Below are 144,179 nucleotides of genomic sequence, written 5' to 3' on the forward strand. Positions count from 1 at the left end.
TGAAACAGGAGAGATAGGTGGAGATACAACTCATAACATTAAAAATATATTAGGCCTATAAATGTTTGTGGAAATGTTTTTACTTTTAGGTTCAAATGAGAAAACTTGTAACATCAAATTATGTATTTTTTATATCTCATTTTCCAAATTATGATTCAGTACTTTCATATTTCTCGTCAAGCAACACTGTGGGTTTGTTTCTGTATGACAAAGCAGATATAAAGACTTTACTAAGCATGTGACCGGAGATCCTATTGTAGCTTTTATGTGTCTAAAGGTTGCACGTCACTTTATCTGACCTAGATTAATGTTTCACACCAACGAGCTAAAGGTTAACTTTTTCTAGTGGAGCAAATGATGAATTAAAGCAGCTGCAGTACAGAAGAGGAGCAGAGCCACGTGTATATCCCTTTGTAGCTCACACCAACAAAGTGCTATTTAAACAAACTAATCTCTTTTCCTTTCCTCTTTGTTGCCATGATAACATAAAACATGGGTTTGTTTTCTCATTGAGCCTAAATGTGATGTTTTACAGACCTCTACAGACTCATTCACACCTCATTGGTTCTAAACTTTTCTTTAAAAACATGTTTAGAGACAAAAAGAGATTTGTGTTATTCTTCGTTTATACACTAGCACAACCTGTATCTATAGCAACCATAGAACAATCTGATGGTCTGTCTGTGCATTACATTCCTCATACAAGTGTTAAAGATTGACCTAAAAGTTAAATGGGTTCAATAGTTTTAAGTTTTTGAGCAGATATCATGACACAAAGCTGACCTACAAAGGGTTAAATGTGGTTTGATGTTGTTGTTAAATGTCAAAGTAGTGATATCATCAGCAGCTCATCTGATTGGTGGAGGAAGTTATAGCCTGATGTCACGTCACTTTCACTTCGTCACGTTTTTATCTTTAAAAAAAAAAACCCTGAGCTGTGAGCGGACTAACCAAAGCTGAGATTACATTAGAGTTGCATCAGCCGAACACAAACAGGAAATGCTGAAACCTCAGCACAATTTCCGTGCTGAGGTGCTCGTGTATTTTAGGCTCTATTTCTTTACTTTAATTAGATTAGATTAGACTTTATTGTCCCAAAAGAAATGTGTCTTGGGCTAAAAGTGCACACATACAACAATACATAATAAGCACAGGAAAACAAAACATACACGACAACACAAAATCACACAAAGTGCTTCAAAGTGCAGCATGTTGCACAGAATAATAGGAACAGAGTAAAAACAATGAAATGGATAAAACTATATGACAATTTAATAGCAGGGGGTAATTTTAAGGTAATAATCATTAATTATCCACAGATCATTTACAGTCAATAAACTGATTCATCGACTAATGACTGCATGTTGTTATGTTCTGGGCCATGTTTTTTTGTTTTGCCTGTGTGGTGACAGCTCTCTCTCCCAGCTCTGTGACTCCCAATCAGAGTGTGATTGACTACAGGTGTTCCGGCTGGTCTGCTGACGGATTGCTGATGGCTGATTGGTTGGACTTGGTTTTTAAACTGGCTGCTGCTGGACCTCTGCCCCTCTATCCTTCCCATTCCCAACAATGGACGCCATGCTGCTGGTTGTGCTGTCGGTGAGATGAAGTACTTAATATGTGCCTATTTGTTGTCCAGATAGCCAACAGTAGGGAGGAGAAGCCCTTTCTTTTTGTTTGAACCATTTTTGTCTTGTTTATAAAGTGAGGAGTAAGGTTTAAGTTTTGTCTTTTGTTTTCTCGTTTTCTGTGCAGATTAAGATCAGGGCCAGGTTGAGAAGTTTTGTTTATTGTTTTGGGCATTTGTTTCTCCTGTCCGAATTAATGAAATAAACGGCTGTTTTCTGGACCTCAACCATGGTTTGGCTGCACATTCTTGGGGATGGGAAGAGCAGGGACTCTTGATCATGTTGGGCCCAGGTTCCCTAGGCCAGGGTCGTAACAATGTCTAATCCTGTGTTATGTTTGGGTGTCTGAATACAGATACACTACATGATGTACAGTTATTAGGGCTGTCAATAGATTAAAATATTTGGTGGCTATGACATCATGATTGTTAGGAGTTAACTCTTATTAACGTGGGAGTTGATACATATGCTGCTTTATGCACACACGCTGATGCCGCTCACACACAGATACCCGTTTTTACTACCTCGTGGGGACTCCTGACTGGGTGATGTGCTGTGGGTTCCAGCCTTTCTATAGGGTCTAGAGATGTAATTGTAACTCCTAAATTCATTATAATTCTATTTGAACAAAAAAAAATTACTTTAAATATCAATGACTCTCACATACATTTTAAACCTGAATTTTGCCCCCTCGTTGGGATCCGTAATGCTAACGCCTATTAGCATTCAATTGACATCAGTTAGCCACAGTACAATTCATATGCAGTATTTGAACAAATGTTGGATTGAAACCCTAACCATTAACACTGCATCTAATAATCCAGTTAGCCAGGGGGCTAATCGCTAAGCTAATATGCTAATACAAAGCTAATATGCTAATATACACACTTATGGTGCTTTTCCACTACACCGTTCCAGCACGACTCGCCTCGGTTCTTTTTGCGTTTCGGTACCTGGTACTTTTTTAGTACCTGCTCTGGTGAGGTTCCAAGCGAGCCAAGCCGGTACTACAATGTGACATCGACACACTGCTGGCCACTGATTGGTAGTTGTCGCTGGAAGAGTCATGAGCCGTCCCACACAAGAATCAAGCCCGGCATTTTTAAATACCGGCAGCAGCGTTACAACCATAGCTACAGCCATACGGCTCAATTTTATTGCTTTGTGTGAGACAGAAAGCCTCATACAGCAGCAAGTACACCACTGCCTCCATGTCCTCCATTGTTTGTGTTTTGTGTTGCGTATAAAACGAAGTCACAGCAGTTTCGCAGAGCCGTGCTATGACGACCCTGCCCACGTTGAGTAGGTACTTTTTTGTAATGGAAAAGGTCTGTTCTGGAACCGTGCCGAGGCGAGTCATGCTGGAACTGTGTAGTGGAAAAGCGCCATTACACACTTTGTCAGGAAAAGGTCCCCACCGGGGGGAATTCACACTCACTCTATCTCTCTCTCTGTATCAGCTGTATGTTTGGTATTTGAGACTGTTTGCTTGATTTGCTTGTAAACTTTGACAGTCCTAATAGTTATATTATGTTTAGTTAGTTTGTAATAAAATACTGTTTACACGTTTGTTAAAATGGAAATATGACTCATCGTATCGCTGGGCAACCATCTGCCACATCTGTTAATGGTTAGTGTGTGGATGAGATGAGAGGTGGGAACTTTTAGGTGTGGTTAGTTTTCTGATAACTGTTAATTATCTTCTGTTCAGATACTTGTAGACGAGTCATTTCTAGACTGATACTTGTAAACATCCTCCGCTACTGAGCATGACATTAAGATAAACTGTATCTGGACACGTTTAGGCTTTTAAAACCACCTGTGAGGTTTCTATAGTCTGTCCACACGCATGATTAACTCTGTATTCTGTGCTTTCAACAGTGTCATTTCAGAGGGAAATATTATAAACACATTCATTTCACAGCGTTCCAGATCAATGTTTCATAAATAAAACATCTCATCGATTAAAGATCCCAACTGGCTGTTTGACGACTTCTGTTCTCAGTCTCTTATCTTTAGGGTTACTGAAATTAAGTAATCAAGTAATTATCTTACAATACCAGTGTTTAATTTATTAATGAGCTGCATCCATCACTGTGTGGAAGACTTGGATCTAGGGCTGGGCGATATTACTTAATATCAATATCACGATTAATTGAAGATTTTACCTCGATAACGATTATTTTTATTGTTATTATTTTTATTAAATCTTTTTTTTATGCTCAACTATTAAAGCTGGCATATTGTTTGGCATTTGTAAACGTGTTACCCTGGCTCGCTGATAGTTTTTCTGCAGTACTTGCACTTGACTTTTATGTTCAATGTCGTCTGCACTGAACCCAAAATGTGTCCAAACAACGGACACGGCATTCTGTTTCGGCACAAGCTGCTCGAGTTGATTTGCTGGCTCTGTGTTTGTGCTCCTCTCCTCCATGTCGGCAGCATCAGGTTCGCTCATGAATCCTACTTTGAGGACGTACTCACACTAAGCAATCGTACCGTGCCCAAGCACGTTTGCCCCCTAAAATCCGGATTATTTGGCTAGTGTGAGTGCAAGTGTACCGTGCTTAAGTGCGGTACATTTCCCTGGCACGGTACGCTTGGTGAACGCAGATGGATGGGGTGGAGCCACGTGACTTACACGGCGCGGTTTTTTTTTCTTCCCCCAAGGGGACAGCCCAGGGAAAGTAATAACCGAAATAACCGACATGAGTAAGATTACTTCGGTCAGAGGGTCTAAATGTCGGTTTCGGTATATATTTTCGGTGTTTCAGTGTTTTGACAGACATTAAGTGGAATAAAAGCTGTGTTATGTTTATCTTTTACTCATGACTTGACCTTTTAATCATCCTACTTTCACTTCTTGCTGCAGCACAAATTCCTCATGTGAGTAATGGAAACGTTGATGTCATCATCATCATTGACCAGCAACATGAACACAGATTAAACCGTTACACAGCGAGAAACCACAAATCATGAATAGGCACTTTGAGCTTAATACAGTATCAATAAAATACTGTCTCACTGCAGAATGGAGTCATGCTGTCTGAGCTGGTGTTAAGTCTGCCAGCATAACTTCCTGTTTGTATTTTCAACACAGATTAAACGCTAGACAGCGAGAAACCACAAATCATGAATAGGCACTTTGATCTTAATACAGTATCAATAAAATACTGTCTCACTGAAGTTTCTTCCTGTTAAAAGGGAGTTTTTTTCTTGCCATTGTCGCTAAGTGCTGCTCATGTGGGAATGTTGGGTCTCTTTAAAATTAAAACCTGAAGAGTTCGGTTTAGAACCTGCTCTGTGTAAAGTGCCTTGAGATAACTTTGTTTTGATTTGGCGCTATACAAATAAAGATTGATTGAGATTGATTGAGAAGGGAGTCATGCTGTCTGAGCTGGTGTTAAGCTTGCCAGCATAACTGTATTTTCCCATCAGAGATTGTTCAACTCATGCCTATGGGTGAGTGCTTAGCATGCCTGCAGTGTTTCCCTTTATTCAAACAGGGTTAAACAAATTATAAACGGAGGACCACCTGCCACCTTTAAAAGCAACCACAAAATGCCAACCGTGAGAGGAAACGAGGAAGTGAAACTCATTTAATCTGTCCATGTAAACACACACACACACACACACGCTAATGACTATCAAGCATGACACCAGACTACGTTGACATTAAAGGTTTCATGCTAACTTTCCTTCTTAGTGAGATCTGATCTTTTAGAGATGATGTTTCATGTATCCTGCAGTACATGATTTAACTTTAGACAATAATCAGTGTGCTGCTTCTCTCACAATTACTCGGCTAAATCACATTATGCTATATAAAAAGGAGAATGTGTTTATTCCTTTGTAGGTCACACCAAGAAAGTGCCATGACAACATAAAACATGGATTTATTTCTCTCATTGAGCCTCAATGTGATGTTTTACAGCCTCTACAGACTCATTCACACCTCATTGGTTCTAAACTTTTATTAAAAACATGTTAGAGACTCATTCTGTTCATGTACAAGATGAAAACATGAAAGTCAACTTCAAAAATGTCTCCAGCAGGATCTCTGATGTCAGCAGTGATTTGTGTTATTCTAGCACAACCTGTATCTATAGCAACCATAACACAATCTGATGGTCTGTCTGTGCATTACATACCTCATATGAGTGGTGAAGATTGACCTAAAAGTTAAATTAGTTAAGTGCAATAGATTTTGGTTTTTGAGCAGATATAATGACACAAAGTGACCTACAAAGGGTTAAAACAACTTTCTACTAAAGAATTTGTCCCATTTAAAACAGTAACAGGGACACTGGTTGTAATAAAGGATGCTGCTAAATCTCATTAGTCTCCTTTATATTGAAGTTGGGGGCAAAGTGACTTCTACCAAACGGTTGAGCAGACCTACAAACGGTTTGGGGGTTTAACCGTTTGTAGGTCTTTGTATGAATCATACTGGTAAAAGTCAGCATGGTCGATTGAAAAGAGTAAAACTTAAACTGTGTCTCTAATCTCTTCTTCTGTTTCTTCCTCTTCTTAATATCGTGAGGTCATAAGTGTGTTCACACTGAGAAGTATGGAAACATGCAGCACTATGAGAACCTGGATGCTTTCACTCAAAACAGTCAGAAAGTTGAGTGTGGAGCTAAGGACACTTCTCACACTCAACGGACGCCATCTTGGCTCTGTAGCAGAAAGGAGGGAACACTTTTTAAACTTTGTAACTACGGTGAACATCGCTGCATTATACTAATATAAATTATAAATGTGTTTTTTTGCACTAAGCACCACTTTACTATTGTTACATATAAACCATCAGTAGATTTATTGGGTTCATTTAGCAGACTGGAGTGCTTTAAGTGGGCCTTCTAGACTTTAACCCCTCGCTTTCCTGTCCTCTCCACATCAGACTGTCTCTTGATGATTCATAATGACTCTCTCTCTTTTTTCTTGCAGGACTACATGACGCTCACTTGCGTGTTCACGGGGAAGTCAGAAACAACTTTAGATCAACGGGAAAAGCACAGAAACAAAAATAAAACTGAAATGGAGTTGGGTGATGACTCAGCTCCCTGACAGTCAAATTATATTTTCTATTGGTTTATTTATTTCTCAGTCTTAGTTAGGGCTGGGCAATTAATCGAAAAATAATCTAAACCAACATTTAGAAACTCTAATCGACTTAATCTTGCTCATGTCAATTAATCGTGGTTTTCACTGTTGCCATGACAGCAAAGGTTGCACATCTTTAAGGATTTTAAGTGATCATTTGAACCCAAACCATGATCTTTACATAGTTCTAACCAAGTAAACTAGACATTAACCACAGCGTCACAGCTTAAAACATCATTATTTTCCCTCCCTAAAGATCCTCATGTGTGAGGGCAGCAGTGTAACATACTAAACTAAAGAAACTGTGAAAATACGTCATTGTTCATCAAGGGAGGAGATAATCGTTCATTAATCGTAATCCAGGTTTTGCCATAATTGCCCAGCCCTAGTCTTAGTTGTATTTATATTATGTAGGGATTTTAATTAATATTCTGTTCAATTTGCAAAAATAAAAAGGCACCGTTTTTGGACAAAGTTTGTATGTTTTCCATTCTTTAAGCACCGGTTCGAGCACCGTTTCAAAAGTACCGTTTCGGCACCGGTATCAGATAAGTCTAAACGATACCCAACCGTAATCGTCAATCAATCGTTATTTGTATAGCGCCAAATCACAACAAAGTTATCTCAAGGCACATAGAGCAGGTTCTAAACCAAACTCTTCAAGTTTAATTTAAAGAGACCCAACATTCCCACATGAGCAGCACATAGCGACAATGGCAAGAAAAAAAGGGTTAGGGTTAGGTATAAGGTCCCTTTTAACAGGAAGAAACCCTCAGAACCAGACTCAAAGTGGGAGAACATCTGCCTCGACTAGTTGGGGTAGAGAGGAGAGAGAGGAAGAATCACACAAGTATCGTGATAATATCCTGTCATGGAAACTACACAAGTAAGTACACAGTGTGCTAATAGAAGTGTGTGATTTGAGCCACAGTGTTTGTCTTATGAATGAATGTGGTTCAACTATTCACCACCAAACTTTTTATAGTGTGTCTTTGATCACATTCTTTGATTAGTACACTGTGTACTTACTTGCATAGTGTTCATATTTGGACAGGTTAGTGTTGCCTCATATGTGCAGGTTTAAATGAAATGTGACATTAAGATCATGAACATGGCTGAGTTTCAGTTCAGATAAACTTCCTGTTTTTTTCAGTAGTTTCTTCATAAATTTCCTTCATCTTATCTTTCAACGCTCGTCACGGTTGCTGCTCTGCAGACAGGTGATACATTATGTGCAGAGAAGGGAATCATTTCTCTCAGCTGTGATTTAAAAAAAACCCTGCATGACCATAACGATTTAACTGATAACATTAACCCCTTTGTAGGTCCGCTCAACCGTTTGGTAGAAGTCACTTTGTGTCATGATATCTGCTCAAAAACTAAAATCTATTGAACCCATTTAACTTTAAGTCAATCTTTAGCACTTGTATGAGGTATGTAATGCACAGACAGACCATCAGATTGTGTTATGGTTGCTATAGATACAGGTTGTTCTATGGTTGATATAGATACAGGTTGTGTTATGGTTGATATAGATACAGGTTGTTCTATGGTTGATATAGATACAGGTTGTTCTATGGTTGCTATAGATACAGGTTGTTCTATGGATGCTATAGATACAGGTTGTTCTATGGTTGCTATAGATACAGGTTGTTCTATGGTTGATATAGATACAGGTTGTTCTATGGTTGCTATAGATACAGGTTGTTCTATGGTTGCTATAGATACAGGTTGTGCTTTAGTGTATAAACGAAGAATAACACAAATCACTGCTGACATCAGAGATCCTGCTGGAGACATTTTATGAAGTTGACTTTTTGTCTCTAACATGTTTTTAAAGAAAAGTTTAGAACCAATGAGGTGTGAATGAGTCTGAAGAGGCTGTAAAACATCACATTTAGGCTCAATGAGAGAAATAATCCATGATTTATGTTGTTATGGCCTCAAAGAGGAAGGAAAAGCAAAGAAAGGATTTTCTAAAATAGCAGTTAATCTGTGTAACCTACGAAGGGATAAAACATAAATCTGATCTGAGTCATTTGGAGGAAAACAAATCTCAGTAATTATTATAAGTATGTGCAAACTAATGCAGCCGTGCAGGAAATCTCCCTGCTTAAGATCATGATGTTGAACCGGTTTTACGGGCGTGCTGATACAACTTGACGATACTTCAGAGATTTGGGTCGTTAACACTCAAAGCAAACATAGAGATATGAGACTTAATACAACACAAACAGCCAACAACATGAGAGTATAACAATGAAAGTAACAGATTTTCTTCACTTTGCTACTGTGTTATTTATGCCTGTAGGTTTACAAAATACTATGAGATCATGTTTATTGAGATTTTAGGTATGCAGAGATTTCCCTGTAGGGGAAAACCCCCGATCCTTTGCAGAAAACTGGCCCTCATTTATATGCTGTGTTACTGCTGTAATGAGTAAGTCCATTGATCAGTTAAAAGAAAATGAATCACCAACTATTTTCATATTGGTGTAATTGTTTGGACTCATTTTATTAATAAAAAAATGCCAAAATGATCTGGTTCCAGCTCCTCAAACGTGACTGTTTTCTGTGTTTTTAGTCCACTGTGACAGTAAGTTGAATATCTGTCTTTTATTTCACATTTAAGGTTTTATCTTGAGTTTTATGAAACAGTAATTTTTCACCATTTTATACAAAACCTAATAATGACTAATTGAGAAAATAAGCAACAGATTAACTGATAATGAAAATAATCTTCACTTGCAGTTGTATTCATGTCACTAAGTCATATCTTTAATTGGGAATTACATGAAGCGTGAGTTTATATAGTGTAGATTTATGAGGAGTCGTAAATGATTTTATGTCATCTATTAAAAATAAGCGGGAACATTTCAGGTTTTGCTGCTTTATAAAGAGTCAAACACATTATATAAGTTAACAAGCAGATTTTTTTTTGCCTTAACTTAACAAAAAAAAAATAATAGCCTTCACCACTTGTGGAAAGTCCCGGGCAGGACAGTCTCACTCTGCCTTTCTACTATCTCTCCTCTGCAGGATATGAACCCCCATCTATTGCACTACAGACTAATGCACTGATAAGATGTTACATAACAGCTACTCTCACACACACAGAGACTAAGAGCACATTATTTGATTTGGGGAAGTTGTTGGAGATGTTTACTAAGAGTGGCGCAGCCTGGCGGAGGGAGGGGTGGGGGGGGATCTGGGAGGAGATGGGGGGGGGGGGGGTTTACCTTGTTTTAAAACCGCTCCCATTGTTGGATCAAAGTTTAACCCTCCTGTCGTCCTCCCGGGTCAAATTGACCTCATCTCTTTTGACTGTTCCTTCTTTCCTTTCTTTTCCATCTTTCTTTAATATTTCCTTTGTTCTTCCCCTAACTTCCCTCTTTCTTTGCTCCCTCCTCTTTCCATACTTCTTTGTTTCCTTCCTTCCTTCCTCCCTTACTCCTCTCCTTACTTCCTTCCTCTTTTCCTCCTGACTCCTTTCCTTCCTTCCTTCCATCCTCCTTTCCTCCTTACTCCTTTCCTTCCTTCCTTCCTCCCTTACTTCTCTCCTTACTTCCTTCCTCTTTTCCTCCTTACTCCTTTCCTTCCTTCTTTCCTTCCTGCCTCCCTCCTTACTCCTTTCCTTCCTTCCTTCCTCCCTCCTTACTCCTTTCCTTCCTTCCTTCCTCCCTCCTTACTCCTTTCCTTCCTTCCTCCCTTACTTCTCTCCTTACTTCCTTCTTCTTTTCCTCCTTACTCCTTTCCTTCCTTCCTTCCTTCCTTCCTGCCTCCCTCCTTACTCCTTTCCTTCCTTCCATCCTTCCATCCTCCTTTCCTCCTTACTCCTTTCCTTCCTTCCTCCCTCCCTCCCTCCTTACTCCTTTCCTTCCTTCCTTCCTCCCTCTCTCCTTACTCCTTTCCTTCCTCCCTTACTTCTCTCCTTACTTCCTCTTTTCCTCCTTACTCCTTTCCTTCCTTAATTCCTTCCTCCCTCCCTCCCTCCTTACTCCTTTCCTTCCTTCCTTACTCCTTTCTGTCCTTCCTCCCTCCCTCCCTCCCTCCTTACTCCTTTCCTTCCTTCCTTCCTTCCTCCTGTCCTTCCTTGACCTGAGGACAGGAGGGTTAAAGTGTTGAGGAACTTATTGGACTCCATGTAAACTGGCACAGTTAGGACTTATGTTGGAGATGTGATGCTTTGTGTGGTACTTTTATACATAATGTTATATTCATGCCCCATGATAGACTTACTGTGGTGTAACATTATCTCCTTTAGTAACACTGTGATGTGCTCTACACTGGTACAATCTATTAGATGTGCTACTGAAGGGAAGTGTGCTAAATGTCCAGCAGATCGTAATGGTGCAGAACAGCTTTATTATTATTACTGGATGCAGGATAGTGTTGCGACACCGGAAAACGAGAGGAGAAGTATGTGAAGGAGTGGCTTGAAGAAATGGCCGAGGTTACTTCTTATGAAAGGCTTTGTTACAGGCTGCGAGACAAGGAAGAGCTATACATGAAACTATGGGGCCTTGATACAGCAGTATATTAATATAATGCTGGGTTGCACCCTTTCTGTTACTACTACTGTGTCTGTTGGACTCCCTCTGTGTGTGTGTCTGTTGGTTCTGTTTTGGCATTGTTTGGACTTGTGCTATGGTTTTTACGTCTGCTCCCATTTAAAACTGAGCTGTCCATTTCCAGGAAAACAGGAGCTACAGTACGTAGAGAAGCTGAACCTTATCTGATAAAGACAGTCAACACTACAGATTTTATAAAGGTTAGTAGAGATTATAGTTTTGAGAAATGTAAACTCTGTCTCGTAACTTATCTTTCTAAGTAATTACTCTTTACCTATAATTAGTGTGACAGCTTTTACTTAGTCATAAAGATTAGGAGTGGCTGCATACTGCGGGGCGAGCGGTGTGTGTGTGCGTGCGTGTGTATGAGGTATTTATGAGAAACAGCAGAGTTTCTTGAGAAGCTGCAGCTTTCATTAACAGACACACTGCAGCATCTCTAATCTTATCATCTGCTCCTTTGTTAGATGGTATTTGTACATTTATACTCTGATATGTACCTAAAAAAAAAAAAACAAATGGATGTGATTGTGTGATCGTGATATTGGATTATATGAGGTGCCGATTGTAACATTTCAGTTACAGTTTTATAGCTGATATTTTTTGAATATTTAGCTCATTTTTTTAAATTTAAGACAGAAATTCTTGTAAAACAACATGTTATATATTCATGTTAAAAATGTGTTAAATCTAAATGTTTAATATAAATCAAAATGTTAAAAATGAATGTCAATGTTACATCTAAATTAGATTTATATTAAACATTTAGATTTAGATGTAATTTTTTACCTAAACACATTTTTAACATTTATATATAACACGTTGTTTTACACGAATTTCTGTCTTAAATTAAAGAAAAATGAGCTAAATATTCAAAAAATATCAACTATAAAACTGTAAGTGAAATGTTACCTCATAGTAATACTCAGCAACTCGGTTACACAGTAGACTAAATCTTGGCCTCGTGGCCTAACCCAACCTTCACAAAGCGGATCGTGTTTACTAACCTCATCTAACCACTCACACACTTTACACACACTTTACACACACTCCACCATTCATAATATAATATAATCTAAATCAAGAGCAAACAACACCCACATTTAACAGCGCTGCACACACACTCACACACACACACACACACACACACACACACACACAAACGCTCCTATTGATTTTTCCGATTAAAGTGACATTTAAATTTACTTTTAACATTAAAAACAAACAAACAAACCCTGGAAACACTGTAAAGTCTACCGCTATATTTTTTTGTTGTTACTCGACTGCAGGAATTGGCTTGTCCGCCACCGCATTCCCGCTTATAATGGTGTTGTAACTCTGTGTCAGATTTTGATGCCTTGATGACAGAAGTTATACATTATATGTTTTTTTTAGGGCAGTGTGGTAGAAGCAGGCTACACAAACCCGCATATGAAAACGGGAGACATTGTGAGAAATGTCAGGTGTGTGCGCGTGAGCTGCGTGAAATGCACGTGACTGGAAAGCCCCTCTACAGAGTATAGACGAGTCCCAAATCGATCAGTCTAATTTAAACTGCACATATTTCTTTCCCCCCCCTGATATCCATACAATATATCCTATAAATACAACGGAGTATTAGGTCCACGAGACAAGATTAAACTCGACATGACGACTTTAAAGTCAGCACTTCGACATTAAACTCGAAATATCAAGAATAAAGTTGAAATATCTTGCCGACTTTAATCTATTATCTATTACAGGATTTATTTGTGAAAAAAGCTTCAAGTAGCTCAGCAAGTCAAATGTATATGTTACATTAGAGGAAAGCCCGTCGTTACTCTGCAGCAGCCCTTTCACTGTCAACTCTAACTTGTTTTCTAGAGTCACTGGAAAGCTTCTGAGGAGAAAGTTAGTCTTTAATTTCTAAATGTCGACACACTGAGATTAAAGTCGGCATGATATTTAAATGTTATTCTTGACATTTCGAGTTTAATGTCGAAGTGCTGACTATAAAGTCGTCATGTCGAGTTTAATCTCGTCGCGGAAAAAAAAACACGTTTCCTCATGTGGCTCTAATACACCGTCGTACAAATGGATCAGTCTAATTTTAACTCTCCCCCCCCGATATCCATAGCCTACAATATATCCTTAGGCTATATCCTAAATGAGTCAGCCATGCGCCTTTTTTTTTTTTTTTTTTTTTGCTGTTCTCATGTTTGACATTTCTACAGTAGCTCATCTCACGCGAGTCTGGTTTTCTCACCTCCGCCTCCGATAAACAAATAAACCACAGGGAGGGTCTTCCGAGCTGAGCGTGTTGAGGCGACAGACTTACCGATCAGGAGAAAGTAAAGCCCCTGCGTTAGATCCATGTTCGGTTGGTAGGAGAGTTCTGTTATGTGCACTGCGAGGTAGAGTAGTGCGTAGTCGCTGAGGATGTCCGTATTATTTAGCCTTTATTACAGCAGTAGTCACGCCTCTCCGTTTTCCTCCACCTCTTACGCCTGGAAAACTGGGATGGGGGGGGTTGGCTTGTCTTTCAACTGTCATTCTGCGGCTGCAGTAATAAACTACCGATGTGAACCAAAACCATTGCTGACATATCTGATGTTCTCTAAAGTGACGTTGCCAAAGAGATGTCATCCCACTAAACTTTATGCTTTCAATGGAAAAATAATTCTTCTAAATAATCCTTGTCAGAGATTGAAAGGCTGCTCTGCCCGCGTGTGTTTGCATCACAGACCGGGACTGACCGTGATGTCACCGACATAAACAGCCTGTTACTGTACGTCACTTGTGTGTGAGGTAGGGTTGAACTTGAAGCAGAACAATTATCCAAATATTGACCCACATGCAGATATAACATCTCAGTTTAAACTCAGCAGTGACACTGAGCAGACTGGAGATCATACAGCTTCTGTTTCTGCATCTCTATAACTGTGCATGTTGTTGTACAGTAGTCTGTGTTATGTGCAGAAACAGTCACAATAAGTTTATCTTCCATTGATAAATGTGCTTCGGGCGTGAATACATTTATTGATACATACTCCGACACCTCAGACAACTCTGTGCTTTGATTGGCTGCAGCTTTTCTCTCGCCGCAAAAAGGTAAACTATCCCCAACCTTTTTTTTTTTGGCCGCCTTTCGCCGCAGACGGAAGCGTTGGCGCCGCAGAGTTGACAGAGATTGCATGGCAACTATCCGCAAGCCACTTATTATTGTAACTGTTTCTGCGCATCACACAGACTACTGTACCACAACGGCTTCTCTGTATGTCTTTGTCTTTGCCACTGCCGAGCGGAGGTTATCTACCTCTGTAAACTGTGAACAGTGCTCAGCATGTGTTGGTCATATTCCTGCACTGTCTGCACATTGTTGGACTTTTATTTCTGTAGCAGATTTTGATGTGGGCATCTTACTGAGAGACAGGGAGTGGCGCACACACCAAAAGAAAAAGAAAAAATCGTGTTTCACTTATTTACACGTCATGTCTTCTTTTCATAAAGCCACCCAGGTTGAAAGTAACGAGCCTGTTTTTACAATGTAAGGAGTAGAAAGTTCAGATATTTGTGTTCAAATGAAGGGAGGAAAAGTAAAAAGTAGTCAGAAAAATAAATACTTAAGTAAAGTATACAGATACATGGAAAATCCACTTAAGTAAAGTAACGGAGTACAAATACTTCTCTCATTATGGGTCAATGGGTCGGTTTTTCCATTTTGAAACAAAAACTGAAAAACGAAAATGAAAAAACAGCATTTTTCTGTTTTGCAGTGCAGTCAGTGCATCCTCCAGTCCCACCACTGACTGTGGGTTGAGGTAAAAGTCACCAGCTCTGCACTTTGGGCAGTAAGTGTGGCTTTCCTGCCACTGCTTCAAACAGGCAACACAGGAGACTCTTGCAGGGCTCCTTTAGGATCTGCTTGTTACATAGACAAAGTGAAGACATTATATTTCATGGTGCCTCCAAAATGATTGGACATCTTTGAAACATCCTCTTGAATAGATGTTACAATGCATAATCAAATTAATTCTACTTTACTATATATTGATCATGTGTTGCTTACTAAATGTATAATATGCAAGAGGAGAAAATCTCCTCTGATTTTCCCTCTGATGTCCTATGATTGCTGCACCTCCAAATTCCTTCATTCACAGAGGTTCCTGAGGGTAACATATGATCTGCCTGCTGCAACTCAGCTCTGCAAGACAGTAGGATGTCAGATGGTAAACTAGAGGACATTATCTCTGTAAACTATGACTGGTTTCACAAACATTGCTGTTTTGTGTTATGTATCAATGTACATCATTAAGTTTTACTTTGGCTGTCCCTCTGGAATGCCCCACTCAGCCAGGGTCATGACTCCCAGCATTCCCTGTGGTCCCGGGTTGCATTCAATATCAAAATATCACACGTTTTTTCCCAGATGTGCTTGTTTTTCTAATTCTGTTTTGAAATGGAACAATGAAAGAACGAACCATACACGGATTGTTAGTTCCCACCTCTGGTCAATATTTGGATACTTTTTCTGCTTCAAGTTCAACGACCCGGTCCGCTGCTCTTCAGTGTTCACGGCCTTAAAATGAGTCCGGACACCAGAGAACAACACCTACATGACGAAATGATTTGGTTATGGGAAAGTGAAACCTAGCTTTTGCTTTCTAATCATGTGATATTCTCAATATTTACTTTCATTATCCATGTGAGAAGTATTCAGATCCTTTTTCATCAAAAAAGCACAGAACATTATAAAGGACTCTTCTCACCCTGGACACTGTGTTTGAACTGTTGCCATCAGGCAGACGATTCAGATCAGTTCAAACAAGGACAAACAGATTCAAACAGCTTTTTTCCTGCAGCTATTACACTGCTGCACAATGCTGCTCATTAATATTGTTGACCACTGATTGTGCAATGACAGGACGTAACCTTGTGTGTGTATGTGGGTCTACTTGTGCTGTTTTTATGTATAGTATTTATTGATTATCTTTTCTTTTAGTAACTATTATATATTTTTAGTAAATTTCATTTTAATTTTTTATGAATGATGCACTGACTGGTGAGCATTTAAATGTCGTTGTACTTGTGACAATGACAATAAAGGATCTATCTATCTTTACCAGATTGTCTACAGGCCTTTTGTCTTTTTTTCTCCACGAATTCCATGTTTGGATCCAAACTGATAATGAACTAATCTACTAACAAAAAGAAGAATAAGGGGAAGAAGCAGAAGAAGAAGAAAGAAGAAGAAGAAAAAGAAGAAGAAGAAGAAAAAGGAAATGTATTTATATAAACTTTAACTGACAGACATTTGCCTTGGAAACATGCTCAGCTTCACCGGTGTTACATATAAACTGCCATTGGCAAAAAAAACTAAACAAAGTGAAACACATTGAGAGAATGTGATGTGGTTTCTCACCTTCGCCTCCGCTTTACAAATAAATCACCTGCAGAGCTGAGCGTAACTCAGAGTTTGTTAGACTTGCTTCCTGAAACAGGCCTCAGGTCTGTTAGACATAACCTGGACTGAACTGCTGTGGCGTCTGCACTAGCAACAACATTTACACTCAGCTCATGCACTTTTATTTTTATTACACTGCATTGATTTTAGTCCTGTATGGTGCCATCTATCTATCTATCTATTTATTATTTCAATGTAGTTTTGCAAATGTCTTAACTTGTGTTGCCTATTCTCTAGAGATGCTGTGCTGTCTCATTGTTCTTGTAGCAATGACAATAAAAAGTTAAAAAAAAAAAAAAAGTACTTTGAACTTCAATCAATCAATCAATCAATCATTTTTTATATAGTGCCAAATCACAACAAAAGTCATCTCAAGGCACTTTTCCCATAGAGCAGATCTAGACTGTACTCTTTAAGTTTAATTTAAAGTGACCCAACATCATGAGCAGCACTTGGCAACAGTGGCAAGAAAAAAACTCCCTTTTAATGGGAAGAAACCTCAGAACCGGGCTCAGAGTGGGCGACCATCTGCCTCTACCGGTTGGGGTAGAACTGGAACTTTAACTTTCACTTTCACCGACATGAGTCACAAAGTGCTTTACAGGAAAGAGACAGAAGATGTAGTGACCAACACAGTCATTGAAAATATTCAAAGATAAGCAAGGACATAATGTTAACTCTAAGTTACAGTAACTTATCTCTTATCTTATGTGTCTTGCCTTTGTTTTCTTGTTTGTCTGTACGTTGCCATAGTGATACTTGTAGGCCTGTATCTATTAGTTATGCTGTTTTGTAGTGATTGTGATAGATGTTGGGAATCCTTTGAAATCAAAAAGGTAGCCTATAAGCCTAACTCCAGGAGGTTTATCTTAGTACATCAAATTTGAACAATCCAATGATAGAAAACGCTCCTTTGTGTCATTCTAGAGTCACATGGCCAAACCACATATCTGGTCATTTAATTCAGAGAGAAACGACTACTCTAAAAAACAAAGAAAAAGGCCACTGAGAGGCTCTTATTTGTGATGTGTCCACACAAATACATACTGAAGTCCAAATTAAGTTTAATAATGTTTCTTGAATGAAAAACAACAAAAAAAGACTAAAATGATTAAACAGTACCAGGTGTGATACGATGTGAGAATAATGTGACGGTGGTGACGGTCAACAATCACTCCATGTTAACCTTTGAAAACCGGAGAGACACTGATGAGCTACTTATTTAAACTGGACAAACTTACAGAGAAAAAGAGACAAAAAAGCCTTTTGACAAATCGACTACACCCAAACATTATTGTAACAACATCCACTTTTGCATATTTAGATTATATCAGCACTTGTTGAGTCTCTGTTGTTTACTTCATGAGTCAACTCTACAAATGCTCCTTTGTTCGTCTGACAGCCAGATGAACTACAATACTCCTTTAAAACCACACATCTGATCTAATCTGTTTCCTTTGGCACAGAGGTTTTTATAGTGAAAGGCCAAACTGTTTCAAAGGAGGCGTAAAACATAATACATTAGAGATCAAATGAGATCATGTCCAAACTATTCCACAAAGGCCCATGTGGCTGCAGGTTTTTGTTCCAACCGATCAACTGTCTGAAGACTGAGATCAATGGATTAACCCTCCTGTTGTCCTCGAGTCAAGGAAGGAAGGGAGGAAGAAGGAAGGAAGGAGGAAGGAAGGAAGGAAGGAAGGAAGGAAGGAAAGGAGTAAGGAGGGAAGGAGGAAGGAAGGAAAGGAAGGAAGGAAGGAAGGAAGGAAGGAAAGGAGTAAGGAGGGAGGAAGGAAGGAAAGGAGTACGGAGGGAGGCAGGAAGGAAGGAAGGAAGGAAGGAAAGGAGGAAGGAAGTAAGGAGAGAAATAAGGGAGGAAGGAAAGGAGGAAGGAAGGAAGGAAGGAGAGGAGTAAGGAGGGAGGGAGGGAGGAAGGAAGGAAGAAAAGGAGGAAAAGAGGAAGGAAATAAGGAGAGAACGAAGGAAGGAAGGAAGGAAAGAAGGAAAGGAGTAAGGAGGGAGGGAGGGAGGAAGGAATGAAGGAAGGAAGGGAGGAAGGAATGAAAGAAAGGAGGAAAAGAGGAAGGAAGTAAGGAGAGGAGTAAGGAGGAAAAGAGGGAGGCAGGGAGGGAGGGAGGAAGGAAGGAAGGAAGGAAGGAAAGAAGGAAGGAAGGAAAGAAGGAAGGAAGGAAGTGAGGAAAGAAGTATGGAAGGAGGAGGGAGCAAAGAAAGAGGGAAGGGAGGGAGGAAAGAAGGAAAAATTAAAGAAAGAGGGAAAGAAGGAAATAAGGAAAGAAGGAACAGTCAAAACAGACTAAATGATTCAAGCCTGGTGTGTTCCTGATTGGTTGGAATGAAAACCTGCAGCCACATGGCCCTTTGTGGAATAGTTTGGACACCTCTGGCCTAAATATTTATAATTAGTTTAAACACAGTTAACAGATACAGTACTTTGGGGGAATTCCCAACATTCAGACTCTCCAGCCAGACATTTCTCATTTATTTTGTTTAGTCCGAATGTAAGCAAGTCAACTCTGGAGGCTTTGTCTGATGGGAGGCCAACAGCTTCAAAGTGTAGTTTTCAGTAGTGACTTTATATTGTACACTCAGTAGCCAGCTGGGAATTTTCCAACTGTCTACTCCTGTTTCATCTAGGAAGGAAGGTAAGGAGTAAGGAGGGAAGGAGGAAAGGAGGAAGGAAGGAAAGGAGGAAAGGAGGAAAGGAGGAAAGGAGGAAGGAAGGAAAGGAGTAAAGAGGGAGGGAGGGAAGGAGGAAAGGAGGAAGGAAGGAAGGAAGGAAAGGAGGAAAAGAGGAAGGAAGTAAGGAGAGAAGGAAGGAAAGGAGGAACAGAGAAAGGAAGTAAGGAGAGAAGGAAGGGAGGAAGGAAAGGAGGAAGGAAGGAAGGAAGGAGAGGAGTAAGGAGGGAGGGAGGGAGGAAGGAAGGAAGAAAAAGAGGAAAAGAGGAAGGAAGGAAGGAGAGAAGGAAGGGAGGAAGGAAGGAATGGAGTAAGGAGGGAGGGAGGCAGGGAGGGAGGGAGGAAGGAAGGAAAGAAGGAAGGAAGGAGGGAGGGAGGCAGGGAGGAAGGAAAGAAGGAAGGAAGGAAGGAAGGCAAGGAGTAAGAAGGGAGGGAGGGAGGAAGGAAAGGAGGAAGGAAGGAAAGAAGTATTGAAGGAAGTGAGGAAAGAAGTATGGAAAGAGGGAAGGAAGTAAGGAGAGAAGGAAGGGAGGAAGGAAGGAAGGAAGGAAGGAAAGGAGTAAGGCAGGAGGGAGGAAGGAAACGAGGAAGGAATGAAGGAAGGAAGGAAGGAAGGAAGCAAGGAAGTATGGAAGGAGGAGGGAGCAAAGAAAGAGGGAAGGAGGGGAATAACGAAGGAAAAATTAAAGAAAGAGATATTTCTCATGTATTTTGTTTAGTCCGAATGTAAGCAAGTCAACTCTGGAGGCTTTGTCTGATGGGAGGCCAACAGCTTCAAAGTGTAGTTTTCAGTAGTGACTTTATATTGTACACTCAGTAGCCAGCTGGGAATTTTCCAACTGTCTACTCCTGTCTCATCTAGTATCTATTTGACAACACTGCCACCTGGTGGTAACAAGTGGCATCGATATTAATTAACCACTTGTTAGTTATTGAGGTTCGTTTCTGATACACATCTTTTTTATCTTTAGGGTTATTTTCACTTTACAATGATATATTATATTCTCATTCTTCAGGCCATTTCTTACTGTTTCTGAAGTCGTCATCTCAGCAGCGTCGCCTGTTTTAGTTTAATTAGTTGAAATCATCTGTGTTAACCTGTTAATGTTCACTCAAAATGTTTTTAAGAGGTTGAAACAACTCTACAAATCCTCCTTTGTTCGTCTGACAGCCAGATGAACTACAATACTCCTTTAAAACCACACATCTGCTTCTGTCTGACAGCGTCATAACCTGTTAATGTTCACTCAAAATGTTTTTAAGAGGTTGAAATATTTCCACGGTAAAAATTAAAAAGTATTTAAGGTGTTTTTATAGCTCTACAATGTAAAAATGGGTCAAACAGCAGTGCTCAATGTGTGCGTGCGTGTTGTGTGTGTGTGTGTGTGTGTGTGTGTGTGTGTGTGTGTGTGTGTGTGTGTGTGTGTGTGTGTGTGTGTGTGTGTGTGTGCGTGCGTGTGTGTGTGTGTGGCTGATTGTGATGCCTTGATGACGGAAGTTATACATTATGGCCTGTTTGGGTAGATAGAAGCTACACAGATTCGTGCATGAGAACGTGCTCGCAGCAGGAGAAAACGTATTTTCAGAATTTACCTGGCAACAAGAAATACTATTTTCTGATTGGCTGGTAGGTTGCTGACTCGGGACAGCTGTGAACTCAGCAGAGAAATGTGCCCCCACCTCGCTGTTCATATCCGTATATTATATATTAGTTTCTGTGCGGTGGGATTTATCACCTCTCAGCGTGATAAATGTCACGTCGTGAGCTGCGTGAAATGCGCGTGTCTCACGGTTCAGTGCGTGAGACGTGAAAGCTCTGCGTCATTTACTGATCAGTTCCTGGTGATAATACTAATGTTTAGTGAATCTGACACAGCACACACGTAAAGGTCCACCTCACGAAAAAAGTACAACAAATGTAAGAATAAAAACAGGAACATGTTGCATCCGGCCTAATGTGAGCGCGCGCGTGGGTGGGTGGGTGGCTGTCATCACGCAGGGCAGAGACTAAGCGCGCATGGTGCAGGTTAAACTTTCTGCTACTTTTAAAGTATTAATCATACTGTGGTATGGTTGGCAGGTCTGATCTTACTTAGTTTAAAGGTTATAAATACAGAACTTTGCATGTAGAGCAACATTAATAACAGTGTAGCTACTGCAGCCTACATTTACTTAAATAAAGGATCTGAATTATTAATCAATAGTCAATATAGTTTTCCATGTGACAGTTTTAACACTCACTTGTTTATCTTCATGATGAAGAGGGGGCCATCATCATCATCACCTCCTGGGCTGATTGACAGCAGACACACATCACCTCTGCTGTCTGCTGCAGGAGTTTCTGCTTCTTGTAAGAAAGTTAAAAAATAAAGGTCATCAGCTTGGAAAGTTTGGGAAACAAGCTTTTTATTTCCTTCCCTCTTCCTCCGTGTTTCGGCTCTGCTCAGGTCACTCCGCTTCATTTTAAAAAGTGGCGCCAAAAATTTGATTTGCTGTCAGACTTCCTATCCGCAGTAGACACACCTTTGATCATGGTGCGTTCATGTAAATCGTAAATCGGCCACAACGGTGGCGACAAAAGACTTTTCAACAGTAAAAGTTTTCAACAGCAGCCACAAATTCAAGTGAAACCAAACAAATCTCTATAAATATCCAGATTACACCCAACATGACATGAAGTATCACACTTCCTGCACAAAGAATATCATAAGTTTACTTCAGACAGTGTTTCCCTGTTGAGCTGTGGTGGAAGTATAGTAACAAAAAGACTTTGGCACTAAAAACACTGTAACGTTGAAACATAGAAGATGAAGATTTGACTCATTGGACGACTGAAGCTTCATATAAGCTTCAGATCAACTCAAATATGTATATAAATATTTACAAAAAAGGTGGATTTGTATTGTTTTAGCCTCTTAAATGTGAGGATTTCATGCTTTTCTTTGTCATACCTGATAATAAACAGAATATATTTGGGGTTTTAAGCTGCAGTTCAGGCAAAGTAAGACATTTAAGGACACAACCATTGACTCAGGGCACTTATAAAAAGCACTTTCAGACACTTTTTTCAATTAATTGAGACAATAACAGGCAGATTAAGCTGTAATGAGGAAACAGGAGGAATGACTACAGTAAGCAAAAGCCTGATTCCGATGTTTCTCTCCTAATCAATTATTAAAGCCAATATTTGTGTCAGTTTGTAATTGACCTATTACTGATTATGTTTCAGCATTTATATTAACTGGCCTCTTCATAAGGTTCACCTGTGTAATCTAATTCAATCCAGCTCTTTTTAAAATTCTACATTTATACATTTTCAGTTTTTGTTAACATGTTCAGGAAGGAGATAATTCTACTTTATGTTTATTACTGAGGTCATAGTGGGTGATGGTGGTGCATTAAGGTGCATTATATTGAATGGTGTTGTGCTTATCACTTTTTTAAACAATATTAACAAAAACTGAAATTGTATAAACTTCATAAATATAGAGTTGTTATATTGGATTGATTTAGTTTGCACAGGTGAATCTAATGAAGAGGCCAGTGTCTTTATACAAGGCTGCTTTGCATCCAGGCCACCGTCTCTTCCACTTCCTCCCATCAGGAAGAAGACTTCAGCCCATCAAGACCAGCAGGACCAGACACACGAACAGGTTTTATCCTAGAGCTGTGTCCCTTCTTAATCACACTGGACATTTTAATGGATTGCACTAACTGCATTATTATATTTGCATTATTATATTGCAACTGCACTTTTTTCTACTGTAGCAATATTTATTGTATTGTCATCTTTGTACTTTTAACTTGTCTGGTTTTCTGTCTTTTTCTGTCTTAGCCTTTTTACTTCTTCGTTATGGTAACGCAACTACCAAAGCAAATTCCTTGTATGTCTTTGACTACTTGGCCAATAAAGCACCTTTGACCTTTGACCTTTTTAGTACCACCAGGGGCCCCTGGGAACTGAAGCTCAAGTCCCCCAAACAACTTTTATGTCAGGTGGAAACCTTGTAACTCCATATTTAGTTAGATAAATAGATAGATAGATAGATAGATAGATAGATAGATAGATAGATAGATAGATAGATAGATAGATAGATAGATAGATAGATAGATAGATAGATAGATAGATAGATAGATAGATAGATAGATAGATAGATAGATAGATAGATAGATAGACAACAAATATAGAAATCACAAAAAATACCTAAGAATATATAAAAACACACCCTCCCACCCTCAGCATTGCTAGAACCCAGTATCAAAGCGCAATTAGTATATAGATAAAAGTGCATGTAAAGTGGAGTCAGGGTGCATTTATGTAAGTGAGGCATTGTACAGTTGTATTGCAGCAGGTTTTGGACATACCCAGCCAGTGTGTCCATGTGGGACCAACATGGGTTAAATATGGACTACGTGGGTACTGAGTGGGCTTGAACTGGGCAACTTTTGCGGGTCCCACATGGTTTCAGTAACATGGGCCCCACATGTGACTGTATGAGCGCCATAAGAGTAATGTAAGTGGGCTAAATGGGCAAAAACAGGGCAAACTGTATGGGCCCCACATGTGTAACTCACCCAGTTGGGCCCCACCTGAAACCCAGTCAGAACCCACTTGAAGCCCATTTGGGCAAACACAGTTGGGGGCCACTATGGAAGCCCCATACAAACCCATGTTCGACCCATATTTGCAGCCCAAATTTAACCTTTATGGGGAGCTGGCTGTGATACTAGGTTTCCAACAGTGACCATAATTATCAACATCAAGAGAATGGGTAAAGCCTTGTGTCGTATTACTGTAGAGCCCATTGTTTGAGGGCCAATCTGTACTTAAAGGCCCCTGAATGCCCCGTATGGTAGATCCAGTCATGCCTGTATATTATCCAAAGTAGGTGTAACTCCTGTAGTTTAGTGATGCTGCCACATTAAAATAACCTCACAGGTCAGTGTGCAGACAACACACCTGTGGCTTTGTGTGTGTTTTATGTTTATTGTTGCAGCAGCAGCACAGACAGGCAGCTACCCCCCCCCCCCCCCCCCCCCTTTATTTGATTCAGGAGGATGTCTCTGTTGTTGATGCTGAAGCAATTACAGCCTCACTCGCCAATTATGAGTCATAAATGTGCAGCAGGGCTGAAGAAGCAGAAACCCGCCGTGTGATTGGACAGGAGGAGGAGCTGCCTGCAAACAGCCTGAAGAGAAGAAATAAATAAATAAAAGCCTGTTCATTCACAGAGAAGGAGCCGGCGGTGGTTTATTTTTAGGGGGAGGAGGTGACAGGCAGCAGACGCCTTTGCAAATATTCCCACAGCTTCGCTCCACCTTGAATTAACGCAGGATGTCAGCGTAAAGCCGTGCGTAAAGACGTTTACAGACAGTTTTTACCTCATTTCTGGAGAAAAAAAATCCCCATTCTGCTGCTTTTCATCCGACGCAGCTGGTGCTCCTGATCTCCTGATTTTCCAACAAGACGGTCAGATTGGAAACGACTGTTGTTGAGGATTGTTTGGATTTTTATTGCATTTTTATTTGAGCCATCAGGTGCAGAACAGAGAGAAAGAGAGAGAGAGAGAAAGAGAGAGAGAGAGAGCATCAGATCCGCCCAACAGAGGTAAGACACAGACAGAAAACACGGATGACCGGCGGTGACACAACACCGTTTAACACCGGTTTAATGAACACACACACACACACACACACACACACACACACACACACACACACACACACACACACACACACACACACACACACACACACACACACACACACACACACACTGATAAGAATGTATAACGTCGATCACACCTGAGCCAGTGCGACAATAAAGCTCCATTATCTCCTCATAATCATCTTTAATTGACCATATATTTCTTCTTATGAGCTTTATAATAATGTATCTTATATTCATCGATATCGATCTTACAGTAATATATTGATTTCATGATTTTCTGCACCACCTCCATATTGATGTTGGTTGTATTGACGCCTTTTTCTTTTTGTTGTTGTAGCTTTGTATAAGTGACACATTTTGATCATAAAACCCTGAATGACACACACTGTTCCTGTAATATCCCATAATAATGTCACAGGTGCAGCATGTCTGTGGCTCTCTGAGGGGAGTTGAGCCTCTCTTGGCCTTGTGATCCGTCTTAATCTGCCACAGTATGTCCATCATATTTCATCTCCTCATAGGAATGTACACTCCTTCATAGTGACTCTATATATTAAGTCTCCTATGTCATCTCCAGGTTCATATCATATTCCTATATGCTCATAGTGACATGCACATTAGCCTTAATATATGCTGAGCTTTTTATTAAATACTGAGATATTAAAATAGACATGCAGAGTATTTTAATTTTTTAATATGTCAGATATCAGTACTTCCTCCACAACGGAAATTAACAATATATTGATTGCATATTTTTACATTTAACCCTTTACATACTGATCATATTCTGACTCATAATTAGTCTCAATACTAATTCACATTCATAAAATTCCCCCCAATCAGTTATTAATAATTGTTTAATTAATCTTATGAACATTCACAATCACTGTTTTATGATCCAGGAGATCATTTTTATAGAATATGAAGAATACAACAGAAATGTTTTAATGCTGGCAGGTCAAATTTGTACATTTGCATACATAAGAATGTGTATCAGCTGCACACACACACACACACACACACACACACACACACACACACACACACACACACACACACACACACACACACACACACACACACAGGATGCATTTCCATTTGTGTATACTGTGGGTCACATCAGGAAGAGTCCGGCCAAAATAAATGTGTATACAGTCTATTTACAGCTGTCAAATGTTAAAAAAAAGGACAATATGTAGCCTAAGGGTTAAATACTGATCTGATAAAGTCACCACTGATAAATGCAGCAGAGCAGAAAATACAACATTTCCTTTTGAAATGTAGTGGAACAGAAATATAAAGTAGTGTAAAATGCAAATACTCAAGTACACGCTCCATAAAATTGTAATTGCACTCACTCTCCAGTTCTGTATCTACTTAAAATTTGCCTAAAAACGTGTCTGTGCTGCAACATCCCACTCAGATCTCTATATTTCTTTATTATTATGGTTATATTCTGTGCTCTTGTTTCAGTTTGATTTTAATATTTATAGTCGGTAATAGCGACAGTGTCTTTATGATATTTCCTATCATGATTTTATTGGGTGCATACAGTGTTTGTGGCGTCGCTGCACTGGGAGTTTGCAGAGGCCTCGTTGTGGTTTTTTAGGGTTTATATTTTACTGGCTAAAGTATCCATAAAAATGTTGAAATGGCAGCAATTAAGTGTTGCATTGGCAGAAGGATGCATGGTCACACAGCAGTATGTGCAGTGCTTCACTTGTTGGTTGGATGTTGAAGGTGCAGCACTGTTGCTTTTATCATCTTCCTGGTTTTATTAGGCTTAAGGTTTTTTTATCCATATTGGTCTTATTGGGTGTTTTTTATGGTTGTTTGGTTGATTTTGGATGAATGGGCGACATACAGCCCAATTTGATCTGATGTGAGCAAGACCATTAAAAAGATGGATGGATAGATGGAAGGAAGGAAGGACAAGAAGAAAGAAAGGGAGGAAGGAATGAAGGAAGGAAGGGCAGATTTAAAGAAGGAAAAGAAGACAGGAAGGATAGATGTATGGAAGGAAGGAAGGAAGGAAGGAAGGAAGGAAGGAAGGAAGGAAGGAAGGAAGGAAGGAAGGAAGGAAGGAAGGAAGGAAGGAAGGAAGGAAGGAAGGAAGGAAGGAAAAGAAGACAGGAAGGAAGGAAGAGAAAGAAAAAAGGAAGGAAAAGCAGACAGGAATGAATGAATGATGGAGGGAAGGAAAAAGGGAAAGAAGAATGGAAGGCAGGAAGGAAGGAAGGAAGGAAAGAAGGAAGGAAGGAAGGAAGGAGGAGGAAAAAGGAGACAAGAAGGAATGAAAGATGGAAAGAAAGATGGAGGGAAGGAAACAGGAAAAGAAGAATTGAAGGAAGGAAGGAAGGAAGGAAGGAATGAAGGAAGGAAGGAAGGAAGGAAGGAAGGAAGGAAGGAAGGAAGGAAGGAAGGAAGGAAGGAAGGAAGGAAGGAAGGGCAGATGTAAAGAAGGAAAAGAAGACAGGAAGGAAAGTGGGCCGGATTGGACCCCTCAGCAGGCCGGTTCTGATCCCACGGGCCGCATGTTTGACACCCCTGATGTAAGGTTTGCACTTATGTTAGTGTTATATTATGTTTAGGTAATACATGTTTTATGTTGCAGCAATGCTGAATGCTGAGTCATAAGCTGACTATAAGTATATGTTATATTAAAATATGATGGCTGAGAATAGCTTCATGCTTCACTAAAGCTGGATGATGATTATTATAATTATTATCATTTATAATATTATGATGATCATTTCATCTTTATCTAAAATGAAGGAGACAGAATCAGCTTCCACTCAAGGTCCACTTACAGTTATTACCTTTGTAAGCATCTCACGGTCTTCATCTGCAGGACCGAGTTTGCCCAGTTGTCATGGAGACGGTTCGGCTGTCATGTAACAGTCAAACACACTTCTCTGAACATCTGTGATTTTGCACATTGTGACAACGCTTCTCTACTGTTTATTTTAATCTAATAGAGCCTCTAAAGTGAATCTATGTGGATACAATGTTACTCTGGTGCTTGGTGTTGAGTTTATAGAAGCATTTATGCATCTTTTCATCTCTTATCTTCCCTTTTTTTTAAATATATCATACACTGTATTTATATCTACACATGATTATGAGCATGTGTGTATCGTTATTAATGGCGTTATTTAACATATTAGTGATATTAAAAGCCCACAATGTGTTATAATGTATGTAAAGTAGATGGATGATGGCTTAGATTAACTGTGAGCTTATTGGTTAAATTATCTGGCTATAAAAATGTATCAGCCAGATCTATGAAATATTAGACACAGTTAAAGGTATTAATAGTTAATCCGTTATATATTTACTGGCTTCAGTTCAGTTGCACAAAGATAATGATAAGATGCACCTGTTTTAATCATTAACCACTCACCGGTGTACTCGTCTGTTTTAGTTAATTCTGTTTGTTAAAGGCAGCAAAACATGATATTAAAAAAAACTATATTACATAGTTTTTTAAATTGCTGCCCTTATTTAAACTCATGAAGTGAGCCACGTATGGCAGCATATCCTTTAAAAAATGACGATAAGACCAGCAGAGTGCTTCATTCATTCAATCTTTCTTTTTTTGTTTTTTCTACTTCCATCACTTAAACTGCGAAGGACCTTTCCACCACAGACTGTTTGGGTTGTAGCTGCTGCTGATGCCAATCACACATCGCTATGAATCGAAAAACGTTTGCAGTGATTGGCTGCAACCAAAATTTCAATTGAGTCCCCCCCCCCCCCCCCCCCCCCCCCCCCCCCGCCCCGCACATCAGTTTTAGAGACAATGCATTTATAGTTTATTAGCAGTCCATGATTGATATTAAATTTAAAGTGCATATTATATAGTAAAGTGCATGAGTCCCAGATAGCATACTGCAGGCCCGGACTAAATGGATGTGAGCTGGGTTCAATAGATTTAGTTTTTGAGCAGATATCATGACACAAATGGCGCTTTTCCACTACACAGTTCTAGCACTACTCGGCTCGGCTCGACTCGGTACGGTTCGAGGAACAACCTTTTCCATTACAAAAAGTATAGTGGAAAAGCGCCAATAGGGACCTCTACCAAACAGTTGAGCAGACTTACAAAGGGTTAACATTGAGAGTAAGGTTGTTGTAGTAACACCATGTCACTAGATGTTGAATCTCCCTATAGGCGGTTGTTGTTAGATATCCAGCCTACCACTGTCTTTTTTCTAGATCTGGACACAAAAAGGTAGTTTTGGTTCTACTTGGTATTGGGTTATTTCGGTCAGTACTTTAGTACCTTGAGCCACATGACCAAATATTCACAAAGTAGTGTTCCAAGGCTGGATTTCTGCTAATTATAGTTGTTACAATCAGGTTAATTGGTCACTCTAAATTGCCCGTAGTTGTGAATGCGAGTGTGAATCGTTGTCTTTCTTTATATATGTCAACCCTGTGATTGACTGGCGACATGTCCACAGTGAACTCCTCCTCTGTCAGCTGAGATTGGCTCCAGCTCCCCCACAACCCTCTAAAGGACCAGCAGTCAAGTCAAGTCAAAGTTTATTTATATAGCACATTAAAACCACCTCAGTTGACCTGTACAAGCTGAAGACACAAGATAAAATAAAAGAACAATTATAAGTAAGATAAACTATAAAAACACAATAGATAAAAGCAAATGTAGTTACACAATTCAGGAAAGACAAGCTCAACTAGGATTAAAAGCCAATGCAAAGAGATGAGTATTAAGCAATGATGTATAGGGTCTGAGCAGTTCGGATATTATGAGGTAGACTGATCCACAAGTTTGGAGCAGCCACCGCAAAGGTTCTGTCACCTCTTGGTTTTGAGCCTTGGCCTATGAGCATGCAGACACATCTGATTGGTTGACTTCAGTGTTATGACTGGAGCATGATGGTGCAACAACACAGATAAGTAGTGTGGTGCCAGTCTGTTATGAGCTTTAACCCTCCTGTCGTCCTCCCGGGTCAAATTGACCCCGTCTGTTTTGACTGTTCCTTCATTCCTCCCATCCTTCTTTCCTTCCTTCCTCCCTCCCTCCCTCCTTCCTTCCTTCCTTCCTTCCTTCCTTCCTTCCTTCCTTCCTTCCTTCCTTCCTTCCTTTCTTCTGTCTGTCCTTCCTCCCTCCCTCCCTCCCTCCCTCCTTCTCGCTTTCTTTCCTCCTCCCTACCTTCCTCCCTTCCTTCTTTCCTCTGTCCTTCTTTCCTTCCTTCCCACCTTCCTCTTTTCCTTTCTCCCTCCCTCCCTATATAGGTATATGTGTTGTTAGGTATGGGTTCGGGTCTTTAGCTCTTTGTGGTGACAGGAGCATGTCTATGTTCCCCCAGTTTAATAATAAAATAAAGAATTTCAACTGTCTTTCAAGCAGTTTTATAGATGAAACACAGGTTAAGATGGGGACAACAACACAGCAACAACACAGCAACAACATGTTATGTGCTTAGGGAATGGCCATCCTTGTGGGAATGTAGGCCTGAGGGAACATAGGGCTTAATGTTGATGGGAGGAAAACTTCTTAGAAATGAGGGAACACAGGGCTGAACCCCTTTTGGATCAGTGTGCATCAAGCGACTGACTCAAAAGTTGTAATTGCATAGTTATAACCCAAAGCTTTGATGTTTTCCTGAACCTAACCAAGTGAGTTTTGTGCATAAATCTAAGCAAACCTTCACCATTGGGTTAAAACTTCAAAAAAACACTTACTGATAGGTGTGTCAGATTAGAAAACGCTGCTATGTGTAGCTGTGGAGTGTGTGCACCAATAACATATATTTTCATTTAGTTTTGAAGGACTGACAACCTCAAAGTGACAGCTAGATTATAGGAAACTACACACAGTCGCTGCATCAGGCTGGTGAGAAACAAGCTGTCTCCTAACAATACAACAACATAAAAGAAATATAATAACTGACAGACGTGCTGGAGACACTTTACACAATGAAAGACGAAGACTGTCACAAATTCAGTTGAAAAAAGACAGTTATTGTTTTGTACCATAGCTTACAAGTGACTTGATAATTCTCTTATAACGGCATATGAAAATCCAGATATTAGAAATGTCTGCTAAACTGCAACAGCTTGAATTATAATTTCAGATGAATTTTGTGTTTTTTTTTCCTCCTCCGGTCTCTGACAGAGAGGATGAGTCTCCACTGACACAACCATCCACGCTACATTAAACCCAGCAGGATATTCTGACTCATCTGCTGCTAACATTCATTCAGCTCCAGCTCCGACTCCGACACTCTGTGGCTCATTTCGGATGCTTCTGTTAGTCCACTTCCATGTAGTACTCTGTGTTCTTGTAGTGTGTGAATTTCATCAGGGTAGTGTTGTCTCAAATCGAACATGGCTGTTGTGCACTTACCGGAAATAACAATCACAACATCTAAACCGCCTTTTCTTCTTCTTCTTCTTTTTTAATGGTGAATTGCAACCAAGTGGAGCGTTATCACCAACATTTGACCGTGATTGTTACACTCTGAAACAGATTGCAAGGCTTGTTTGCTCACATGACTTCAATTAAATTCAGTTTTGTTAACAAATGATCATGCTTATGCATATCTTCCTACTAGCTGAAAACCTACCAGTATATTGATTTACATGTAGATTTTGACTATTGATATCTCCAGATTTGCTTTAATAGTCACCGGTCTAAAGCGAGATGTCTTGTGGACACCTTTCGGCATTCTAAAAATCAGATAGAAGTCCATTTTTTAAAACACATTGGGCATGGACATCCTCTTTGTCCTGGAAGTCATTGCCTGCGAAATATTGGGGCTTTTCCATAATACAGTTCTAGCACTACTCGGCTCGACTCTACTCGGTTTTTTTTGTGTTTCCATCAGGGATAGTACCTGATACCTGGTACTTTTTTTAGTATCTGCTCTGCCGAGGTTCCAAGCGAGCTGAGCCAATACTAAAATGTGATGTCAACAGACTGCCGGCCACTGATTGGTCAGAGAGTCACTGGAAGAGTCATGAGCCGTCCCACACAAGAATCAAACCCAGCATTTTTAAATATCAACAACAGCGTTACAGCGATTCGTTTCTCTTCTCTTGCTTTGTGTGTGACAAAAAGCCTCATACAGCAGCAAGTACACCATCGCCTCCATGTCCTCCATTGTTTATGTGTTTGTGTCGCGTATAAAACAATGTCATCACAGTTTTGTGCAGCCATGCTATGACGACCCCGCTCACGTTGAGGAGGTTCTATGAAGTAATCGAAAACGACGTGCCTGGTATCAAAACCGAGTAGAGTCAAGTCAAGTCGAGCCGAGCTGAGTAGTGCTGGAACTGTATAATGGAAAAGCCCCATATCTGTCTCGGCAATAAGGAAACGAGGTCTACCAGGAGGTGCTCGTCCCTTACAGCACAGTCTCTCCTCTCTTTAAAAATTGTTCCTCCCTCTCAGCTGCTTCTCTGGCTCTGGTCTCCTCTCTCTCTCTCTCTCTTTCTCTCTCTATCACCTTCACCTCCCTCTGTCTGAACTCCAGCTCCAACCTCTCCTCTTCCTCCTGCAGATCCCCTAAAACTTCCATGACATAAACCTGTCGTGTATATTGTGGCTGTGTCCTGTTCTGGGGTCAGCACAGATGGGGGTTCGATCATGCCACATCCTGGGAAGATGAGGCAATACGTAGTGATCTCATCTCCCTCTGCGCTGCACCCAGTTTGATAGATGGATACTTTATTGATCCTTCTCAAGACATTACTTGGTTATGGCTGCTACATCAAAGTCAAGACAGCCACAAATAGCATAAGACACATCCATAACTATCCACAGGAGGGGAAAAACTTAAAAAATGCCCCAAAATTGCACTATGATGTCATTGAAATGTCATTCCTTACATATTTCTTGCAGTATTCAGCGTTTCCTACCTCTAAACCCTAAACTTAAAATGTACAATGTGAAATGTAAAATATAAGAAACGTAAAATCATCCTCAGTTAGTTTATGTTATGAGCAGTTTACATAAAGTGAGTGTGCATAAAACATAAGGAATATAATAAACAAAATTCAAAATTCTACTTCAGTATTGTTGGTCCGCCACTGCTTTTGAATCAGGCGGGGAGTTCAGGTGCTCTGTAATGAGGCCAACGCGGAAGTAACTTAAAACTGCATTCTATCAAAAGGCCACCAGGGGGCGACCGTTTTGGTGTCAAAAGGACTTCCGTCTCTATACAAGTCAATGGAGAATTCACCAACTTCTCAATTGATTTCTAACCTCAGTAAACGTTTTTTCAAAATGTGTTTATGGTCTCAATCGCTAGTTTAAAGCCTTCTTCAATGCAGTATGATGTTCATTTGGGACATTTTGGCCTCCCTGATTTTATATGTGACGATAAAGCAGGGTATGCATTAGGGCGTGGCTACGTCATGATTGACAGGTTGATTGGTTCACAGGTTCAGGAGGGCGCCTCATGCCCCTCCTGATGCCCATATAAGTAGAATCCCTGTTTTTATTTTTCCCAGCATGCACCTGAAATGTTCAAGATGGCGCTGCTCAGATCCGATACTATTGGCCTCCGAGCAGCAGTCCACAAACCAATGGGTGACGTCATGGATCTTACGTCCCTTTCTTATATACAGTCTATGTTTTGAATGCATGTAGGGGAAACACTGGTATTACATTTACACTGACATATTTTAAAGTTACCTTTGGAAACTATGATACTAATTGTGTGTTTTTTTTTCTCTCCTCAATCCAAACCGTCAGATGGCGAAGGCAGACCAGCGTTTCGGCCAGCGGGATGGCTCCGACCAGAACTTCGACTACATGTTCAAGCTGCTGATCATCGGTAACAGCAGCGTCGGGAAAACGTCCTTCTTGTTCCGCTATGCCGACGACTCATTCAGCAACTCCTTCGTCAGCACCGTCGGTATCGATTTCAAGGTGAAGACGGTGTATCGCAACGACAAGAGGATCAAGCTGCAGATCTGGGTGAGGACGCATGGATAGATATTATTGATTAATCAGATATATAGTTCATTATAAACTGTTGGGTCTTTATCTTGTAGGAAACAGTAGCCGGGTTTACATGGAGCCTAATATTCCAATTAGAATAACTCAGACTCTAAAAGACTTTAACATTATTGCACGTTTAGATGGAAGAAAAACAAGAAATACTGAGCTTTTCAAAAAAGTTAATGTATGTTATACTGTAATATAAGCCATTATAACACACAGTAGCTATGTATGTTATACTGTAATATAAGCCAATATAACATACAGTATCTGTGCATTTATATTGTAATATAAGCCAATATAACATACAGTATCTGTGCATTTATATTGTAATATAAGCCAATATAACATACACTATCTGTATATGTTATACTGTAATATAAGCCATTATAACATACAGTATCTCCGTATATTATACTGTAATATAAGCCATTATAACATACAGTATCTGCGTATATTATACTGTAATATAAGCCATTATAACATACAGTATATGTGTATGTTATACTGTAATATAAGCCATTATAACATACAGTATCCATGATGTTATACTGTAATATAAGCCATTATAACATACAGTATACATGATGTTATACTGTAATATAAGCCATTATAACATACAGTATATGTGTATATTATACTGTAATATAAGCCATTATAACATACAGTATCCATGATGTTATACTGTAATATAAGCCATTATAACATACAGTATCCATGATGTTATACTGTAATATAAGCCATTATAACATACAGTATCCATGATGTTATACTGTAATATAAGCCACTATAACATACAGTATCTGCATATATTATACTGTAATATAAGCCATTATAACATACAGTATATGTGTATGTTATACTGTAATATAAGCCATTATAACATACAGTATATGTGTATATTATACTGTAATATAAGCCATTATAACATACAATATCTGTGCATTGCTGAAGTCTCACATGATGTTCTGCTCTCAGTCAACAACGAGCTGCTGGGAGGAAAAGAAAAGACAGACACACAGACTTCTGGGCTACATCTTGTATCATCACTGGTGATGTTGTTGCCATGGCAGCAGCCCTTCACGCTCACTCACTCTCTCTCTCTCTCACCAACACACACACCCACACACACACACACATATATCTATATATACACACACACACACCCTAACAGTGCTGTCTTCAGTGGCAATTAAATAGACCTCTTGGGGCGAAGAGGTTGAGACCCGGCAGGGGACACACGAGCCCGAAGGGGGGAGATGGATGGGTGAGGTGGTGTGTGTGATAAAATGTGTGTGTGTGTGTGTGTTTTGGAGGGGGTGGGGTGGGTGCAGGGGTGTGGGGGGGTGTGGGGGGCAGTGCCATAAATGGCGCTAATCAAAGCCGATTGATTCAAACTGAAAGCACAGTGATGAGTAAAAATAGACCCACAAACACATGCAACTCACAAAAACACACACTTACACAAAAACACACACTTACACACACACAAGTGTATGAAAGAGCAAAATTAAGCAAGGCTGTGTGTCTCCAGTGCCTTCAGTTAAGCCTTAAGCTAAAGCCTTGTGGGATTTGTAGTTTTTTGAATGTTTAACAAAACATTCGTGCTTGTCTTTGTTTTAAAATGACAAAGTGTTCAGATGTTGCAGACACTCGCTAATCTTTTAATACAGCCAGAAAAACCTTTAAGAGTCTGTTTGAGCTTTTAAGAAAGACTGATGAAAGAAAATATGGTGCAGAGGAACAGAGGTGAGACTTTATTTTTTATGGTTTTGGAATAAAAGTCTGGTTCTTATTCTCATTTTAGTTGTGTGGATAAAATCAAACGTTACCAGACTGACTGAATAAATGATGACGTTCATGAATCATCAGATCTGTGTGCACTCCAAAAAACAACTTGTAAGATGGAAGGAAGGAAGGAAGGAAGAAAAGAAGGAAGGAAGGAAGGAAGGAAGAAAAGAAGGAAGGAAGGAAGGAAGGAAGGAAGGAAGGAAGGAAGGAAGGAAGGAAGGAAGGAAGGAAGGAAAAAAAGAAGGAACGAAGGAAGGAAAGAGGGAAGGAAGGAAGGAAGGAAGGAAGGAAGGAAGGAAAAAAAGAAGGAAGGAAGGAAGGGAGAGAAGACAGCAAGGAAAGATGGAAGCAAGCAAGGAAGGAAAGAAGAGAAGACAGGAAGGAAAGATGGAAGCAAGGAAGGAAGGAAGAGAAGACAGGAAGGAAAGATGGAAGCAAGGAAGGAAGGAAGGAAGGAACGAAGGAAGGAAGGAAGGAAGGAAGGAGTGAAAGACAGATGGAAGTAAGAGAAGACAGGAAAGAAGAAAGAAAGAAAGAAAGAAAGAAAGAAAGAAAGAAAGAAAGAAAGAAAGAAAGAAAGAAAGAAAGAAATAAAGGAAAGATGGAAGGAAAAGAACACAGGAAGATAAGTGGGCCAGATTGGACTCCTTGGCGTCCGGTTCTGGCCCGCGGGGCCTCATGTTTGACACCCCTGTTCTACAAGTTGACTCCTTTTAACTGATCTTTAACATGTTTGCTTTGAATCATCACAATCATAAGATGTTAGACGTGAAGAGTGAAGTATAGAAGAAGAAGAGAAGGCAGCGATGATAGAGAATAAGGAGCAGGAGAGCAGATGAGGGAATCAGGTGAGGAAGATATCACTAATGCTCTTCTTCTTCTTCTTGTGGCTGAATGGGAGCAGCCAGAAAAGCATTAGTGATGTCTTTGTGAGGCTTCCAACATAGGCTGGAAAAGCAGGGAGAGCAGAAGCTGATACAGCTGCACGTTAAAGCCGGTGTTAGACTATCACACACATGGAGGGAGCCGTCTGCATACATCTGTGCAGTCAATTCTCCCTCTGTGGAAATCAAAGGCACATTTCTCTCTGCTTTCAACTCGGCTGAGAAGAATCAGTCACTGCCTGAGGCTCTGCTTATCACCTCTCCATGAATAATGTCATTACTGCATTCAACACAAACACACATATATATAATCTCACTCTACATCAAATCTAAATTAATTAAATGTGTAGAAGTGTTCGCCGTATCCTACAGGAAAAATACAAAAATGTGGGCTGGTCCATTAAAAAGATGGAAGAAGGAAGGAAAGACAGCTGGAAGGAAGGAAGGAGGGAGGGAAGGAAGGAAGGAAGGAAGGAAGGAAGGAAGGAAGGAAGGAAGGAAGGAAGGAAAGACAGCTGGAAGGAAGGAAGGAAGGAAGGAAGGAAGGAAGGAAGGAAGGAAGGAAGGAAGGAAGGAAAGACAGCTGGAAGGAAGGAAGGAAGGAAGGAAGGAGGGAAGGAAGGAAGGAAGGAAAGACAGCTGGAAGGAAGGAAGGAAGGAAGGAAGGAAGGAAGGAAGGAAGGAAGGAAGGAGGAAGGAAGAAAGGAAGGAAGGAAGGAAGGAAGGAAGGAAGGAAGGAAGGAAAGACAGCTGGAAGGGAGGAAGGAAAAGAAGACAGGAAGGACAGATGGAAGCAAGGAAAAAAAATACAGGAAAGAAAGAAAGAAGGACAGATGGAAGGAAGGAAGGAAGAGAAGGAATGAAGGAAGGAAGGAAGAGAAGACAGAAAGGAAGGAAAGAAAGGTGGAAGCAAGAAAGAAAGAAAGAAAGGAAGGACAGATGGAAGGAAAATAACACATGAATAATGTCGCTACTGCATTCAACACAAACACACATATATATATATAATCTCACTCTACATCAAATCTAAAGTAATTAAATGTGAAGAAGTGTTCGCCGTATCCTTCAGGAAAAAGACAAAAAACTGAATCAGTGATTGTTGAAGGAGAGCGGAGCAAGTGAAGCACAAAAGAGCTAAATTTAGAAGAGCGACGGCACCCGGACCAGCTGTGGTGGTATATATACGGGAGAGGGATGAAGTGATGAAATGGTGGTATATACACCGAGGGATGAAGTGATGAAATGGTGGTATATATACGGGAGAAGGATGAATTGATGAAATGGTGGTATATATACGGGGGGATGAAGTGATGAAATGGTGGTATATATACGGGGGGATGAAGTGATGAAATGGTGGTATATATACGGGGGGATGAAGTGATGAATGGAGCTGAATGGTGTGAAAGTCACATTGAGGCTCAGCTGGTTTGTTTGCAGCGATCAGCGGCTCCCGATCGATCGGCTCCTGATAAGGCGGCTAAAGAGTCTTAAAGAGGAGACGAGGCTGAAACGAGTCACGCTGGGAGATGAAAGGAGGAGATATTCACACTCTGACAGCAGCGGAAGGAAGGAAGGAAGGAAGGAAGGAAGGAAGGAAGGAAGGAAGGATCGATCGGCTCCTGATAAGGCGGCTAAAGAGTCTTAAAGAGGAGACGAGGCTGAAACGAGTCACGCTTGGAGATGAAAGGAGGAGATATTCACACCCTGACAACAGCGAAAGGAAGGAATGAAGGATGGATGGATGGACAGCTGGAAGGAAGGAAGAGAAGAAAGGAAGACAAGAAGGAAGGAAGGAAGGAAGATAAGACAGGAAGACAAGATTTAAGAGGAGACGAGGCTGAAACGAGTCGCGCTGGGAGATGAAAGGAGATATTCACACTCTGACAGCAGTGAAAGGAAGGAAGGAAGGATGGATGGATTGATGGAAGGAAGGAAGGAGGAGAAGGATGGATGGGTGGAAGGAAGGATAGATGGATGGATGGAAGGAAGGAAGGATGGATGGATGGATGGAAGGAAGGAAGGAAGGAAGGAAGGAAGGATGGACAGCTGGAAGGAAGGAAGGGAAGACAGGAATACAAGATGGAAGGAAGGAAGGAAGGAAGGGTGGATGGATGGATCGAAGGAAGGATGGATGGAAGGAAGGAAGGAAGGAAGGATGGAAGGAAGGAAGGAAGGATGCATGGATGGAAGGAAGGAAGGAAGGATGGATGGAATGAAGGAAGGAAGGAAGGATGGATGAATGAAGGAAGGAAGGAAGGAAGGAAGGAAGGATGCATGGATGGAAGGAAGGAAGGAAGGATGGATGGAATGAAGGAAGGAAGGAAGGATGGATGAATGAAGGAAGGAAGGAAGGAAGGAAGGAAGGAAGGAGGGATGGATGGATGGATGGATGGATGGAAGGAAGGAAAGAAGGAAGGAAGGAAGAGAAGACAGGAATACAAGATGAAAGGAAGGATGGATGGATGGAAGGAAGGAAGGAAGGAAGGAAGGAAGGAAGGAAGGAAGGAAGGAAGGAAGGAAGAGAAGATTTAAGAGGAGACGAGGCTGAAACGAGTCGAGCTGGAAGATGAAAGGAGGAGATATTCACACTCTGACAGCAGTGAAAGTCTCCATAACTGATCAGCAGCACACATCCAAAGCTGTGTCACTGATGTTTTTATTTATTATATCATCAAGTGTGGAAATCAGCTGGTGTTCTGCACACTTTGAGCTGCGTGTAAAATGTTTTTCTTGTTCAACAGTATCAGCTCGGATCATCTTCAGCAGGGAGAGAATGAGTCTGAGTGATGAAAAAGGGATGAAAGCGACATTATCACAGAGCGATAAAGTCCACGTATAGGGAGGAAATTGGGGTTGATGGGTCAACAAAACATCAGATTTGCTGCAATTTATTTGGAACCAAAGCAACAATGAACTGATATACTAACAAGTATTATTTGTCTAAACCAGGCGGGGAGTTCCGGTCCTCTGAAATGAGGCCAACGTGGAAGTAACTTAAAACTGCATTCTATCAAAAGGCCACCAGGGGGCGACCGTTTTGGTGTCAAAAGGACTTCCGTCTCTATACAAGTCAATGGAGAATTCACCAACTTCTCACTTGATTTCTAACCTCAGTAAACGTTTTCAAAATGTGTTTATGGTCTCAATCGCTAGTTTAAAGCCTTCTTCAATGCAGTATGATGTTCATTTGGGACATTTTGGCCTCCCTGATTTTATATGTGACGATAAAGCAGGGTATGCATTAGGGTGTGGCTACGTCGTGATTGACAGGTTGATTGGTTCACAGGTTCAGGAGGGCGCCTCATGCTCCTCCTGATGCCCATATAAGTAGAATCTGTGTTTTTATTTTTCCCAGCATGCACCTGAAATTTTCAAGATGGCGCTGCTCAGATCCGATACTATTGGCTTCCGAGTAGCAGTCCACAAACCAATGGGTGACGTCACGGATGTTACGTCCATTTCTGAAGTCCTTTTGACACCAAAACGGTCGCCCCCTGGTGGCCTTTTGATAGAATGCAGTTTTAAGTTACCTCCGCGTTGGCCTCATTTCAGAGGACCGGAACTCCCCGCCTGGTCTAGAACAAAGATACAAGACGACCTGAAGCTAAACATCACTGATGCCATTGATGAAATCCAGTACCGTCTTGATGCTTTGTGCATCTAATGGAGCCCATATAGAGGTGTATTAAATGATTACATTTCCACAGATTTGTCTATTCATTTGCTTTTGTAATAAATGTGTTAAATTGTAGACTTTATGGAAACCCTGTATAATCTTGTTAGGAGTGGCAGTCTGTCCATGGTGCAGGTGTGGTGGAGACTTGTGATTTAACGTAAACAATCAGCATTTTTAAAACATGTCATATTGATCAGACTGGGGTCGGCTGTGGCTCAGGAGGTAGAGCAGGTCGTCCACCAATTGGAAGATCAGCAGTTCGCTTCCCGGCTCCTCCAGTCCACATGTTAATGTGTCTCTGGGGAAGATACTCAACCCCAAATTGCTCCTGTTGCTGCTCCAATGGTGTGTGAATGGTTAGTTTCCTCCTGATGAGCAGGTTGGCTCCCTGCGTGGTAGCTCCTGCCATCAGTGTATGAATGTGTGTGAATGGGTGAATGAGATGTGTAGTGTAAAAGCGCTTTTTGTGGTCATAACGACTAGAAAAGCGCTATATAAGTACAGTCTATATACCATTTACCATCAGACTCTGACACAGAAACTGTACATTTAGGGCCTGATTTACTAAAGGTCTGCGTGTGTAGAAATGTGTGCAAACTTGACATCACCCGCAAAAAATGTGCAAGCTGATCTACTAACGCAGCACACTGAGGCATGCATCTTTCAAATGTGCAAATAATGTCCATTTAGTATATTTGCCTTAATGATTATGTAATATGTCCATAGTCGTAGTTTACTAGTTTATGTTGAGATTGTGGCACCAACTTAAAGCCTGTTTTTTTAGGCTCTGGGAAAGTTTTGCACATATAAAACCTTCATGGATTACAAATGAATGATGCAAAGAGCGATAATTGAGCTTGTTTGCAGTTGGAGGAATCCTGCCAACAGTTTTATGAATGTCTGTTTAATAATGTCCGGCTGCAGGTGATTTTTAGTGTTGCTGCTCTATCAGCTCTGAAAGGAAAAACGCTGTCGATTTTCTATGTTTATCTTATTGTTAACAAACCTCATGTGCAGAACCAAACAACAAAATAACAATGAACTGAGTGACTAACAAGTGCTGCAGACCTCCTCTGTTGTCCAAATGCAATTAAAAACACATCAGCGAGTCAGACTGCTGCACTGGGAGACATGTTGCTTCATTATGAAGAGTTTGGTCACGTTAGCTCATTTAGAAGCAGCTTCAAAGACTAAAAGCAGCAACAGGAAAAGACCACCGTGCAGGCATGAGGATGCAGGTCTGATGATGCTGCTCTGCTAGATTGTTGTGCTGCATCACAAAAGTCCTGACTTCGTATACTGAGCAGGAGAAACACTTACTGCATATATTCATAACTTTTTCAGTTTATACACCAGGTGAGAAACTTTAATTCGAAGGAACAGCAGCAGGAACATCTTTCTGTCAAATTGACCCCGTCTGTTTTGACTGTTCCTTCTTTCCTCCGTCCTTCCTTCCTTCCTTTGCTTCCTCCCTTCCCTCTTTCCTTCTTCCCTCCTTTCCTTCCTTCTTCCTTCCTCCCTTCCTCCTTTCCTTCCTTCTTCCTCCCTCCCCCCCTTCCTTCCTTCCTTCCTTCTTCCTTCCTCCCTTCCTCCCTCCCTCCCTCCCTCCTCCCTTCCTTCCTTCCTTTTTTCCTCCGTCCTTCCTTCCTTTGCTTCCTCCCTTCCCTCTTTCCTTCCTCCCTCCTTTCCTTCCATCTTCCTTTCTCCATTCCTCCTTTCCTCCCTCCCTCCTACCTTCCTTCCTCCCTTCCTTCCTTCCTTCCTCCCTTCCTTCCTTCCTTCCTTCCTTCCTCTTTTCCTTCCTTCTTCCTCCCTTCCTTCCTTCTTCCTCCCTTCCTTCCTTGACTCGAGGACAACAGGAGGGTTAAATCCGGTATCCAGTTCCTATAATACATCTATGACTATAACACGGGTCATTGCTGCTGACTTCCTGCAACATTATTTCACACCTTAAACCTAACAAAGTGGTTTTAGGAAAATGCAAAAACATTTCTTTCAAAATTCCATTGAGGTCACAGCCGCACAGCTTGAGTTGTTTACACAGCTGATGTAGAGAGCACTCATCCTTCTGTTCATGTCCATTCTTAACTTGGCTTAGAGCCATACAACGAAGGCCTGCTGGGAGGAGTGACGTGTGTACTGCAGGTGTCCAAGCTATTCTGTCATGTATGAACGTAAATGGGTCAGTGATGGTTTCTTTAGTGTCCATGTGGTAGAGTTTAAATTTAAAGGGTTAAAATGTGAAAATAAACGTATGAATAACTTGCACACATTCTTTTTTTGTGGACCCAGCATCAACTTTCTGCTTTTAATCCATTTAGAGAGAATATATTAGAGGATTATGGCAAAAATGTCTAAGTGGTGTAACCATAAAAACTTTGTACCAAATAATTCAACTTGCTTAAAAACAGTAAATTGTCAATAAAACACCATATCAACTAGTTTGGCATGATCTTACATTATAACTTTATATTAAATAAGGGTAATGGAATACAATTGTTCTAAATATTACATTTACTCTGGTAACCATGGAGATCAGGAAACTGACAGCTTTCTTTATTTCTCCTCTTCCTCCTTTCTTTCTCCTCTTCCTCCTTTCTTTCTTTCTCCTCTTCCTCCTTTCTTTCTCCTCTTCATCCTTTCTTTCTTTCTTTCTCTTCTTCCTCCTTTATCTTTCCCTCCTCCTTTCTTTCTTTCTCTCTAGGAGGATAAAATATGTAATATGTATCATTCTTTTGTGGTTACACCATTTGACATTTTCAGGAGCATTCAGTCTTACTTTTGGTAAAAAATGGTGCAAATGTCATTTCAAATGATATAAAACCAACAAAAATACTAAATGTACATTTTAACAAACCTGATGCTGCTTTTAAAACTATCTTGCCAACCCTTGTGTCACTGACACATAAAATCCGACTGCAGTATGCTCTACTTGCAAGTGCCTGAATAACGGATCACTCTCTAGTTGTCAGTCCTCTGATTTAAAGAAATTCGGACTCGGAAGTGACATATTGGCTCAAACAGTCACAGTTATCTGCCACCAAAGCAACATGATGACAAAAGAAATCCATGTCAGACAACATATGAGAAATGTTTGGCCACAATAATACAGAAACTAACAGAATTAATAAAAATTGTCTGGATGTCCTCTTGGAATATGTGTTTTTGGGTCTAAACACTTGAAAAAAACCACAATATTTCAGTTCTAGTGACTTGAACAGTGAGTAACCGAGCATATGAAAGGTTCAGCAGTGGCGGGTTTCTAAAGATGAGTAAATAAAGCAGATGTTTGTGTTTTTGGTTGCAGGACACAGCAGGACAGGAGCGTTACCGCACCATCACCACGGCTTACTACCGCGGCGCCATGGGCTTCATTCTCATGTATGACATCACCAACGAGGAGTCATTCAACGCCGTCCAGGACTGGTATGTGATTGGCTCGGAGCTTCATTCAGACTCTAGTTAATAACCACTGATGATTTATGCTGCTGTGTGTGTGTGTGTGTGTGTGTGTGTGTGTGTGTGTGTGTGTGTGTGTCGCAGGGCCACCCAGATTAAGACGTACTCGTGGGACAACGCCCAGGTGATCATGGTGGGCAACAAGTGTGACATGGACGAGGAGAGAATCGTTCCTCTAGAGAAAGGAAAACACCTCGCAGATCAATTAGGTGAGATTCGATTTGGATGATCAATCACTTGTCTACCACTTAAGTAAAAGTACTGCAGTATTATGAGTGATGTAGTATGCAGTATTACAGTAAAAGTACTGCAGTATTACAGTAAAAGTACTGCAGTATTATGAGTGATGTAGTATGCAGTATTACAGTAAAAGTACTGCAGTATTACAGTAAAAGTACTGCAGTATTATAGTGATGTAGTATGCAGTATTACAGTAAAAGTAGTGGTTTGGTCCTCTGACTGATATATTATTATTATGACATCATTAGATTATTAATAGTGAAGCATCAGTGTTAGAGCAATTTCTGATACACAAATGTGTGCTCAGTTTTTGGACTTTTTCTCTAATCTTTGATTTTTGCTGAAATATTGGATCATTTGAACATTTCTTGAAATGAAAGCATGTGAGAAGTTTAGAGGGAAAAATCCCTATTTGGTGGAGCTGTTAACAACTCATAGACATCTGAGATGTGAGCCGACTACACACTGCTTTTTGGTTTCATCTTTAACAATGTGTTGTATTTTAAAAGCTTGTTATTTTATCCATTGTGTCAAATAAATGTAGTGGAGTAGAAAGTACAATATTTCCCTCTGAGATGTAGAAAGTAGCATCACATGGAAATACTACAGTAAAGTACAAGTACCTCAAACTGTACTACAGTGAAGTACAAATACCTCAAACTATACTACAGTAAAGTACAAGTACCTCAAATTGTACTACAGCAAATACAAGTACCTCAAACTGTACTACAGTAAAGTACAAGTACCTCAAACTGTACTACAGTAACACTTTGCACTGTCATGGTGTTACTTTCTCTCTCCAGTGTTCAGCTGTACTTTGTGAAACAGGAGATGAACTATTAACCAGTTCAACTACAGGAGAAAATGACTTTCCCCTCCCGGGTGTGTGTGTGTGTGTGTGTGTGTGTGTGTGTGTGTGTGTGTGTGTGTGTGTGTGTGTGTGTTCCTTTTGCTCGGGGGAAAATGACATGATCTAATGAGAAAATGCACCATACTGGTTTTAGCTCCACTGCTGGAAGCTATTTTACCAAGATATGAGTCCTGTATAAATAAACACGCTGCAGGCTGCAGATTAAACTCAGACTAAAATAAGAGTTGTTCAGGGAGTTAAGTTAAAGACGCTGTGAGAAGCGAGTGAAGTTCTGCCAGATGTCTGAGTCCTTTCATCCAGCCTGGATCTCTGTGAGGTGAAACATGATATTTAAACAGCTTAAAATATCTTATCGTGTTTGAGATATTTGTGAAGTGGGAAGAAGAGTCTAAATACTGCAAACACACCTCGAGAGGCTGGAATAACTAAAACCACACCCGACTTAAGTCATGAAAACAATCTTTAAAAGCCCAAAACTGTGTTACAAGTGTTCAGGCAGTGATACTAGATTAGTTAAATAACACAGCAGAAAATCCAGCGCTGTGAAGTTTAAATAGGAGGTTTAAAATATAGATGTTAAACACAAAACTAATTAAATTAACTCACTGAAAGTCCAGTTTAACTAGTTCTTTCAGTTCCAGGATCTTATTTCTGTTATTTATAATAAAGAAGACATACTCTGCTTTTAGTGGGTTTCTGTTATTTATAAAGTTCAGACATTTTAAGGTGAATATACGTAGAAATGTGGCCTGTATGACGAAACTCAGGGCTTCAACCTGCTGTAAACACTTAGTTTGCAATGTTTTATTTATTTATTTTATTCTTTATTGACAGAATATACGATAGAATCAACATAGAATGTACAAGCAACCAGTCACTCCAGTTCATAAATAATAAATAAATAAAGAAGAACAATGAATAACTAAATAAATAACAAATAAAGGCCTAAGTGACAGACTTCTTCAAATAAATACATTTTAATTTCATAATATAAATACTCACATGCTATAGAAGCAGTTTGTAATCTATGTGTAAAATATCCTGAACCAGACTGAACTCTACTTTAGTGACATTTAGCTAAACAAACACACACTCACACTCACACACACACTCACACACACACACACACACACACACACACACACACACACACTGCACAAAGGACTGTAGGGACTTTAATAATGCTGCTAAAATAAAATATTCCACATCTTGAATGAATCCATGCTGGTCACATATTAAAGCAGAATGCATCCCGTTTTCATTGTCTCCATTGTTACTGTATAGTGTTCAGTGTGACTTGTTGAGATAACGGGCTAGTACCAGTAGGGAGAACACAAACACAGTGTCAGCATTATTTCATCCTTTACAGCTTCTACTAATCAAGGCTTTCCTCCTAATACCTGAAACACTCAAACTACATAAAAACTACACTAAAACTAGTCAATTCCTCAAAATTACCCTTTGTAGGTCACACAAAGTGAGTGCTATTAAAACCTTTTTTTGTGCTTTTCTTACCTCATTGTTGCCATGACAACACAAAACATGGATTTTCTTTCTCATTGAGCCTAAATATGATGTTTTACAGCCTCTACAGACTCATTCACACCTCATTTGTTCTAAACTTTTATTTAAAATCATGTTAGAGACTCATTCTGTTCATGTACAAGATGAAAACATGAAAGTCAACTTCAAAAATGTCTCCAGCAGGATCTCTGATGTCAGCAGTGATTTGTGTTATTCTTCGTTTATACACTAAAGCACAACCTGTATCTATAGCAACCATAGAACAACCTGTATCTATAGTAACCATAACAATGTATCTATAGCAACCATAACACAATCTGATGGTCTGTCTGTGCATTACATACCTCATACAAGTGCTAAAGATTGACCTGAAAGTTCGGTTGAGCAGACCTACAAAGGGTTAAAAACTAAACTAAAACTACTTCATCAACCTGAACTTCACAAAAGCGTCTTCGTATCGTCACCTTCCTGTCTCCTGTGTTTCCTCCCGCAGGCTTTGAGTACTACGAGGCCAGCGCAAAGGAGAACATCAACGTGCGGCAGGTCTTCGAGCGCCTGGTGGACATCATCTGCGTGAAGATGTCGGAGCGGGTGGACGTCGAGGCGCCAGTGGCTCCCGGTACCAAGACCACCAGACTGACCGACAAGCCTCCTCAGCTACCTCAGAAGTGCTGCTGATCGTCCGTCACCCCCCGACCCCCCCTCAACCCCCCCGCTGCTGTCGTCTCGTCCGCTCCCCCAAAAGCTCTCGAGAAAAAGAAAAAAGAAAACAAAAAAAACAGATGTAACATTCCTCAAACCAACTCCCTCCTGCTTCAGTCCATGTTTGTGAGCAGTCAATAATCACTACTACTGCCTACTGCGGTTTCTGCTAACTAACATTTATATAGCTGTAGTTTCATCCTCCTCCGCACCCCCCATCCTCCCCCATCCCCCATCCCCAAACCCTGAGTATCCGAGGTCGGTCCATCTGTGGACAGAGCAGTAAGGGCAGCAGTGAACTCCGAACAAAATCTAACTTGGCGTGTTTGAGAAGGTTGCCAAACCATGTTGAATATGTCGCTACGAGCCGAAAAAAGCCAGTTTATTAAGCAGTGTTAAAACCAGATACAGGAGTCTGAGAAGGAAAATAAAGGCTGGTCACATTGTTAGGAGGTTTGGCGACGACGTGACTACTGGTACAGCTAGTCGGTGAATCGTTGTAACTTGCTGTCCAGCTAGGAACATGCTATGGCCTAACCCAACTTCGGAAGTTGGAAGTCGGAGCTGGGAATGACATCGCACCCAGCCAGAAAACCAGTTCTAGCCTGGTTAACGATTGATAGAAACACCTGATGATAAAAACGCATTTCGCTGTATTTTGCTCATATAAACAGCATAGCAACCCGTCCACAGATAGAAGTTGGACATCGCTGTGTGTACGACTGATTTAATGTGACACTAATACGATAAAACTGCTTATAAACAGGATATTACTACAACTGTCACACTGTTGATCTTGGATTTCGAGGTCGAGGCTGGTGAGGTTCAATCAACCATCCGAGTTGGAAATCTGACTTTCACTCAGTTGAAATTTTATGTCTGGAAACTCGAAAAAACTGATGTCCGAGTACAATTGTAACGCACCATCAGTCACAGAGGCTCTCTCTCTTTGTGCCTACACATTTGTACCATTGAAAATATTCCCTATTTTGTGGAGCTGTTTGTGCTCCGGAAAGCTGTGATAGTTTCTACATTGATGCAAATTTGAACCCAATACAAAAGCTTTTAACATAATAGTACTAATAACTTATTTAATGTAAGATTTAGCTATTTTAAATGCAGGTGTGAGCGGGCCTTAAACCTTCTGCATACATATAAAAGTCTCTACATAGAGAAACAGTCGTTGGTGTAAATGTAGGTCTGAACAACACATTGTGTGGTCCTATTAAAGGCTGCGTATCATTTAAAAAGTTACAATGCCAGCACCAGTCCAAGTACTCACTCAAAGTGACACTAACTGAGTACCTCATTCGATACCCATTCCACATTTAGTGCTCTGTCTTTCAGCACCACAGACGGGCTGTAGCTGCTGTGGCAGTGGGCCAATCACATGTCACATTAAATCGAACAACGCTTGCATTGATTGACTGGGTGCAAAAAGGATCGATTGCAGGTATTGTTTAACGGGAGACGTTTCAATACTACTTGGTATCGATTTAGGTACTGAGTACGTCAAATAAGCTGATTAAATGATCCAACTGACTGTTAGGCTGCAGGTTTAAAATGAATGCATTAGTCTAAAAGCCCAAATCGGAGCACATTTAAAAGAAAACAGCTGTTGCTTACATGCAGCACACATTGGCAAGTACTTGAAGCTCATGAGTGCTCGAAAGTAGGACGAAATCAGTGTGTGCAGGTGTTCTGATGCGTGTTTTATGTTGCTGGTGTGTGAAGCATGTTGACATTGAGAAGCATGTTCCTAGCTGAACCCCAAGTATACAGAAGACCCTTGTCTGAACGTCTAATCATGTGACACTGAACACGGTTGTACCAAAAGGTCTCTGGACGCACACGTTTCAGGTTGTATACCACCCGTAGATTAAACACGCCAAATTATGTTTTTGTGTGAGCGTCCTGTCAGGAGCAGGAAGCAGGTCGGTCCACAGGTAAGCACAGCACTGCCTCTCCTCTCAATGTGTAGCACAACGAGAAAAACTCACACCTCCTCCTGCTGCTGCTGCTGCTCATGTTCACACGTTTACAGTCGCAGTCGCTCATCCGACGAAACATCCGATTAGGCTGCTTCTCAGATAGCTAGTGATAGTGAACCCACTCCTAATACAATATGCCTATAGCCCAACCTTAACTGTTATTGGCCTTACTTAGTGCTGTTTTTGGCTTGAAAGATGCTTTAGGGCTACACCACCAATGCACAACTCCCGGGCAGGGCTGCAGCCGAAAATCATTAAGAGTCAAAGATTATCGGGTCGAGTCCGAGACTGAAATAACGTCCAAGTACAAAAAACCAGACTGAGTATTCTTGCTAATGCTGCTCTGAAGCGGTTTTTAAACAGCACAACGTTAAAAAAGAGGGAGAGAAAGAAAGAGAAAGAGAGAGAGAGAGAGTGAGAGAGAGAGCCTCCTGTGATGTTTTAACAGGGTCCATTTGTATTATTAGTGTCGTTGGATGACGATGAGACAAATCAAAGTAGAGAACTATAGTAATAGTAATAATAAGAGCGCTCGTGTTGCACTGTCATTAACAAACATCAGAACGGGACCAAGCAAGTAGTTTTTAAATTAATATCATATTTTTGTTTCTGTTTGGTCATAATTATGATTTCTGCATATCTCATAATTATAACTATGATGTACTTATATAGTGCTCATCTTTACAATATTCATAGATATTAATTATGAGATAAAGATCTTGTAATTATGACAGAAATCTTAGTTATTAGAGATTATATTTAGTATTTAAAAAGGTCAGATTTATGAGAAAAACACCTATTTTTCTTGTTTTTTTGGCTTATTATAATATAAACAATATAATTATAGTTTTGGTGTGCACTTAGACGCCCTAATGTGAGAATGTGTTTGTTTTATATGTATATTTGTTTATATGAGTCATAAATATTTAATAACAAAAACCCCTGAGCGAGCACAAATTCAATTCAAGATGAAATCCAGCATCTTTAACAACAGGTCAGCTGCTTTTAGTTTGAAGTTTTAGTGGCATATTTCCTGTCTGGACTCTCAAAAATAATATTATACACAAGATAACAGATAGCGATAACAAGACTTAACATTACAAAAAAAACAAGAATTACAACAACGAACGTACAGTCGAGGAAAGTTTAAATTGACTGAAAATCAATCAACTATTTTGATTTAAGCAAAAGAAGTCAAATGTTTGTTAATTGCAGCTTCGCAAATGTGATGATTTAAAACTTTTATGTGTCATAAATTAAAGAAAACTTAATATAATTGGGTTCAGCTAGATTATAATGTTTTAGCCTCAGTGTTTCCAGCAGAAATTACACAAAATTAGAGACTAGTTGGTGAAGAAAGTGGAACATTGAGCAGCTGGTGGAGACCAAACCACAGCTTAAAAAAAGAGTGTTAAAATGGGAAAATAATAATAAAATGAAACCTTGCAGCTTTAGAGTCTTAAAACGTAAAACCAGGCAGAGCAAACTAGTAAAATATCCTGATATAATTCAACAAGATTGCATGCTGTATTTAAATAATAGCAGCTGGTGGAGACCCAACCAGAGCTAAAAGCAGCGTGAAAATGGGAAAATAATAAGAAGATAAAACTTAGCAGCTTTAGAGTCTTGAAACTTAAATGTTATGGTTCAGCCGCAGTGTTTCCAGCAGAAAACAGACAAAGTTAGAGACTAGCTGGTGAAGAAAGTGGAACATTTAGCAGCTGGTGGAGACCAAACCAGAGCTAAAAGGAGCGTTAAAATGGGAAAATAATAATAAGATAAAACCAGATGAAGCAAACTGGTGAAACGTCTTGATATAATTCAACGAGACGTCTCTTCTTCTCTCCCAGGTGAGACGTCTGCTCTGCTGTCGAGCCTCGTTCACACCACCTGAGTCAGATCTTTCTACCACCGCTCACACTCTTTCACTCTTTCACAGGAGACGACGTGTTTTCTCCTCTACAGCGACGGCGCTTATACATGACAGGAAGTGTCAAAATATCCGCTGTCGTTCCAGCTGTTGGAAAGTATATATCGCATCATGTTTTTGTGAGTGCTTGCTTGCAGGCGGATTTAATGACATCCTGTGTAATATGCTGAAGATAACTAGACTCAGACTGGAAGTGTCTGGGTTTTTTATTCCCTACTCAGAGACTTCCTGAAATGAGCAGAAAGATCATTTGAACAAAGGGAATCTGATAATCGCTGAGGGAACGATGTGCTGGGACTATAAAGTAGGACCTTTTTGACCACAGCTATAATTAATGTAAAAGAGAAACAGATTGCAGGTGCTGTGAAGGTACACTGCTTCATTTTCATTATACTATACTCATTTATGATATTCTTAATCAGCTATTACCTGAGCACTACACCTCTAAAACCTCCAGTTTGACTGTCTTTAACCTCCTGCAACCCTGCGTCCTCATTACATTTTAGGTTTACTGGACCTTTTACTTCATTCTGCTTAACTTTGACCCGTCATCCTCATTCGTACACACGTTTCTGAGCCACCTAGTGGTCGCAAAAGCACATTACAGTGTAAAAATCAGTGTGAAAATGAGACGGCAGGTTTATTTATGCTTAATAAAGTCTGTAGTTTGATACAAATTTGACTAACTTAAGTGAAAACAACAAGCTACGAAACTGCTAATCAAGACATTTGAGGACATTGGGACTTTATTATCATTGGTGTAAACCCATTGTCCCCCCATATGAGGGCATTATTTATTTCAAAATCTACGTCCTGTTCAAAGACGAAGACTACTCCCAGATATCTAGGAGACATTTAAAATGCATGCCAAATAAAAGCTTGGGTCTCAGGAGGTTAATGAATCATCTGTGTCTGGTGGTATGGTAATATGTACTGCTGACAACACATCAATCGTGTTCTTGTGATTGATGATTTTTGAGCTGTGACAGATGGTGAAACCTGATGAATATTTAGCTGGTTCCATTTCTCACTTTGACACACAAACACGTCCACTGATGGTCGATTTCGAAATTAAGAGATAAAAAAACAAAAACCTTCTGACATTCTGACGTCACGACTAAAGCTCCTTTTTTTGTGTTCGCTCACTAGTTTTTAATGGCTCACTGGTACTTTGCCATTAATTTCATTAACTTGTGGTTTTGCTGTAATCAGGAAGACACCATTTTTTATACAATAGTCCTTAAATGTCCCTTTTTTTGGAAATCCGCCTTGGACTTTTTCACTTTTTGTGTGAGTGCTATTGTCTTCAAATGTGAGGCAGGTGTTGACTGTTAGGGTTCAGTATCGCTTAACCCTTTATAGGTCCGCTCAACCGTTTGGTAGAGGTCACTTTGTGTTATGACATCTGCTCAAAAACTAAAATCTATTGAACCCATTTAACTTTTAGGTCAATCTTTACCATTTGTATGAGGTATGTAATGCACAGACAGACCATCAGATTGCATTATGGTTGCTATAGATACAGGTTGTTCTATGGTTGCTATAGATACAGGTTGTTCTATGGTTGCTATAGATACAGGTTGTTCTATGTTTGCTATAGATACAGGTTGTTCTATGGTCGCTATAGATACAGGTTGTTCTATGTTTGCTATAGATACAGGTTGTTCTATGGTTGCTATAGATACAGGTTGTTCTATGGTTGCTATAGATACAGGTTTGGCTGTGAGCAAGTCCATACAAATAGTCATATTTTCTATCTCTGGGTGCAAAAAGGATCAATTACAGGTACAGGACTTCCATACTACTTGGTATCGATTTATTTCAGGTATCAAGTACTGATACCCAGGCCTAGTGGTCACTAGTGTTTAGTTTACAGCTCCGTACTGCCTTTCACCCTTACAGACAAAGACACAGGCCTTTTAAGAAATTTGAAAACACATTTTTATTTTACACAGATGATCAAAAAGAGACCATGTGCTCTGTTTCTGTATCAGCTGGAGTATTTCTGACTCTTTAATAAGTAACTTTGGGAGGTTTTCTTCCAGGGAAGACCTTATCAATGCACATGGTCACTGTGGTTCAGGAGCTACAGACATTTTCATTTGGGATTTTCGTTTCTTGCTCCAAAATAAATGAGGTTTTTAGTGTTTCAAAAGCTCAGAAACCAAACTGGAACAAAAAACCCCTGCAGATAACAAAGACCCAGATCAGACTGCCATGAGACTCGACCCAGACTGCCGCTGAGCGCTGCAGCCCTGCTTCATGGTGGCTTTTAGCTTTTTGCACCGGCCGATACAATCCGACGCCATACTGAGTGTTTTCTACTCACACACACACGTGAGCAGGGCTGATGATGAGTGAAGACCACGTGGTTATTTAACCTCCCCTCCCTTTTTAGCAGGTGTAGTCATGTAGCCGTCATGTTCGCAGTGTTTCCTTCATGAACGTGTGTGTGTGCGTGCGTGTGTGTGTGTGTGTGTGTGTGTGTGTGTGCGTGTGTGTGTGTGTGTGTGTGTGATATTAGAGCCAACACGTTCTATCGTTGCATATGGTTATCATGATATTTATTGCGTGTTCAGTTGTGAGGGTTTTTTGTGTTTGTGTACAGTATCTTTGACGGAAGTGTGATATTTTTGGACGATGTCATCATGTCAGCTGAGATACAGTACACGTGTGTGTGTATATGAAAGACTTCAAGAAGAAGAAAAAAAAGGGAAGACGAGGAGGAGGAGGAAAAAATAATGTGCATTTATTATTATTATTATTATTAAATATTACAAAGGTAGAAAAAAAACCAACAATATCCTGCCAAATTGTTATAGCTACAACAGCGCACGTTTCTGTGTGTAACTCCCCACCATGTGTCTTCATATTGATAAAAAAAAAAAACATACAATAATATTGACATTGTCTTCATATGATTATTTTCTAAGTGAATTTGTAAATTATAGAATTAGAAATGATACTGTTGTTGAGTATGAATTTATTTTTATGCTGTGTATACCATGGACAAATTATATAGAGAGTTTATGTAAACTTGTTGTCTTACAGTTCACTCCTGTACGGGGGAGAAGCACAAAGTGATTGTACAAAAAAATATTGTGAATGTTTGTATATTATAGATGCAATTTAGTATAATAAAAAATAATCACAATCTTTAATCATAACATGTGTCGGATTGTTTGTCAGTGTCACATAAATGTAATAGTTTCACCTCTAATTCAGTCAAAGAAATGTGATTTTATTTATATATCACCATTCAGACACGAGGCAATCAGAGTGCTTTACAAGAACATATGAATACATTGAAAATAAGACATTAAAATGACATTAAAAAGACATTAAGATTGTATTTAAATTGCGATAAAAACAAGAGAAAAGCAGATTAAGTTAAAGATTAAGATGGTTGCACATTATATCTAATCGACTGGAAAGCTGCTGTAAACAAAAATGGCTCAAGACCAATTTAGTTAAAAAAAGGAAACTGCCCCATTAAAGCCATTAGCAGTAGTTATATTGGAGTCATTTTTGAAGTTGACTTTCATTTTTTCATCTTCCTTCCTTCCTTCCTTCCTTCCTACCTTCCTTCCTTCCTTCCTTCCTTCCTTCCTTCCTTCCTTCCTTCCTTCCTTCCTTCCTTCCTTTCATCCTTCCTTCCTTCCTTCCTTTCTTCCTACCTTCCTTCCTTTCATCCTTCCTTCCTTCTTCCTTCCATCCTTCCTTCCTTCCTTCCTTTCTTCCTACCTTCCTTCCTTCCTTTCATCCTTCCTTCCTTCCTTCCTTCCTTCCTTCCTTCCTTCCTTCCTTCCTTCCATCCATCCTTCCTTCCTTCCATCCATCCTTCCTTCCTTCCTTCCTTCCTTCCTTCCTTCCTTCCTTCCTTCCTTCCTTCCTTCCTTCCATCCATCCTTCCTTCTTCCTTCCATCCTTCCTTCCTTCCTTCCTTCCTTCCTTCCATCCTTCCTTCCTTCCTTCCTTCCTTCCTTTCTTCCTACCTTCCATCCTTCCTTCCTTCCTTCCTTCCTTCCTTCCTTCCTTCCTTCCTTCCATCCATCCTTCCTTCCTTCATTCCATCCTTCCTTCCTTCCTTTCAGATTACCTATATGTAGTTGGCTCACCTTAACTAATGCTATGCTCAATGTTTTGCATGTTTTAATCATGTTCTGTATTAAATCAGTCACTTTTGTACTTTGTGGTTATTGATTTATAAAGACTTTACTAACAGCCTTCACATCAATTAAGGTTGATACTGAAAGTGTTGACTACAGTTTCATTCAGATCTGCACACATGCTTCAAATGATTCAGTTAATTAAAAAAACAGCGTCTGCAGAGTTTAACCTGAAAGTAGGAAAACAAAGAGTCAGTGATGGTTTATCACAGTTAGCAGTATAATAGAGAGAAGAAGCAAGTTGTTCAGAGTGGAGTTCATCATCATCATCATCAGTCAGTTTAAGTTACAGTCAGTCAGAGAGCAAAGCGGATATTCTGACAGATACAACAAACAACATTTATAATTCAAATGATGAGACTCAGCACATGTTGGTAGAAAAGGAAACAAAGCATCAGACAAAAGCTGCAAAAGAAGTCATAAAAAAAGGACAGCAGGTAAGACGAGTATAACTAAGAAGAGATACAGAAGCAGTAGAAGGAAGAGAGGAAGGGAGACGCTGGTTTTACAGTGTTCAGAGTGAAACTGGAGATAAAGTGATATACAGAAAGCAACAGGAGAGAAGAGACAATCATATCAGGTTCAGACTGAATAATAAACTCCATAAAACAAGGAAACATGATATGAGAAGGTGCAACTATTGTGGACAAGACGAAAGATTAGATGATTAAATGATTTACTGTCAGAAATATGAAGCTGAAAGGAGACGCCTGATTTTAGTATCATTATTATTATTATAATTATAATTATTATAACAGCACCTTAGTTTAGATTTCTGATGCATGCTCCTTTTTGTTTCTTTTTCCTTTATTTAACCAGAAAGAAGATCTCATTGTGATTAAAATCGCTTTTTTTTAACCCTTAGACAGGCAGGAGTGAAAAATAATTTGATGTTAATTTTGATGCATTTAGAATTTTAGTTATATCTCCTGCAGGATATGTTGCCCTTTTAAGGTATAAAAATGCTCATAATGGTCAACAATTGAATAAGAGGTGATACATTATGGCTTTCCCTGCACATTAATAGTAGTTTCTAAACTGATTTTATCGTTTCTATCAAAGTATAGACCGACCAAAAGCTTCAATTCTACCAATCCAGTTCTCCCAATTCAAGGTAAATACAACTAAACAACCACTTTAACCAATCACAGTCCTAACAGAGTGTTAAAGAGTCTGTATCTGCTGGTGCACGTCGCCTGTTTAAGGGTTAAAAGAGTTCTGAGCAAAAGAGCAACATAAACTCTGCAACACACAACTATGAATACAAACACAGACCAGTGAAACAAACCTCATCCTCTCAGATCTGACAGCAGCTTGATCCTCCAGGAGATGGAGCCGTCTGCTCTGCTGCATCATGCTAGTGGAACAGCCTTCCTCACCATCTGAGACCCCACACTCTTTTTATTCATGATGTACTTTTCATTCTCAGACTGTACAATCAGCACTGCTCCCAGTACACCTCACACTGTACTTTTAATGTTCACTACTATGCAATACTAGTATTTAAGGTATACTACTGCTTTCAGTTCAACTGTGCAGTGTAGTACTATATTTTTACTGCTATTGTTTTTATTGCTTTTGCACTTACTTATTATTTATTGTTTTTTATTATTGTTTATTGGCACTCTTCTATTTTTACTATACACTGTGCTGTTGCAATAATAATTCCAGCATCATGAGACTAATAAAGGATTATCTTATTTTATCTAATCTTATCTTATCTTATCTTGTTTTATCTTATCTTATCTTATTATTATTTTCTTCATTGTGTGTGTTCTATGTTACTAGAGCGTTGCACTCTGAATTTCACTTTAAACAACCATTATTTAATTTTGATTGATTTATGTTATTTAAACAGTAGAGTATTACATGTTATTTAAACAGTAGAGTATTAAATTGTATTTGTATTTTTATTTTTATTTTTTTACTTTTTACTTTTTACTTTTTAAATATTATTTTTTAAATTTTCTTAATTTTCTTAATTTTTAAAATTTTAATGTTTTAATGTTTTAATGTTTTAATGTTTTAATGTTTTAATTTTTTAATTTTTTAATTTTTTAATTTTTTAATATTTAATTTTTTAAATTTTTTAATGTTTTATTTTTTAAATTTTTTAAATTTTTTAATTTTTTAATTTTTTAATTTTTAATTTTTAATTTTTAATTTTTAATTTTTAATTTTTAATTTTTTTTAATTAAAAAAAAAATACTTTTTAATTATTATTTTTTTATTTTTTTATTACTATAATCCGGACGGGGACGGTAATGCATATAAAACCTATCCACCAACTGCCAACAACACCAACAACAAAAGAAGACTCAGCCAAAGAATTGCAATTTAAAATGATTAATGGCTATTATCCAGCAGCAGAAACATTAAAGAAAAGGTTTGGATGTGAGGTTGAGCCATGTTGTTTTTGTAATATGGATTGTGAAACTACTGAACATCTTTTTTATTCTTGTACAGTGACATCACATTTTTGGTTTTTTGAAGGTTTTTTTTTTTTTTAATGATATGAAGTGCCTTGTATTTTCTTTTCTTTTTTATATATATTTTTTATTATATCCTTTTATGTCTATAGCCTTGTAGATTTTATTTATAATGGAGATATCTTTGTATTGTAAAAAGATTGCACATGTTTTCGTATCAAGAGTTTTTTGTATATTACGGAAATGTTAATAAAGTTTATTGGAGAAAAAAAGAAGACTCCAATCAGACGACCAATCAGACGCTCCGTTGATTGTAACTGACAAGCCTCTCAGCCAATCAGATGCTTTGTTTGGGCTGGCTTCTATCTCTGACGGAGGCTGCTGCTGCTCTGAAACTCTTCACCTCACCATCCAACATCCAGCTCACCGAAGCAAAAGGTGAGCTTCTTACTTAAATCTACTCTGTTTTAAAAACTAAAAACACTGCGGTGTCATGTTTTAGAGCTTATATATAGCCGGTTTTAGCTTTAAAGCCAATACAAACGTGTTTTAAAGGCTGAGAAACTGCTAGAGTTAGCCATTCGTTGTTAACCGGTGTAACGGTGAATTCTGTACCCCCTTCTAAAAAAAAAAGCACCCTGTTGTTAAAATAGCGTTTCCCATAGCAACACACCCGCATTAGGAGCTTTTTTTAATAGTTATAGTAAACTGGAAGGGGTTAAGGTAAGTTTGGGTTACCTTAGAAGAGGAGTGGTTGTGGTTAAAGGGAAGGAAGGACATAAATACGGGAACAGATTTCACCGTAACACCGGATTACTGGAAGCTAATATACAACTAACGAAGCCGGTGTAGCTAAGCCAACACTAATAAGACTTGTTCCCATAGTAACACCGTTTGTTTTAATCTGTAAATACTTGAAGGAAGGGAGGATGGGAGAGAAGGAAGGAAGGGAGGCAGGGGGGGAAGAAGGAAGGAAGGACAGATGGAAGGGAGGAAGGAGGGATGGAAGGAAGGAAGGAAAGAAGGTAGAAAGGAGGGAAGGACAGATGGAAGAGAGGAAGTAGGGATGGAAGGAAGGAAGGAAGGAAGGAAGGGAGGCAGGGAGGAAGAAAGGGGGGAAGGAAGGACAGATGGAAGGGAGGAAGGAGGGATTGGAGGAAGGAAAGAAGGGAGGCAGGGAGGAAGGAAGGAAAGATTTGATGGAAGGAAGGACAGATGGAAGGGAGGAAGGAAGGGAGGGAGGATGGAAGAAAGGGACGGAGGGAGGGAGGAAGGAAGGACGGACAGATGGAAGGAAGGAAAGAGGGATGGGAGGAAGGAAAGAAGGGAGGAAGGAAGGACAGATGGAAGGGAGGAAGGAGGGATGGAAGGAAGGAAAGAAGGGATGGAAGGAAGGAAAGAAGGGAGGGAGGAGGGAAGGGAGGAAGGAAAGAAGGAGGGAATACTGCAGTACTTTTACTGTAATACTTTAACTATCTGATCTGAATACTTCTTCCATATCTGTATTAAACCTTAGTAGATTCTCTGCATGGACTCCTGAACATAACAGTCATATATATTATATATTTTACCTGATTGACTAATAACATGCTGTTGTCTCTCTGTTCCTTCACTAGACTCCTGTCAGAATGCCTCAGACCAATAAGTCAGTGAGCGGCGGCAGCGTGCCGGGCCAGGCGTCGGCTCCAGACCAAGGCGAGCCTCCACCACCAGTAGTGGAAGCCAAGACGCAGGTAGCTGCTGGAGACGGAGGCGGAGCCACTGCTGCTGCGGGCGACCAGGGAGACCCGGAGATCATCAAATCACCCAGTGACCCAAAGAAGTACAGGTGGGAGAGAAGAGCGGTTTGGTTTAAATGAGATTCCTGCAGATGAAACAGAATAAAACGGAGCTTCTAATCAGAGCACATCTGCACTGTCATGGCCTCTCTCACTCATGACTCAGGAAAAAACAAAAACATAAAAGTACCAAATGAGATTTGACTCGGGGTCTTTTTGACATTTACAGCTTCACTGCAGATCCTTAAAAAGTCTTAAATTTAGTTTTAATATTCAAGATCTAGAAATGTCTTAAAATATCTGGAAATGTAGGAGTTAGCTTAGACATTAAATGTGGTTTAAGCGTTATTATATTTGTTCAGTTTATGTTATTTATCATTACTTTCCATACTTTTCCATTATTGTATGTCTCATAATATATTAGTTTATTAGTTTATTTGTTTATTTGCACATTTGTAAAATACAAGTCAGAGAAAAATAGTAAAAATTAAAATAAGAAACCTACTCTGGGCTTATATAGAGAGATAAAAACACAATAACAATGCAAAGTGAAATAACTAAAATAAACATAAATATGATTGACCTAATAATATTATGTACAAACAATGCAATATAAAATAAAGCAAAACAGCAAAGAATTATAAGTTAAATACAAAACAAAGGAAAAATAGTAATACATTCACAAAACAATAAAAAATCTTTTGTCATCAGAGCATTTTATGACACATTATGTTTGAGTACAGCAGCAGCTTTCTGCATTGAGTAAAACTTAAAAAGAGGTTTTAAAAAGGTCTTAAAAGTCATTAAATTTGTACTTTAAATACTGCAGATAGAGAGTCCTCTCTAGAAATAAAGTGATGTAATGTAACTTAACTAAAGGTGTTAAAGTGACATTAAATATACTAAATATACTTTTTAATGTCCAGCTGATTGTACGTTAAAGTCTTCTCTCCGTCTCGTCTCTGCAGATACATCGAGCTGAGTAACGGCCTGCGAGCGCTCCTCATCTCCGACTTCAGCGGGGCGGAAGATAAGACCGAAAGTGGAGAGAGCCACCGAGACGAAGAGGAAGAGGAAGATGAGGCGGCGGCGGGCGGGCAGGACGGCGAGGACGAAGGGGACTCCGGCGAGGGGTCGGAGGAAGACGAGGAGGAGGACGAAGAGGAGGAGCAGGACAGCGACTTCGACGAACTGGACGAGGATAACGCGGAGAAGAAGAAGAAAGGAAGCTCTGAGAAGCAGGTGGGTGAATAAAAGTAGCTTTAAAGGTGTGGAGCAAAGGAGTCAATTATATATTCATTCAGTCATTTATATATTTATATTTCAGCTCTAAAAGGCTTTAAAATAACAGTGTTGAAGCTTCTTTTTATTTAAAAAAAACAAACATATTAACCCTTAACATTCTGCTCATATTCTGGGATTTCACAATATCCTCTCATATCTATATTCAAAAAAGAGCAGACTTGAGTTTATTCTTCAGTTTTTATGCTTTTTGTTAATGTAGAAAAAGCATTTATAATCACACTAGTATATAATGAGTCCCACGTTGGCTCCAACAATTATGATTAAATGTGAATAAACTGTATTTTTGAATGAATATGAGGCTCAACACTCAACAAAAGTGTGTATCAGCTGCACAGAAATGTTTTTAAAAAGTTGAAATATTTACATTTTTGTATATTCTGGGTCATATAAGAGGAATGTCTTAACATTTATGGCTAGAAGAGACATTTTTAGGTTGTGTTTTCTTCTCTAAAATACAACTCTGGGTCATATAAGACACAGAATGAACAGAATGTAAAGAGTTAACAGCTTTGGGATCATGATTCTCACTTTGTGTTTTATCAACGTTGTCATGTTGTCTTCAGTCTGTTCATCAGTTACACACAGGACTCCCTCATGATGAGTCTTAGTAATGTGTGTGTGTGTGTGTGTGTGTGTGTGTGTGTGTGTGTGTGTGTGTGTGTGTGTGTGTGTGTGTGTGTGTGTGTGTGTGTGTGTGTGTGTGTGTGTGTGTGTGTGTGTGTGTGTGTGTGTGTGTGTAGGCAGCAGCTGCTCTGTGCATCAGTGTGGGAAGCTTCAGCGACCCGGACGATCTTCCCGGCCTCGCCCACTTCCTGGAACACAGTGAGTCCTGCAGAAACACACAGAGAGCCCTGAAGTGTTCTCCATCATACATTCATACATGAGACATTCATTAATAATATTCACTACAGCTAATATAGCCTATATATAATATTTTTGTATGATAACCCTTCCTGAGTCACAGCTTTATTACAGTTATCAGCTGTTAAAGTTAACTTCCCCCTTGGAAAAAATGCATTTTAGACGTTGGTGCATATCTTGGTTTAGGCTCATGGTCAGAATATTTTTCAATGTTTAATATTTATGTTTAGTATCTTTTTAAAGGGGAGACTCTAAGCTTTCATTTAAGCCCTTTTGTGAATCTTTATGACAAGTACAGAGATCGCTGGAGCTCAACAAACTTTTAGTCACACACGTTTTTTCACACTTTTCGCCTAAATCATTTACTTTCTTTTAGTCCTGTGACATCAAGAGGATTTTTATTTATTTATTTATTTAGAATTATTTCCTAATTATAAATGTTTTGCTATTGTTTTCCTTTTCTGTCTCTCTGAAAATGATCTCAATAATCAAGTATAAATAAAGCTTTACTCCTACTACTACTACTCTGTCTTCCTTCTCTGTGTTTCTGATTATTCATCTCTTCTTCTTCTTCTTCTTCTTCTTCTTCTTCTTCTTCTTCTTCTTCTTCTTCTTCTTCTTCTTCTTCTTCTTCTTCTTTTTCTTCTTCTCCTTCTCCTTCTCCTTCTCCTTCTCCTTCTTCTTCTCCTCCTCCTCCTCTTCCTCTCCGACCCTCAGTGGTGTTCATGGGCAGTGAGAAATACCCGGCAGAGAACGGCTTCGACGCCTTTCTTAAGAAGCACGGCGGCAGCGACAACGCCTCCACCGACTGTGAGAGAACCATCTTCCAGTTCGACGTGCAGAGGAAATATTTCAGAGAGGCGCTCGACAGGTGAGGAGACTGTGTGTGTGTGTTGAGGGCAGCTCTGTGAGGACCATATGACTCTGATAGGAGGTCAACCGGTTCATTAATGATCACCGTGACGACGACTGATGACCTCTCTGTGTTCATGTTGTTACCGTCGCATTGGTGGTGCGTTGCTATTTTGAGGAAGAGGAAAGCGATTGCGCTACTGATCCAAAAAAATCTGGTCTAAAGTCACTGGTGCATATTTCACTGTTATTAAAGGATCATCAAGAGTCCAATATGCTCCTAGATAGGCAACACTGTGCTTGTTATGCACACACGGGCGCGCAGCAGCACACAAACATGCAAAACATCACAAATAAAAGGAACACAATGTGAATTCATATTATGATGAACATCAAAATATTAAAATAAAGTCACAATGACACTATGTGCCAGTATGTATCAGAATCAGTCAATCACTGTAATGATCAATGAAACTGTCAATGTAGTCATGTGACCAGTCCTGGTAAATCTGCCATCAAACTAACAATCCGCCAAGGTGACAGCGCGCCTGGATATTAAAGGGAGATGACACTCTGATTGGTTTACCGCGCGCCCAAAATACATCTACGTTTTGTTTGTCTTGTAGCACTTTGAGTTTTGCTTTGGAAATGTAAAGTGCTTTATACATAACATTTATTATTAGTATTATTATCATTATATACACATATGTACATAGGAGCGAAGCATAGAGAACCATGGCTGTTTGAGTGAGACACCAGATTTACTATAGTAGTTACATTGTTTTATTTTTTAACCAGAATATATCAAATGCTAGTAGGAGGATGTAATGTTTTTGTGTTTGCACCGACACTGACAATAAAATACAGATATGATAATAAAGATTTCACCTCTAAAAGACAATGATTGAAGGCAAGATGGAGGTTTGGATGTGAAAAAACAACCTGCACTTAAAGTACGATGAAGAAAACATTTTGTTATAAGATGTGATGAAATGATTTGCCTGTTTGTGCTTCAGGTGGGCTCAGTTCTTCATCTGTCCTCTGATGATCGAAGACGCCATCGACAGAGAGGTGGAGGCAGTGGACAGCGGTGAGTCCACACTGATGATGATGAAGAAGAAGAAGAACGCACACCTTCATCATCAGTCACACTTTTAGCATGTTAAGCAGACATATATAGAACAGTTGAAGCTTCCAGGTTTTGAGGATTTACTGCTTTTTCTGGGTCTTAAATTATTGTAAAGTGAATATTTTGAAGGGTTAGTTTTATGGACCAAATGAGGAAATAATTGACTTTAGATTAAAATATTTTTTTAACCTTTGTGTCGTCCTCCTGGGTCAAATTGACCCCGTCTGTTTTGACTGTTCCTTCTTTCCTTCCTTCCGTCTGTCCTTCCTCCCTCCTTCCTTCCTTCCTTCCTCCTCCCTTCCTTCCTTCTTTCCTTCCTTCCTTCTTTCCTTCCTTCCTTCCTTCCTCCCTTCCTCTTTTCCTTTCTCCCTCCCTCCCTCCCTCCTTCCTTCCTTCCTCCCTCCTTTCCTTCCTTCCTTCCTTCCATTCTTTCCTTCCTCCCTCCTTTCCTTCTTTATTCCAACCCTCATTCCTCCTTTCCTCCCTTCTTCCTCCCTTCCATCTTTCCTTCCTTCCTCCCTCCTTTCCTTCTTTCTTCCATCCTTCCTTCTTCCTTTCCTTCCTTTTTCCTCCCTTCCATCTTTCCTTCCTTCCTTCCTTGCTTCCAATGTCCTTCCTTCCTTCCTCCCTCCTTTCCTTCCTTCTTCCTCCCTTCCTTCCTTGACTCAAGGAGGGTTAAAGGTAAAAAAAAGGAGGTAAACTAAGTACATCTGCATAATGAAAACAATACAGTATAAAATAAAAAGAAGAGGAGCAAAGTAACCATGGTAACTGGTACAATAAGATACAGAGATTGATGCAATGATAAATATTATTTTATTTATTTATTCATCTGCTGATCATTTTTTCTATAAAATGTCAGAAAATAGTGAAAACGATCTTCAAATGTCTTGTTCTGTAAGTCAATATATTCAGTTTACTGTAATTTATGATAAAGAAATCATTAAAATGAATTAGATATAAAATATATAAATGTTCATTGTTTTGAAATGTGAATTAACTACAATCAGTTTGCATTTTCTTTCTTCTTTCTAATCATTTCTGTCTGTGTTCAGAGTACCAGCTGGCGCGGCCGTCTGACTCTCACCGTAAAGAGATGCTGTTTGGTAGTTTGGCAAAACCGGGACACCCGATGGGCAAATTCTGCTGGGGTGAGAAACTCCAACACATTCAAACACATTCAAACACTCTCAGTCAGCAGCCCCCTGTTCTCCGTTTATCTTTAGTTTCATATTAATGAACATTTTATGTTTTATTGGTAAAAACACTGTTTGGTTTCCAAGAAGACAAAATCAGCTGCAACTAATTCTGCTTCTCTAATTTTAACTCCGACAGATACAAACATAAACTACGACTAGACGAGTATTTGGGCCAGACTAAGAGACTTTTTTTTGTGTGGAAATTACGAGAATAAAGTCGTAACATAACGAGAATAAAGTTGTAATATTACGAGAATAAAGTCGTAACATTACGAGAATAAAGTCGTAATATTACGAGAATAAAGTCGTAACATTACGAGAATAAAGTCGTAACATTACGAGAATAAAGTCGTAATATTACGAGAATAAAGTTGTAATATTACGAGAATAAAGTCGTAATATTATGAGAATAAAGTCGTAATATTACGAGAATAAAGTCGTAATATTACGAGAATAAAGTCGTAATATTACGAGAATAAAGTCTTAACATTACCATTCATACGTCTTTATTTTCGTAACATTATGACTCTTTTTCTCGTAATGTTCTGACTTTATTTTTGTAATATTACAACTTTTTTTGCTATATTACGACTTTTTTCTCGCAATGTTACGACTTTATTCTCGTAGACCTAATATTACGACTTTATTCTTGTAATTTACGAACTTTTATTTATTTATTTATTTATTTATTCTTAGTACGGCCCTAATACTCCGTCGTAGATAACAGCTACATAAAGCGTCTGTGATATTTAACGTCGTGTTTTTTCCTTCAGGCAACGCTCAGACGTTAAAACACGAGCCCAGAGAGAAACAGATCAACACCTACCAGCGGCTGCGAGACTTCTGGAGGAGATATTACTCGGCTCATTACATGACGCTCGCCGTTCAGTCCAAAGGTTCGTAAAGAAATAAAAACCAGAGAGGAGAACTGGAGCACATCAGTAGCGTACAGCTGTAAATATAAAGGCAACACATGGCAGAATAAAAAAGACATTTAAATATGATTAAAAGTTTTAAATTGGGAATTAAATTGAGCTAAAATAGAGTAAAAACAGATAAAAACAGAAGAATAAAGAGTTATGTTAACCCTAAACTTTGTATTTAATAAAAAGCAACTAACGAAAACACTAGAAATAGATTTAGTGAATTCTTCTTTATTAGGTCTCTGAGGGTACATGTGTTATGCAAACAGGAGATTCAGCATTCAGACATCACAGTGGTTTCATATCCAAAAGACATCAGAACATATGTATTAAAATAAATATCACAGTATAAAAATAGTATTAAAGTATAAAAACAACAAACAGCTTCTACACACTTAAAGCTCCATGCATCAGATTAAATCACGTGTGGTGGAATAACCCACTTCCTGTTTCTCAGAACCAGCTCAGTGTGTTTGTGTCATAAAGAGGAAGTTAGTTAGACATGAAACCTTTCACTCAACGTCTGTTTTCATTTTTAACCCTTCAGACTGTTTAATGTGTTGAAAGTAATGTCTGTGGTGACTATTTAATTATTATTTATTACATATGTATATATATTGGTTTTATTAGTACAATTCATGAGTATTTTTAGTCATTGCTTTTTAGTTTTTCTGTTATTTAATTTTAAGACCTACCTTTATGTATATATATCTACCTATCTATCTATCTATCTATCTATCTATCTATCTATCTATCTATCTATCTATCCATCTATCTATCTATCTATCTATCTATCTATCCATCCATCTATCCATCTATCTATCTATCTATCTATCTATCTATCTATCCATCTATCTATCTATCCATCTATCCATCCATCTATCCATCTATCCATCCATCCATCCATGAAAGACATATTGGATGGAAGAACATCGCTAACAGTGTTATTGTTGTTGTTTAGAGTCTCTGGACACTCTGGAGCAGTGGGTCAGAGAAATCTTCATCAAAGTTCCCAACAAGTACGTCATCACAACACTTAGTTAACTTTCTCTATTAGTTTGATTATCAGGTGAAATTAGCCTGAATTGAAATATGATGTCATTTATTTACAGCTAAACTTAAACTTTTAGATGAATATAAGAAGAGTATAAATGTATATACAGATGTTTTTGTGACATTAACAGATAAAGATACAGATATATCAGCTCTGTTTTATCCTTTGATATTATGCAGTATAGAATAAGGGTAATATTGCACAAAATTGAATTTAAAAAAGTTAAATGTGCGTTTTATTTCAGCGATGAACCTCGAGCCGACTTCTCTGCTCTCCTACAGCCGTTTGATACTCCGGCCTTCAACAAACTCTACAGAGGTCTGATTCATTATTATTATTATTATCATTATTATTATTATTAGTAATAGAAGTAGTAGTAGCAGGCCTGAGGCTTGAGCTCGGCCATGTATGATGTCAAGAAAGGAATTTCCTAGTTTACTTTGGAGTATTATAATCACCACCTACTGACCTTTCTTAGTATGGCTGTAGTATCTGTAGTCTCAGTATGCTATACAAGCAGTAAGTATGCAGGTAAGGGACTAGTTAAAAGCAGGGGTGGATTACTGAACCCTAACCTTAACCCAGGCCCAGGATCCCAGGAGCTCTGGTGCTCTGGTGCTCTACACAAAGATGCTGCTGTAATATAGGCTTATATTGGGTTTGTTCATCTCATGTCTGAATGTTTTTCAATTTATTTCCACAAAATTCACCAGAATCTATCATTTAAGGGATTATTTATCAAAATGTTCTTCCAGGGGAGCATACGCCTGATCCCACTTGACAATTATGATGATCAGGGCATATATCTTGGCTTAGGGGCCCGCTTACCTCCCAGGGAAAAAAGTTCAGGCTCAGGATTTTTTTCCATTATCACCCCTGTAGCAGTAGTAGTTTCATCAATAATGAAAATAATCATTAGTTGCAGCTGTATACATGTTAATATTAATTTGTGTGTGTGTGTTGCAGTGGTTCCTGTGAGGAAGGTTCATGCTCTCACCATCAGCTGGGCCGTGCCTCCGCAGGGGAAACACTACAGGTGAGATTATCACACTGTGAGATTATCTGATGACCTGCAGAAACACTCTGATCAGCTGTTTACAACCTGAACTCTGTGTGTGTGTGTGTGTGTGTGTGTGTTTCTCTGTCAGAGTGAAACCTCTTCATTACATCTCCTGGCTGATTGGACATGAAGGAACCGGCAGCATCCTGTCTCTGCTCAGGAAGAAGTGAGAGGCCAGAAAATAGATTATCAGAATAGTTGGCAGCTAATTGATTAATTGATTGATTAATGGTTGCAGTTATACAGTGCAGAATATATATTTACTGTGTGTGTGTGTGTGTGTGCAGGTGTTGGGCTCTGGCTCTGTTTGGAGGAAACAGTGAGACGGGCTTCGACCAGAACACCACCTACTCCATCTTCTCCATCTCTATCACCCTCACCGACCAGGGCTACCAGAACGTCTACGAGGTGCGCCCGTTGAAATCACACAACTGCCTCAAACTTCATTAATCACCAAAGTTACAACCAGACACAGAAGAAGTAAAATCATCTATTGAGATTTGTAAAAAATGACATATTCCCTGATAGAAGGCAGATTTGAGAGGCAGCATCTAGTGGCCGTTAGAGGAACTGCATTCAGCCTCCAGACATGATGATGCTGGTTTTAGTTTCGGAGTCACTCAGCTGTTCAAATGGAGTCATGAACAAATAAAGATGAATATATAAATATAATATATTCTAGTTTACTTCCATCACTCACAGCGTTACTGTCCTCTGCACAGGTTGTTCATCTGGTGTTCCAGTACCTGAAGATGCTCCAGACTCTGGGCCCTCAGCAGAGGTTAGACCGCACACGCACACGCACACACACGCACACACACACACACACACACACACACACACACACACATTAACATACATTAACACACACACACTCTCACAAACACACACACATATACACACACACAGACTCACACACACACACACAGACTCACACACACACACACACACACACACACACACACACACACACACACACACACACACACACACACACACACACACACTCACACACACACACACACACACTCTAACAAAAACACTGTTAAAACCTGCTTAAATGTTTCCTGTGTACATTTCTATCCTGGATCAATCATCAGTACAAAAAGGTAAGGCAGAACATATCTGGTTGAGGTCATACTGTAGTATATAAACTATAGTATATTATTATAGTTATACTATAGTCTAGTATAGTATACTGTATTTAGAGTATAGTACACCATAGTATAGTATACTGTACTATACACTATAGTGTAATATAGTATATTATATGTTATACTTTGTAGTATAGTACTATAATATAGTATTGTATACTATACTGTACTGTACTATACTATGCTAAACTATCTTATACGGTCTTTTTCTGAGACCAGATATTTTAAATGTTTTATTTGTAAAACAATTAATGAACTATTCCTACTTTCAAAATACACAGTCTTGCTTAAAAGTTATTGATTTCATTGCACATTAACCTTAAATTCTAATAGAAGACAATTAAGTGGCTTATAAAGTAGATTAATGTGCATATCCTCCCTGGAAACAGTAAAAACTACATTATATGAAGCTTGTGTATCATTGATTGTTTGTCTCCTCCCAGTGGTTGAAATATTCTGACCTCAAGAAAACGACACCAGCAGTATTTACCAGTAAATGATGAGAAAGCCTTATAACCAGAAACTAAAGTCCACACATTTTAATTGAATGTTTTGTGGGAGAATCCCAGAGAAAACCACACAAAGAATGGCAAAAACATTTAGGGTTTAAAACATTTGGTTTAAACAACCATCTTGAAGTTTGTCAGACATGCAGCATCATAAATTACCCCCCACACCTCCCCAGTATTGTCAATATATATTTGACAATTTGCCCAACATTGTCCTGCACATAAACCATTTTAAAATATCAGATCATTGTTTTAAAGTTCAGATTAAAGAAACAACACACAATCTTTAAATCAAGGTAAAGGTGCTTTATTTATTATATATATATATATTTATATATATATACAGTTGGCCTTACACTTATTTACATCCAGTCACTCTGCAGCACCGATACCTTATAAATATGAATGAGTGAAACTGGCTGTAGCAAATAAATGTAAGTTTAAAATGATTTATTTTAAAAATATACCCCCCCTCCCCCACCCCCACCCTATGTACAAAATATATACCCACCCCACCTCCCACCCCCCACCCTATGTACGAAATATATACCCCCCCTCCCCCCTCCCCCACCCTATGTACGAAATATATACCCACCCCACCTCCCACCCCCCACCCTATGTACGAAATATATACCCCCCCTCCCCCCTCCCCCACCCTATGTACGAAATATATACCCACCCCACCTCCCACCCCCCACCCTATGTACAAAATATATACCCACCCCACCTCCCACCCCCCACCCTATGTACAAAATATACCCCCACCCCCCACCCCCCACCCTATGTACGAAATATATACCCACCCCACCTCCCACGTACAATATTATACATACTATCTACTATTTACAAAACTATATATACTACCTATCTCCTATTTATGAATATAAATCTATCTATGTCCTTTTTATAAAACATATATATCTACCTATATCCTATATACAAAAATATATACTACCTATCTCCTATTTATGAATATATATCTATCTATCTCCTATTTATAAAACATATATATCTACATATCTAAACATCTACAATCTATATACAATATCCCTCATATCCCCAAGTAAAGCCTTCTGCTCTACTTTCTCCCCCAGTGCCACGGCTGAATGTAGTAAATAAACTTCTTCCACCCTTTCCTCTTTTTCTTCGGCGTCTGTACCGAGCCTCCAGCTTGCTCAATAAGCGGACTTTCCTCTGAGTCTTTAGCGACAGACTTTTCTTCTTCTTCCTCCTCCTCCTCCTCGCGCTCTGACAGTTGTTCATTCAACTCGTCGTCCACTGCCTGAGGAAACGTCGCCCAGTTTTGAGTCATACCTTCGCTCTCATGTGTTTGGTTTCTCTCCTGCTGGTCTATACCTTCGTCCGAGACTTTGATTTGACTTGTCTCATAGTTTTGTGTTGTAACTTCACTCTCATCGGTTTGGTGTCTCTCCTGCTGGTCTATTACTTCAACCGAGACTTCGATTTGACTCTCCGAAGCCTCGAGGTTCGTTACCGATGTAGCTTCGGCCTCTGAACGCTCATTGTGAACGTTCAGCTGCTCCTCGTCTTTTTCCTCCTGCGTTGAGGTGACTTCTTCGTTATCGTCAGCCTTGTTATTTTCACACAAGCCTTCAGATGTTTCCTCGTAGTGTCCACAGATGGCCTTAAGCAGCATAATCTCCCTCTCCAAGGCTCTGATTTTGGGCACGAATGAGTCCGTGCACTCGTCTCGCTCGGTACGGATTTGCTCCTTGAGTTCAGCGATTTGTCTGAGGAGTGTTTTCTCCCTCTCCGAGTCTCTCAGCTGCCTCTCGGCGTGCACCTCCTTCTCCCGGTGAACCTGCGATTTGAGCTGTTCCACTTCCTTCTGCACTTCGTCCCGCTGTTTGCGCAGTTTCTCTCTTTCTGCCGTCTCGTCCACGTACGTGCTCCCGATTTCACGGAGAGCCGACAATTTCAATTTGAGGTGCTCTGCCTCTCTGAGAGAAGCGTCCCTCTCTCTCTCCAGAGCTTTGTACTTAATGGTCTCCTGGTTAACGATGGCTTCTTTCATTTGATCCATTTCAGCACGAAGCTCCTTCTCTCTCTTAGTGGCTCTCTGCTGCTCCGCCTTGCGCTGCTCTCTTTCAGCTTGCAGCATTTTGGAGAGCTCAGTATCTGTTGTAGGCATGTTGTGATTAGTTGCCATTTCAATGCTAAAGTTAAATTTCTTTAGGTTGGATTTGTTGTTAGATTATAATCTCTGGTCTTTAGTGTTTGTGATTTATTTAACTCTGCGTTTGAGTTATTGGAACACGAATGTGACACTAAGGAACTCTAGTCCTATATACAATGTTCCCCAAAAGTGTGCGTATGATGTCATCAACCTGCTTTGATGTGTGCTGTCATCAGCCTGCTTTGATGTGCTGTCATCAGCCTGCTTTGATGTGTGATGTCATCAGCCTGCTTTGATGTGTGCTGTCATCAGCCTGCTTTGATGTGTGATGTCATAACTCTTTAATGTGTCATCAGTAGAATGTTGGTGTTTTTTGTGTGTTTTTTTCAAAACTTTATTAGTGTTTAACAACTGTTAATCATACAATATAACAATATAATATTAAAAAATGGATTTATGCTGTGTGTTTTTAATCACATACTTATGTTAGTACACTATTTGTTTTATTACTACAAGTTTTGGGTATTTTTTAGTAATAAGTTTAATTCTTTATTGCATCATCAGTAGAATGTTGGTGTTTTTTTTTGTTTTTTTTCAAAACTTTATTAGTGTTCTGTTTAACAACTGTTAATCATACAATATAAATAATATAACAATATAATATTATAATATTAAAAAATGGATTAATTCAAATTAGATTCATGCTGTGTGTCTTTAATTACATATGTTAGTACACTGTTTGTTTTATTAGTACAAGTTTTGGGTATTTTTAGAAATTAGTTTTATTATTTTTTTTACCATTGGATAGTTAGAGATTGTTTCTATGTGAAATTATGTATCTATCTATCTATCTATCTATCTATAAAATAAATAAATAAAATATTAAAATATAATGAATAAATAATTAAATAAAATCAGTATAACATAAAGAAGGTAAAAATCTGAAATGGCCTTAAAAGATAAGATAAGAAAATAAAATAATAAAAACAGCCAAAAGACAAAATATGATGAAGTAAAATCAGACATAAAAAGGTAAATAGGGAAATAAAAATAGAATTAAAAAAATAAAGGACCGTCTAAAACATAAAATAATTAGTGGTGATGATGAGAATGAATCATCAATGGTAACACAAACATTAAAAAAGATATTTTAAATTAATTAATTAATACAGAAAAGTCAGCAAGAATAATCTGTTACAACATGTACAACTTGTCGGGATCCATATTAAACATTTCTGACATAAAACTTTGAGGTACTCAGCATTTCACATTAAGACTCTATGGGCTGCCAATAGACTATGATATATAGTATATATGACTTATTTTAATCTAATAGTAATATGTTTTTTTTTATTGCTTCTGCCTCATTGATTTTAGGTTTTTGTTTTTTAATATTTGCATTTCTAATATTATTCTTGTGAAAGGTGATTTACTAAATAAATGTATTATTATTATTATTATCGTTTGCTGCTGGACTATTTCCTAGCCTGCACAATAAACCCTTGTCAAATATCAGATAATTGTTTCAAAGTTCAGATTAAAGAAACAACACACAATCTTTAAATCAAGGTAAAGGTGCTTTATTTATTATATATATATATATATTTATATATATACACAGTTGGCCTTACACTTATTCACATCCAGTCACTCTGCAGCACCGATACCTTATAAATATGAATGAGTGAAACTGGCTGTAGCAAATAAGTGTAAGTTTAAAATGATTTATTTTAAATATATACCCCCCCTCCCCCACCCCCAGCCTATGTACAAAATATATACCCACCCCACCTCCCACCCCCCACCCTATGTACGAAATATATACCCACCCCACCTCCCACCCCCCACCCTATGTACGAAATATATACCCACCCCACCTCCCACTCCCCACCCTATGTACGAAATATATACCCCCACCCCCCACCCTATGTACGAAATATATACCCCCCCTCCCCCACCCTATGTACGAAATATATACCCCCCCCTCCCCCACCCCCCACCCTATGTACGAAATATATACCCACCCCACCTCCCACGTACAATATTATACATACTATCTACTATTTACAAAACTATATATACTATCTATCTCCTATTTATAAAACATATATATATATATATATCTACCTATCTCCTATATACAAAAATATATACTACCTATCTCCTATTTATAAAACATATATATCTACATATCTAAACATCTACAATCTATATACAATATCCCTCATATCCCCCAGAAAAGCCTTCTGCTCTACTTTCTCCCCCAGTGCCACGGCTGAATGTAGTAAATAAACTTCTTCCACCCTTTCCTCTTTTTCTTCGGCGTCTGTACCGAGCCTCCAGCTTGCTCAATAAGGTGACTTTCCTCTGAGTCTTTAGCGACAGACTCTTCTTCTTCTTCCTCCTCCTCCTCCTCGCGCTCTGACAGTTGTTCATTCAACTCGTCGTCCACTGCCTGAGGAAACGTCGCCCAGTTTTGGGTTGTAGCTTCGCTCTCATGTGTTTGGTTTCTCTCCTGTTTTATTCCTTCACCTGAGACTTTGATTTGACATGTATCATAGTTTTGGGTTGTACCTTCGTTCCTCTCATCCGCTTGGTTTCTCTCCTCCTGGTCTATACCTTCGTCCGAGACTTTGATTTGACTTGTCTCATTGTTTTGAGTCATACCTTCGTTCCTCTCATCGGTTTGGTTTCTCTCCTGCTGGTCTATTCCTTCGACCGAGACTTCGATTTGACTCTCCGAAGCCTCGAGGTTCGTTACCGATGTAGCCGCAGCCTCTGAACGCTCATCAGGAACGTTCAGCTGCTCCTCGTCTTTTTCCTCCTGCGTTGAGGTGACTTCCTCGTTATCGTCAGCCTTGTTATTTTCACACGAGTCTTCAGATGTTTCCTCATCGTTGTCGTGTCCACAGATGGCCTTAAGCAGCATAATCTCCCTCTCCAAGGCCTTGATTTTGGGCACGAATGAGTCTGTGCACTCGTCTCGCTCGGTACGGATTTGCTCCTTGAGTTCAGCGATTTGTTTGAGGAGCGTCTTCTCCCTTTCCGAGTCTCTCAGCTGCCTCTCGGCGTGCACCTCCTTCTCCCGGTGAACCTGCGATTTGAGCTGTTCCACTTCCTTCTGTAGGTCGTCCCGTTGTTTGCGCAGTTTCTCTCTTTCCGCCGTCTCGTCCACGTACGTGCTCCCGATTTCACGGAGAGCCGACAATTTCAATTTGAGGTGCTCTGCCTCTCTGAGAGAAGCGTCCCTCTCCCTCTCCAGAGCTTTGTACTTAATGGTCTCTTGGTTAGTTATGGCTTCTCTCATTTGATCCATTTCAGCACGAAGCTCCTTCTCTCTCTTAGTGGCTCTCTGCTGCTCCGCCTTGCGCTGCTCTCTTTCAGCTTGCAGAATTTTGGAGAGCTCAGTAACTGTTGTAGGCATGTTGTGATTAGTTGCCATTTCAATGCTAAAGTTCTTTAGGTTGGATTTGTTGTTAGATTATAATCTCTGGTCTTTAGTGTTTGTGATTTATTTAACTCTGCGTTTGAGTTATTGGAACACGAATGTGACACTAAGGAACTCTAGTCCTATATACAATGTTCCCCAAAAGTGTGCGTATGATGTCATCAGCCTGCTTTGATGTGTGCTGTCATCAGCCTGCTTTGATGTGTGATGTCATAACTCTTTAATGTGTTATCAGTAGAATGTATGTGTTTTTTGTGTGTTTTTTTCAAAACTTTATTAGTGTTTAACAACTGTTAATCACACTATTCACAATATAACAATATAATATTAAAAAATGGATTTATGCTTTGTATCTTTAATCACATACTTATGTTAGTACACTATTTGTTTTATTAGTACAAGTTTTGGGTATTTTTTAGTAATAAGTTTAACTCTTTATTGCATCATCAGTAGAATGTTGGTGTTTTTATTTTTTTTTCAAAACTTTATTAGTATTCTGTTTAACAACTGTTAATCATACAATATAACAATATAATATTATAATATTAAAAAATGGATTAATTCAAATCAGATTCATGCTGTGTGTCTTTAATCACATTTATGTTAGTACACTGTTTGTTTTATTAGTACAAGTTTTGGCTATTTTAAGTAATACGTTTTATTAATTTTTTTACCATTGGATAGTTAGAGATGTGTTTTTATGTGATGCCTTAGTATCTATCTATCTATATGTCTATAAAATAAATAAATAAAATATTAAAATATAATGAATAAATAATTAAATAAAATCAGTATAACATAAAGAGAGTAAAAATCTGAAATGGCCTTAAAAGATAAGAAAATAAAATAATAAAAACAGCCAAAAGACAAAATATGATGAAGTAAAATCAGACATAAAAAGGTAAATAGGGAAATAAAAATAGAATTAAAAAAATAAAGGACCGTCTAAAACATAAAATAATTAGTGGTGATGATGAGAATGAATCATCAATGGTAACACAAACATTAAAAAAGATATTTTAAATTAATTAATTAATACAGAAAAGTCAACAAGAATAATCTGTTACAACATGCAACTTGTCGGGATCCATATTAAACATTTCTGACATAAAACTTTGAGGTACTCAGCATTTCACATTAAGACTCTATGGGCTGAAAATAGACTATGATATATAGTAAATATGACTTATTTTAATCTAATAGTAATATGTTTTTTTTATTGCTTCTGCCTCATTGATTTTAGGTTTTTGTGTTTTAATATTTGCATTTCTAATGTTATTCTTGTGAAAGGTGCTTTACTAAATAAATATATTATTATTATTATCGTTTGCTACTGGACTATTTCCTAGCCTGCACAATAAACCCTTGTCAAATATCAGATAATTGTTTTAAAGTTCAGATTAAAGAAACAACACACAATCTTTAAATCAAGGTAAAGGTGCTTTATTTATTATATATATATATATTTATATATACAGTTGGCCTTACACTTATTCACATCCAGTCACTCTGCAGCACCGATACCTTATAAATATGAATGAGTGAAACTGGCTGTAGCAAATAAGTGTAAGTTTAAAATTATCTATTTTAAATATATACCCCTCCACCCCCCACCCCCCACCCTATGTACAAAATATATACCCCCCCTACCCCACCTCCCACCTCCCACCCCCCACCCTATGTACGAAATATATACCCACCCCACCTCCCACGTACAATATTATACATACTATCTACTATTTACAAAACTATATATACTATCTATCTCCTATTTATGAATATAAATCTTTCTGTCCTATTTATAAAACATATATATCTACCTATATCCTATATACAAAAATATATACTACCTATCTTCTATTTATGAATATATATCTATCTATCTCCTATTTATAAAACATATATATCTACATATCTAAACAACTACAATCTATATACAATATCCCTCATATCCCCAAGTAAAGCCTTCCGCTCTACTTTCTCCCACAGTGCCACGGCTGAATGTAGTAAATAAACTTCTTCCACCCTTTCCTCTTTTTCTTCGGCGTCTGTACCGAGCCTCCAGCTTGCTCAATAAGGTGACTTTCCTCTGAGTCTTTAGCGACAGACTCTTCTTCTTCCTCCTCCTCCTCCTCCTCGCGCTCTGACAGTTGTTCATTCAACTCGTCGTCCACTGCCTGAGGAAACGTCGCCCAGTTTTGAGTCATACCTTCGCTCTCATGTGTTTGGTTTCTCTCCTGCTCATCTATTCCTTCACCTGAGACTTTGATTTGGCTTGTCTCATAGTTTTGTGTTGTAACTTCGCTCTCATCGGTTTGGTTTCTCTCCTGCTGGTCTATTACTTCAACCGAGACTTCGATTTGACTCTCCGAAGCCTCGAGGTTCGTTACCGATGTAGCTTCGGCCTCTGAACGCTCATCAGGAACGTTCAGCTGCTCCTCGTCTTTTTCCTCCTGCGTTGAGGTGACTTCTTCGTTATCGTCAGCCTTGTTATTTTCACACGAGTCTTCAGATGTTTCCTCATCGTTGTCGTGTCCACAGATGGCCTTAAGCAGCATAATCTCCCTCTCCAAGGCTCTGATTTTGGGCACGAATGAGTCTGTGCACTCGTCTCGCTCGGTACGGATTTGCTCCTTGAGTTCAGCGATTTGTCTGAGGAGCGTCTTCTCCCTCTCCGAGTCTCTCAGCTGCCTCTCGGCATGCACCTCCTTCTCCCGGTGAACCTGCGATTTGAGCTGTTCCACTTCCTTCTGCAGGTCGTCCCGTTGTTGGCGCAGTCGTTCTCTTTCCGCCGTCTCGTCCACGTACGTGCTCCCGATTTCACGGAGAGCCGACAATTTCAATTTGAGGTGCTCTGCCTCTCTGAGAGAAGCGTCCCTCTCTCTCTCCAGAGCTTTGTACTTAATGGTCTCCTGGTTAACGATGGCTTCTTTCATTTGATCCATTTCAGCGCGAAGCTCCTTCTCTCTCTTAGTGGCTCTCTGCTGCTCCGCCTTGCGCTGCTCTCTTTCAGCTTGCAGCATTTTGGAGAGCTCAGTAACTGTTGTAGGCATGTTGTGATTAGTTGCCATTTCAATGCTAAAGTTAAATTTCTTTAGGTTGGATTTGTTGTTAGATTATAATCTCTGGTCTTTAGTGTTTGTGATTTATTTAACTCTGCGTTTGAGTTATTGGAACACGAATGTGACACTAAGGAACTCTAGTCCTATATACAATGTTCCCCAAAAGTGTGCGTATGATGTCATCAGCCTGCTTTGATGTGTGCTGTCATCAGCCTGCTTTGATGTGCTGTCAGCCTGCTTTGATGTGTGATGTCATCAGCCTGCTTTGATGTGTGCTGTCATCAGACTGCTTTGATGTGTGATGTCATAACTCTTTGATGTGTCAGAATGTTGGTGTTTTTTTTCAAAACTTTATTAGTGTTTAACAACTGTTAATCACACTATTCACAATATAACAATATAATATTAAAAAATGGATTTATGCTGTGTGTCTTTAATCACATACTTATGTTAGTACACTATTTGTTTTATTAGTATAAGTTTTGGGTATTTTTAGTAATAAGTTTAACTCTTTATTATTGCATCATCAGTAGAATGTTGGTGGGTTTTTTTTGTTTTTTTTCAAAACTTTATTAGTGTTCTGTTTAACAACTGTTAATCATACAATATAAACAATATAATATTATAATATTATAATATTAAAAAATTGATTGATTCAAATTAGATTCATGCTGTGTGTCTTTAATCACGTACTTATGTTAGTACACTGTTTGTTTTGGCTATTTTAAGTAATAAGTTTTATAAATTTTTTTACCATTGGATAGTTAGAGATGTGTTTTTATGTGATGCCTTAGTATCTATCTATCTATCTAAGAAATATATTATTAAATAAATGAATAAAATATTAAAATATGATGAATAAATAATTAAATAAAATCAGTATAACATAAAAAACAAAGATAAGAAAAGAAAATAATAAAAACAACCAAAGACAAAATGTGATGAAGTAAAATCAGACATAAAAATGTGGGAAATTAAAATGGAATTTAAAGAATAAGGACCGTCTAAAACATAATATAATTAGTGATGATGATGATGAGAATGAATCATCAGTGGTAACACAAACATTAAACAAGAATAATCAGAATTTTGTGCTTATAAAAACACTCATATTTCTACATTTTCAGTTATTTAATTGTCTTGTTACTCAAATGTTTCTTTTTTTCTTTTCCAGGATCTATGAAGAAATTCAGAAGATTGAAGCCAACGAGTTCCACTATCAGGAGCAGGTAAACAAACAAACACCGTCTGAGGTTGAAATTAATGAGTTTACAGACACATAATGAAGCAGCAGGTGATCAACAATCAGAGTCGCTGAAATTAATCCCCAAACAGTTCATCAGCTGTGATAATAATGAAGAAGGATACAATTAATAGAGTTCATCCTGCAGGATATATAAACAGTTATAATAATCCTGCATGTGTGTGTTCTCCTGACTGTTAACAAGCAATAATGTGTGTTTATTATTATTAGAACTACCATAAAAACCAGTGTATTAATAAAAGAATCTCTCTTGGATTGAATATTTGTGAGTTATGAGTTAAATCTCCTCTTTCATGTTTTTCTCTCTGCTGTGTTTTTTATGTTCGAACAGACGGATCCGATCGAGTTTGTGGAGAACATCTGTGAGAACATGCAGCTGTTTCCCAAAGACGACTTCCTGACCGGAGACCAGCTCATGTTTGAGTACGACCAGGAGGTAACCATGACAACCACGACTCACAATCTGATTCGGAATCAGCGTCAGAAGAAACTCTCTGAGCTCTGTAGAGCTGCGACTGTTTACATTAATCTGCCCAATATATGAATCTGTGTATAAAGTATAACAGAAAATCCTCTTTGACACGACTCAAACAATAACAATAACACAGCAGAAAAAGTAAAAACCAAGTAAAATAATTCGTAAATACTAATAAGAAGGCAGTGACAGGTGTAAATATATCTGTGTTCCCACCAGGGTTATTATAGTTTTTGTTTTTATTTAGTTTTTCAGTTTAGTTTTAGTGAATTTAACAAGTGATGAAGTAGTTTTGGTTTAGTTTTTAATATAAGAGTCAAACTGAACAGGAAACAGTAAAAATGGAGAAAACTAAACGACAACACATACGAAGCAGATTTTTATCTGCAATTTAGTTTAGTTTGAGTTGGTTTTGCATTGTTCATTTTAGTTTTTGTTTGTTTTTTAAACTCGTTTTTATTTGTATTTCAGTTAAATAAATTATTTGATCAGTGCTAGTTTTAGTTAACTATAATAATCCTGCTGCCTGCTGTGATTTATTTAGTGGCTTAAATGGCTGAGAGGGTGAAATAATGCAGAACTTAGCAGAGTTGAAACGCTGCACTGATTGGTTTTAAGTTTGAAGGACGGAGCGCTGATCCAGAATCAGAACATGTTTTGGTTTGTCTAAAGTAGAGCCTGACTGATATTTGGGTTTTTTTGGGGGGCAGATGCCAAAATTGATATTAAGGAGTAAACAAGTTCTGATATCGCTTTATCAGCCGATAATCTATGCATATAAAAAATATTTATAAATAGACAAACATTTACTGCAGTGATCCCTCAAAAGGATTTAACCAGGTTTAACAAAACAGATGCTACTGCAGTGATGGTAATCCCAAATGTGTGTGTGTGTGTGTGTGTGTGTGTGTGTGTGTGTGTGTGTGTGTGTGTGTGTGTGTGTGTGTGTGTGTGTGTGTGTGTGTGTGTGTGTGTGTGTGCGTGCGTGTGCGTGTGCGTGTGTGTGTGCGTGTGTGTGTGTGTGTGTGCAGGTGATCAGTGCGGCTCTGTCCCTGCTGACTCCGGACAGATCAAACCTGCTGCTGCTGTCACCAGAAAACGAGGGTCAATGTCCACTCAGAGAGAAATGGTTCGGTACCTGCTACAACATGGAGGGTACGACACACACACACACACACACACACACACACACACACACACACACACACACACACACACACACACACACACTGCAGTCTTTTGTGAACTGAAGCTAATTTTTTTTGCTGCATGCGGCGAATAATTGACTCTGAGTGTCACCGTGTGTCCTCGCTTCTCCCGGTTACCATGGAGACAGGATGAGAATGGCTCAGACCAGAGAAGTGAATAAAAAGGCTCCGAATTGAACAGAAAAACTTATATAACGTCTTGTTTTTGTCTCATCAGACATCCCAGAGGAGTGGGCTCAGCGCTGGGCGGGAGACTTCGAGGTGAATCCTGGACTTCACCTTCCTGCTGAGAACAAGTTCATCGGTCAGTGCAAACAACCCAAATGTCCTTAAATGTACCATTCATTCATATTTAAGGCAACAACCAGTAGCTGAATAACATTTTTTTTTTTCTCCTGCTGCAGCGACGGATTTTACTCTGAAAGAGTTCGACTGTCCAGAGTCGGAGTTTCCTGTCAGAGTCGTGAACAACGAGCGCGGCTGTCTGTGGTACAAGAAGGACAACAAGTTCAAGATCCCTAAAGGTGAGATCTGTTAGTCACGATGAAGGGTTAGAAAAAACAAATGACTACATATAAAAGCAATAATCACAATGAAATAAGATAATAGGATGATAAAAGTATGTGCTAATGTTTATATCATTTATAATCATTTCAGTTGTAGATGTTTTAATCAGACCTTTTGGGTTTTTTTCAAATCTCAGCTCACAATCATCTTTTGTCATTTGTACAAATAAATGAACTAAATTCAACACAATGTTTTTCTGTCTCTCAGCTTATATTCGGTTCAACCTGATTTCTCCGATGATCCAGAAGAGTCCAGAAAAGTAAGAAACCTTCAGTTTAACCTTCATGTCGTCCTCCCGGGTCAAATTGACCCTGTCTGTTTTGACTGTTCCTTCTTTCCTCCCTTCCTTCTTTCCTTCACTCCTCCCTTCCTTCCTTTCCTTCCTCCCTTCCTCTTTTCCTTTCTCCCTCCCTCCCTCCTTCCTTGTTTCCTCCCTCCATCTTACCTTCCTTTCTTCCTTCTTCCTCCCTCCTTCTCTCTTTCCACCCTTCCTTCTTACCTTCACTCCTTCCTTCCTTCCTTCACTCCTTCCTTTCCTTCCTCCTTTTTCTTTTCCTTTCTCCTTCCCTCCTACCTTCCTTTCTTCCTTCTTTCCTTCCATCTTCCTCCCTTCCTTCATCCCTCCCTCATTTGTCTTTCTTCTTCCCTTCCTCCTTTCCTTTCTTCTTCCCTTCCTCCATTCCTTCTTCCCTCCCTTCAATCCTTGTCCCTCCCTCCTTTCCTCTTCCTTTCCTTCCTTCTTCCTCCCTTCCTCCCTTCCTTCCTTGACTCGAGTACAACAAGAGGGTTCAAACACAACAAACACTGAGAAGATGGTGAATGGCTGAAGTCTTTTAACACATCTAACTGTGCCTCTCCTTCAGTCTGGTGCTGTTTGACATCTTCGTGAACATCTTGGCTCATAATCTGGCGGAGCCGGCGTACGAAGCCGACGTGGCTCAGCTGGAATATAAGCTGGTAGCCGGAGAACACGGACTGGTGATCCGCCTGAAGGGGTTCAACCACAAACTGCCTGTAAGAACACACGCACACACGCACACACACACACACGCACACGCACACACAGGAAGGAAAGGAGGGAGGAAGGAAGGGAGGAAAGGAAAGAAGAAAGGGAGGAAGGAAGGACGGAGGAAAGAAGGAAAGAGGGAGGGAGAAAGGAAGGAAAGAAGGAAGGGAGGAAGGTAGGGGGGAGGAAAGAAAGAGAAAAGGTGGGAGGGAAGAAGGGAGGGAAGGAACGTAGGTAGGGGGAAAGAAGGAAAGAGGAATGGAGGAAGGAAGGTAATGGAGAGGAAAGAAAGAGAGAACGAGGGAGAGAGGAAAGAAGGAACAATCAAAACAGACGGGGTCAATTTGACCCGGGAGGACGACACAAAGGTTAAACATATTGAAACTCGCTGTCTCGTCTCTTTCCTTCCAGCTGCTTCTGAGGCTGATCGTCGATCATCTGGCCGACTTCACCGCTGAGCCGGGAGTCTTCTCCATGTTCTCAGAGCAGCTGAAGAAAACCTACTTCAACATCCTCATCAAACCAGAGAGGCTGGGAAAGTATGTTATACACACACACACACACACACACACACACACACACACACACACACACACACACACACACAGGAAAGGAGAAAGAAAGCAGCTCGTCCACAACATAGACTGTATATAAAATGGACGTAACATCCATGATGTCTTACTGCATTGAAGAAGGCTTTAAACTAGCGATTGAGACCATAAACACATTTTGAAAACGTTTACTGAGGTTAGAAATCAAGTGAGAAGTTGGTGAATTCTCCATTGACTTGTATAGAGACGGAAGTCCTTTTGACACCAAAACGGTCGCCCCCTGGTGGCCATTTGATAGAATGCAGTTTTAAGTTACTTCCTCGGCATCATTGCAGAGGACCAGAACTCCCCGCCTGGTTCAGACATTAGAGGTTTCAGCTGTGTTTTTGTCTTCAGGGACGTTCGTCTGCTGATCCTGGAACACTGCCGCTGGTCGGTGATTCAGAAGTATCAAGCCGTGATGAAGGGTCTGACCGTCGATGACCTCATGACATTCGTCGGAGGGCTGAAGGCGGAGCTGTACACCGAGGGGCTGGTGCAGGGCAACTTCACCAGCACGGTGAGACACTAACACTCAACAGAGGAGGACAAAGACGCTTTAAAACAGCTTTAAAAATATGATAAATACGACTTCAGTCTGTCGTTAATGTCTGTGGATCATTCAGACTGAACTCAGATCTGTTTATTATCTTCACTCATACAAGACGTTTAAAATAGAGAGACATCGATTGGGAAATCATGGGCCAATACTGATTTTTAAAATTAGAATTTGGCCGTTATATACAGATTTTTTGGGGTTGTTTTTTGATGATGTAATTATGTTTTGTTGTTATTTATTCCACAAACAAATAAATCATTGTAGAAAATAAATAACTTGATTGTTTTAACCCTCCTGTCTCTTTTGACTGTTCCTTCCTTCCTTCCTCCCTTTCTTTAATTTTTCCTTTGTTCTCCCCCTCCTTCCCTCTTTCTATGCTCCCTCCTCCTTCATTCCTTCATTCCTTCCTTCCTCCTTACTCCTTTCCTTCCGCCCTTCCTTCTCTCCTTACTTCCTTCCTCTTTTCCTCCCTCCCTCCTTACTCCTTTCCTTCCTTTCTTCCTTCCTTCCTCTTTTCCTCATCCCTCCTTACTCCTTTACTTCCTTCTTTGCTTCCTTCTCTCGTTCCTCCCTTCCTCTTTTCCTCCCTCCCTCCTTACTCCTTTCCTTGCTTCCTTCCTTCCTTCTCTCCTTCCTCCCTTCCTCTTTTCCTCCATCCCTCCTTCCTTCCTTCTTTCCCGCCTTACTCCTTTCCTTCCTTCCTTCCTTCCTCTTTTCCTCATCCCTCCTTACTCCTTTCCTTCCTTCTCTCCTTCCTCTTTTCCTCCATCCCTCCTTACTCCTCTCCTTCCTCCCTTCCTCTTTTCCTCCATCCCGCCTTACTCCTTTCCTTCCTTCCTTCTTTCCTCCCTTCCTCTTTTCCTCACCCCTCCTTACTCCTTTCCTTCCTTCCTTCCTCTTTTCCTCCCTCCCTCCTTACTCCTTTCCTTCCTTCCTTCCTTCCTCTTTTCCTGCATCCCTCCTTACTCCTTTCCTTCCTTCCTTCCTCTTTTCCTCCATCCCTCCTTACTCCTTTCCTTCCTTCTTTCCTCCCTTCCTCCTGTCCTTTCTTGACCTGAGGACAACAGGAGGGTTAAAGTAATTCAACCCATCGTTACATCATGAATGAGACAAATTCAATCATCCAGATTCATGAAATGATCTTTAATAACTTTATTCTTCTTATTTCTTCCCTTCAGCCTGATATACAATGACTTACTTAATAAGAATTTTCTATACTTCCATAACTACTGTCTGAGTCTGTATCTTATTTACTGATATTGGTCGATATATCAGCGTTATCCACAGAATAAAAGTTTCTAAATGTTTCATGAACACAGTTTGAAAAGCTCAGTTTTAATCTCATCTTTGTTTCTTTCTACAGGAGTCCAAAGAGTTCCTGCAGTACTTCATTGAGTGAGTATCCTGCTTCATTTCATTTAGCTCAAAAATGACTGAATGCTCCTGAAAATGTCAAATGGTGTAACCACAAAAGAATGATAAATATTACATATTTTATCCTCCTACAGTGTATTTAAGTGGACTTATACTAATAATGACTTATAAGTTATAATGTAAGATCATGCCAAACTAGTTGATATGGTGTTTTATTGACAATTTACTGTTTTTAAGCAAGTTGAATTATTTGGTACAAAGTTTCTATGGTTACACCACTTAGACATTTTTGCCATAATCCTCTAATATATTCTCTCTAAATGGATTAAAAGCAGAAATTTGATGCTGGGTCCACAAAAAAAGAATGTGTGCAAGTTATTCATACGTTTATTTTCACATTTTAACCCTTAAATAAACATAATTGACCCTGATACAGCTGTAATCCATAGTAACTGTCTTGTCTCTGTGTGCAGTAAGCTGCAGTACCAGCCGCTGCCAGCAGAGGTCCCCGTGTTGTTCCGGGTGGTTGAGATGCCTCAGAAACATCATCTGTGTAAAGTTAAGTCTCTCAACAAGGGAGACGCCAACTCTGAGGTCACCGTCTACTTCCAGGTAACCGACACGGATCAGCTGACTTCTGTCACATGATGTTGTTGTTGTTTCAGACTTTGTTTCTGCTTTGATGCCTTTTTTAAATCCTTTCACAGTTAAATCTTCATCCTCTGTTTGCTGTGTTGTACATGTTTAACCCTGCTGTTGTCCTCGAGTCAAGGGAGGAAGGAAGGAAGAAGGAAGGAAGGAAGGAGGGAAGGGAGGGAGGAAGGAAGGAAATAAAGGAGGGAGGAAGGAAGGAGGAAAGAAAAGAGGGAGGGAGGGAGGAAGGAAGGGAGGAAAGGAAAGGAAAGAAAAGAGGGAGGAAGGAAGGGAGGAAAGGAAAGAAGGGAGGGAGGGAGGGAGGAAAGATGGAATGAAGGTAGGAGGGAGGAAGGAAAAGAGGACAGGAAGGGAGGAACGTAGGGGGAGGAAAGAGTGAAGGAGGGAGGGAGGGAGGAAGAAAGGGGGATGGAGGGAATGAAAGAAGGAGTGAGGAAAGAAGGAATGAAGGTAGGATGGAGAAAAGGAAAAGAGGAAGGAAGGAAAGATGGACAGAGGAAGGGAGGAACGTAGGGGGGAGGAAAGAGGGAAGGAGGGACAGAAGGAAGGAAGAAAGGGGGATCGAGGGTGGAAAGAGAGAAGGAGGGAGGAAGGACAGACAGACGGAAGGAAGGAAAGGAGGAAAGAAGGAACAATCAAAACAGACGGGGTCATTTTGACCCGGAAGGACGACACGAATGTTAAAGTTTAACTGTTTAAATCTTGAATGTGTTCCAGTCGGGTCTGAAGAACCTCAGAGAGCACGCTCTGATGGAGCTGATGGTGGTGAGTTTTAACATCTGACATTAAAATAAAATAAAATAAAAACTGCTGACTGGACAGAAAATAAGTTAAAGTATTTAATCTTATTCCTCGTCAGATGCACATGGAGGAGCCGTGCTTCGACTTCCTCAGGACGAAGGAGACACTCGGGTTAGTTTTACACATTATTATCATTTATAGATTCTTGTTTTTAATAGAAGATAAAAAGATTTGCTTCAGTACAATAGTTAGGTTTCTTTAAGATTAAGATTTTTAAAGATGTATTGATTACCACAGTGAGGACAGCTGTGTGAGAAATGAGAATAATTTGAATTCAAACAAACCAGAATGGAAATAAAACCTGATATTAATATAAATCAATAATGATAAATACATCTTTAAACATTTAAGTTACATAATTATTTATATGGATAATCTAAGAACCTTCATATGAGTCTGAGAAGGTTTTAGAAAGTCTTAAATTTAAAGTATAAAACTAACAAATACATTAATAAACATTTATATCTGCTTAGAACCAACATGTTCATATTAGAGCTGCAATTATTATTCTATTAGTCTCGTCTATTAAATTAATTACCAGCTGTTCTGATGATCGATGATCGTTTTGAGTCATTTTTTAAGGGGAAAAAAATTATATTCTCTGATTTTAGCGTCTTTATTATGAATATTTTGTTTTTTTTAAGTCATCTATTAAAACTGAAAATTAAAATATCTTTGAACCAAACATTTGAGGACGTCATGTTGGACTGATTCATCTTTTTAAACCATTTTCAGACATTTTATGGACCAAATGACTAATTGATAAATCAAGACAATAATCAACAGATGAATCAATAATGACCATAATCATTAATTAATTATACTGATTAATGTAAATATATATATGAGGACCTAAAATAAAGTTTTACTATTTTCAGGTATTAATTTACGAGTTTATCCATTTAGAAGTTTTCTTTTATTTCTATCAACACACTGAAAGCTGCAGCAAAGAATTTCAAACTTTTATTTAAATTAACAGAATTGAAATAATTTAAAATGCATCAAAGTAAAAGATGAATAAATAAAAGATGAATAAATAATATCTGTGTTTAATTCACATCACTGAAAAAATCCCAACCCTGAGCTCATAGTTTTAGTTTTGTGCTTTTTAGATTTTAATAATATTTAAATAATCTGATAAATTTAAATAAGAAACACAATAACTGATGTTTTCCTTCCGCTCTGACCTTTGACCTCCAGGTACCAGGTGTACCCGACCTGCAGGAACACCTCAGGTGTGCTGGGATTCTCCGTCACCGTGGAAACGCAGGCCACTAAGTTTAGGTGAGTTTGACCCTCTCGTGTCATTTAAAGTCGTGTGTGTGTGTGTGTGTGTGTGTGTGTGTGTGTGTGTGTGTGTGTGTGTGTGTGTGTGTGTGTGTGTGTGTGTGTGTGTGTGTGTGTGTGTGTGTGTGTGTGTGTGTGTGTGTGTGTGTGTGTGTTATTCTCTGTGTGTGTGTGTGTGTGTGTGTGTGTGTGTGTGTGTGTGTGTGTTACTCTCTGTGTGTGTGTGTGTGTGTGTGTTACTCTCTGTGTGTGTGTGTGTGTGTGTGTGTGTGTGTTACTCTCTGTGTGTGTGTGTGTGTGTGTGTGTGTGTTACTCTCTGTGTGTGTGTGTGTGTGTGTGTTACTCTCTGTGTGTGTGTGTGTGTGTGTGTGTGTGTGTGTGTTACTCTCTGTGTGTGTGTGTTACTCTCTGTGTGTGTGTGTGTGTGTGTGTGTGTGTTACTCTCTGTGTGTGTGTGTGTGTTACTCTCTGTGTGTGTGTGTGTGTGTGTGTGTGTGTTACTCTCTGTCTGTGTGTGTGTGTGTGTGTGTTACTCTGTGTGTGTGTGTGTGTGTGTGTGTGTATATATATGTGTGTGTGTGTCTCCCTGTTGGAGCTTTGAGGGTTAACATCGTCTCTTCTCTCTTCGCAGCACGGAGTTCGTAGACGGGAAGATCGAGGAGTTCCTGCTGAGCTTCGGCGAGCGTCTGTCGGCTCTCAGCGAGGAAGCGTTCAGGACTCAGGTCACAGCGCTCATCAAGCTGAAGGAGTGTGAGGACGCTCACCTGGGAGAGGAAGTGGACCGCAACTGGTTCGAGGTCGTCACGCAGCAGTACATCTTCGACCGGCTCAACAAGGAGGTGAAGAACACACACACACACATACACACACACATATAGACACACACACACACACACACACACACTCTCTCTCTCTCTCTCTCTCTCTCTCTCTCTCTCTCTCTCTCTCTCTCTCTCTTTCTTTGTCTCTCTCTCTCTCTCTTTCTTTGTCTCTCTCTCTCTCTCTTTCTTTGTCTCTCTCTCTCTCTCTTTCTTTGTCTGTCTCTCTCTCTTTCTCTCTCTTTCTTTGTCTCTCTCTCTCTTTCTTTCTCTCTCTCTCTCTCTCTCTCTCTCTGTCTCTCTCTCCCTCTCTCTCTCTCTCTTTCTTTGTCTGTCTCTCTCTCTCTCACAAAGTTTGATAGATAATCTGACAGCTGTAAAACAAACGAGTACTTAATGTTCATCAAGTTTAGACACATTTATTAAGTTATTGAGTAGCGAGGTAAATATTTTAAAAGAAGCCTCTCTGACGTTATATTGCTGAGTTCTGGTAGTTTGACGTCTTTTCTTCTCACAGATCATTACTGAACTTCTGCAGCTGCTAATTGTTCTGTTAACTAATGTGGTTCTAATGTGGTTCTAACGTGGTTCTAATGTGGTTCTAACGTGGTTCTAATGTTGTCTGGTTCTGTGCTGGTTCTGTGCTGCAGATCGAGGCTCTGAAGCGGTTCTCTCAGGCGGAACTGGTCTCCTGGTTCTTGGAGCACAGAAACAGCAGCAGCAGGAAACTCAGCGTTCACGTGAGTAAAACTGTTTTATATATTCCATGTTTTACATTTCTCAGTGAATAAAAGGTTAAAACAAAAACATCATCATGAGATTCAGGAATAGTCTTTAAGTTAAAGCTTCTGCCTGTAATTAAACATAATCTGATTATTTACAGTTAGTCATTTAATCTATAAAACATCAGAAGATTGAACTATGCTCGTCACAGTTTCCTTTTTTTTGTCCAACAATTAGTTTAAAACTCAAAAAATATTAAGTTTGACACTTTAACACAAAGAAAAGATGCACATTCTCTCGTTTAAGAAGCTGAAAGCATCAAAAAGCCTCAAATGTTTGTTTAAAAAATGACCTGAACAATTATAAAAATATATTATTATGTTATTGAATCAATCAGAATATTAAAAACCGACCTGAACTCGTCTGTTTTCTGTCCGTCAGGTTGTGGGTTTCGGCGCGGAGGAGAACGACCAATCAGAGCAGAGCGCCTGCTGCACCTCGGACACCGCCGACAACCCCCCCCCCCTCCTCCTCTGCGTACGGCGAGGTGAGCGAGCTGAGCTTCCTGTCGGCCTCGGCGCCGTCGCTGCAGGACGCGGCGCTCATCACCGACATCCGCTCCTTCACCTCCACCCTGACCCTTCACCCCTACCACAAGATCCTCAGCTAGGTCGCCTCACTGGAAGCAAACCGCAGACCTCTTCATCCTCCTCCTCCTCATCCTCGCTCTGAGCGGCAGAGATAATAAAGTAACCATGGCAACAGCTAGCATTGATAATGGCACTGATTGATCTGAGAGGACTCTGATAGGACGGACAGAGACCGAGCAGACGCGTTTTTACATTTGTAAATTATTTTCTGTCATGTGAGTGGTTGTAACGATGCTGCGTTCACTTCCTGCGGGAAAAATCAGACACGGGAGCGTTTCTGTCAAATTTATCACAGTGACGATTTTTATCCAACTTTTGGGATTAAAAAGGGATTAAAATCATTCTTATCAACTTTTTCAGATCAGGAAACAGCTCCGATCTGTGCTGGTATTTAGGAGTCTGATTTAATTAATGAATATACACAATTTTAAAAGATTATTATTTAAATAAAACAGGTTTTTTACATTTGTAGGGACGCACCAATTATAATATTCTGGGTCAATGTCAGTTATTTTTTGTTTGTTTTATGTTATTTATTCAAACAAAACAAAGAAATCATTGTTTAAAATAGTTTTAAAGTAATTCAGCTCATCATTACATTATCTTTGATCATTCAGAGATAGTGTAATGATGGGCTTTGTGCACAAATTCATGAAACAATCTTTAATAACTGTTAAAAAATGTCTGAGTCTGAGCGTAAATAACCAGAACAGAGTCAATAAATACTGACTGATACCGATATGTTGGTGCGTCCCTATGAATGAGAGAAAGCTTCCAACCACTGACCTCAGCACTAATATAACATGAGATGGAAATAAACCCGTTTAAGAGCATGTAGGAAAAACAACATTAATTTAAAATAAGAAATAAAACCCAACAGAAATCAGATAAAATAAAGTAAAAAATGCAAAATGTAGAATGTGAACTTCAGTGGTGCTAATTCAAGACGCAATAAGTAAAAACTCAAAGTATTTTCTCACTGAGTGCACCATCAATAATCTGCACCTCCGACTATAAAGCCATAAAACAACATGTAATTTATCTTCTACTATAAACAGGATGAATAATCTCTTAATGGAGACATAATCTGCTTTTTTGTGGTGTTTTAGTTACAAAACTTGAGGTGAATATATGAAAAAATGCTTCCTGCAAATCAACAGTCAACCTGTCACATTAACTGCTTTAATTAAACGATATATTCTCTTAGAAATAATGACGATAAACATGATTATTGTCATTTTAAAGCCATTTTATGCCACAATTACAATTAACATGGTAATAATATTGGTTCAGATATCATACTTTCCTATTTGAGAAGTGCCAGGACCCTTTATAGTTTCACTTTAATCATTTACAGCAACCATGACCCACACACCCAGCATCAGTCTGATAGTGGGAGGGAAGAGATTCAGGAGAATTTGGGTTTTTAAGAAATGTTAAGAGCCATTTGGAGCAAATGTGACTGTTAACAGGAAGCAGTGAAAAGGCCATGAGCACTACTTTCTTTCCATTGTTTTTAGAGCTCTATAAACTCTCAGCAGTCAGACCCTCAAATAAAACAGCAGAGGGTAAATATAGAGTTTTTTGGGAGGCAGTAATTAAAAATATAAGAAATTAAAGTACACGTTACTGCAAAATCTATTGGAGAAAAATGTAATATTATAATAATAATGATAATGATGTCCATAAATGGCCATCCGCTCTGTATCCTTGGTTGCTACGGTGGTTGCTAAGGTGTTTCCACTCTCATGGAATCTCAGATGTGATTCAGCTCCAACAGGAACGGAGGAAGAAGGAGAAAAACAAGTGAAATCCTGCTAATAGAAGATAAATAAGGAGTTTTTTTAAACTGGTAATCATGTAAAGATATTCCAGTAGAGACTCAGGATATAAATATAAAGATGGAAATGTTAAAAAAATATGTTTTAAAGCTGTAATTTGAATCCCACAAAACATAAAAAAAACCACTGCAGCTTCTCCTAAATATCAGCACAGATTTAATAAGTTAAGAAAGTTGATAAAGATATGAATAGAAACCGTCACTTATTGATCAACTGTTTTCATTATTAAAAAATTCAGTTCAGATCAGATTTAAGGTGGAATTTAACTTCTGGAAATTTGAGTTTGTTTCATATTCTGTAAAAGCAACAAAAAAAACTACAATCAGGAAAATCTCAATGTTGTTAAATGACGCTGATTATTTTTGTTTGTGTTGTTTTTTTTTCACTGTTTCTTCTTCTTCTCCCCGGTGAAGGTGAAGTGAACGCAGCGTGACGACTCAGGGCTCCGGTTTTTAAAATTAAGTCAGTTATGAAAGACGATAAAAAGAAAAACACAGCAACGATTTAAAAATGTCACTTCAGCCAGAATCACGAATTAAATAAATAAATAAACAAATAAATAAACAACCACATTTCACAACATTTCAGTAACGTTTGAGTTTACATGTTCATACTGTAATATTTTAATATGTTGTTGATGTACATGAAGAATCGGATGTATAGACTCTTACAGGAAGTGGCGGCCAGTGAACTGAGAATGTACTGCGCTAGTGTACGGAGGCTAAAGCGTGCCACCTAAAAACTATTAGACTTTTAATTACATTTGTGTTTTAATGACAATTAAAAACATTATTAAAATGGTTTTTGCTTGGTGTGTTTTTTTCCTGACTTTAATCCTCCTGTTGTTCTTGAGTCAAGGAAAGAAGGGAGGAAGGAAAGAAGGAAGGAAGGGAGAAAGAAGGAAGGGAGGAAGAAGAAAGGAAGGGAAGAAGGGAGGAAGAAGGAAGGGAGGAAGAAGGAAGGAAGGAAAGGAGGGAGAAAGAAGGAAGGAAGAAAGGGACAAAGGAGGGAAGAAGGAAGGAATGAGGAAGGAAAGGAGTGAGGAAGGAAAGAAGGAGGGAAGGGAGGAAGAAGGAAGGAAGGGAAGAAAGGAGTGAGGAAGAAGGAGGGATGAAGAAGGAAGGAGGGAAAGAAGGAAGGGAGGAAGGTGGGGTAGGAAAGAAAGAGAAGGAGGGAGGAAGGAAGGATGAAAGGGGGATGGAAAGAGAGGAAGGAAAGGACGGAGGGAGGAAGGGAGAAAAGAAGGAACAGTCAAAACAGACAGGGTCAATTTGACTTTACATGAAGAATCGGATGTATAGACTCTTACAGGAAGTGGCGGCCAGTGAACTGAGAATGTACTGCGCTAGTGTACGGAGGCTAAAGCGTGCCACCTAAAAACTATTAGACTTTTAATTACATTTGTGTTTTAATGACAATTAAAAACATTATTAAAATGTTTTTTGCTTGGTGTGTTTTTTTCCTGATTTTAATCCTCCTGTTGTTCTTGAGTCAAGGGAGGAAGGGAGGAATAAGGAAGGAAAGGAGGGAGGAAGAAAGAAGGAAGGGCGGTGGGGGAGGAAAGAAAGAAGGAGGGAGGGAGGAAAGAAGGAAGGAAGGAAGGTGGGGGGAGGAAAGAAAGAAGGAGGGAGGAAGAAGGAAGGAAAGGAGTGAGGAAGGAAAGTGGGGGGAGGAAAGAGAAAGAGGAAGGAAAGAAAGAGAAGGAAGGAAGAAAGGGGGATGGAAGAAGGAAAGGAGGAAGGAAAGAAGGAAGCAGGGGGAGGAAAGAAAGAAGGAGGGAGCAAGGAAGAAAGGGGGATGGAAGGAGGAAAGAGGAAGGAAAGAAAGGAAGGAAAGGAGGAAGAAGGAAGGAAAGGAGTGAGGAAGGAAAGGAGTGAGGAAGAAGGAGGGAAGAAGGAAGGGAGGAGGAAAGAAGGAAGGTGGGGGGAGGAAAGAAAGAAGGAAGGAAAAAAGGGGGATGAAAGGAGGAAAGAGGAAGGAAAGAAAGAGAGAAGGAGGGAGGAAGGAAGGAAAGAAGGAACAGTCAAAACAGACGGGGTCAATTTGACTTTACATGAAGAATCGGATGTATAGACTCTAACAGGAAGTGGCGGCCAGTGAACTGAGAATGTACTGCGCTAGTGTACGGAGGCTAAAGCGTGCCACCTAAAAACTATTACTGGAAGTTAGGGAGCAAAAACATCCAATATCAATAAATTGGTCAATAATGTTATATGTGCAGAATATTTAGATAAGCACACATAACTCAAATGTGGTTATTAACCCTCCTGTTGTCCTCGAGTCAAGGAAGGAAGAGAGGGAGGAAGAAGGGAGGGAGGGAGGAAGGATGGAAGAATGAAAAGAGGGAGGAAGGAAGGAAAGGAGGGAGGAAGGAAGGAAGGAAAGGAGGACAATGTTAACAAAAACTGAAAATGTAAAAACTTCATAAATGTAGAGTTTATAGCAGAGCTGTTGTATTGGATTGAATTACATTGCACCGGTGTTCCTAATAAAGTGGCTGGTGACTATATTTACTATTTAATTAGCTCTCACTTTTGTGTGTTTATTATATTTGCTGTAAAATTGTGATTAAAAAACAACAACATGTCTAATTTGTGGTTATATACTGTAGTAATATAAATCTATAGTTAATGCCTGTTGTCCTAAACATGGACTCAAACATCAGTGGGTGTGGTGTGAAGTAACTGTTCCAGGAAATGAAGTTCAGGGATTTCACAGGTAAACAGTCGGTTACTACACATCAGTCATTGAGCAGTGCGGTGTTCATTTCTCTGTTCATCATCTACCAGAACAGATGACGAAGAAGAGTCTAAGGACTTCAGTAGGTGAGAAATTCACTTTTTATGTAAAATGAATTCCTCTAAATCTCATATTTTGAATAATAGCTGTATTTGATGTGTCATCTGTTGTCGGAAGCATTCATATGTAACCTGGACACCGTCCTCTTGGTGGGTTTTGGTTTTGGTGGGAAATGACTCATATAAGTAGGTGAAATGCAATTAGGTAGGCTACTATTTTTTTAAAAACAGCATTTTGTCACTTATTACACACCATTATGTCTTCTAAAAATGAAAAAATGAATCTCTGCACACCTGAGTAATGGCAGATGCATAAGAGGAATGTGCAACCAAAAATAGAAAAAAAATCTCCGGCACACTATGTCGCTCACTTGTGTAAGTCTGAGGGACCAAAACGTAACTTATTAAAACTACTAAAGTGAGCGAGACAGTGTGTGGGAGCCCTGGTGTTCTCTAATGATCAGCTGAGGGTCTACTGCAGGATTAATCTCATGTTAGGTCTTTCACACATCGGCAGTGACAGTAATGAGGATCTGCTCTGACTCGTCCAGGTGTTCACATAAAATGGTTGTAATGCTGTCATTCAAACCACATCCAGTATTTTAGGCTGCAGGCTGTCACTAACAAGCACAGAATGGTATGATGATACACATACTGGATGTTGGTGTGTTTCATGAGAGGATACAACGAGGCTTTCATTGAGAAGATATTTCAGTGATTAAAAACACATTAAAACCATTGTGGGACATAATAGTGTAAATTTAACATAATTTTAACTTCCTGAATACAAATTGTGAAAAAACAGCTGCAAGAAAAATGAAGTGGGTCAGTTAAATTTTCCTGCGTTGAAAAAATAATTATGGTGATTATGGTCACTAGGAAATCTTTTAAATAACACTAAACTCATTTTTATTGAAGCATGGTGTGAACAGATTATTGAATAAAATTGTTTATAGTTGAAATAAATCTCACTTTATTAGAGTAATGCCGATAAATAAGCTTCATCAGGGTCAAATTGAAAATGACATTTATCCTGCTGGGATGACAGTATGTTCATGGTCAGTTCACAAAACATATTGCTTAAGTTTAAATTTATGCATGAACTCAAAAGTGAAACTTTATTTATTTGTGTTATCAGTTGAACATAAAAACTGGACCAGTCACATTTTTGCTTTGGACTGAGGAGAAGCCTCTCCCTTCTCTGTAACTTTAACTGTTGAATCTATTGGCGCTTTTCCACTACCCAGTTCCAGCCCGACTCGGCTCGACTCGCCTCGTTTTTCTTTGCGTCTCCATCAGGGATAGTACCTGGTACCTGGTACTTTTTTAGTATCTGCTCTGCCGAGGTTCCAAGAGAGCCGAGCCGATACTAAATGTGACGTCAACAGACTGCCGGCCACTGATTGGTCAGAGAGTCACTGGAAGAGTCATGAGCCGTCCCACACAAGAATCAAACCCGGCATTTTTAAATACCAACAACAGCGTTACAGCGATTCGTTTCTCTTCTCTTGCTTTGTGTGAGACAGAAAGCCTCATACAGCAGCAAGTACACCATCGCCTCCATGTCCTCCATTGTTTATGTGTTTGTGTCGCGTATAAAACGAAGTCACGGCAGTTTCGCGGAGCCGTGCTATGAAGACCCCGCTCATGTTTAGTAGGTACTTTTTTGTAATGGAAAAGGTTCCTGGAACCGTACCGAGGCGAGTCGAGTCGTGCTGGAACTGTGTAATGGAAAAGCGCCATATGCCGGGAAAGCCAGCTGTTTTTTTTTTTTTCTTCTTCAAAACTTTATAAAGGGAAAGCCAGCTATGCTAACAGGGGCTAGACGTAAGTGACGTCGGGAGAATCTCAACGCTGATAGGCTGTCGCGGCACGGCGTCACCCGATGTCGGCGCAAGAGTTCAAAATGTTCAACCATAGACTGTATATAAAATGGACGTAACATCCGTGACGTCACCCATTGGTTTGTGGACTGCTGCTCGGAGGCCAATAGTATCGGATCTGAGCAGCGGCATTTTGAAAATTTCAGGTGCATGCTGGGTAAAAAAAAAACATGGATTCTACTTATATGGGCGTCGGGAGGAGCATGAGGGGCCCTCCTGAACCTGTGAACCAATCAACCTGTCAATCACGACGTAGCCACGCCCTAATGCATACCCTGCTTTATCGTCACATATAAATTCAGGGAGGCCAAAATGTTCCAAATGAACATCATACTGCATTGAAGAAGGCTTTAAACTAGCGATTGAGACCATAAACACATTTTGAAAACGTTTACTGAGGTTAGAAATCAAGTGAGAAGTTGGTGAATTCTCCATTGACTTGTGTAGAGACGGAAGTCCTTTTGACACCAAAACGGTCGCCCCCTGGTGGCCTTTTGATAGAATGTGGTTTTAAGTTACTTCCGCGTTCGCATCATTTCAGAGGACCAAAACTCCCCGCCTGCGTTCAACTCGCACGTTGACGCGATTTTCGCAACATCGCGTGTATCGCGTCGGCCGGCCCGAATTCTCATCTAATCGCGTCTTTGCATTGACTTTACATGTAATCTCAACGCGCGACATCGCGTTTGGTCTGAACACGGCTTTAAGGACATTGTCTTCAGTTCAGACAGTGTTTCACATCCTTGATCCTTTGTGTAGAAGTAAATTACCTGTGTTTTGATAACATGGTTAACTTGTTGTCTTTAAAACATATTTTCTTGTTATGTGAGCCATCTGTTTTAGTCTTTGTTATTTTTGCAAAATGTTATAATCATCTATATATTCTAAAGAGCATGATGACTTAGCATCATACCATAGTAGCACTTTGTCAATATCCAATTAATTGTGATATTTGCAATTAGGTGTATCTGAAAACCTTTAGATAGAGAAGAAATTCAGTCAGCATCATGTTTGTAGTGAGTGATTGTGGATGAGTCTTTTAGAGCGAACAGCATTGCTGTTTCTTGTTGCATTATTAGAGATGTCCCTTCATAGGGGTATGCACATAATTCCTTTGTCACTAATAACCAGTATTTATGGCTGTGAGAAATGTGCATGTGTTGTACAGTATTCAGACATACATTAACCCAAAACATTACAAGGAAATATGCATGAAATTAAATGAGCTGTAAAATAAAGTGTTGCCCAATTTTTACTCTCATACATTTTTTGGTGCTCTTGTTTCATCTTCAGATGATCCAAAATGAGCAAGTCAACTAAACCACCACCTGTGATTGAAACCTGGACCAAAGAAGACGTCCACCGTTGGCTGATGACAGAGGTCAAAGTTCATCAGACTTGTGCAGACAGGTTCATTGAAGAGGAAGTGTCAGGAGAAAATGTAGATGACTTTGAAAAGAAAGACATATTAGACCTGGGAATAAAACACGGTCCTGCAGTCAAAATCATGTGTTATCTAGAGAGGCTGAAGGAAGGATCACAGCATGAGTCACAGTTGCCAGCATATGTGGAAAAATGGACAAAGAAGGAGGTGAACCAGTGGTTACTGCAGCATGCGAAGGTGGACAATGAAAAAGCCCAACGCTTCCTGGAGGAGGATGTGTCAGGAGACTGTCTCGTTTGCTTCAAGAAGCAGGACTTTCTGGATCTGGAGCTGAAAAGTGGTCCTGCTGTAAAGATTCTGAAAGCGATTGATCGACTGAAAAACAAACCAGAGCCTGAGATGCTGCCTCTGATCAAAGAAGTCCGACAATCAAGCCTGAAATCCAGGATGCGTTTGTCCTTCACAAGTATGACAAGACGAGGAAAAGAAACTCAAAAGACAAGTGTGCTGCTGGTGAAAAAAGGGGAGACAATTACGGTAAAACTTCAGTGCTTTCTACATTAGTTTTTATAGAAAAATAAGAAGTGAGGGAGTGTTCAGTCCACTTTGTTTTATTTTCTAATTTCATCTGTTTTGCAGAACCCTGCTCCAATAATCAAGAATATCCTGGATAAACTTGGAGCGAAAGACCTGAAATCTTTTCATTTTGAGCTGACACATTACACCGACTCGGAGCACAAACCTATCCCTCGGGGCAAACTGGAGGGTACGGACACCATGGACATCGCCACCTTAATGACCAACCACTACAGTGGCGAGGTTTTAGGAGTCACACGACACATCCTCCACAAAATAGATCAACGGGAACTCGTTTCTCAAGTGGAAAGTCACATGGGTAAGAAAAGGTTTCTGTAAATGTTCAGAAGTGGAACACATTCAGAGTCTGCACATTCAATTTCATCTGCTTTAACTTTTTTAATGAACTTTATAAAATATTATCTCAGCAAGATATTAATTCGTCGCTTTGCTTATTTTCTTTTATCAGGTCAAATTAAGCCATATCACAAGGGTTGTGCTGGTGAGAAGAAACCAGAAGACATGGAGAAGTCAGACTCACTGTCCAGTTCCACAGGTAAACATGAGAAGAGGGAAGAAAGGGATCAAAGTGCCTCCTTTTCCATGAACGTCAATATAAAGGTACCATGGTGCCTGAGATCACCAACTTCATAACAGCAGCTGGACAGGAGAATAAGTCTCATGATTTTGTGGGGAAAAAATATCAGTTTCTCATTAAAAATTACCAAAGTTTGGTTTAAACTGTAATTTAATGTTTGCAGGCACTTGTGTGTCTTTCCCACTTTTGTCCACATGGTGGCTGTATTGCACCACTTTTGCTGTTTGCTGACTGAAAGAAGAAGAAGCAGGAAGGCACCAGGCTTTTAAAGCCAATTTGACACAATGGCCGAACAGTGTGATTGTAACTTTCAGGTCCTACAGGGGCGATAAAATGGTGTCACATCCCCACAAAATGATTTTAAAAGTCAAGAAAAGCTGAACTAATTAACTTTATCCTCATTCAAGTTAGTGGAGGTAAGTTAGCATGTGGATAGGAGAGGAGGTTAAAGGAAGCAGTGCATGAGATCCGGGTATTTTTATAACTGGAAGTCAAATTTTTTGGCTTCCTGCACCACTGTGTAACCTTCATAGGAATGAACGGGGCTCTGCCTCCAACACTGTATCCTGTTCTCTTAACACTTCCATGAAGGTAACCTCAGAAACACAGAAGATCTTGACATAATTATTCTGTACAACACACACAATGAAGAAACAACGCAGAGTTTTATAAATCTACGGTAACCATCCTGACACAACCAGCTTTAGCTTTTTGACCTGCTGGTGTAGCACTGTGATCTTTCTGAAATTGACCAGAACATGCAAATGTAATGTAAACTAAACCATGACGAGTAAATGCCTTTATATGTTAGTTGTTACCAAAATCTAGTTATTATGCTACACAAAGATAAGCTGTTTCTTTTTCCATGAAAATGTCCAGATGAGAAAAGGAGAGAAGGATAAACACTGGTGTCTTTGTAGAGTTAATAAGGATAAAAATTGTTCTTACATTTACAATTTGTGTTTTAAATGTTTCATGGAGTGCTTTGCCTACGTTTACACCTTCACACACCCGATGAATCACAGCTTAAAGTGATTGTGAACTTTTATAGATATACTTTTATGTGATATTGTCTTTCTCTGTCTTTTATCGTTTAGTACTCATGGTTTTATTTTTTCTTTTACCTCATTCCTTTGGGCATTGTTGGGTTTTATTTTAATGCTGCAATTTAAAAGCTTTCGTATGTTTTTAAAAAATGTATTTGTGCTTTTTTTCATAAATTCTAAGACAATGTTAAGTGCTTTGTAAACACTGCTAAAACGAGTTAAATAAATTCTATATGAATAAAGATATTATTGTTATTATTATCGGACAAATAGTTCAGTTAGAGCATACTGACACCTTTAGTCCCAGCAGGAGAAGGAGGCTGCAGGAGCACTATATTATAACCAGGAGGGGAGTTCCGGTCCTCTGAAATGAGGCCAACGCTGAAGTAACTTAAAACTGCATTCTATCAAAAGGCCACCAGGGGGCGACCGTTTTGGTGTCAAAAGGACTTCCGTCTCTATACAAGTCAATGGAGAATTCACCAACTTCTCACTTGATTTCTAACCTCAGTAAACGATTTCAAAATGTGTTTATGGTCTCAATCGCTAGTTTAAAGCCTTCTTCAATGCAGTATGATGTTCATTTGGGACATTTTCCTCCTTCCTCTCTCTTTCCTCCCTTCCTTCTTTCCTTCCTCCATTCCTTCTTTCCTTCCTTCCTTGCCTTCCTCCGTTCCACTGTCCTTCTTTCCTTCCTTCCTTCCTTCCTCCCTTCCTCTGTCCTTCTTTCCTTCCTTCCTCCCTTCCTCTTTTCCTTTCTCCCTCCCTCCCTCCTTCCTTCTTTCCTTACTTCCTCCCTTCCTTCCTTCCTTCCTTTCCTCCCTACCTTCCTCCCTTCTTTCCTTTCCTCCCTTCCTTCCTCCCTCCTTTCCGTCCTTCCTTGCTCCCTCCCCTCCTTCCGTCTTCCTCCCTCCCTCCCTCCCTTCCTTCTTCCCTTCCTTCCTCCCTCCTTCCTTTCTTTTCCGTCTTCCTCCCTTCCTTCCTTGACTCAAGGACAACAGGAGGCCTCCCTGATTTTATATGTGACGATAAAGCAGGGTATGCATTAGGGCGTGGCTACGTCGTGATTGACAGGTTGATTGGTTCACAGGTTCAGGAGGGCGCCTCATGCTCCTCCTGATGCCCATATAAGTAGAATCCATGTTTTTATTTTTCCCAGCATGCAATGGAACCGGAAATGTTCAAGATGGCGCTGCTCAGATCCGATACTATTGGCCTCCGAGCAGCAGTCCACAAACCAATGGGTGACGTCACGGATGTTACGTCCATTTCTTATATACAGTCTATTGTTATAACTCGGCAGAAGTGTGTTTTTTGTAAAGACGGAGACAGAATAATAAATCGGTGTGTTACCATGAATCCCATCGTGCTGTGTTTCTTCTGGGTGAAGTTGCTGACTCCTCTGAGGAGGAAGAAGCAGACATGACAGTTGTGTGCTGGCTGCTTTGGATCCCTAAAAGAAACAAGACAAACTCAGAACCAGTGGGACTAAAAGGGACAGATGCAATGTCACTGACACTGAGAATATATAGTAGTTGTATGTAAAATACAAAGCAATGTATAGATGGGTAACATCATCGGTCATGGTCAGTTAGTCTGGTTTAATGGGACTTTTCTTGGTACAATTCATTTGTGCAGATCTGAGTGCAGCAATCCGACCAAAACAACCACACAGAGACCTCAGAGGCCGTTGAGGTTAGGCTGTTTACACTTGGTTTTAAAATGTGTTTCAGTGATTCAAACAGAAGTGGACAACCGAGACACATCGCCATTAACATCTGTGTCTATCATATATCTCCAAGGTGTCCAGTTGACCACTTGTGTTCAGATATCGTTACTGCCTACATCAGTTCTGCTACAAAGTCAAAGAGCCCCACTGATAGTTATTATGTCAGTTTGTCACCAGAGAAATGCCAGATTTGTTTTGCACAGGTTAGCTAAGAAACCACAAATGTTTTAAGAACTAATACACATATATACAGGCTGTTCCAACTGTTGACACTGGCAGGACAAAGTCATTTGGCGTTGGCATACTGTTACTGACATGTTTTCCTGTTACATCTTTGACTGGGACACATCAGGACGCATCAGCATTTACAAAAGGTAAGTGGTTAAATGCATCCCAGACCACCTCAATGATCAGATCACTGGTGGTTTACACTTGAATTTAGCGCTGTCCACTTGAGATTCGATCGCCCAAGACACATTTTAGGTGGTGGGAACATGATCCAACCTCAACAAGGCTACAGGTTTGAGCTAAATCAACATCGAGGTCTAAACTGGACTAACAATAAAGCACCTGGCTCACCTGGCTGTTAGTGATAGCTGATGATTCATCACTCCTGATTCAGAGCATAAAACACACTCAAGGGTTGAAAACACCAATAAAAATGTACAATAAAAGACATTACAAGTATATGTTAGAAATGAAATTTAGTTCAGAAATGCATGATCCCGACTGGTTGAATCCTACTGATTCTGGTGATTCTCTGACTTTTCCTCTAGTGAGAGGCTGACATTTTTGCCTTTTAGTGAAACTATTGGATGGATTTCTATCTCCAGTACCTCGGAGAATAAATTGTGTTTACATGTTCATGATCCTTAAATTCTCCTCTAGTGCCATCTAATCAAATTTTAATATGTCCAATACTTTGTTTTATGACCATCATCCTCAGCTGTACTTTGTGTTTACTGCTAACAGGAAATGTTAGAGATGGAGAACATGGTAAACATTGTGCCTACTAAACCTCAGCATGTTAACATTGTTATTTTGAGCATGTTAGCTCAGAGAACTGCTGTGCAGCTTCACAGAGACACTAATACGGATGAAGACTCTTACACAGAATGTCCACATTCCCTGAAAGGATTTGTACAAGAAGAGACAGTCGCCTAGTTTTGACAGATTCCAGACAATAAAGGCTGTCATGTTTCTCGTGATGATATTTAGCTGAAGTTTTTATCTTCACTTTCTTTCTTTCCTGATGTCTGTTGTTTTTCCCTTTTTACATCACCTGTCCAGTTTTAATTTGGTTAATATTTCATTAAATTAGACTATATTAGACAACTTTTATGCCTACTGCAGTCTCTCTTGTGTTTTCGGGGGTCAAAGATCATGATGTTTTGTGATTGGATGTTAATGATCAATAAGAGAAAGCTGTAAAGACTTTTAAATTACTTTCTTTTTTTCCACATCAGTGGTTTGATCAGAGCTGGAGCTTCGAGTCATTTGGGTTACGCTGGTGAAAAGGTATGTAATGTTTCTACACTACCTCTGCTTTAAAAAACATTGTGTTGTTTTAATGCTTTACAAAATAAGCTAATATTTTATTTTGCTATGATATATTAATTTATTAAATCAGATTGCACAAAGACTTCCTGAAAGATTAGTTTTACCTTCCTGGATGACTGTTGGTGTTCAAACATCTTATGTCTTTAAGCATGAAGACTGCATTAGTATTAGTCACAGATATTTTGGTGTGTTTTGTGTATCCAATCATGCTTGTGAGGAAAATGTTTAATGAGCCACAGTCTGCACAAAAGTGACGATAGATCCCGTAGATTGTTTTTGCGTGTTTATTATAATATTAAAATAGATTGTAGAACAATTTCATCATTGCATCTGAATGCAGGTGTCATAATTCCCAAAGCAGCTCATATTAACAGCAGCTTAGTAGTAGTAAGTAAGTAATGTGATTACTAGTCTTATCTGGACATAATAAATATTGGCTTACTCATTAATGGCTGGATCAAAGTTCTGTAATTGCTCTACTCTGATCAGCCAAGTTATGTAACGGTTTTATTAATTTTATATGTTCATCTTACAGGTGTAAGTATGAACAGTGAAAGATATTAATTATTCCTCCTGTTCACACTGACTATTAAAAGATTTCCTTCAAATGTGCTTTCAGTGTTCAGTGATGGAGGACTGTATCACAGTGTTTCCAGACAGTTATTTAAAAGTAGATGATCAGTTTCTATTGAGCTTCATCAATCTGAGTTAGTCATATCAAGTGATATCTGACACATTTACAGTCTTTTTAGCATCATATTCCCTCTTAGTGTTTCCCTGTTGAGCTGTGGTGGAAGTATAGTAACACAAAGACTTTGCTAATAAAAACACTGTAACGTTCAAACATAGAAGATGAAGATTTGACTCATTTGGACGACTGAAACTTCATATTAGCTTCAAATACTTCCATTGTAAGTATATTATGAAGGGATCTTCTAATGGTCAGTATGAACAGGAGGAATGATTACAGCGAGCAGGAGATAATATGGGTTCTTTTGCATACATTACTGTACAATACCATACTGGTTAATACTGAAATCAATATACAGCTTACAACTTATTTCTTTCATGCTCTGTTTCTTTGTTTCATTGTAGTTGATCCAAAATGAGCGAGTCAACAGCTGAACCACCACCGGAGATGGAAACCTGGACCATGGAAGATGTCCAGCAGTGGCTGATGACAGTGGTCAAAGTTCATCAGACTTGTGCAGACAAGTTCATTGAAAAGGAAGTGTCAGGAGAAGCTCTAGCTGCCTTCAAAAGGAAAGATATATTAGACTTGGGAATAAAATACGGCCCTGCAGTTAAAATCACATCCTATCTAAAAAAGCACAAGGAAGGATCACAGCATGAGTCACAGTTCCCAGCACATGTGGAGAACTGGACAAAGGAGGAGGTGAACCAGTGGTTACGACAACAGGTGAAGATCGATGCAAAAAAAGCCAAAAACCTCCTGGAGGAGGACGTGTCGGGAGACTGTCTTGTTTGCTTCAAGAAGCAGGACTTTATGGATCTGCAGCTGAAAAGAGGTTCTTCTGTGAAGATTATGAAAGAGCTCAATCGATTGAAGAACAATCCAGAGCCAGCGCTGAATCCAGCCCGTCAAATCAGCACAGACCAAGAAGAATCCCAAGAGGAAAATCTACCGCCGGAGAAACTTCCAGGAAAGAAAGAAACTACTGAAGAGAAGCAGCCGACAACGCCACAGGAGGCAAACACTCCGGTAAGTAGCTCTGGTAAAGTATTTGTATCACATATAAATAAAATTAGAGCTACAAGGATTAGTCAACTTATCAACTGTGGCTCTGGAAGTAGAACGGTCGTCCACTAATCGGAAGATTGGTGGTTTGATACCTGGCTCAATGTGTGTGAGAATGGGAGAATGTGATATGTAGAGTACAAGTGCTTTTCAGTGGTCAAACTATAAGTATAGTCCAATTATCATTTGATCCAAAGAAAATTAATCAAATTTTATTTTTATCATCAATTAATTGTTTTTAAAGAAACACGGCCAAATATTTTCTACTTACAATTGCTGAGATATGAGAAATTGTTGACATCCTTTTAGTAATTCATTTACTATAAGAAAATAAAATTTCTTAAGATGTTTTTCTTAAGAAAATTAACACCCTAACCCTAACCTGCCAAATACAGAAAAATGAACTGTAATTGTAACATTTTGAAGTTACTCACCATCTTGACTTGTGATGAGGTCTAAATGTCACTGTATCTGTTTAAAACAATCCGCCTTGTCTTAATCCTACTGTTGCAGCATCAAACTTAAACTCTTCCGCTCCTGAGTGGGTGAACTTGCGATTGAAATCCAAAACAAAAGGCAGCCACGAATCAAAAGTCACTTCAACTATTTATTGATATATATGATTAAAAAACAAAAGAATAGGCGATCTGCCCTTCGCAGTCAAAAAACTGTGTCGCTTCCAGCACTCTCACCCATGTCAGCTCAGGTGATATCGATCACTTCTTAAATTACCTCTGCTCCGACCCCCAGTGGGACCGGCAAAGAAATAATTCCCTAAATCAATCTAAACAAGTAAACAAAATGTTTTTATATAATAATTGGTAATATTAATAATGAATGAAAGGTTGAGGCTGTCAAAGGGAATTATTCTGCTATATCTTTGTTGTCAGGAAATTCTGATTGGCTGGTAACTTGAAAATCTAGTAGCCATACTGGTTGGTGATCAAAAAAAGTTAATTTCAAGCCCTGGGTATGTTGTTGAAGGCATATGTGATTGTTTTCTGATGTTTTATAGACTAAACAGTTAAATGATAGATGTTTCAATGGTCATGTGGGCTCCTGACTGTTGTTGTTGAAAGACTGATTGCCCTAAATAATTATATACTTCTAATGCGGCCTTTCACTATAACAAGATCACAGTCATGAAACACTATTGCTGTCATTGTATTTGTATTCCATATAAAAGCAGATACATGAAGTCTTTTACAGCAATAACTGCCAAACAGAGAAGATTAAATAAACAAAAATAAAAATGATGTATTATTCACTTATTTATAATGTTTCTGCAGAATCCAGTTGTGAAAATTAAAAAGACCCTGGATAGACTTGGGAGCCGGCAATTGAAATCGTTTAAATTCCACCTAGAAAATTACGAGATGGAAGGCTTTGACACTATTGCTCAGAGCAAACTAGAACATAAAGACGCCACGGACGTCGCTACGCTGGTGACCAACCACTACGGCAGCAAGGAGGCTTTAATAGTCACAAAAGATGTCCTCAAGAAAATAAATCAGCGGAATCTTGTTTCTCAACTGGAAAACAACAAAGGTAAGACATTTAAATTTGAATATAGCTTTCTAATTGCAAACATTAGCAGCAGGCATTGGCAGGATAAAAACCTGCAGACTTTTGCAGCTCTAGAGAAAGGTAATGTTCCCAATGATAACTGAACGTGTTGCTCACTGATCAATACACAAACTTATTCATTAGTTCCTCAATTTGTTCACTAATTTACTTACTGTTTGTTTATTCAGAAGAGAGGCATAGTGACACAACTTCTGCTGAAAGTGAAGAGGACACAGAGGAGTCGGAGTCACCGTCCAAAACTAAAGAAAAAAGAAGGAAGAAGAAGAAGAAGAAAAAAGGCTGTTGTCACGTTCGTTTAGATTTACATTTACCAATATGCATTGACTAGTCATTCTCATAGTGACAGACAAACATTAGAACAAGGCTCACAGTTCATTTAAAAAATAAGTACATTGATTTTTAATAGAGTAAAATTAAATTAACGTGTGTTGAATACTCATAAAGCAATTTTTAAAAAAGAAGCAATGATTGATATGTAATATTTTTAAACCTGCATCCTTTTTAAATCCATGTGTGCCTGCCAGCAGACTTCTTCTTCCCTTCTTTTGTTAGTCGCACACAACATAAACTCAAGAGTGTGTGAGTTTATTAGCCCTGAACTTAAAAGTACAGCTGAAGCTAATGGGAATGCCTTGAGATGGTAGATGATAAGTCGGAGGATCAAGTCAATAGGATTCATCCTCTGAGTAACATAAATACACAAAATGTCAAAGCAATCCATCCAACAGTTGAGATATTTCTGTTTGGACCGATGTGGTTGACTGACCCACAGACAGATAGATACTGCCATAAAATAAAACCAACAAATATAGTGTGTCCTTTTAGCTCAAAAGACAAATTGATAATTCATTAAATTCATCAAAACCATAGACTGTATATAAGAAATGGACCTGGTCAGCGCCATCTTGAAAATTTCCGGTGCATGCTGGGAAAAATAAAAAAACGGATTCTACTTATATGGGCATCGGGAGGAGCATGAGGCGCCCTCCTGAACCTGTGAACCAATCAACCTGTCAATAACGACGTAGCCACGCCCTAATGCATACCCTGCTTTATCGTCACATATAAAATCAGGGAGGCCAAAATGTCCCAAATGAACATCATACTGCATTGAAGAAGGCTTTAAACTAGCGATTGAGACCATAAACACATTTTGAAAACGTTTACTGAGGTTAGCAATCAAGTGAGAAGTTGGTGAATTCTCCATTGACTTGTATAGAGACGGAAGTCCTTTTGACACCAAAACGGTCGCCCCCTGGTGGCCTTTTGATAGAATGCAGTTTTAAATTACTTCCGCGTTGGCCTCATTGCAGAGGACCGGAACTCCCCGCCTGATCAAAACAAAGATAATTTCCAGTCAGCTTAAAGTCTTAAACTTTGAACAACCTCCTTTAGTTTACAGTGTTTTAATTGTGTTTGTTGTTATTTCATATTCAATAAAGCTGCAACATAGAAAACACTGATCAGACAATAAAATCATCATCACTATATTTTAGAATTAACATAAGGATTTCAGGAAATTGGTGATTATCATGATAATAACATTTATTGTACATTCTGCACTTATCTTAACTGAATCTTTAGAGTCATTATTCATTCTGCACTTTACTTTATTTCTGTCGTTGTTCTCATCATTTCAGTTTCTTTTAAAATGTTGTATTTGTTTTTTACTTATATTTTTCATCTGTTTTGAATGTCTCATGGTGTATTTTGTAAATGTGTTTGTCCTTCTGTAAATCTGCCTTGTTGTTTTCCAAAAGTATGGAGAAATGTTCATATTTGAATTTGATTCTTTTAAAATGACTTTTACAATAAAATGTTTTCAGACATTTCAGGCTGAGAATGTTCCTGAGATCTCAGAATTTCTTTATAAATCAAATTTGGAGAAATGTGTGAAATAATGAAAAATAAATCTTTAATATTTACATTGATGGGATGTTTCAGACCTAAAAAACAAACAGACATGCATTTGGTTTAAATATTTTACTCTCTTTAAAAATGTAGCTTCAATGTAGAGCTGGAACAGAGTAGAGGTCATATAATGATATAGAATAGGGTTTTTGTTTAGTTTTTTTTCCGAACTTTGAGCTTGTTATGGGGAACTGTATGGCATTACAGTCACTTGGTATGACTAAACTGACTGTATATTGGGCCACTGTCAAAAGGATCTGTTCAGCTCTGCTGCCATCTGCTGGATGATTCCCATCAGTGCAGTGCATCAGGTCAGTGTGGACATTAAGAAGGCTGAGTTAAGATGGCTCACACAGTCACAACACATTGTTAACTCTCTGAAAATCAAAGCTTGGCATTTAACTAAATGTTTGTATTTTGTTCACCTGTTGCTCAGAGCCTTATTGTTTTGTTACAAAGTCTGTATACAGACTGACAGTAGGCTTGCTGTTTGGTTAGCTAACTGTTAAAACATTACAATGCAGCATACCTGTATAGCCGAGTGCCTTAAAATCAAAAGAGCAGTGGTTAGAGTCTGGTGTTGGACCTTTATTGACCCCTACACCCCACACCCACATTTTCAGTGCTTCCAACGCCCATGGTCATTACAAAACATGAAATTTGACTGTGTTCAACTTAGTGTTGTGCGATATGATGATATACAGTCATGGCCAAAAATATTGGCACCCATGAATTTGACGCTAAGGTAGGAGTATACTGCTGACACAAAGGCATAAAAAAGCCAAACTTGAGTTTTCCAAAACATACGTGATGAAGCCAAAATCCTTCTGAAAGAATGTACTATGGACAGATGAGACCAAAATAGAGCTTTTTGATAAAGTACATCATGCAGCTTTAAAATGAACTTGAAGAAACTATTAAACATTTAAACATTTAAAACATATATCCCAACCCTAGTTCAACTCCAATATTATTCATACAGCTTAGTATATTATCTTTATAAACAGGCCAACAAGGGGGGACAACTGGGACAATCAGTTGTCCCGAGCCCTGGGCCTGGATCATCAAACATCAGTTGCACCGAAAACAAAGAAAAAAGAAAAAGAGAAGATGATGATAGACGTCCAAAGTATGACAATTAAACATACAGTAGTCACTAACATTTCCAGCCTTCAACCTGCTTTAATTTTAACGTCTATTAGTTTGTATAAAAGCCTGACACAACACGTCCTCTCTGACAGAAACTGTTGAGTCTGGTAGCTGAGTCACAGAGGAGGAGAGGTAGAGAGGAGGAGAGGTAGAGAGGAGGAGACATAGAAAAGAGGAGAGATAGAGAGGAGGAGAGATAAAGAGGAGGAGAGATAGAGGAGGAGAGATAGAGAGGAGGAGAGGTAGAGAGGAGGAGACATAGAAAGGAGGAGAGATAGAGAGGAGGAGAGATAAAGAGGAGGAGAGATAGAGGAGGAGAGATAGAGAGGAGGAGAGGTAGAGAGGAGGAGAGGTAGAGAGGAGGAGAGGTAGAGAGGAGGAGAGATAGAGAGGAGAGGTAGAGAGGAGGAGACAGAGAGGAGGAGAGGTAGAGAGGAGGAGACAGAGAGGAGGAGAGGTAGAGAGGAGGAGAGATAGAGAGGAGGAGACATAGAGAGGAGGAGAGGTAGAGAGGAGGAGAGATAGAGAGGAGGAGACAGAGAGGAGGAGACATAGAGGAGGAGGAGAGAGTCAGTCTTTAGATGAGAGGGAGGGATAAGAAGTGATAAGACGAATCAAAGACACGAGGAGAGAGAGATCAGCAAGTGGAGGTGTTGCTTTGGACATTATTACTGAGGTAAATGTACTAAACAGTTAAAGGTCTTAACAAAAATCATTCTGCAGTGATATCAATTCATTGATGATCAAAATTTAATTCAAGTTTAATAATGAACGCAAATTTTATATGGAGGCACTGTGTGTGTGTGTGTGTGTGTGTGTGTGTTTGTGTACTGTACATATTATTATCATTGTTGTTTATTTTCGTTATTGCTGAGATTGTTGGGGGATGTTTCTATGTAGTGTTTGTTTTCATCTTGGAAAAATTAATAAGAGCATTGAAAAAAAAAAGAACAAACTAAAACTCTCCTTTTAGTACTAATCTGATATTATGTTTATTAGGCTAATCAACATCTAATTGCTTCAGCGTAATCAATGTTTAATTCTAAGTTGTAACTATATAAATCAAAGACTCAAACATCAGTGGGTGTGGTGTGAAGCAATTGTTCCAGGAAATGAAGTTCAGGGACTTTACAGGTAAACAGTCGGTTACTACACATCAGTCATTGAGCAGTGCGGTGTTCATTTCTCTGTTCATCATCCAACAGGAGAGATGGTCTGCAGTTGAAAACCAGCGTGAAGAAGAGTCTTAAGGACTTCAGTAGGTGAGAAATTCACTTTTTATGTAAAATTAATTCCTCTAAATCTCACATTTTGAATATTAACTGTATTTGATGAGTCATCTGTTGTCAGAAGCATTCATATGAAACCTGGACACCGTCCTCTTGGTTCTCTGACAAAAGGTTTTGGTAGAAATGACTGAGTGGGTGAAATGTAGGTAGATAGGCCACTATTTGTTGGTTTAAGAAGCAGTTCATCCAAAAAAAAAAAACAAACAACAACTTGTAACAACTTATTACACACCATAACATTTAAAATGTGTTTTAAATGTAATGAGCCCTGGTGTTCTGTAATGATTTACTGAGGGTCTACTGCAGGATTAATCTCATGTTTGGACTTTCACACATCAGCAGTGACAGTAATGAGGATCTGCTCTGACTCGTCCAGGTGTTCACATAAAATGGTTGTAATGCTGTCATTCAAACCGTATCCTGTATTTTAGGCTGTAAACTGTCACTGACGAGTACAAACTGGTATGAGGTATGAGTGTTTTTCATGAGAGGATTATATAAGGCTATAATGGAGAAGATATTTCAATTGATTAAAAACACATTAAAACCCTGATGGGACGTAATAATGGTGTACATTTTGCATAAGTTTGACTTTCTGAATACAAATTGTGGGGAAAAAAGCTGCAGAAAAATGACACACTTCATTTTTCTGGAAAATGACAAAGAGGCCTTGTTGACTTTCACTCTTAAAGAGTCCATAAAATCCACACTAATATCCTCAATGAGAGATTGTTTTACTCCCTTTCGTCTTACTGCCTTTGGGCAGTCAGCTTTTTGTGTGAAGACCCCAACTCAGTGGAACGCCCTACTTGATGCCATTAAGAACTGCAGCTCCAGTTGCAGCTTTAAAATGAACTTGAAGAAACTATTAAACATTTAAAACATATCTCCCAACCCTAGTTCAACTCCAATATTATTCTTAAAGCTTTGTATATTATCTTTATAACCAGGCCAACAAGGAGGGACAACGGGACAATCAGTTGTCCCGAGCCCTGGGCCTGGATCATCAAACATCAGTTGCACCGAAAACAAAGAAAAAAGAAAAAGAGAAGATGATGATAGACGTCCAAAGTATGACAATTAAACATACAGTAGTCACTAACATTTCCAGCCTTCAACCTGCTTTAATTTTAACGTCTATTAGTTTGTATAAAAGCCTGACACAACACGTCCTCTCTGACAGAAACTGTTGAGTCTGGTAGCTGAGTCACAGAGGAGAAGAGGTAGAGAGGAGGAGACACAGAGGAGGAGAGGTAGAGAGGAGGAGAGATAGAGAGGAGGAGAGAGCCAGCGTTTAGATGACAGGGAGGGGCTCTCTGCCCTCGGGAGAAGGAGGGAGATAGGATAGAGGATAGATCCCAACTGGGCTTGAGATCATCTTGTCCCGGGCACAGGCAAGATGATCAGACGGCCTCTTTATAACTTATAATAAGGAAGCATTAAACATGTTCATGAAAACTAAAATCAAATGAAGTGATAAGACGAATCAAAGGCACGAGGAAAGAGAGAGCAGCAAGTGGAGGTGTTGCTTTGGACATTATTACTGAGGTAAATGAAGCTAAACACAGTTAAAGGTCTTAACAAAAAAAGCATTCTGCATTAATATCAGTTCATTGATGATCATAATTAAATTCAAGTTTAATAACGCAAAATGTATATGGATGCACTGTTTGTGTGTGTGTATGTATGTGGGTATATACTGTACATAATATCATTGTTGTTTATTTTCCTTATTGCTGAGATTGTTGGGGGATGTTTCTATGTAGTGTTTGTTTTCATCTTGGAAAAATTAATAAACAGAGCATTGAAAAAAAAAAGAACAAACTAAAACTCTCCTTTCAGTAATAATCTGATATTATGTTTATTAGGCTAATCAACATCTAATTGCTTCAGCATAATCAATGTTTAATTCTATGGTGTAACTATATAAATCAAAGACTCAAACATCAGTGGGTGTGGTGTGAAGCAATTGTTCCAGGAAATGAAGTGCAGGGACTTTACAGATACAGTCGGTGATATAATTGTCACTAAGCAGTGCGGTGTTCATTTCTCTGTTCATCATCCAACAGGAGAGATGACCTGCAGTTGAAAACCAGCGTGAAGAAGAGTCTTAAGGACTTCAGTAGGTGAGAAGTTCACTTTTTATGTAAAATTAATTCCTCTAAATCTCACATTTTGAATATTAACTGTATTTGATGAGTCATCTGTTGTCAGAAGCATTCATATGAAACCTGGACACCGTCCTCTTGGTTCTCTGACAAAAGCTTTTGGTAGAAATGACTATGAGTGGGTGAAATGTAGGTAGATAGGCTACTATTTGTTGGTTTAAGAAGCAGTTCATCCAAAAAAACCAAAAAAAACCCAAACAAACAACAACATGTAACTTATTACACACCATAACATTTAAAATGTGTTTTAATGTAATGAGCCCTGGTGTTCTCTAATAACCTGCTGAGGGTCTACTGCAGCACTAATCTCATGTTTAAGAAAGGGCTTTCACACATGAGCAGTGACAGTAATGAGGATCTGCTCTGACTCGTCCAGGTGTTCACATAAAATGGTTGTACAAACATGCTGTCATTCAAACCGTATCCTGTATATCCGGCAGTAAACTGTCACTGACAAGTACAAACTGGTATGAGGTATGAGTGTTTTTCATGAGAGGATTCTATAAAGCTAGAATTGAGAAGATATTTCAATTGATTAAAAACACATTAAAACCCTGATGGGACGTAATAATGGTGTAAATTTTGCATAAGTGACTTTCTGAATACAAATTGTGGGAAGAAAAGGCTGCAGAAAAATTTACCATTTCATTTTTATGGAAAATGACAAAGAGGCCTTGTTGACTTTCACTCTTAAAGAGTCCATAAAAAAGTCAGCTTTTTGTGTGAAGACCCCAACTCAGTGGAACGCCCTACTTGATGCCATTAAGAACTGCAGCTCCAGTTGCAGCTTTAAAATGAACTTGAAGAAACTATTAAACATTTAAAACATATCTCCCAACCCTAGTTCAACTCCAATATTATTCATACAGCTTAGTATATTATCTTTATAACCAGGCCAACAAGGAGGGACAACGGGACAATCAGTTGTCCCGAGCCCTGGGCCTGGATCATTAAACATCAGTTGCACCGAAAACAAAGAAAAAAGAAAAAGAGAAGATGATGATAGACGTCCAAAGTATGACAATTAAACATACAGTAGTCACTAACATTTCCAGCCTTCAACCTGCTTTAATTTTAATGTCTATTAGTTTGTACAAAAGCCTGACACAACACGTCCTCTCTGACAGAAACTGTTGAGTCTGGTAGCTGAGTCACAGAGGAGGAGAGGTAGAGAGGAGGAGACATAGAGAGGAGGAGAGATAGAGAGGAGGAGAGGTAGAGAGGAGGAGAGATAGAGAGGAGGAGAGATAGAGAGGAGAAGAGATAGAGAGGAGGAGAGATAGAGAGGAGGAGAGGTAGAGAGGAGGAGAGATAGAGAGGAGGAGAGATAGAGAGGAGAAGAGATAGAGAGGAGGAGAGATAGAGAGGAGGAGAGGTAGAGAGGAGGAGAGATAGAGAGGAGGAGAGATAGAGAGGAGGAGAGATAGAGAGGAGGAGAGGTGGAGAGATAGAGAGGAGGAGACAGAGGAGGAGAGATAGAGAGGAGGAGAGATAGAGAGGAGGAGAGGTGGAGAGGTGGAGAGATAGAGAGGAGGAGACATAGAGGAGGAGAGATAGAGAGGAGAGGTAGAGATGAGGAGACAGAGGAGGAGAGATAGAGAGGAGGAGAGGTAGAGAGGAGGAGACACAGAGGAGGAGAGATAGAGAGGAGGAGACATAGAAAGGAGGAGAGATAGAGAGGAGGAGAGGTAGAGAGGAGGAGAGATAGAGAGGAGGAGATATAGAGAGGAGAAGAGATAGAGAGGAGGAGAGATAGAGAGGAGGAGAGGTAGAGAGGAGGAGAGATAGAGAGGAGGAGAGATAGAGAGGAGGAGAGATAGAGAGGAGGAGAGGTGGAGAGATAGAGAGGAGGAGACAGAGGAGGAGAGATAGAGAGGAGGAGAGGTAGAGAGGAGGAGACAGAGGAGGAGAGATAGAGAGGAGGAGAGGTAGAGAGGAGGAGACAGAGGAGGAGAGATAGAGAGGAGGAGAGATAGAGAGGAGGAGAGGTGGAGAGGTGGAGAGATAGAGAGGAGGAGAGATAGAGGAGGAGAGATAGAGAGGAGAGGTAGAGATGAGGAGACAGAGGAGGAGAGATAGAGAGGAGGAGAGGTAGAGAGGAGGAGACATAGAGGAGGAGACATAGAGAGGAGGAGAGAGCCAGCCTTTAGATGACAGGGAGGGGCTCTCTGCCCTCGGGAGAAGGAGGGAGATAGGATAGAGGATAGATCCCAACTGGGCTTGAGATCATCTTGTCCCGGGCACAGGCAAGATGATCAGACGGCCTCTTTATAACTATTAATAAGGAAGCATTAAACATGTTCATGCAAACTAAAATCAAATGAAGTGATAAACTAAAACTCTCCTTTCAGTACTTATCTGATATTATGTTTATTAGGCTAATCAACATCTAATTGCTTCAGCGTAATCAATGTTTAATTCTAAGTTGTAACTCAAACATCAGTGGGTGGGTGTGAAGCAATTGTTCCAGGAAATGAAGTTCAGGGACTTTACAGATACAGTCGGTTACTACATATCATTGTCACTAAGCAGTGCGGTGTTCATTTCTCTGTTCATCATCCAACAGGAGAGATGACCTGCAGTTGAAAACCAGCGTGAAGAAGAGTCTTAAGGACTTCAGTAGGTGAGAAATTCACTTTTTATGTAAAATGAATTCCTCTTAATCTCACATTTTAAGTAATAACTGTATTTGATGAGTCATCTGTTGTCAGAAGCATTCATATGAAACCTGGACACCGTCCTCTTGGTTCTCTGACAAAAGGTTTTGGTAAAATGACTGAGTGGGTGAAATGTAGGTAGATAGGCTACTATTTGTTGGTTTAAGAAGCAGTTCATCCAAAAAAACAAACAAACAACAACTTGTAACTTATTACACACCATAACTGGTGTTCTTTAATGATTTACTGAGGGTCTACTAGTTGCAGCTTTAAAATGAACTTGAAGACACTATTGTGTGAGTGCACGTGTAATGTACTGCTCTGTGTAATTATGTTTTTTTACTTGTTACCTGCCAAGGGACTGCAGATGTAAATTAGCTTTAAGCTAACTCTAGTACAACACATCAAATGACAACACTTATGTTTAATATTGTACATGGTCCTTTACAAATAAATGTATGTATGTATATAAAAATAAAAATATAAAAATAAGCTTATCATCAAGTCAAATTGAACTGACATATTGTAAGGACCATATCATGCTGGATGACAGCAGATCCATGTCAGTTCACAAAACATATGGGCCTATGTTTAAATTCAGGCACGACCTGACAGGTGAAACTTTATCTGATCTATTTGTTTGTGGTTATTAAAAAAATTATTAACTCCCCATGCAGTAGGGTTGAGAGGAAACAGTGGGGCGTCAACCCTCTCACAGTAGTTGAAGATGAAGATTCATGTTTTCATGTTAACACTACTATTTCCCCATCCACAATGATAATGCCTAATAATTGAAAAAATCATTTTCTTTAATAAACATTTAGTTCATTTGTTGTTGTATTTGGCTTTTGGCGAGGGATTTACATTTAAATACCATGATGTGTGAAAAAATATTAGCTTTTTGTACAGGAACAGATCCAGCTTCCCTATAATCAGCAGAAAGAGACTGGTTGAAGCAGTGCTCTTGTCTGTATTGGATTATATATTATAGAGATGTTATTTATAGACAAGTGGCAGACTCTACATTACATCACTTACATTACATCAAATGAATGGCTACACATGTTCAGGGGAAACTTTAGGTGGTAAAAAAAACAGATGTTAAATTTTAACTTTTATAACTGTAACGACTGTAATTGTTCAGTTGGACACAAACTGAACAACGAGCCCTGAACAAAACTGCTTGGTGTAAATACATGTTCACACATTAGCTTCCACTTAGCTGACAAGCTATGAAAGTAGCTACATGGTTAGTTGGTTAGCTAATATGGCTAACAAGTATGGGCTTGTTGTCACAGAGAGTAAAAGATGGGGACATTGTTTATTTACTTCCCAGCATTACAGGTATAAACTTGGTCACAACGCAGCTTGAAATAAACACTGAACAGACTCAGTCCACCACCACACCATCTGCCAAGCTGCTCTGATGCTAACCTCTCAGTCTGCTACATTACTGACTGTACTGAAAAACTGTAGCTGCTAACATAGCTAACATGTGATAAGCATCAGTAACTTGGCGGCGGTTGTCAGGGATGGACTTAATGCTATATAACAGTGTTTCCCATTAATTATATAGACTGTGGCGGCCCACCATAGTCCAATTTCTGCCTCCACAGTCTCACAGTGGGTTGAACATTCTGTACACTCTGCAAAACGTTACGCTGTTTTAGCGCTGAGCGGTATATTGAGTTTTTAAGACATATCAACTTATTTTCAAACGAGATATAGGATGAGACGTAATCTTCTTTTGTGCGGATTATATTATTAAATTACTGAATGAAGTTGTGACAACTTTCTACCGTCTGTGTCTCTGCTGCACGGAGGATTCAGCTCTGCAGAGCTGAGAGAGAGGAGAGGAGCAGCTAACATTAGCCTCTGCTGCGGTTTGCTGTCACTTCTCTTCGCGGTTGCTCTCCTCTGCTCTCAGAGAGTCTGTTCACCTCCACTCAACCCTGCAGCTCAGCATCAAACCTCTGAATGTGAAACACCTGCGTGCTGTTTAAAACACAGCAGCAGCTTTATGCTGCTTTAGTTGCTTCACTTTAATTAGTCTTAATGAGAGATCTTCTTTATTTCCATCCGTACAATAAAACAACTCCGTTCCTGATCCTCTTCTAAGACATCTGGAAGTTGAGTCTTTTTATTGATAAGCAGAACGTTAGTTTAGTTATTTGAAGAAACACTGAAAAGGATATTTACTGAAACACAATTTTATATGTTTATAAGTAATTAACTAGTTGAACTTAGATAATCACTTCTGCTTTCTTTGTTTCACAGCCGAAATATGGGCATTGGCCTTTTTTGATGTTTGATTAGAACATTAAATGAACTGGTAAAATTTCTTGTGCTTTGTAGATGTGTCACCAGTTCAACCAGTAGTTAAATTACTGAAGCACTAAAAAAAATTCGAGATATATCCTCTTAATGTTGCTCTCAGAGTGCACCAGAATGATGTATTTGACTTTAAAATGTACAAAATTTTATACCAATATATCTCTGAAAGGCCCATATCAGCCGATAATATCGCCTGACCGAAATCAGTCGTGCTCTAGTATTTACTCAACTGCACTGTGAATGCATGTTTTTCTCACATTACAACTAAACAGTGCACTGAAATATGTTTCTGAAAACATTTTAAGTAAGAAATAGGCAATGCAGTAATAGTATCTTGATCAGCACTGCCTAGTTTGGCATTTTGATCTGACTTGTGAGCTTGATGCGATGCACTGGAGGGGCTCATTTGCATAAAGTTTGACTTGTGATAATGCAAATTCTGACACAGCGAATGGTCTGTCCGCTCACCATTAAGTATCCATCATGCATCACACAGCCAGAGCTAGATAATTTCCTATGCAAAAAAATTCAAACTAAATTTGTCATGTCTGATAACACACTGCTGGTCCTAATAATAGGTCAAAATGTCATTTAGCATGTATACTGTGCTTCTATGGGTATGCTTACCCAAATATTCATACATTTTCATTTTGCTGTATTGTGTACTGTAACTCACCACTGCATTTGAACTAAATTTATTTTAATTATTCATGAACTAATTTAAAATCTTTACATATCAATTATAATTTAAAAACACATTAATATTCCTGAAAAGCCGATCTGGGTCACTGACATTTCTGACTTTTTTTTTTACTTTGTCATCTTCTTTCTTAAGGCAATATGTTGTCTTACTGTTCCTGTCACTCTTTTGATCTGTGACTCAACTGTTTCATTTTTAGTTGATCCAATATGAAACGCTCAACAACAAAGCCAACACCTGAATTTGAAAAATGGACGAAAGAAGATGTCCACCAATGGTTGATGACACAGGTCAAAGTTCATGAGCCTTGTGCAGACAAGTTAATTGAAGAGGAAGTGTCTGGAGATACTTTATTTCACTTTGAAAAGACAGACATCTTAGAGTTGGGAATAAAACACGGGCCTGCAGTCAAAATTACATCTTATCTAGAAAGGTTGAAGGAAGGATCACAACATGCGTCACAGTTCCCAGCATACGTGGAAAACTGGACAAAAGAGCAGGTGAACCAGTGGTTACTACAGCATGTGAAGATATACAACAAATATGCAGAACGCCTCCAAGAGGAAGACGTCTCTGGAGATTGCCTTGTTTGCTTTAAGAAACAAGATCTTCTGGATCTGGATGTGAAAAGTGGTCCTGCTGTAAAGATTCTGGGAGAACTACGTCTGTTGAATGAGAAACCAGAGCCGACACTGCAACCCATCCCTCACACCAGCACAGACCAACAAGCAACCCCGAAACCCACTCAACCTGAAGAAAGTCGGGCTAAGGCAATCACAACCCAACAACCTGACGAAATGGTGGGAAAAATGTCTGAAAACATTCATCTGCCATTCAAGAGAACTTCAGAAAAGGAGGAAATTCAGCAAACAAAGGCAAAGGTCTTGGTGTCCAAAAGGAAAGAAACTGTGACGGTAAGATTTCTGTTATATTCATGTCATTTATATTCAATACAATATGAACACAACAACAAAAGCCAGTGTATTTAGAGCATATAACGGCATAATGAACCTTCTGGATTTGTACTTTATATAGACAGTGATTTCTTTGTAATGCTCACATTAAATTAACATTAATTTACATCCCTTTCTTACCACAGACCGCAACCCTACCTGACATACCCAAGATCACTGTTGAGATTCAGAAAACCCTAGACAACCTTTTAAAGGAGGACCTAAAAAGGTTTCATTTCAGTTTACTACAATACACCAATTCCAAGCGCAAAGCTGTTCCTAAGGGTAAACTGGAAGGCAAGGACACCATGGATACTGCCAAGTTATTGACTGAACACTATGGAAGCAATGAGGCCTTACAGGTCACACTGGACGTTCTGAAAGAAATCTGTCAATGTGACCTCGCTTGTCATCTGGAAAAAAACATGGGTAAGACAACATTTAAACATATATACAAATTAAGTTTATAACTTGACCTTAAATATTTTGTAGTTGTAGTTTAAAATCTGCATTAGTTTGTGATGTTGTCTATCCTTTCATGTTGACACATACACACTCACTCATTTGATTAAATATAACTTAATTTGAGGTTAAACTAATGTTGTTAATGCTGAAGTGTTCAAATGACAACAGAATGTATTTGTAGTAACTTAACTGCACTTAGGATAACTGGTGATATTCCATATTTTTCTTACTGTCATTAAATCCCTTAAAAGACCAAACCCACTGAAACAATGCACTGATCCTACTAATAAAATGGCCTGTGTATGTAAAGCCTGATACATAACATAAATAATTACAGTCACATGATTGAGCCACATTGCTGCACTGGGTGACATGTTCTTCAATGACCATGAACACACACTGTAGTTCATTTTGACTCAGCCACACACACCTTCCTGCTGACAGAAATACTGACAAGAGCACCAAACATGGATTCATCCGCCCCTCAAAACAGTCCCAAACAAATGCACAATTTTATCCACTACAGTAGCCAGCTGGGAAATTACTGAGCCTGTTTTCAGCTTGGAGCTGAAAGTCTGAAACAGGGTGTGGAAGTCAGAAAGTATTGAAAGCGGTGAACTCATATATCCTTATCGTTGGTTTTGTTTGTTTTTTTCTTGGGATTTTCTGACAATAAGAAAAAATATAGAATAACGCCAAACTTACCCTTTAAAGTTCAATTTAGAGATGTTGTGTTTTTCTGATTAATATGTACATATTTTTCTTTTCATATAGGTCAACTGAAGCAGCAGTGTCATTCCAAAGAAGCTCTGAAGAAAGAAGCTAACCAGGGTGACAAACTTAAGAACTTGTTGACTTGTGGTGGGAACTCGCTGGACAACTATGACAGATTTGTTGTTGTTGTAAACAAAAGCAGTCCAGAACAAGTGCAGAACCTCCAGTTTCTGAGTAAGTTGAAATTGTTCTGTGTGTTAGATTATGACCCTGAGTCTGCTGCTAAAGGTGGACTGTGTCATTCATACACAGAATCAAGAGTGGCTAATAAGCACAACCCATCACAATATCGAGGGCAGACTGAAACAGTGATAAAGGATCTTAATCTCCGCAAACAGACCAGTTGGGTCTTCTGCAATGGCAGACATGACCTTCACAGTGACTCAAACAGAGAGTTAGATTTTAAGAACTGGCTGAGGAAATCTTGCAGAGATGTAGAGCAGTTGATTTCATTCATTTGCAACCCTGAAGTTCTCCTCCATGGAAGAAGTCTCATCATCTTCCTCCTACTTTCATCTGTGGACACTGAGAAAGACCCAATCTTTGACACCTACAGGTCCTTCTTGAAACACACTGAGGAGAAAAACATCATCACTATTTGTGATTCCGAGAGCACGTATGAGAAATGGAGGGAGCTGATACAAGACAAGTGTGACTGTGACATGGACCCACAATCCATATATGAGCTCACCCTCAGTGAGGTCAATGGGACTGTAATGGCACTTGGGCCTTTCAATCAGTCATCTGAAAGGCTGCTTCCCTCTTCAGGGTCCAGTGCTGTTGTTCTGAAACAGAAAGATGATGATTTAATGACAGCTTTGGACATTTTATGTCTGAATCATTGTGAAAACATCTACGATGAAAACAGTCAAGAGTTCTATGACTTCAGAATCAAAGTCGAGGAAGAATTCTACAGAGGAGGTAAAGTCAAATGGTGGAACTTCTACTTCTGTGACAAAGACACAGAAAAGCAATTCATCAAAAGAGACAAGTATGAAAATGTGGAGAAGATGATCAGGTCTCAGTGGAGAGATTCAAAAAATGCATGTGCTCTGCTTAACCTGTTCCACCATCCAGGCTGTGGCGGGACCACCTTAGCGATGCACGTGATGTGGGATCTCCGTCAAGAGTTCAGATGTGCTGTGCTGAAAGACAACACACTGCCAAACGATGAAGTTGCTGTTCAAGTTCTAAAACTAATGAAACTTGAAAGCGAGAAACCATCTCCAGTTTTGCTGTTAGTTGATAACTCAAAGGAAACCAAGAATCCTTATGATCTCGTAAATTCCATCCGTAAAGCCATAGATGATTTCTCCAATATGAATATGGATGATGTGCAAAACTGCAAAGTCATCATCCTTAACTGTGTCCGTTCACATAGCCCGAAGGAGCAATACAGACAAAACAATTCAACACAATGTCAGTACATTACTGCTTCATTGACACCAGAAGAACAGAAGGAGTTTGAAAAGAAACTTAAAAAGCTCGAAGAAAGTCATGAAAAGCCTGAAAACTTTTATAGTTTCATGATCATGAAGAGCAATTTTGACACAGATTATGTAGACGATCTTGCTCGTAACACACTGGAGAGCTTTGATTTCAGCACAAAAGAGGCCCGGCTGTTTGCTTTTCTAGCATTACTGAACACCTATGTGGCAGAATCTGAAATCTCTCTCTCTCTGTGTGAGGATTTTCTTGGATTGAAGATGATACATTGGAGGGAGGACAGTGTACTGGACAGAATGAAGCCATATTCAAACTTCCTCATCATAGACAAAGATGAAGAGTGGGGCGGATACAAAGGCATCCGAATCCTTCACCACACCATAGCATCTGCCTGTCTGAAGGAGTTAGAGAGAAGTCGCTATTTAAAAGTAAGCGATATCTCTATGGAGATTCTTCACTGTGATCTGTTCTTCAGTGTTGGGGTTGTCAAAGACAGATTCATGCTCTCAATTCAACGAATGTTAATTGAAAGGCAGAGAAAGAAAAATGGAGATGAAAGAGAACCGTTTTCTCCTCTCATAGAGAAAATCCACAACCAGCAAGGGAGGCAAACTGTCCAAGAAATATTTGTGAAAGCATCATCCAGGTTTGAAACAAGTGCATCCATTCCCCAGGCACTGGCAAGATATCTGTACATCAATGAGCGTGACTTCCCAGAGGCTCTGAATTGGGCAGAAAAGGCCAAGAACATCAAGCAAAACCCATACACATTTGACACTGTTGGACAAGTGTACAAAAGCAATTTAAAATCCAACATCCACAGAGAAAAGCAGGAGGCAACACATAACCCAGAAGACTTAAACACAAACATTAAAATTGCAGATGATGCTATCAGAGCATTTAAAAGGGCTCAAGAGCTGGCAAGCACAGAGGATGAACCTGAGGAGGAAGCTGCTGATAATGTGTCAGATGACTATCCCAGAAGGTCATATAATGTTTATGGCTATGTGGGTGTGCTGGACATTGCTTTCCTGATCTTTGAGATTCTGGGCAGATTGCCATTCTTTGAGGAGAGTGATCCAATGAAGAAGAAGTACTTGCAGAGTTTTCTGCAGAGAGTGATCCCAATCACCAGCGTCCATAAGGATGACGATGAGATCAACAACAGATACGTGGAGATCATCAAAGAAAATGAGCCGTTCCTCATCAATTTAAAAACTGAAATAAAAGAAATGTTTGAACTGCTTGACTGTTATTTCACATATCTAAAAGGGAACAATTCAGAATTTGATTCAAAGAATCGTTGGACTGTCTGTGGTCATTTTAAAAAGTATGTGAATCTATTTTGCACTACACCAGAGGGAATCAAAACAGAACGACAAAAGGCTCCCAATCTCAATTTGAAAATTGATATTGAAGAACGAAGATTGTGTCTTGAGCGGAACCAAGCAGATACATTCGTAGGGATTCTTCAGCATTTGGACAAACATGCTGAAGAGATTGAGAGAGTCACAGAATGCTATGCATTCTTGCAACAACAACAACAATTTATCAACAAAAAACAAAAGACAAAGGAAACAATCAATTACATTTTGTCAAACATCGTTCTTTACCTTTTGAAACCAAAATCTAAACATGTGAAGGACTACAGCCACCTCTCTGATCTCCTTTTGAAAACTCTACAAGATGTAGGACTTCGGTATCCCTTCCCAGACCCATACTACCTGGCTCTGCTGTTACTCTGGCCAAGTCCAACTCAGGAAAACACAGAAATTGGAACATATGTGACTGCAATTCGAAACTCATCCCGCAGGCATCCATCAAAGTTGTTTCACAAGAGGAGCACTGTTGCCCATCTCTATCTGGGGAAAGAAAAGGGACTCAAAAGGTTCATTTCTAAACCCCAACTTGATGACAATTTTAAAAGGATGCGCCGTGATACCTTGGCACAACTTTGGCGGAATGGAGACATATTTAAAGACAAAGCAATTATCAACTGTCTTCAACGAGTCAGCGGAACCATTGACCAAGGAGAGTTGTTTGCAAATTATGGAAAACTGAAAGTCCCTGTGCGTCCTGCTCTTATTGATGGAATAAGAACTGGTTTCAGCACAGAGAAGGTTTCTTTCTACCTTGGGTTTGCAATTGATGGACCCCTTGCATATGATATTCAACTTGAAAACTAGGGCACTAAATAGAGACGTGCAAACAGAGCAGCAAATGATGACCGTGACAGGCAGGAAAGGTAAATGTTATAGGTCAATTCCTGTACATTCATTTGATACATATGATTCCTCTACTGCTGTATGTGTATATACTGTACATATGTTCAGATATTGTGTTCATCTCAGCTTTTGTAAACTTTGTAATTTTTTAAGACATTTTTTGGGGGATTTTTACTTTTTGTGTTGTCGTCAGATATTTTTTCTGTTACGCTGTAAATTGTTGTGTTAACAGTAGTCACAGTGAAACATTGACCAGTCACCTGCTACAGTATCATGGAGTGCACAAGAGCCCTGTTTGAGAACCACTGGTCTAGTTCTCAGTACTTTTGTTTATATTTGAGTGTAAATAATGATGATGAAAAGGTGACAAAAATGATTCATATTCAGTTATACTGTGAGGAATGTGTTTGATTACCTTAGATGTTATTTCAGAGATGTACATTTGTATATGTTTTAAGCTCTAATACATTATTTACAATGGTAAAATATACAAGAGATTATATTTTTGGTTTTATTCATTGTTGTTAATATGTAACTACAACCTTGACTAGGCAGCTTTGTGTGCCAATCGGTGTTTTTTTTTTTTTTTTTTTTTACAAACTTTTCCCAAAAGTGTCGCTTATGACAGTTTGTTTAAGAGGATGAGTGCATTTTAGTAGCCTGTTGGTTTCCTGGTCAAATAATATCTAATATATTGTTACTATATTTAGTGTAACAGACAACAAAGCAGATACTTATGTATTATATTTGTAAATATAATATTGCTTAATTTGTACACAGAAAAGAGCAATGATGAAACTAGCATGTTTGAAATGAAATCAATACTTACCAAACAAAGCTTCAACTGGAGTCTTCATAGTGGATAAAGCTGAATGAGGTTGTCGTCATTGTGCAGCACCAACAAAATGATGGATGTAAAATGCAGCTGTTACAGAAAGAGTCAAATCACATCATATAAGGTGTTCTGCTTTTTGTTTGAGTATTAACACATTTTCATGCACTACAGTGCCCCCTTTTGGTTATTTTAGTAGCAACAGTTGCAGAGAGGGAATTCCCTTTAGTTTAACAAGCCAAGACAGAGAGCACATGTGCCTGCAGCTACTCCTATGGTTATTTTTTGCAATTGTTGCCTTGGACACTATTTGTCCGTAAGTATGATTGATTTATGCATTTTTCAATGTTATAGTTATTATATATTTGCTCTGCATTTGTTTTATCTATGTTTTGTTCAAGTAATGGCTTAATTGATTGCTAGCATAGCAGTAGTGGTAGTAGCTAGCTCACTGTGATGCAGCATGTTTCATGTTATGTACACTGTGTTGTGTAATAGTGTAAAAGTACTGCTGAAATATTGATTTATTTTTGTATTTTGTGTTTTTGCAGTTTTACAGATAGAAATAATTGTGGCTCCTTAATAAACCTTCAAGAAAAGTTACGCCTTGTGGTTATTGGAGGACTACAATAATCTGTTAGCTAACTGTCTAGCAGTGGAAAAGGACTTCACCTTTAGTCCGTGAGCCAGAGGGGTTGGTCGTTACCGAAAAAGTGGCAAAGGCTACCATACCTTTTCTGAAAGCCTGGAATCTCAGCTTTTCAATGATGTATGATGGCCATCTGACAAGAGTAGCTGTTTTGAGTTATCACACATAATGTAAACTAAGGTTGAGGAAAATAATGCGTATAAATCAAGCAGAACACTGACAGCTGAAACTCTATATTGGACATATTGGAATATTTGATTCTGTTATGTTTGGTATCATTTTAAAGGGGAGACTCTGGGCTTTCATTTAATTAATTTGTGAACATTTTGGATAAGTACAGCCAACCCTGGAGCTCTTCAAACTTTTAATCACACACATTTTCCTGCCATTTCCGCCTAAGTCATCTTTTGTCTTTTAATCCTGTGGCACCAGGGAGCATCAGAGAAACAAAATCCAAACACTGAAATACTGGCATGACCCTAAGGATTCAGAAAATGTATCATTTACCCATATTATCTGATTTGGAGGGGGTGATTTTCAGTGTTATATCAGACATAGCGTTTGAGAAAATAATGCCTATAAATTAAGCAGAACACTGACATAGCTGAAAATCTAAAAAACGGTATAACAAATAACAAATGAGACATGGATTCCTATATTTTAAGGTGCGGTAAACCCAATTATGACATTGCCATTACTGTAAAAGGTCAAGGTCATGACTTTTAGGCATGGTCAATGACATGTTATGACATTTTCGTACAGATTGCATCATTCAAGGCCACGACACTAATCAAAACTCCTCGTCGGAATCCTCATCAGAGGAATAGGATTGTTTCTCATCAGCAAAGTCATCCTTCTGGTTTTTGCACTGTCTTGCATGGCATAGGTCAGTGCAGGCCAAGTTGTTGGCAACACACTGACATGATGGAGTGACACGGTCCCTCTTGCATGAGCAGGACAGAAACTCAAGTACTGCTTGTGGACCAATGGAGACATTGAACCAGTCTATGGAGAGCTGCAAGTCACCATCTTGGTCCACTCTAGACCACCCATGCTCAACTGGGGAAGGAACTTCAGGGTTGTTCTCGAGGCATCTTCTCCAGATAGCACCTTGATAGTTATATCTGAGACAGTGCTTCCTGAGAGAATCTGAGCATGGAGGTAACTGCCAGGATTCTACGCCTTTCTTTGCACAAAAAAGTGCATACCTCATTTCATTGATGTTGGTGATTCTGGACTTGGAGCTGTACATTTGACATGTGAACTCCTGTAAGACTGCATACAACTCAGGTGTCATTGTCCAGTCTGCCCCAACCTTCTGAAAGGTCTCACAGAAGTTTTCATTCTTCTGAAGAAGTTTTAGGGCTGACACTTTACCACGACCTGCAAATGCACTTACAGTGTCGCAGCCTGTGTATGCGTGTAAACCAGGCAAAGCCTGACACAACTGTGAACCCAGACCACGAGCGAGTTGTGAGATGTTTATGTAACTGGTGCGATTCTTTGTCCCTGACTTCAGGAACAGGTCACGTGTGAGTGCATCACTGGTAGCCAGGCTTATCACCAAGACATCAGTGTCATCAGACACAAGGATGACAGATTTGTGACCAGTCCTTGAAGCATGGCAAGCATGGAGTAGCATACGGGTGTCAGCCTCTTCCTGAGTGGACGACAGGTCTGCTACCTTGTGCACTCCCTGTTGGGTCAGCTTGTAAGACTGATCTTTGGTTGTAGTGTACAGAACCTTTTCACCGAGTCTTGTTCTAGACTGTTCTTTGCCCCACTCTTTGAGCAAGAAGGTAGCAAGATTTGTTTTTCTTGTTGTTGCTTTGTAGGAACTTCTTCCATTGCTGAACTCTGTGCCCTGCAGTGATCTGTCTGACCTCTGTGCCTGAGTCTGCACCTCTGGCCACTCTCTCCATGTGTTTGATAGAAGCCTCATTATATACACCAAAAACAATGTCAACACGGATGCTGTGACTTGCTTCAGCTAGCACAGTGGACAAGACATAGTCTGCAATATCAGCAAATGTCTTGCCATTACCGTTCAGCTTTTGAACAAGTGCCATGCCATCTATTACGCAGCTGGAATTTAATGGCAATGATTCAGCAACACATGGGAACTTGAGCAGTTGCTTGGCAAGTGAGGATTTGCAAGTCTTCCGCACATTGCCATCTGGTGAAGCAAGAGCCCACGGAAGTGATCCAAGGGGATGAGATAACACGTCCTTCAGGTTGAGCTGTCTACTCTGTGCAATCAGTACCATGTGGGCAAATATTCGATTATCAGCTTTGAGGATAACTTCTTTATTCCCAGTTTTGCATATCTTTGCCTTTCCCTGCATTGAGGAGAATGTTTTCAGTTTCTTCTTGGAGAGTGGTGCATGGAACTGCTTTGCAGGAGGATTACTCTCAACACGCTCAGCAGAGAAGGTTCTGTAGGCATTCTCGCCAATGGTGTGTGCATTCAGAAGGTCTTCAGCAACATCTGCTGGTGCTGTACTTCCAGTAAACAGAGAAACAAGGGACTCACCACCTGCAAATGGATTTATCCAACTAGAATCCAACAGATCCACAGTGCTTGTAATGTGTTCTTCATCTTTGGCAATTCTGCTTTGCCCAAGGTCCTTGTGAGAACAGTCACTTTGTTGGAGTCCCAAGGAGCTTTTCAATATAGACAGGTAAGTGCTTTTGTACTCAGCAGTAAGGTAATATCTTGAGACAGCTGCTGGGTTCAAGCTGAACCCTTTTGTGCCTCCAGCTGTCTGAGTGTCCCGATTGACAGTTTCCTCTAGGGTCTGGTCAATCGGAACCCTGCCAAATGTGTTTGTTGCACTCAGCTGGGCCGAAAAGCCACCTTCACAGAGAAACATGTACAGACCTGGTTTCTCATGTTCAATGTGGCTCATCTCTGAGTAGTAAGCAGTGAGTGACCTTGCATAATTCAGATTATCATAGGCAAAGGTCCAGGGGATGATTGATCGAATGCTAGCCATGTGCAATGCCCAGTTTCCTTCACGTGATGCCCTCACAAGGTTTAGTACAACCTCCACCATGTCAATATATGACATCTAGAAGTGGGCCAGTGGACCTTGCTGAGACCTGAGATGCTGCAGGAATTCACAGAAGTACTGATGGACCTTTCTGAAGACTGTACGGTCAAGTGATTCTTCTACAGTGGTTGATGATATACCCTCAGAAAAGACACTCAAGACTAGGGGCAGGATATCTAGGAGATCGTGGGCATCCGGATGGTTCTCTGTGAGCCACTGGGGAAACTGATTCCAGACTAGCCTCAGGAGGGCTTCATACATGATTTTGTGGAATCTCAGAGATCTATTGTACTTATGGCCATCCAAAACACCACTGACAGATCCCTCAGCCACAGCTCCAGATTCAATGCATATGTCCCTTAGGCCTGCAGCCTGGAAGCGCTTCCCAATCACACCCAAGAACATACAGATGGTGTGAAAGACTCCAAGTCTTGGCACAATGTTGGGAAACCTGTCTCTATGTGCCCACAGAATTTCTGTAACTTTACAGTAGAGAGCCTGATCAAAGGCAACTGACATGTTGCTGATGTGTAAGGAAGTCATGATGTTTTTACTTTGAAGGAGAATCTCATGAACAGTTGCCATCTGGGTGGCCGGGGCATTGATGGTTGGCAGATAGCTGACAACACTGGGAATAACATCAACAGAGTTTGATGCTAAGATGTTGTAACCTGTCCAGCTAGGGACACTTTGATTTGTGGCAGTGCAGTCTGCATACCAACCATAAGAAGTTCTTCTTCAAAGCATCAGCACAGATATCTGTCTTGACCTCAACATAGGATCTAGTTGGAGGACCACACCTAGTTCCCACAGCATACACTGGCAGAGCTGGCAAAGACACAGAGACAGTTCTCTGTTTGCTCTTGGGCACATCACAAGCTGGTCTAGGCAGTTCAGGACCGAACATCCGAGGCTGCACTGCTATACCATTGACCCTATGGGATGTTCCACGGCCTGTCAGTGTCTCTTCCAGCCTGTCAATATTGTCCCAGGCTAGAACCGTTGGCACATATGGCTTCACTTGGTCTGGAGTAACACCACCATCCTGTCCTAGCTTGTGCAAGCATAATGAGGTGTCAATTTCCTCTAGCATACTGTAGGATACACAATGACCAAATCTATTTAATATTCTGATGAGATTGATATTACCAGTAAGCGACTTCACAGCAAAAGCCAAAAGGATGTGCTTGGAAGTGTTGACTTTGCCATGAGATATGGCATACACTAGATCCATGCCAAATGAGTCTCTTAGTCGTTGTTCCTTCTCACCAGTGCCTGATAAGAGACAAGATAGCAATGACTTCACGGAAGAAGGCACAGAGGAATAGGAGTCCAACTCTGTTGGTAGAGGTGGCCATGGCTGGTCCTGGTTGAGATGCTTCACATCTCGATGGATTTGTTTTGCAACAACCTGGCATGAAGCTTCAATGCCAACGGTTGGTTTTTCAAGATTGGATATCCTCTTCCTAAGAGACATATTCTCTTTGACCAGCATTTCACGAGTGAGACTATCAGGGTATATCAGGACTTTCCCATCATTATCAGAAACTATATGTTTGGTAGTGCCAAATTCTTTTGCCAGATTTCTACTGATGTGTGTTTTGGTAGAGTGTTTGATTTCAGTCACACTATCATTTGTTCTCATAAATTGGATTAGCTTATCTAACAGATCTGATTTAAACCGCAATGATAACTTTTAAGGTGGCCTCATCCAATATATACATGTCAAGTTTGAACAGTTCTCCAAATTAGCGCCTATTTTAGTAAATGAAGCCTCATTTGTATATTTAGCCATTACTTTTGAGAAAACCTGCAATACAAGCAATACTTGTCTTAATGTATGTGATAAACTGGTAAAGTTTTGTGGTGATGTATAAAAGTTTTCTTATTTACCAGAGTCGCCCGAGAACAAGGCATTCATTTTTTAATGTAAATTCCATGAAAGTGGGGACCTGATATAAATTATATTTGGTGGATATGTATTAAGGACCCTTTGAACTATCTAAAAATGCTTAAAATGCTGAATAACAACTTTTTCTAAAAAATATTTACCTCAGACTTCAACAAATTAGCCTAGGGGTAATAGTACACTACATGTTTCTGTCTTTGAAAACGCCATGTCTGATATAACACTGAAAATCACCCCCTCCAAATCAGATAATATGGGTAAATGATACATTTTCTGAATCCTTAGGGTTATGCCAGTATTTCAGTGTTTGGATTTTGTTTCTCTGATGCTCCCTGGTGCCACAGAATTAAAAGACAAAAGATGACTTAGGTGGAAATGGCAGGAAAATGTGTGTGATTAAAAGTTTGAAGAGCTCCAGGGTTGGCTGTACTTATCCAAAATGTTCACAAAATGAATTAAATGAAAGCCCAGAGTCTCCCCTTTAAAATGATACCACACATAACAAAATAAAATATTCCAATATGTCCAATATAGAGTTTCAGCTGTCAGTGTTCTGCTTGATTTATACGCATTATTTTTCTCAACCTTAGTTTACATTATGTGTGATAACTCAAAACAGCTACTCTTGTCAGATGGCCATCATACATCATTGAAAAGCTGAGATTCCAGGCTTTCAGAAAAGGTATGGTAGCCTTTGCCACTTTTTCGGTAACGGTTTCCATATTTTGAGGCCCTGGCTCACGGACTACTTGTGAGGGCAGTATATAAGGGAAAAATACTGCTGGTAAAAGGCTATCAAATAAAGGACTGAATCAGGGGCAATTGTAGGATCAGGACCTTTAGGGGGCCTGCAGGTGTTCAAACCCCCTGCTGAATGACTCATTTCAGTGGATAACGTAAATTACAACAATGAATATTAATACATAGTGGAGTGGTCTACTATAATGTATAATAATAATGGTTCAAAATAAACAATAACAGATTTCTACAGAGGACTCTTAAAATAAGTTAATGAACCCTGAAGGAAAGATTATATATTAATAACAGAACTATCCAAAGTACATTAAAACTGTTAAAATACAACCATTTGAACCTGTAGCATAATTGTTTTTCTCCCATCTCTAACAGACAGGCTTGCAAAAATAATTCAAGTTGTATAAAATCATTTTTAGGAAGAAAAACTGACTAACTGTCCAAAACTGACTGTTTCAACCTAGCTAGCATCATAGCTGAAGTTGTTAATTTAATATTCAGCACTGTACATCCACAGAAAACAGCAATGACTAATGTAACAGTTGAAATTAATCAAATACTCACAAATAATATGCTTCAATGAGTCCTCAGAAGGCGAATAAAGATGAAGTTGGTGGTTGTTGTTTTTGCTTCGTCACTGTGCTAAGCTAACAAAATGGCGGACGTAAAATGCGACCGTTATGGAAAGTAACGGTCACAACGGACATAAAGAGTCAAATCACAACATGAAGGACGAAATAACTGCTGCTAGGTGCTATTACAAGATTAAATACCTGAAACTGGTTATACATCTGTTGGTTACTATTTAAATATGACGTAAGTATTGATTTAATTTAGCTAATGTTAAAACCAGACAGATAATTATAAACTAGTACTTTATCACTGAACTGTTATTTCAACCTAATTGCAAAACATATTCAGATATACCACTGAATGAATAACAAAATAGCAAAAAAAATGGACGAAATATGTTACTGAAGGAGTTAAAATATAATTAGGATATTTCATTATAAACACAGTGCAGTACAAAAAGAAAAGGACAGAGAAATACAGCCATTGTTGTGGTTTTACTCACCATGATGAGAAGACTTTGTCCTTCATTCCCACAAAAAACGTACCAACTCTTGTTTGCTCTAGAAGCCAACAGCAATATTATGTATGTTTATAATTTTTGTATTAGTTGTTTTACTGTTAATTTGGGATTTATTGATCTGCTGGAATCAAACATGTCATTATGGAGTCATCAGTGTTGCTCTGCTGCCCTCTGCTGCCAGTTTCACAGTACTACAAATAAATAAACTTACATTAATGTGATGCAAACAGTTGTAGTTTTTTCACTGCAGGTCTGTTTGCTGAATATTTTATACCAGTGGTCTTCAACCCTGCTCCTGGAGAGATACTACTCTGCATGGTTGAGGTATCTCCCCAATCTAACACACCTGGTTCTAATAATTAACTCATTATCGAGCAGCTGAAGCTTGTTAAGGGCCTGATAACGAGCTTAATAGAACTTTATTTCTGATCTAAACACCGGCTTGCTTGAAGCTGCAACCTCAATCAGCTCTACAGAAAAGTTGCCAACTGGAAGAGTTACTGCTACAGCCTTTCAGCAGGTAAAGTATGTCATAAGTGAAAGAAAAATAGAAGTTTAAGCATCTCCAACTATTCCATCCAGTTGAATGAAGTTCTTCACACAAATGTGTTTCTGCAGTCTGAAACCCTGCTGACTACTGAGGTTTTAAAAGTCTCATAGATCACAATTTCCTCACAGTATCAGTGAAAACTTTTAATTACCTTTTATAACAAAACAAGAACAGGTCTTTATAATGTTTTTGTATTTTTAAATATCTGAGAGTTAATTCAGTTTAAAGTCTACATAGACTCCAGACTGTTGCCATTTATTATTTCTCGAGACAAAAACATGTTTAGTTATGAAAATAGATTTACATCAGTTTAATGCAGGAAGCTGAATTTAAACCTGAAATATAAAGTTAAACTGCAGATCTTCATCTTGGTTTACAGACTCATATTTCGATTTGTGCAGCAATCTTTATTATGACAAAAATATGAAAACTAATGTACAGAGCAGCATCATTGCATAACATTAAATATGACTTAAACACAGCGTTCACACAGGTCGTTATGACGGGGCTGATAGCAGTAAATATCTCTCAGTGAGTGTGAGCCGGCGACGAACAGATGAATGTGTGTTGAGTTTCGGCAGAGCAACTTGTGGAAATCCAGCTCGTTGGGTTTTCAACCAGCACGCAGTCGGAGTCGGCGTCACTGCGGCCCGGTGAAGCCCCCCTCAGTCTGGAGAAGGACACCGAACGACCGTCAGCCCACATCCAGCGACCCGGACCCCCAGACATACCTGGAGAATTAAGAAGAATTACACACCCACTAACACTATTGAGGTTCAGGTTTGACTCCCAGAACTAACAGACATTATTTATAAATTGGGACATTAATCTTTCATTCAGGTGTTCTCAGTGTTGTGATGAACGAAGCCACTCACCGATCCAAAATGGCTTCCTGCCTGCAAACTTCCACAACCAGGTCATGTCTCTTCTGGACCGAACGCTGGTCAGACTGCTGTTAAACCTGACACAGTAAGAAATACACATACAGAGACAAATACAGTTAACTTACTAAACTTGACACATTTCTATAGCATAAAATGCAACACAGTGTTCAACATTAAACCAAAGAATTATCCCATTCAAACATTATTTAACATTGTTAGACTGACCTTAAACCTGACTTAGTTTGGTATTAAAATATTACAAATAAAGCAAAACCCTTGAATAAGTAGGTGTGTTCAAACTTTTGACTGGTTTTGTATATATTTGTGTATGTGGGTCTGTCATTGGCTACTTTCAGAGACAGATTTCAGACTTAAGACCAGTTAATTGGAGACAAAAGTTGGTAAAATTGGTAAAATGCAGATTTTTGGGTCAGTGGTTTTGGTTAGGGTAAGGGTTAGTCTCCAGGAAATGAATGTAAGTCTATGTAGTGTGATAGTGTGTGTGTGTGTGTGTGTGTGTGCGCGTGTTATTTACAGCATTGAGCAGGTTTGCTCGGCGCTGGCCCAGCTGGCCACAGACGAGCTGAGGATGTAACAGCGTCTCCTGTAGTGAGTCGAACCATCAGGACAGGAGCTGCTGACTGACTTCCCCGTCTGAACAAAGACACAGTTTCACACATTTATAACACAGAGTGACAGCGAGGAAACGTTTTCAGTGTTCATATGAGCACCTGACTGCTGTTTTAAGACACACTTAAAAGATTGTGAACTGGTCCTTTTAATAAAGAAAAAACAGTAAGATGTACAGCAGCTCTTTATAAACTTGAATGATCACTGTAGATGTAGTTTATAAGCTAACAAGTGTCGTATCATAACTGTTTATCATGTGCAATATTATTTATATTCTGGTCACTTTACTTTTAGTACTTGTTTTACATTAAGAACTCGTTTAGCTCGTTTAGCATTTGTTTGTTTATTGTATATTACACATCTTTTTGCTTCTGTTTGCTGCTGTAACAAGTGAATTTCCCTATTGTGGGATTTATAAAGTACAATCTAATCTAATCTAATCTAATTTGAAGAAAGTAAAATAAAAACAGACTTCAGACTAAAATGAAAGGAAGTGTGTGTGTTTGCACCTTGCGCTGGCGCAGCTCTGGCTGCTGTCTGGGAGCCGGATGATCGTTTTGAGGAGCGTCTCCGACTCCAAACTCCTGCAGGTGATGACTGTGAGCTGCACCTGACCAGCTCCACCCGACGTCACCGGCCTCCGGCTTCAGCTCCTCCACCCGGAGAGGAGTCAGACTGTGGAACTGATTGAGGAGAACCAGACATCAGCATCAGTGTGTGTGTTTGTGTGTGTGTGTAATGGACTGTACTTATATAGCGCCTTTCTAGTCTTTTCGACCACTCACTCACCCATTCACACACATTCATACACTGATGGCAAGGGCTACTACGCAGGGTGCCAACCTGCACATCAGAGGAAGTTAATCATTCATACACATTCATACACCGTTGGCAATTAGGGGTTAAGTGTCTTGCCCAAGGACACATCGACATGCGGACTGGAGGAGCCGGGAATCGAACCGCCAATCTTCCAATTGGAGGACGACCGCTCTACCTCCTGTGTGTGTGTGCATAAAGTCAGAGGGTCTTACCGTCCAGACCTTCTCCTCAGGCCTCCTCTGTCCTGACAGATGGACCTGAACACCAGCACAACGTTCAGAGTCACACTCACAAACGTTACAGGACAAATACACACTTTATACATACAGTAATATATTAATGCTTAGTGGTAGAAAGTGAAAGTAACATTTATGATTTATTATTTTAACTTAATGCTACTTTATACTCAACCACATTTCAGAGGAGAATATTGCACTTTTTACTGCACTAGTTGATTTGCAGACTGTAACCTTCCTCACATCAATACATCAAACTAACAGAAATGTCATGTTTCCATCATGGTTTCCATTATTTGAGCTTTGACTGACACTCTTTTTATGCATTATGGAACATTATTAGTTTCAATAAACACAGGAATGCATGGAGAAATGAGCAAAAAAGAAATAAAATAGGCAAAATCAAATAGTCCATAATAATCATTTACATGATAATGTAGACACACACAAAAACATTGGGGAAATTATTGATTAAAAAGAAATTGTTTTTATTTAAAGACAGAAAAAGCTTTTAAAGTATTTTTATTTGACGATTCATTGGTTTTAACATTAAGTTTGAATTCCTTTACAAAATAAAACTTATATAAAAAACCACCAACTGTTTATCTCCTAATATTCACACAACTGCAGTGAATGGAAAAAGTCAAATAATCTTCAGATTTCTGGAAATTTGTGCTACATTTGGAAACTTGGTGATTGAGTGGGGACATTTTTTTTTAATTCTTGCATCAAAAACAAGAAGAAATGCTTACTTTTGGTCCTGTGAGTCTGACCCTGTGTCCGGTGCTCCCAGAGCTTCCAGTGCTCCCAGTACTCCCAGTGCTCCCAGTGCTCCTCCCTGGCAGCTGCCTGCTGTTGTAGTGGATGTGGCTGTAGCTGGGGGCCGCCTGGTCCTGTGGTTCCCCCTCTTCGTAGTCCAGGTAAGGCCTGCGGTTTGGGACGTCGCCTCGGGGAGGATGAGGCTGGGTCTCCCACAGCAGCTCCGCCTCGATGTCTGTGACTGGGTCTTCCTCAGGCTCAGGGAGGTGAGGAGGAGGAGGTGGGAGTCGCTTCTCATCCTCCTCCACCCTCAGGTCGTCTGGGTCGCACCTTCCTGATGGACGGCAGAGAGGACACTGTTATTAAAAGTGAGCTAAACTTTTACATCCCTGACGGTTTAGTAAATATCCTCTGTGTGTTGAAACAGAGACGCTAATGATTTATTGAAAACATGATAAGGCAGCTGCTTCCCTCTCTTCTACTGTAGATAAAACATTCACTTACACATAAACTGGGTTGGGAAAAAAAGACAACACTGCCACCTACTGGATGCATGTGGTAGAACAGACACGCCTTAGAGTTTCTTAAACACAAGTTGTGAGTTGAAAATTATGAGTTGTGTTTTCTTTCATGTTTATGGCACACTGCATCTGCGATAATCGTTCCAAAAATCACATGAGAAGGATGATATGATGCAACTGAGCGCACAAATAGGAAGATTCAAATGCAATTCCTGTGGTGCAGTTTTGCGAGTATGAAATTACGCTTGCAATTTGTTTTTTTTGCAGTTTTGCAGATCGGAAGTTACAATTACAAACTAAGATGTGCTTTCACAAGTTGTGAATTACAGTCTCACAAGTCCAAATCATAGTCTGCTCTTCTTTGTCTTTATGGCATGATTCGGATTCTTGTCATTGTCATAGTAAAGCAAAGCCGAGAGCCTAACATGAGTGACAGCACTGTTCATCCCTTACTTGCACTTTATTGTCTTTTTACACACACTTCACACTGCTGTCCTCTGGGAGGCGATATAGATCCATGAAATATCTTCCAGACTCCTTAAAAGTGCCATTAAAATAATAAACTCAACAACTGTGCAATAAACTATGTACGCACCTCCAATGTGCTGACGTGCAACTAAGACTGCTCTCATTCCTACATACAGTATATATATTTATTACTGCTATTTTTAGATATTTTTTATCAACAGTGTCTTTTAAGTGTCTCATAGTCTGTTGTTTTATGTATATTGTTTGTTGCTGTTTTTATGTGTCATTGTACTGCTGTGCAATGACACATAAAGGCATTTAACTGAATTTAATTGAATTATGTGTCACATTTTGTATTATTTTTTACAGTTTTTGTTCTTATTGATCTAATATAATTCCTCATACTGACTATTGATTATGTAGTGAATGACAATAGATTCTGCCTCCGTGATGCAAACAGACCTGGTTGATGATTGTTTAGTTCATCACTGACAGTCTCTCACCTCCTCTGGGGTCGATAATCTCGACGGTGGCGGAGCTTCTTTGACCCAGGACGGCGTTCTTTGGATTTTTCAGGGTGACCGTGAAGACCTCGTGGTTTTCCTCCAGACCGTCGTCTATCAGGTAAATGTTCCACGTTTTCACATTGACTCCTAAAAAAAAAAACATCAACAGAACATCAGAACCACATCACACTAAATAACACTGACTGAACCACAGCCGCTGAAATCATCCAAAATCTGCAATATAATACATAATATAAGAAAATCATTAATATTTCTACAAAGATCAACCTCTAACTGCAGCCTGCAATCTGAAGCCCTCTGATTGGAACTAATTCTAACAGCAATGCTCTCTGGGAGTTGTAGTTTGACTGGGTTTTTCAGCTCAATGTTTGTTCTGATACAGAGTTTTGTGTCCATGACAGTAATGAACTGATCCAACAGAGAGTCAGCTGACACTATGTTAAATAAAGCAGAGTAGAACCAGGCGGGGAGTTCCAGTCCTCTGCAATGAGGCCAACGAGGAAGTAACTTAAAACTGCATTCTATCAAAAGGCCACCAGGGGGCGACCGTTTTGGTGTCAAAAGGACTTCCGTCTCTATACAAGTCAATGGAGAATTCACCAACTTCTCACTTGATTTCTAACCTCAGTAAACGTTTTCAAAATGTGTTTATGGTCTCAATCGCTAGTTTAAAGCCTTCTTCAATGCAGTATGATGTTCATTTGGGACATTTTGGCCTCCCTGATTTTATATGTGACGATAAAGCAGGGTATGCATTAGGGCGTGGCTACGTCATGATTGACAGGTTGATTGGTTCACAGGTTCAGGAGGGCGCCTCATGCTCCTCCTGATGCCCATATAGGTAGAATCCCTGTTTTTATTTTTCCCAGCATGCACCTGAAATTTTCAAGCTAGCGCTGCTCAGATCCGATACTATTGGCCTCCGAGCAGCAGTCCACAAACCAATGGGTGATGTCACGGATGTTACGTCCATTTCTTATATACAGTCTATGAGTAGAACACAATAAAGTCAGACCTGGATCAAACTGGATGAGAGCGGCGGTGCTGTGAGTGAAATCTCTGCCAGGTTTAGCCGATCCTTCCTCCACCTGCAAAAACATTCAAACAGATTCAACTCACAGGGTTGTGAAGGGTAACCTTCCTTGTGGAAATGTAATAGATTACAGATTACTAATTACTCTGTTTAAAATGTAATAAGTAATGTAACTATTTCAATGACTTCATCAAAGTAATGTAAATTATTACATTTGATGACTTTTCCAATTTCTAACCAATGTTTTCAGCTGTTAGGGTAAATGTTCCTTCCTTCCTTCCTTCCTTCCTTTCTTCCTACCTTCCTTCCTTCCTTCCTTCTGTCCTTCCTTCCTTCCTTCCTTCCCTCCTTCCTTCCTTCCTTCCTTCCTTTCTTCCTTCCTTCCTTCCTTCTGTCCTTCCTCCCTTTCTCCCTACCTTTCTTCCTACTTTCCTTCTGTCCTTCCTTCCTTCCTTCCTACCTTTCTTCCTACTTTCCTTCTGTCCTCCTTCCTTCCATCTGTCCTTCCTTCCTTCCTAAGATCTAAGATCAGCTGTTAGGGTAAGTGTTCCCTCTATCTGTCCTTCCTTCCTTCCTTCCTTCCTTACTTCATCCCTCCCTTCCTTCCTTCCCTCCTTTCTACCTCCCTCCCTTCAGTCCTTCCTTCCTTCCTCCCTCCCTTCCTTTCTTCCTCCCTCCCTTCCTTCCTTCCTTCCTTCCTAAGATATAACATCAGCTGTTAGGGTAAATGTTCCTTCCTTCCTTCCTTCCTTCCTTCCTTTCTTCCTAAGATCTAAGATCAGCTGTTAGGGTAAATGTTCCCTCCTTCCTTCCTTCCTTCCTTCCTTCCTTCTTTCCTTCCTTCCTAAGATCTAAGATCAGCTGTTAGGGTAAGTGTTCCCATTAAGCACTCCTTATAAGCACTCCAGCACCAAAATCTAATTCCAGCTGTTTTTCATGGATACTGACATAACCCAAATGCTTTCCCAGACAGACAGAATAGAGCAATAAAGGTGTCAAAGTCAGACCTGGATAGCGACGTAAGCCGGGTCCATGCTCCTCCCGCTGCGTTGGATCTGGATCTGCAGCGTTCCCGCCGTCTCACAGGTTCTGTAGCAGGTCGCCGACAACTCCACCCGAGACCAGGACAGCTCCAGTCTGCAGGAGACACTCAGCTGAATCCTTCATATACTGAACTCAGCACACTCACACTGCTAAGATCTATAACATTGGTATACACTAGACCTTACTGTATTAAAAGTAGCTGATCAGCTTCTATTGAGCTTCATCAGTGTGAGTTAGTCATATCAAGTGATATCTGACACATTTACAGTCTTTTTAGCATCAGATTCCCTCTTAGTGTTTCCCTGTTGAGCTGTGGTGTAACCATAGTAACAGAAAGACTTTGCTACTAAAAACACTGTAACAATGATACATAGAAGATGAAGATTTGACTCATTTGGACACTGAAGCTTCATATTAGCTTCAGATTAAACTTTTAAATACATAAATACACAGTATTGTTTGGTCAGTATGGACAGGAGGAATGATTACAGCAAGACAAAACACACTTAATGTTAATTTTGGCTCCTGACTGTTGATTTAAAGCAGATTTAGAAAAACTTTTTAAGATATTCACTTAAATATCACACAAGATCATAGTAAAACAAAACAAAACGGTTAAAACTGAATCTGGAGACAAGAAAAAGACTAAATATAATTAATTTATCTGTAAAATGTTGCTTATTAATGTTCCGCAGATGGAAAAACTTGTGATCAATAATTCCCTCTCTGTGTGTTTGTATCTTTATCTTCATCTTCATACATTTAACTGTGCATACATTCACTAAATGCATTTAAAAGTAGGTCTGTAGCAGTGTGAGTTAGTCATATCAAGTGATATCTGACACATTTACAGTCTTTTTAGCATCAGATTCCCCCTTAGTGTTTCCCTGTTGAGCTGTGGTGGAAGTATAGTAACAAAAAGACTTTGCTACTAAAAACACTGTAACAGTCAAACATAGAAGATGAAGATTTGACTCATTTGGATGCTGAAGCTTCATATTAGCTTCAGATCAACTTTTAAATCCATGTTTACACAGAAGGAGGACTGTGGATTTAGTCTAACAGTGTACAGGAGAGCCTTTACCTTCCTGTTGTCCTCGAGTAAAGGAATGAAGGGAGGAAGTAAGGGAGGAAGGAAGGAAGAAGGAAGGAAGGAAGGAAAGGAGGGAAGGAGGAAGGAAGGAAGGAAGGAAGGAAGGAAGGAAGGAAAGGAGGGAGGAAGGAAGGAAGGAAGGAAGGAAGGAAGGAAGGGAGAGTGGACGAAAGAAGGAAGGGAGGAAAGAAAGGAATGAGGAAGTAAGGGAGGAAGGAAGAAGGAAGGAAGGAGGGAAGGAAGGAGGGAAGGCAGGAGGGAAGGAAGGAAGGAAGCGAGGAAAGGAAAGGAGGGAGGGAGGAGAGAAGGAAGGAGGGAGGGATGGAGAAAGGAAAAGAGGAAGGAAGGAAAGTAGGAAGGGAGGAAGGAAAGGAAGGAGGAAGTAAGGGAGGAAGGAAGGAGGGAAGGAAGGAAGGAAAGGACAGGATGAAGGAAGGAAGGAGGAAGGAAGGGAGGGAGGAAAGAAAGAAGGAGGGAGGGAGGGAGAAAGGAAAAGAGGAAGGAAGGAAAGAAAGAAGGAAGGGAGGAAGGAAGGACAGAAGGAAGGAAGAAAGCAGAGCTGTTCACAAGTCATTTTTTACAAGTCCAAGTCAAGTCTCAAGTCTTTGAGCTAGAGTCCAAGTCAAGTCTCAAGTCTTTGAGGGTCAAGTCCAAGTCAAGTCTCAAGTCTCTGGTCAAAAGTCCGAGTCAAGTCTCAAGTCTCTCGCCAACACTAATTCAAATTCAAATTCTGACCTTAGAGCTGTACAATCCTTCATCCTGATCAGTTAGCCTTGCGAGCACCTGCCCATGTCTGTTTTTGTGGTGTTTTAACTGTCTGCTGTCACTGAAGTTTGTATGTATGTATCTGTTTGTATGTTGAGATGCCCTCTCCTGAAACTGTTACCAAATCTACCTTCGGCTATTACCTTGACCTAGACCTTGATATAGGACAGTATGAAAATGTATCAATTGTAGGTTCACTATAGAGAATCTACTGCAATGTGATGTGAAGAAACATACACTAAGAATTATTTCAATTCCATAACTGTATGTTCTTCAACAAAAAAATAATTATTTTAACAATGTTGTAAAATATAACAAAATGAACAAAACATGAACATCACAGAAACTGCAGTACAAACACATGTTCATTATTTTTTTCTCCAAGCTGCCTTTTATCTGCTGCTTAACACAACACACAGCAGGGAATGTGTGGGGATATTATAAAAATATATATATTTATATATAATGACCATAGTTAACGCAACGTTGTGTTTTTTAATAATTAGTAGCGGAGCCACTAAGTTAGTGGCACTAAGCATAATAAGAGTTGCGGTGGTTTCCTGTCTGAGCTTTCAAAATAAAACCTTTGCTATTGTGCGCTTCTTATTATTATTAACAAACAAATTTGGGGCTTGTCAATTACGGGAGAAATGACGGGAGGGCGGCGGGAGATGGTTTCGAAATATGGGAGAACCAGGGAAAAACGGGAGTGTGAAGGCATTGTATCCAAACGTAATGATCTGAGGCACTCCTGCTGAACTTATCGCACTCGCCAATGTCAATGTCTGATACTGAAGATGCGCGCTTCACACATGGCGCATGCGCGTGGCATGACGTTGGTGTTTACATCTAGCTCAGAGCCAGAGATCATACAAAAAGATGAATGACAGATAAATAATGAGAATAATAATAATAATAACATGAAATAAAGGTTGTTCGCGAGTCTCGAGCCTCGAGTCGAAGTCAAGTCTGAAGTCTTTTGAGGTCGAGTCCAAGTCGAGTCTGAAGTCACAGTTTAGTGAGACTTAAGTGCAACTCGAGTCCGAGTCGCGAGTCTGAGTCCCCAGCTCTGGAAGAAAGGGGGATGGAGGAAGGAAAGACAGAAGGGAGAAAAGAGAGAGGAAGGAAAGAAAGAGAGAAGGAGGGAGGGAGGAAGGACAGACGGAAAGAAGGAAGGGAGGAAAGAAGGAACAGCCAGGAACTGAGCGGCTGCATAAAGGACCAGTAGAAGATAAATAAGGAGTTTTTAACTGGAAATCATGCAAAGATATTCCAGTAGAGACACTGAATATTAATATAGAGAATATGGAGATGTGTAGAATATGACCCCCCCCCCACCGTCTTTGACCCTTAGATTAGACAAACCTACATTTCGGGCAGCATGGTGTTTCCTGCCGGGTCTGTGAGGCGGAACTGGAAGCTGTCTGCCGTCACCTCCATGTCGGCCGGGAGGATGAACACCACGGCTCGCTGATCCACGTCCCGCTGGGTGAACCGACCTTTGATGTAAGCGCCTGGCAGG

The 144,179-nt window shown here is 39.5% G+C and overlaps 5 protein-coding genes across 6 annotated transcripts; 4 read left to right on the forward strand and 1 right to left on the reverse strand.

Annotated features, from left to right (window-relative positions):
• Nucleotides 1-33,844: 33,844 nt before the first annotated feature.
• Nucleotides 33,845-47,216, forward strand: rab3b (RAB3B, member RAS oncogene family). The gene is made up of 4 exons (XM_062424959.1): nt 33,845-34,069; nt 43,752-43,870; nt 43,988-44,112; nt 47,032-47,216. The coding sequence occupies exons 1-4, from the start codon at nt 33,845-33,847 to the stop codon at nt 47,214-47,216; spliced, it is 654 nt and encodes a 217-aa protein (XP_062280943.1).
• A 12,171-nt stretch (nt 47,217-59,387) lies between these two features.
• Nucleotides 59,388-90,769, forward strand: LOC133984645 (nardilysin-like). Its single transcript, XM_062424081.1, is given in 31 exon segments — nt 59,388-59,587; nt 60,506-60,779; nt 61,583-61,664; nt 62,421-62,574; nt 63,572-63,645; nt 64,740-64,835; nt 65,657-65,779; nt 66,768-66,825; nt 67,105-67,178; nt 67,827-67,896; nt 68,009-68,086; nt 68,208-68,328; nt 68,643-68,701; nt 79,405-79,459; nt 79,826-79,930; nt 81,001-81,124; nt 81,395-81,481; nt 81,582-81,701; nt 81,952-82,003; nt 82,608-82,758; nt 83,162-83,289; nt 83,698-83,860; nt 85,263-85,294; nt 85,747-85,885; nt 86,645-86,692; nt 86,787-86,839; nt 87,929-88,012; nt 88,648-88,855; nt 89,485-89,574; nt 89,999-90,081; nt 90,083-90,769. Coding segments are annotated over 31 exon segments (3,330 nt in total). The 3' UTR covers nt 90,228-90,769.
• A 4,078-nt stretch (nt 90,770-94,847) lies between these two features.
• On the forward strand, nt 94,848-125,000 carry LOC133985184 (sterile alpha motif domain-containing protein 9). 2 transcript variants are annotated; one of them, XM_062424778.1, is made up of 4 exons: nt 94,848-94,873; nt 119,376-120,090; nt 120,276-120,558; nt 121,369-125,000. In XM_062424778.1, the coding sequence occupies exons 2-4, from the start codon at nt 119,386-119,388 to the stop codon at nt 124,998-125,000; spliced, it is 4,620 nt and encodes a 1,539-aa protein (XP_062280762.1). In that variant the 5' UTR covers nt 94,848-94,873; nt 119,376-119,385. The 2 variants fall into 2 exon arrangements, with proteins under 2 accessions (XP_062280762.1, XP_062280763.1); XM_062424779.1 differs by lacking the exon at nt 94,848-94,873 and adding an exon at nt 116,041-116,108.
• LOC133985301 (uncharacterized) lies at nt 94,856-99,408 on the forward strand. The gene is made up of 4 exons (XM_062424894.1): nt 94,856-94,869; nt 98,023-98,650; nt 98,753-99,008; nt 99,159-99,408. The coding sequence occupies exons 2-4, from the start codon at nt 98,033-98,035 to the stop codon at nt 99,341-99,343; spliced, it is 1,059 nt and encodes a 352-aa protein (XP_062280878.1). The 5' UTR covers nt 94,856-94,869; nt 98,023-98,032; the 3' UTR covers nt 99,344-99,408.
• A 9,008-nt stretch (nt 125,001-134,008) lies between the features above and the next one.
• Nucleotides 134,009-136,774, reverse strand: LOC133985302 (FRAS1-related extracellular matrix protein 1-like). The gene is made up of 6 exons (XM_062424895.1): nt 136,760-136,774; nt 136,424-136,468; nt 135,902-136,075; nt 135,298-135,416; nt 134,754-134,839; nt 134,009-134,609 (listed from the first exon to the last, which is right to left on the reverse strand). Exons 1-6 carry the CDS (start codon nt 136,772-136,774, stop codon nt 134,407-134,409), a joined length of 642 nt encoding a protein of 213 aa, XP_062280879.1. The 3' UTR covers nt 134,009-134,406.
• Nucleotides 136,775-144,179: the final 7,405 nt, after the last annotated feature.

The sequence above is a fragment of the Scomber scombrus genome, chromosome 8 (genome assembly GCF_963691925.1).
Source record: "Scomber scombrus chromosome 8, fScoSco1.1, whole genome shotgun sequence".
NCBI lineage: Eukaryota > Metazoa > Chordata > Actinopteri > Scombriformes > Scombridae > Scomber > Scomber scombrus.

What these genes read in the sequence shown, in the direction of transcription:
- rab3b (XM_062424959.1), top strand. Translation starts at nt 33,845, where the DNA reads ATGGCGAAGGCAGACCAGCGTTTCGGCCAGCGGGATGGCTCCGACCAG. An exon ending in GGATCAAGCTGCAGATCTGG is followed by an intron (nt 34,070 to 43,751) that starts GTGAGGACGCAT and finishes TTTTGGTTGCAG; the next exon opens with GACACAGCAGGACAGGAGCG. An exon ending in TTCAACGCCGTCCAGGACTG is followed by an intron (nt 43,871 to 43,987) that starts GTATGTGATTGG and finishes TGTGTGTCGCAG; the next exon opens with GGCCACCCAGATTAAGACGT.
- LOC133985301 (XM_062424894.1), top strand. Translation starts at nt 98,033, where the DNA reads ATGAGCAAGTCAACTAAACCACCACCTGTGATTGAAACCTGGACCAAA. An exon ending in AAAAAGGGGAGACAATTACG is followed by an intron (nt 98,651 to 98,752) that starts GTAAAACTTCAG and finishes TCTGTTTTGCAG; the next exon opens with AACCCTGCTCCAATAATCAA. An exon ending in TCAAGTGGAAAGTCACATGG is followed by an intron (nt 99,009 to 99,158) that starts GTAAGAAAAGGT and finishes TTCTTTTATCAG; the next exon opens with GTCAAATTAAGCCATATCAC.
- LOC133985184 (XM_062424778.1), top strand. Translation starts at nt 119,386, where the DNA reads ATGAAACGCTCAACAACAAAGCCAACACCTGAATTTGAAAAATGGACG. An exon ending in AAAGGAAAGAAACTGTGACG is followed by an intron (nt 120,091 to 120,275) that starts GTAAGATTTCTG and finishes TTCTTACCACAG; the next exon opens with ACCGCAACCCTACCTGACAT. An exon ending in TCATCTGGAAAAAAACATGG is followed by an intron (nt 120,559 to 121,368) that starts GTAAGACAACAT and finishes CTTTTCATATAG; the next exon opens with GTCAACTGAAGCAGCAGTGT.
- LOC133985302 (XM_062424895.1), bottom strand. An exon ending in CTGAGGAGAAGGTCTGGACG is followed by an intron (nt 136,076 to 136,423) that starts GTAAGACCCTCT and finishes CTCCTCAATCAG; the next exon opens with TTCCACAGTCTGACTCCTCT. An exon ending in GAGCAAACCTGCTCAATGCT is followed by an intron (nt 134,840 to 135,297) that starts GTAAATAACACG and finishes TTACTGTGTCAG; the next exon opens with GTTTAACAGCAGTCTGACCA.